The 104,318-nt window shown below is 52.3% G+C and overlaps 6 protein-coding genes across 9 annotated transcripts; 2 read left to right on the top strand and 4 right to left on the bottom strand.

The window, feature by feature from the left end:
* Window positions 1-11,536: 11,536 nt before the first annotated feature.
* Window positions 11,537-20,074, bottom strand: RPN1 (ribophorin I). Its single transcript, XM_074151576.1, has 10 exons — window positions 19,687-20,074; window positions 18,785-18,849; window positions 16,909-17,215; window positions 16,211-16,420; window positions 15,048-15,240; window positions 14,618-14,717; window positions 14,212-14,350; window positions 13,892-14,011; window positions 13,176-13,421; window positions 11,537-12,142 (listed from the first exon to the last, which is right to left on the bottom strand). Exons 1-10 carry the CDS (start codon window positions 19,909-19,911, stop codon window positions 11,960-11,962), a joined length of 1,788 nt encoding a protein of 595 aa, XP_074007677.1. The 5' UTR covers window positions 19,912-20,074; the 3' UTR covers window positions 11,537-11,959.
* Window positions 20,075-33,244: 13,170 nt separating this feature from the next.
* RAB7A (RAB7A, member RAS oncogene family) lies at window positions 33,245-53,300 on the top strand. The gene is made up of 6 exons (XM_074151257.1): window positions 33,245-33,361; window positions 48,785-48,845; window positions 49,936-50,062; window positions 50,874-51,092; window positions 51,624-51,752; window positions 51,926-53,300. Exons 2-6 carry the CDS (start codon window positions 48,793-48,795, stop codon window positions 52,019-52,021), a joined length of 624 nt encoding a protein of 207 aa, XP_074007358.1. The 5' UTR covers window positions 33,245-33,361; window positions 48,785-48,792; the 3' UTR covers window positions 52,022-53,300.
* Window positions 53,301-63,359: 10,059 nt separating this feature from the next.
* On the top strand, window positions 63,360-64,023 carry H1-10 (H1.10 linker histone). Its single transcript, XM_074152525.1, is given in 2 exon segments — window positions 63,360-63,845; window positions 63,847-64,023. Coding segments are annotated over 2 exon segments (663 nt in total).
* A 4,173-nt stretch (window positions 64,024-68,196) lies between these two features.
* Window positions 68,197-70,666, bottom strand: LOC141467088 (histone H2A type 2-B). Its single transcript, XM_074151406.1, has 2 exons — window positions 70,627-70,666; window positions 68,197-70,539 (listed from the first exon to the last, which is right to left on the bottom strand). Exon 2 carries the CDS (start codon window positions 70,470-70,472, stop codon window positions 70,092-70,094), a length of 381 nt encoding a protein of 126 aa, XP_074007507.1. The 5' UTR covers window positions 70,473-70,539; window positions 70,627-70,666; the 3' UTR covers window positions 68,197-70,091.
* A 1,565-nt stretch (window positions 70,667-72,231) lies between these two features.
* On the bottom strand, window positions 72,232-77,871 carry HMCES (5-hydroxymethylcytosine binding, ES cell specific). 4 transcript variants are annotated; one of them, XM_074152058.1, is made up of 7 exons: window positions 77,612-77,794; window positions 75,649-75,792; window positions 75,187-75,303; window positions 75,012-75,020; window positions 74,447-74,607; window positions 73,759-73,951; window positions 72,232-73,370 (listed from the first exon to the last, which is right to left on the bottom strand). In XM_074152058.1, the coding sequence occupies exons 1-7, from the start codon at window positions 77,792-77,794 to the stop codon at window positions 73,164-73,166; spliced, it is 1,014 nt and encodes a 337-aa protein (XP_074008159.1). In that variant the 3' UTR covers window positions 72,232-73,163. The 4 variants fall into 4 exon arrangements, with proteins under 4 accessions (XP_074008159.1, XP_074008160.1, XP_074008161.1 ...); XM_074152059.1 differs by lacking the exon at window positions 75,012-75,020 and having other exon boundaries at window positions 75,181-75,303; window positions 77,612-77,871; XM_074152060.1 differs by lacking the exon at window positions 75,012-75,020 and having other exon boundaries at window positions 74,447-74,601.
* Window positions 77,872-78,003: 132 nt separating this feature from the next.
* COPG1 (COPI coat complex subunit gamma 1) lies at window positions 78,004-98,703 on the bottom strand. Its single transcript, XM_074151316.1, has 24 exons — window positions 98,578-98,703; window positions 95,051-95,103; window positions 94,162-94,242; window positions 93,988-94,059; window positions 93,078-93,157; window positions 92,089-92,164; window positions 91,840-91,932; window positions 91,409-91,495; window positions 91,100-91,257; window positions 90,327-90,460; window positions 89,482-89,549; window positions 88,522-88,710; window positions 88,000-88,095; window positions 86,380-86,623; window positions 85,925-86,000; window positions 85,500-85,603; window positions 85,266-85,391; window positions 84,776-84,844; window positions 84,270-84,412; window positions 82,747-82,918; window positions 81,677-81,774; window positions 80,053-80,191; window positions 78,992-79,090; window positions 78,004-78,399 (listed from the first exon to the last, which is right to left on the bottom strand). The coding sequence occupies exons 1-24, from the start codon at window positions 98,612-98,614 to the stop codon at window positions 78,269-78,271; spliced, it is 2,625 nt and encodes an 874-aa protein (XP_074007417.1). The 5' UTR covers window positions 98,615-98,703; the 3' UTR covers window positions 78,004-78,268.
* Between the last annotated feature and the right edge of the window lie 5,615 nt (window positions 98,704-104,318).

The raw sequence follows: 104,318 nt of genomic DNA on the forward strand, positions 1-104,318 counted from the left end.
TGACACAGGCAGGATGCGCTTGGGGCAGGTGCTCCTGCTTTACTGCTCCATCTCTGCCAGGACACCCTTCCCGTGTGCCCCAGGATCCCCCAGGGCCACTGATCCTGCAGGCAGGCAAACAGGGTGCAGGGGTCTCTGTGGCAGGGGGAGAGAGGAGAGGTGATGGCGGTGATGATCTCATTGCCTCTCTACTGCCAACAGCCCAGGGAACCCCTGCGAATCCCTCAGGGTCCGTGCTGCCTATCCCTGGCTGTGGAAAGGGGCCAAGCCCTTTCCCCCAGGACGTGTCTCTTCATGCAGTATGAAGGTACCTGTGTTGCTGGTCAGGTATTTGCTTCTCTAGTTATTGGTTTTATAGATGACACTTGGCTCAAGAAGAACTAAATGCACTGCTGAATTTGGGGGAGTCTGACGGTGCCTTGGGGCAGCGGGAGCTCGCTGGGGCAGAGAGCATCCCCTGCAGCAGCCAGCTCTCCCAGGGCATGTCTCTGCCATCAGGGAGGGACGGGGGCCCCCTGGCATGATGGGATGGGATGCGTGAAGGCATCAGCATAGCCTGGGGAAAGGTGGGAGGGGGGCATGCAGGTAAACAAGTAATGCATGCATAGGGGTTATTTGTTCTTTTTGGGTTTGTTTAATAATTTACAATTGGGAGAAATTAGAAGCTAAAACCTGGAGAGCAACAACACCTGCCTTGCTGGGTTGCTGCTCCCCAGGACTTCCCCACCCAGAGACCTGTATCAGCACCACAGGGGTGACCGTGTGCTCTAGTGCAGCCGTAGAAAGTGTGCTTGCAAGGGGACTGGCAACTGGTGCGGGCATCCAGCTGCTGGGTGACACCTCCTGCCCAAAACCAGGGTCTTTGTGGGCATGGATGGGGGCACCAGGCCTCCTTGGGGAACTGGGGGATGGGTGGGCTGGATGCAGCCCCAGCAGCAGGGCTGTGGGAGGGTATCACCCATGGGGATGCCGCTTCCCTGGGACAGGCCCTGGGCAGGGTGGAACCTGTGCCCGTACATGGGATTTCCCAGAGCTGCTTTCCTTTTCCAGGCCCTTTTGTGTCTGCTCAGTCACGTTCCTTCTTACCAGACCTTTGCTGAAGCCTCAGTCACCAGGTGCCAAATTTAACTGAGTAGAAAAGTGTACCCAAGCAGAGCTGGGGAGGTTGGCAAACGAGTGCCAGTGGCATTTACTGCAGCATAAGGAGCTGCTCCGTCAGTGAGCTGCAGTGATTGCCCGGGCTCCTCGCTGAAACCACAGCTTTGCCCAGCAGCACGCAGCACCAGCATTTGTTCATCTGTGATAACTTATTAGCTCTGACAACTCGTTAAGTGGTGGGGAACTTGAGCGCATGCCATCACCTGCCTGGCCCAGCTCCTCCAGCATGGATTACGCATGGGCTTGGCACCATCCTGCTCTGCAGCAGCCTGGCTCATGCAGCTATGCCCGGTGTAGGGAGGTCTGAGCTGCACCGTGGATGTATCTGAGCCACTAGGAGAAGGCAGACAGCCACCACCGAGCCTCTGCCCTGTTCATGGCCTGCCAAGTGCTATCTGAACCGCTGCAAACCAGGCTGAGAACCGAAGAGGCTCAACACAGTGTAGGCTTCTTACCTACCTGGCCGCAGAATGGCTGGCCTGGAGAGACACCAGACCTGGGATGGGCTCACTTTGAGGAAGCTGCAGGGGACCTGGCTGTTGGCATGGTCTCACGGAGCAGCCGGAGCATCCGTTAGGCTGCGCGGGGCTGGTGTGCCATGTTTGTGAAACCCGCCGTGCTTGCGGTTGACCAGAGCACTGAAATAAGCCCGGCCGGAATTGGTGCACTGCTCTGTATCCTGATGTGGTGAGCAGCTCCGACTGGCGAGGGTGGGGGCAGCCCCACTGGGGAGACTGGTGGCAGCAGGACCGTGGGGACTTGGCAGCACCGGCACAAGGACGGCGGGCAGGGCCCCGCTGGCGCCCGGAAAGCTCAGCCTGGCACTAACGGAACTGTGATAAAAATGAACGTGACCAGGACAGCAGCGCGGGGGAGATTAATGTCAGATTGTCAGAGGGGAGGAAACTAAGGCGGACAACACTCAAACAGATACTGGAGCGCACTGCGGGGGTGAAGGGGGTAGATGCTGCTTTTCCCGGCATTGCTGCGTCTGTAGATCTACATCCCCCCCTACAGCTTTTGGGGAGAGAGAAAGGGATGAAGGGTTTGCCTGAAGCACATGCATCACCCTTGCCAACCCCTGTCCCACAAATCCCCCCATCTCTGCAGGTAGGACACCTGGACCTGCCTCTCTGTCCCAGCCTGAACACCAACATGAGCAGCACTTCCTGCCTGACATACTGCTGCACATCTCTTGTGGGTCCCTGCTCAAGCCCCCAGGAATAAAGCTTCCCTCATCATTGCTATCAGCTGCTCCGGCCTTGCCTGCATTGACAGAGAAGCTTGGTTGTCCAGTGTCTCCCACACTGCCTGGTCCCCTGATATCACCATGGCTTCTCCAGGACCCCACAGCTACCAACCGTGCAGGTACAAGAGCCTCTTGGAGGCCTCCTTTGCTCCATCACCTTTGGTGACCCCGGTGGTGGTTTTCTCTCTTGCCCTCTGTTCTCAGCTGCTCTGTCAGCACACGTTCATATCTAATGGGTCACGCGCTCTTTCCCACCTGACTGAGGCAATCCATGTCCCTACCCAGCCTCCAGTGCATCACCTTCACTCCCCATCCCCCACTGTGCCCCAGGCTCTTTGTGCACCTCTCCTAGGGGTGTATCCAGCCCTTCAAAACCCACCCATGGCATCATCCCAGACAAAAATCTCACCAGGTTAAGCTAAAGAAAAGGCAGCTCCAAACTAGGGCTTAACCAGTCACAGGAGCTGGGCTCCAGTGGGGCAGCATCCACCCTGTTCGCACCCAGCATCCCTCCCGCATCCCTCCTGTTTCCACCCTGCATCCCTCTCCACGTGCAGAGAGTGGGATTTGGCTCTGTGCTGATCCGGCTGAGCCAGGAAAACCCCTCAAAACCCCGAACCGAGGTGGGGGAACAAGGTTCCACCTCCAGGAGGTGCCTCTGTTTTTCCCCGTGTCCCCGGTCCCGCGGTGGCCCTGCGGTAGCCCTGCGGCGGGGCGAAGCGCGGGCCTGCAGGGACACCTGGTGGCTGCCAGCTTCGCTGCGGCCCGGGGGAGCCGGGACAGGGGACCCTCCGCTGGGCAGGACTGCACCCCGGGGAGCGGGAGGCAGCGATGGGACACAGGAGTGAGTGCCTGCCTCCTGGGAGCCGCGGCGCGGAATCACCACCTTGAATTCCTGGGATACGGCTGGGGGGGTACGGAGGCCCTTTTTATGTGCAGCATCTCCTGAGCAGCTGCAGCTCCTTCTTTTCTGCTGTAGGAGGGAGAAGAAGGGGAACTAAAGACCTTCCCTTCCCCTGGGCTGGGTGAAGAGTCAGGGAGAGGTGTTTTCTACCTCAGCCCCTTTCTAGTTTGGTTCCTTTCTCCCCTCCTCGCAGGTCTGCGGGGGTTGGCGGATGGATGGGCTGCAAGCACACGTTCACGTGCCGACTGAGCTTCTGCGACGGCGATGCTTGATCCTGTCTGTGAAGTTGGAGATGGCCAGTGCCGGCGTGGGAGCAGACAGTCCCAGGCACAAACAACAGTAACGGGTGACAAAATCATCATATGTGAGCAGTGAACGGAGACTCTTGCAGGAGCTGGGAGCTGAGAGGTGATAGTGTGCAGTGCCCTTCTGTCTTAACTGCACTTGTTTCCTCACCGTATCTGTTGGACAAACGGGGATGCTGAATGCAGGTGATGAAAATCCAAGTCCACTTGAAAGTCATTAGCAAAGAGTAAGGATGACAAATTTCAGTGCTGCCCTTCAGCAGATTTCTTGCCTGCTCATAAAGCTGCTGTGTGGAGGCACCCCGTGGCACAGGTGCCCAGTGTCCCAAAGGCAGCAAAAGCTCCTGACTGCTCTGCTCCTCCACCTTGGGGATGTCCCAAGGCCAAGCACACACCAACTTTTGCAGGCAGAGCTGGCCTGTGCCACCCCATGGCCTGTGCCAGCGAAGGCAGGGGGCACTGCGGGCGCAGGAACCGGCAGGGACGGGGTGAGGAGGGAGGGCAGGCAGGGTGCAAGCCTGGATTCTGCGACTACCTTCTCCTGTGTTCCCTGCTCCTGTGGGGAGAACTGGCTGCTGCTTGTGCTCTGCACTGGCCACCTGCGGAAGTGCTGCTGTGTCCTTGGCCAGGGGGTTCTCAGGCTGTTGGCCAGGATAAAGCAAAGAGGTTTTCGCATCCACCCACCTGCTGGAGACTCGCTGCCTCGCTCAGGGGTGAAATGAATTCACTCATTCATTTATCTGGATGATGCCGAGTTCTTCAGCTCCTGCGGCTCTGTCCTGCCAGCTCCTCTTCGAAGAAGCCAGGTTTTATGTATCCCAAAGAACAGCCCCTGCTATGAGTGACCAATTTCTGCAGGACAGTGAGCTCAGTTAAGATGCTCACTCTGATGCTTTAGTTCTATTACTCCTTTTTTTTTTAGCTTTAGCACCTAATTCACCTCCCCCAGTGCTGGTACTCACTTGGTCCTCCATACCTGATCTCACACCTTGTCCCTGCTAACTGCTGCTAACCCACACCATGTGGATCTGCTCTTGCAGCACCACCTCCTCCAAATCCTCCTCCTCAGCCCCCGGTGAGTGCCTTCAGCTTGTAGGATCTCCTGTAGTATCACAGGTTACAATAAAAGTGTGTTGGCAAAAGCATCAGTCCCCTGAGCAGCAGGAAAGTGTGTGCTTGGTTGCCTGGGATCATGCGTCAGCAGCAGCACAGAGTATGGAGCAGAATATGTTCCTGGTGGCTGGCAACAGGTTTGTCCTAGTCCTTACCAGCATGCAAGGACTAGAGGTGGGGGGGGGACAGGGATGAGTCACCTTCCACAGCAGGGTGAGGAGGGCTGTGCTGCTGCTACACAGCCCCTGGGGGAGCCAGATGAACCGGGAGCCTGCTGGAAAACAACTCTTGGAGGAAAATCCATCCAGGGATTTTGGTGGCAAGTTACCTGTGACCCTCACCCTGAGGAGACCAGCCTGGCTTTTAGGAGCAGTATCCCCTAGGGGCTGGACCTGAGCTCCTCATTGCCATTTCCTTCACCAGTCCCTTTTTCTCTCTGCACAGCAAGTGTACCGAAGAGATGCTGAGCATCACCTTCCCCATCCCCATTCTGAACCGTTGCCACCATGATGCTGCTCTGCGGGCTGGGAGCACAAAAATTTCACCCTGGGAGGATATTTGGTAAGCCAGCATCTCTGGTCTTCGGTCTAAGCTTGGCAAGCCATGGATCACCCCAGTCTGGACCCATTCAAGAGTCAGAAAGCAAGTAGTGCCCAGGGCCTTTTTGCTCGTCTGCCTGACTGAGAGCAAAGACTCGTACTAATGACGAGCTTCAGGGCAGAGCCTTGCACAGCCGCCCAGTAGCCTCGTACAGCCAGGAACTGGGAAGGATGGGGAGAGAGGACCAGGTTGCGTCCCCCAGCAGATGGATGTGGCAGGGCTGGGTGATCAGAGGCATAATGACATGGAGGCAGCTGGCAGAGCCCACGTGCCTGGGCCAACATCTCCTCTTGGTGAGGAGGGACCCAACACAATGTGTGGTGTGGCTCTTGCTTTAGCCGTGAGCTCACCACTTCTCTGCTGCCTACATCTGTGCTCTTGGAGGTGTTAGGAGGGGGTCCTCTCTTTTGAGTGTCCCATGCCACGCCAAACTCAGAGGCACGGGATGCTCTCAGGTTGCTTTTCGCTCAGGTCAGCTTTCTGCAGCCTATGGCTGTAGGTTTGATGCAGCTGCATCCCTGCTGGCCAAGCGATGCTCTGTATCTCACAGCTGTGCCACATGGGCCACCACCATGTGCAGCCCTCGTATCCCCATGGGAAGACGATGCTCCCCATGGCCTGTGGAGCCTCGGGTGCAGCAGTGGCACCACCTAGAGCCACGCAGGTGGCACTTATGGGGGATGTCCCCTGAACCAAAGCCATCGAAGCGGGGTCTCGCCCACCACCACAGGTGAGGCCCACATGGTCCTGGCGGAGCTTCTCCAGCCATGGTGTGCATGGCCACTGCCTTCAGGAGGAGGAGGCAGTTCAAAGGCATAATATATGGCTCGGCACAAGATGGTGGTGGGGCTGGGTGGGGAAGACGGGTGTCCCGGTGGGCCTGCCATGGACCCAACAGGGTGGGCCACCTCGGCCGTGCCTGGAGACCCTGGGGTGGCCCCGGAGGAGCTCCCTGGGCCCAGGGGACGTTTCCTGTTTGCTGCCCGTGCTGAAGCATCGGCCCTTCAACCGCCGCCAGTCCTCCGCTTCCGGCAGGGGCTCCCGCCCGGAGCCCCCCTGCACTATCAGCTCGCCAGATGCCTTTTTCAGGATACTGTGGTAAAACTGTGCCGGGCAGGCGCTGTCATTTGGGGTTTTCTCTCGTGTCAGCCTTGAAGACAAATTGGATGAGGAGGAGCAAGGAGGGGGGGAAGAAAAAATAATAAATTTAAACCAAAAAAAAAAAAAAAAAGAAAGAAAGAAAGATGCTCACTGCCATCCTCAGCCGGGGCTGGCCCCTGCAGCAGCAGGGCAATGGGTCCCCCAAGCGGCGGGGCCAACAGTGGGCTAGGGCTGGGGCAGGCTGGGGTGGCCACCATGGCCATCCAGCCTCCCCGGGTGGTGTCGGCCTCTAGTGGTGGCAGAGGCGGTGAGGTGCTATGGCAGCATCATGGACCCCATGGGCCCCACCAGTGCCATGGGGACCTTCTCCTGTCCCTCCTGGCACTGCTGCCTGATGTGATGGGGTCCCCCAGGTGCTGCCACCCAGTAGGACATGGTCCTCCTTTGGGACATGGCCCACCCAGAGCTGGTGAAGGAGCAGGAGCTGTGAGAGGGGGTACGAGATACTCCAGCACCTCTCAGGCAGCAGCCTGCAGTGACCCCAAATCAGCTGGGTGACCCCTGGGTCACTGGTCCACAGCCACCAGATAGTGCTGAGCAGCCGCCAGACTGGGTAGACTGGGAGCCAGGCAGCCCAACTGTGGATGGTGGGAGGGAAGTGATTAAAGAGCACGTGGGGAAGTCTGTCTGTCCATCTGCAGAGCTGTGCAGGGGCTGCCAGGTCTGCCATGGGGCTGGTGTACCCAAGGTGCTGTGCCCTGCTGCTGGGGATGGTCCATGGACAGACGAAGGGTGACAGAGTAGGGATGCTGTTTAACTTGGGAGCTCACCAGAACCCCCTGTACTGGTATGGGGTGTGCATGTGGGTGTGTAGGGGTGTGCATGCAGGTGTGTGCTCCCCGAGGCCGTAGCTCAGCAATTAGTATTAAATCATAGCTGCTCTCATGGCGCTCAGTACGTGTTCCACCTCTGTCTCCCGGTGAAGTGGTGGGGTCAGGTTGGCTGGAAGAGGTATTACTAAACCGGGTGTGCTTTCAGATGTGCTTCCTCAGGGTGAATGGAAACGTGGCAACTCCCAGAGCCAACCGCAGACCTGCAGGATTTGCTCTGAGTTAAGCTCAGTGGTTGTATTTGGTTAGATGAAAAGAAATCAATAAGTGAGATGGTTGATCCCCGTGGAGCAGAGAGGAGGTGTCAGCATGGGGAGGGGAGACAAATGGCACAGAAATAGCACTGGGCTATCCCCACCCACGTAGGATGGATGGGGGGCTGGCTAGGGCCGGAGGGTGTGGGTGGGAGTTACACTGCACCTGACTATAAAACCCGATTTTCTCTCCAGCCCACGAGTTGGAGCATCCACTGGAGGATGGGTTGGACCTGCTGGGAGGATGTTCAGTGCTGTAGTTTCCCTTGGAGGACTATCAGCGAGAAGTCAAAGAGGGAGAAGTTGTTCTCTGGCTGCCCCGGGACGCCCAGGAGAAGCGTGGGGTGTGGGTAGCGCCCTGGTGAGAAGGGGAGCAGTGGGGAGGCTGGGGGGAACTTCATGCCACCCCATGCAAGGTAGTTGGCTGCGCTGAGCTGGGGACCTGAAATCATGGCTGCTCGCTTTCACCAGCAAATCTTGCATTTGTGTGGTTTCCTTTTCCTTCTTCTATGTATACTGGTTGTTTTTTTTTTTTTCCTTCTCTCTTCACTTTGTTCCCTTTGCTGTGGAGGCAAATTTCAGCCCTTCCAACCTTTTGGTTCCAAACTCTGCACAGGAGCAAAACTAATCACGGAGTCCCAGCAGGGCTCAGCTTTAATTACCCGTGAGATGTTAATCTGCTGGAGGGTCTCAAGTGCTCCTTTATCCGAGCCTTCCTTTTCCTTCTACTGCTCTGCAATTACCCTGGCAGATGCCTCCCTACTCCTCGCAGCCTTCCCAGGCTATATTTTTTGAAGAAGGTCACAAGTGAATTTCCTAGCCCAGAAAAGCTTCTGTGCAGAGCAGCAGAAACAAAGCCCGGTCCTTTTGCAGCTCTCAGCCACCTCTCGAAGGCCTGGCTGTTTTCAGAGACAGCAGGAGGATGGATATTATCATCTCCATCAGCTTGGGATTCCCCCTGCCCACAGGTCTCAGGTTAGATGGCCAGAAGTGTAGCTGAAGGAAAGAAGAGACCTCGTGCTTGGGTTGCCTGGTGGCAGTGCTTACATCCCTGCCCAATCTTGGTTGTGATGCTTTGGGAACCTGCTGGCTCTGGTTCTTCATGCTTGACGAGCTGCTAAGCCTGGAAGAAATAAGGGATGTCCTTGGAAAGCAGCAGCTGGAGTTCAGGCAGATCCCAAAGCCAGCCAGAAATGGTGCCAGTGAGGGCAGTCCTGGCCAGGGACCTGCTGGACTGGTCCTGGTGAGAGAGATCAGCATGGTTACACTGGCTGAAGGATGCAGAAAGATCAAACAAGCACAGCCTGAGCCACATGGAGGAGAGATGGAGGTCCCTGATGGCTCTGCAGATGGAGACCCTTTCGGGCTGCCCTGCAGCAGGTCCTTCCTAGGAAGCCTGTCCTCAGCGGGCACCTTGAGACACACATCTGGCGAGGGGCTGCTTCTCTGCTTGCCACTGGAGTCTGAGCACAGTGATCATTTTGAAGCCTCCTTGGATGCATTGATGGTTTGGAAAACCCAGCCACAAGGGAGATTTTGAAGTCAGATCCCCTCAAGCCCTCAGAGCTGAAGGAGAAGACAGCAAGAGATGGACAGCTGACTGCCTTCCTGACCCAACAACCCTCCCCATTCTTCCCCCACCCATGGATTGGATGTTGCCCCCTTTAAATTCAGCAGAGACAAACAGCTGCAGCCCTAATTAATCCATTTGTTGCCATCAGGTGCTGTTGCTCTGGCTCTCCTCTGGCTCCTGTGGACCCTGAGCTTCTGGTAGGTGCTGTGGTTTTTCCTTCTCCTTTTCTAGTTTATTCTCAGGAGTAAATTTGTAGGATTCCAGAAATTGTTCTGGTTTCTAGGTCACTCTGCTCCTGTGTCTTTGGTGGAAGTGTTCCCTGATGTATCGTGCTGCTGTGGGTTGTTGTCACAGGCTGCAGATGCCCAGCTGCCCCTTTTGTGGGGCTCAGTGGGGAGGCTGCATGCTTTGGGGTGTGGGGTGCCTCCTCACCATGGCTCCCCCAGCAGTTCTAAGGGTTGCTGGCACAGGGGAGCAGCTACAAAGGTTGAGGGACCACTTTGGGGGATGAAACTCACCCTGGGGAATGTCACAGCATGTGTGTCTCCATCCTGTTTCATAACTCAGTTGAACAGTGTGTAGGAGCCAGAGCCTGCCTCCCAGGGGGGTCTCTTGCCCACCCCAAGCCCCAGAGCGGGGACGTTCCTGGGCCGCTCACCCCGAATTGCCCTTTCCCTGCGGGTGAGCTGTCCCCAAAGGAGCAGAACAGGCTCGGGGTGCACAGCATGGGAGGCTACATCCACCTGGGGAGGGCAGCAGAAGGGACCTGTGTGTAGAGACTAGCAAAGCACCTCTCTTTGCAGCCAGTTTTATTCTCGGCCTCTGGAACTGGGGCAGGTCTCCTCGGGGAATGGAGGCCTTTTTTGCTGGGGCTGCCTACATTCATCCTGCCTATTAATAGTTGCCGTCTCTGCAGCCGTGGTTTCCATTAAGAAGCAGGATCTGAAGCTGCCCAGCAGCCGCGAGGGCTGAGCTGCGGTGCTGACGGAGCAGAGCCTTGGGATAGGGAGGGACACGGAGACACACCATCGACCCTACAGGGCTTTGTAATGGGCACAAGTTGCACTGTATGTACCCTCAGGGGTCTGGGCTGCCTGTGAAGCCAGGCAGAGGTGGGACATGGGGAAGGAAGGGTGGCACTGCCTTTCCTCTGCCGGGGGAACGCAAAGTTAGGGGTGTCTCTGGGATCATCAGTTTGATCCCTCTTCTCCTCCCCTGGACTTGCCTGTGTTGTCCCTGGTGCACCAGGCAGCCCCTCTCTGGCTTTGGATGCCCCCCATACCTCCCCGAGTACTCTGCCTGTGTTTTGCCCCGATGGCTTAATGGTGACTTATTTGATTTTAGGTGTTGTTCATCCCCACCCTGGTCAGGCAGGACTCGCAGTTTCAGGGCTCCCTACAGCTCCCACACAGGGAGTCAGGGAGATTTAGGTTTGCCCTCCCTGCTGTGGGTTCGTGGTGAGGTTTGTGGGCACGGGAGGGAGCTGGTACCAGGCAGACAAGGTGGTGGGCGCCTGGGCTCAGGCCTGCAGCAAAATGTTCCTGACTACCAACCCCCTTTGGAAGCTGTGTGGCTCAGGGCAAAGGGCTTCCCTATCAACTGCATCCTCCGTGAAAGGAGAAAAGCATCCCATAAGGACATACGGGTCCTTACGGACATAAGGATAAGGACAGTTTTTATCCAAGAGGCGCTTGTGAGGGGCAGAGAAAGTGTGTCTGTGACAGAGACCTTGGCTACGTGGACAAGAGGGACAAGGCAGTGCAGGTGGCCTGGCAAAGGGCTGGAAAGCATCCAGCTGCTTGTGTGTGTCCAGGCACAGGGCTTCCAGGCAGCACCAGGCCATGGGGGCTACGTTTGCCCCCAGTGCAGGTACTATGGCACACCCCCCCTTCCCAGCACAGCCACCTGGGCCACCAGCATCCCCTGAGGTGGCTCAAATTGCTCTGGTGCAGCCATGCTCTAGCCCAGCGTGCCTCCTGCAGGTGGCTGGGATGCCCCACGGAGAATGCTGCCCACCATTTCACCATCCCTGTCCTGCAGAAACATCCACCCACAGGCAGCTGCTTCCACCCGCAGCTCAGGGCAGGGTACCAGCAAGAAAGGCAGCAGAGGGACACACAGCCCATTCTGCTGTTTTCTGCCTCTTTCTGTACTGGGATCTCAAATCTCTTTGGTAAGCAAGGGCTTGGCTTTCTCCCCTGCCTGGGTCAGGGCCTTGCGTGGTGGCAGAGATCTGCCTTCAAGGCACACGGCTGAGAGGAGGCAGGAGCAGTCAGGGCTGAACCCCGCTCCCTGGGGACCTGCATCGCCTGGCCATGGGCAGGACAGGGCCACCAGCCCCTCCACACCGGTGCCCCGGCCTCCCCCTACCCTGGTACAACACAGAAAGGCGAGGCAGGGGCGGTTTTATTTCAAAGTAGAACAAAGGCGTCTTTATTCTTTCTGGAGATGAGACATTCGGATTTGCCGTGAGCATGTCTGTGCTCAGAGTGGCTGTTTGTGCGCATTTAGTCAGGGCACATCCGTACAGGGAAAACTGAAAGCGAGAGACTTTTATACCCTGGGTGAGTCTCGCCTCTGCTAAAGAAACCCTGTTACCCAAACAGCATGATGTCGTGGTCCCTTGCACAGCACATGTTGCTGAGCAGACAGGCTCTATAGAAAAATCTAGAAACAAAACATACTTTCAGACATTTCACATCAACTTTTCCCCTAATTTTGCCGGGAAGGAGTTTTGGCTCAAAGTGTATCCTCTCCCAGGCTTCTCATCTCCCTTCGCACCTCTCCCTTCCACCCGGTCACTAAACCAGAGTTACAGCGCGTCGAGGATGTTGTCGATTTTGGTGACAAGGTCCTGGCGCTTGTTGGAATGCATCTTCTCATTCTCGATGTACGTGTCCTTCTTGAGCTTGCCAGCTACCAGCCGCTCGGCCTCAACGGAGGACTTCAGAACAAGCTCCTTGACTTGGCCGTCGAGCTTCTGAATCTCACTTACCTTATTGGGTGAGAAACAAAGGGAATATTAGAGGAGACAAAAAAACATCCCTACAGTGAAACTGGAATAGAAGAGATGGTAAGGCTGGAGCAAACGATGAAATCAGTGCTAAGTGGAAACATCTCCAGTGCCTGAATATTCCTTCTGAGTGATCACCTCTCTCTGGCACCACATTATGAGGAGTATCTCATGACTGGGTAATTAAGCAGTGCAGATAAAGGGACTCGGAGGACCCAGGAGCCATACTGGCAGGAGGCAGATGCACCGACTGTAAAAGAGTGTTTAATGACAGATTTTAAAGGCTTCAAGCTAAATCACAACTATGACAGCTGGAAGCTGTGTCCCTCCAGTTAATGTTCATGGTGTGTGAGGAGCAGGTCTGCAACGACAGAGTGACTCTTTTGAGCTAATAACAGATTAAGCAAGGTGGCTGTTGGCTGAATGGACCTCAGAGACCACAGTGTCCCTCACTTGGGGCTAAGTGGTTGTTCCAGGTAAGTGTTGAAATACAGTGGAGGAAGGAAAGGACAGTGGGTGTGCGCTCACCGTGCCATGGCTTTCAACATGGTACAGAGAAATACCCCTTGAGGAGCATCATGTTACCAAAATTCTGTCAGCACCGAATTCACATGTGCAAGGACAAAAAAAAAAAAAAAAAAAGATGAGATTTTGGTTTGGCTGGTGTCAGTAGTAAACGTGTTGATAGTTTCCATTTTTGCCTAAGTGTCACTGCCATGAGCTCAATGAGGAGCATCAGGATTGTGTTACAAAGCATTAATCTGCACTCGTGCAGCTGATTCAAAGGCTGTTTAAGAAACAGCAGAGGCAGCTGTTTACCAGCAGGGCTTACAAGGCTGCATATCCAAGATTACCACAAAAAGAACACACTGATCTTCACACCCCCTGGCAGGGATCAAGCCATTTTCAGAGGCTGCAGAAACCAAACTCCAAATTAAAACTCACCCAGAATACTTCATAGAGCCAAGAGTAGGAAAGCTTTAAAAAAAAAAAAAAAAGTATTAGAATTTCTTACTTTATCACATAAGTCAGAGCCTTCTGTCTTCAGTTTAGACTGCAGAGAGGCTATTTCACTTGTAAGGGCCTTGTGCTCCGTCTCCAAAGACTTTTTGCCACTGTTCAGGGTGGAGATGTCCCGTGACTGCTTGTATTTATTCACTGCTTCATCAAAGTGACGGTACAGCCCAAGCCTCTTGTTCACCAGAGTCAGCACTTGCTCCGTGATGCAGGCAACCTTCATCCTGGCTTCAGCAGCTGGATCCTGCAAGAGGACAGAAGGGAAGATCAAAGAAGTCGTAACTTTGATCTGCATCAAGCCATGCCTACAATCTGCCACAGGACTGTCACAGAAACTGCTCCCTTTGCAATTAAGTCAACTGACAGTAATGAGGTAAATGGTGCAAGTACTGACTAGGGCAAGCTCCTTTCAGCGCTCAGCCCGGCCCAACACACAGCTTAACAAAAAGTAAGTGAAAATGTTGCAGAAAAAGAATTGCAGACACCCCTGCTTCTCAGGGATGGATTTCTTCTCATACAGAAGGTAAAACTTGGGTTAGCCGTGGCTCACCAGTTCAAACCCTGCAAGAGCATCAGAACAGGGCTCCAGTTAAGCATCCAGTAAGATATCCCATCATCAGGAAAAATTCAGGGAGAATTACTGGTATTAAAAGTCTCCAACCATCAGCTGAGTAAACCAGTAACGCTCCCGCAGGGCTCTTCCCCATACAGCACCTTAGTGATGGAGAAATCCAGCCTCACGTAGACGATCACCGTGAAGAACAAGATGTAAAAGGCTCCAACCACCAACAGAGGCTCCTGCAGCATCAAGATTTTGTTGAAGGTGTAATGAACCTAGGAGAGAAGTTTGAAACTCTGAGCAATGACCCACGTCACTATGGGAGAGAGCTCTCCTCAGGCAGCAGCAGAGCTGGCCGTGCAGTCCAGCAGGTATTTATTTCTGGAACCCAATGTGGGTGTTTTGACCTTGCCACTGAATTCAGAGGAGGTGCAACTGCCCCGGCAAACCACTCAGAGACACACGCCACACTCACCACGATGTCTTGGATGTGTTGCTCCACCAGGTTGTTCTTGTGTGCCACAATGACTGGACGTCCAAAAGTGTCCAAGTAGGTGTAGTGAAGCTCATCTGAAGCACGATTGATTTCATAGGGGCTGTCCACGTGGATATTCCTGTGGATAAAGCCAGAGTCCCATATGACTCTACACTGTTTGAGATGATGTAACCTAGGACTTGGCTGGCCAACTGTGGCCTCCAGCACAAGGTCAATTATGCAGTTTAAATGACACTCTAAAAGGAAACAAAGCTGTGTTCCAAGGTCTCCTCCACATGCACGGTCATGGTTTTGTTTCACTGTCCTCAGGCTGTTAGAGCAGGCTGGAGAATTGCCACGAGCACAGCATAATTTGCAGTAACAAGCCAGGAGTAATGACACTTACTTGGCACCTTCTGGCAGGACAATCTTGACAGTCAGAGAGTCCGTAACTTGCTCATCAAACACGTGGTCTACAAACCTCATTTTCAGGGCATACTGATCACCTAAGGGAGTGCAGACCAGAGGGTGGTTACAACTCCTCAAAGAACAAGGGGCAACCTTGAAGCTCAGCTCAAGAGAAGCAAGAGCAGAATTCGGATGGATACATTGTGCAGCAGGGGGCACCAGCTCACACAAGTATATTTTAACCAGATGTCTACAAAAACCTGAAGGAAGCACAGAAAAGAAGGTGGATTTGCATATTCTAGAAATAATAGCTAGCAACTGTTGTTGCTAAGGTGCAGTATACTGCAGCTTTGAATTCTTTACTGTACAGCAACCACCTTTAAACACAGAGGAGAAGGTTTCTTACTCCCTTCCCCTGGCCCACCCACCGAGATTGTAGAGGTATTCATAGCTTGGCAGGTTATAGCCAATGATGTAATGGGTTTTCCATCCCCCAAAAAGCGGGAAGCGGGGACGGATCTCCATCTCCACAGAGTCATCCAGGACAAGGAGGTGGCTGGTGGAGATGTTTCCGATTTCATCTCGGTAATAGACATCCTGAGCGGCAGCCGGGAGAATGGTCTGTATGGAGAGAGGCAACAGTCAGTGCATCGGCTACAAGCCATTCCCAGCGAAAGTGGCAAAACCAATAATGGCTGTTAAACATCGAGAAATTGCGCTCCCGCGTGAGAGACGACAAAATGGCCATTCAGTTGCACTGAGTGGTAAAATTGTGCTATTTTAAGCAATCAGCTACAGAAGTGGCTGCCAGCACTAAAAGCACTTGGCCTCTAAATGAATGTGATTTCTCCAGCCCAGTTTCAAATATCCCAGACAGCAACGGATCTCATTGTGCCCACCAGGACAGCAATTCCCTCTTCACTCCTACCCGCTGCCCCAGCTCACTGAGCTTGCTTGGCTTTACGCTCCGCAAAATGAGATTTCTGTTTGGCTGTGCCACCTTAGAGAATTCCAACAATCAATCATGGAGGTTTCAAGCAGAGAGAAAGGTTTTGGTTCAGATGAAAACACGTAATACTTTTCGCATCTCTCTAGCAGAACCACAGCTTTAACTCTTGAGTGCTTTGTGAGCAAGGAATGAATGGGTGAGTTTCCAATTAACACTGTTCAACATGATGAGGATATGACAGAGAAGGCAACTCTGAAAATAAGAGGGTGGGGATGGAACGGCTGTTACAGAGTGGAAAATGGAAAGAAGAGCTGTCAGCACAGGGATTAAGGGTTTTAAGAGGGTCCCTGAGATTGGAGGGGTGGGAGTGTGGAGCAACATTACATGCACTGGTATATGCAGGTTTTTTGGCCAACAGATGTAATAAAGCATATAACCCCCTAATTCTACCTCCAAATGCTATGACCATCTAGTATGAGCCTTCTCTGAAAACAGATCAGAGCTTTAATATTCCTTTAGTACTTGGGTATCGTTACCAAAGAAAAGGCAAAGGACAACTGTATTTTTTTTTCCCTCTGGGAATATAAGAAAGGGGAAAGCCACAGTAAAAAAAGAAAATAAAAAATTATGCAAAATGTCAACCTTAAAAGACTTGACAGAAGAGATGCCACTGTCTGGCTGTCTCTGGTAGTCGTATCTGGAGAAAGGCCCTTTCAGCACTGCTCCTGTGTGCTTTAAATCAACTGTCTCTTCAACCGCAATGTTCCCCCAGTGAGACACCTCGATGACTCGAGTCATACTGGTGATGGTCAGGAATGGACTGTTATTTTCATAGTGCACCTTCAGAGTGTCCTAACAAGGAAAAAAGATAAACAGTTAGACCTGAAGTAAGGAGCAACCTCCCCTCACAATTACCTGTCTCCATGTCCAACAGAGAAACCTCCTTGACAGACTCTGCAGAGACATGACGGTGGCTGCACGGGAAGGTTCGAGCCACCCCAGGTCACACAGGACACTGGTACTTGGGGTGTACTCATACATAACCCCACGTCTGGCTTTTAACAGCGAGGGGGCTAGAGGTGCCACCTTCCCCATCACAAATACACCCCTGCCAGAACCATGCTGGTTTTCTGGCTTGGTTTGCTGTGTGGACCCCAAGCAACAGTCAGCAACCACGTCTGTTCTAGGAGCACCTTGCTGGAGCACGTGGACTAACTCACGCTTGACCTATGACTCTTACACAAAAGCTTCTGCTTCATGTTCTCTAGCCTCTGAGACGCAGGTGCCACGTTTGCAAGATGCCCTCTGCAGAGCCACAACCTCTTTGCACAGGCATTTACCTGGCTGTATGGAGGAACATCCTTGAAGGGGCCATATTCAATCATGTCTTCAGCGCGGGAGGGGTTGCCCAGCTTGGTGTAACTCTCCACGTTCCTAGAGGCCAGTTTGACCCGGGTTGTTTGGGTCTTGGTGAAGTATGGTGAGTAGAAATAGTGATTTCCTTCAAAGACCACGAATTGCTTCTCGCTTTGGGTGATGTGGGTGGGGTAGGGCTGCAGGACATGTGTGAAAACCATTTCAACAGATACACGGACCTTGCCTCCTGGTGCCAAAGGAGATGGCAGCTTCACAGAGAAGAATTTCCCACTGGAAGGGAGAAGAACAGGTAAGTCATGTGTCATCTCCCCTGAGAGAGCAATCAGATTCAACCCCTGCGATGCATCCCTGTGGATGGGAGCCCATTACCACATATATATCATGTGTGTTTGGGGCCAATATTATATTTGCTCCTCCAAGGTGTACAGATGCCTTGTCCCAGAGGGTGGTGCTTACTCTGGACTGGGGAAGCAGGACAGGAGGCAGCACAGGGTAAACTGTGTCCTGGCACAATTACAGTCTGCTTCACAAAACCACTTGGCTCCCATTTGGGAAGGGGAACGGTGACACACTCCCCTCCCAAGTTCTGCATTTATAAAGCATGTTTCAGCAGGGGTTTTCCTGTTCTTCTCCAGATAGCAAGAATGATCTGAATCACAGGAAGCATGTGCAAATGTCCAAAGAAAAATCACAAACATCTTAAGCACCTCTTCCCACAAAGTCTGCTCCTTCTCAGCTATTTCCCCACAGGATCTGAAACTAAGGAACGACCAGAAAATGAGCACAGTTTTGTACTGAGGTTCTACCAAAAGGATCAAGATTTCACCAAACCTGTAAGGATGCACCAGATGGACCAAGGTGATGACAGAAATGAATGGACTTCAAGTCATGCCTGGGGCCAAAGAGCAGGATAACATGAGGCCTCCAGATATGTCAGAAACCATAGTCTGCCTTGGCAACTGAACTCAACACCTACTGTCCTCTTGAAACCCAGCAGCACCGTGCTTCTGACCCACTTTACAAGCATCCTTTATTGCTCAGTTCTCATGGCTCAGAAAGCACCCGCCTGCCTGGTCCTGCAGTATATGCACAACACCCTGAGCTTGGCAGCGCAGAGCCTCACGCGCAACCAGCATCCTCTCTCCTTGCAGCGGACAACAGCCCACACTGGGCCACAGCATCCAATGTCTGTGGCACCCCCCCACATCACAGACTGGGGACACAGCCAAAGAGCACTTACAGTCTCTCTGTAATCACCACTGCCAACCATTTGAGACCTCAAAAGGGAGCAAGAAGTAAGAACACGACCATAGCTATAATGCTTCAAATCTTACCTGATGTCCCTTAATAAAGGAACAGGGCACTACTTAACGCACTGAGTACAATAGACTAAGTACAGCTGAGTCCCCCTGAAGACAGCTGAATTGCATTTAAGAGAGTGATCCTCCCTCTTATAGTGCTCTCCCCTCACTAGCAGCCATGGGTGGCTGTGAGAAGCAGGTATGTGCTGGGGTCACAACCCATACCTGGCAGAGTTTTAGAGCAGAGCTCTAAAACCACGTGCCATCTCCCAAGGAAAGAGCATGTGAGGGAAAGGAATGATTTCTACTGGGGCCTCTTGGACTGCAGGAATTGGGTTTGGCTGCTTGTGTAAACTGTGTTCCCTCCCTCAGTAGCACTCCAGGATACAGCCTGAGTACAGAGTGGATCCCTTCGGGAACAAAAACTCCAGGATCTCTAGGTATGTCGGACAGGGGTAGAATTTCTGCTTTGCTATGAGGACAATGGTGGAACCCCCCTACACAACTCTAGATACTAACCTTAGAGGATGACACTCACCTTTTGCCCTTAACTTTAGTCTCTCTCACTTCCAAGGTGTTCTCCTCCTCTTCCTCACCCTTCACCTGTTCCAAAATAACAGTGATCAGTGCACTGCTGTTTAAAAGACTCAACACGTCTAGGGCAAACTCCATAAAGTCCCTATCTATTTTTTTAGGGGGATGCCCCCTAGAAAGTACAAGGTCAGAGAGAATTACTTTGTTAAATCCCTTTTATAATGTTTTTCATTAATACAAACTGAAGCGTGGTCAGTATGCAAGAAGAGATACTGGAGATTTCTAACTCTCTCAAGTCCCCCTCAGCCTGGTTCTCAAGCCAGCACAGACTTGTGCAAACGAGAATCTGTGTCAGCTGCTCGTGTGATTTCTCTTGTATGTTTTCTACAGCAGCTGGGGAGCCCGCAGGCCATCGGAATCTGACTCGGCCAGCAGGAAAAGAGGAGATCGGTGCAAGTACTCCTGGGATTAGAAGAGCCCTCTTGTAGGTCCCATGGGGTAAGAGGCTGGACCCCCGTTCCCAGGCCTGCACTAGCCGGGGATGCACCCCCGCTCCACCCGAGGGGCTCTCTCTCACAACACTAACGAGGTTAATTAGCATCTCTCCCGCCTCCCTCATTGCTGACCGGACTTTACCACTTCAGCCATTCCCCCCTTTGGTCCGTATAACCACAAAACCCCTCAGCTTCATCATTTACAGGGCAGTGGGGGCACCGGAGGGGCAGTGCGGCCAGCAGGGAGCCTCTCCCCGGCCGCTGTGGGGGGAAAGAGGCGGCCGGGCCCGGGGCGGGAGCGCGGCGCTCTGCTTACGTGTCCCTAAGAGCGGCGGGGCCCGGGCAGCGCCCCAGGCCGACCCGCGGCCCCCCTCCCGTAGCGGGGCTCCGTCCCCCGCCGCCCCCCGCTCACCTGCACGCCCAGGTAGGCCAGGCGGGGCTCCAGGCCGGGCTCCAGCGCCAGCAGGAAGGTGGAGGCGGCCGCGCCGCCCGCCGCGTTGGCCAGGCTGAGCTCGGTCGAGACCTTGGCCAGGTGGGTGCTGAGGTCCACGGAACGCCGCGCCTCCTCCAGCAGCAGGTCGGCGGAGGCCCCGGCGGCCGCCAGGCAGAGGAGCAGGCGGCACAGCAGCCCCGCCATGGCCGGACACACCGCACGGGGAGGGCACAAGATGGCGGCGCCCGCGCTCTACGGGGTGGGCACAAGATGGCGGCGCCCAGCGGGGAGGAGGCTCACGATGGCGGCGCCCAGTGGCGCTTGAGGCCCCCCCCTCCCGCGGGCTAGGGCGCCCGCGCCCGTGCCTGAGGAGAAAGGCCGGGCTGGAGGCGCGGCTGCGGCGGGGCCGGCCCCTCCAGAGGCCCTGGGCTGGCTCGGGCTTCCCGCAGCCCCGGCGGTCGCCTCCCTCCCACGGTGCTCCTATCTTCTCTCCCCCGTCGTTTTCCGGCACTCAGGGCCGGGGGTTCCAGCGCTGCGGCTGGGCCCGCGCCCCTGTTGGGCTCCCGGGCCTGGCCAGGCCCTGGGGGCGGCCAAGCACCAGGCCCGAGGTTCTGTGGGGAGCCACTGCGAGGCCTGAAAAGGAGCACAAAGCAATTATAACAAATAATCCGGGACTCTCAGGGCATCCACGTGCTTTTAAGTCTCTTCTCCAGTCACTGCACAAAGCAGCAATGTGTTCTCGTTTTAAGCCAAAGCTGGCTCTTGACAGGTCTCTGGCAGGGGTGGCTTCAAGTGGTCAAAAGCCTAAAGCCTGGTGGTAGCCCCCGGCTTGAGATGGCAGCAGAGAAGGGCAGCCAGCTTGGGCAGCGCTGGGATTTAGCACCAGAGATGGAGTTAACGGTGCTCTCGATGACCCTGATGAATAAATGAGCCACAAATTGGGACAGTTTGTCTTGCTGGCAAGCGGGCTGCTGTTGCTCTGTTCAGTGAGGTTTTACACAAGTAAATTTTAAGCTGAATCCAAGTCTTCTGCAAAAACCCACTGATAGTTGACAGCGGAATGATGGCAGAGTAGAAGCGCTGCAGGCAGCCGAGGCATGGGAATAACCAACCCTGAACTCACTTGGGCAAAGAGAGAGCAAGAAAGGGAAAAGTTAGTGGTTTAACACATGACTGGGGAGGAGGTGATTGACACTTTATTCCCAAACGTCTAAAGCAGATAAAAGCGAGGAACGGATGTTGTCTGCTGTGATTGCCGGAGCAGGGCTTTCGCCTGCGAGCCCTGTGGGACAACAGACTTTTCATGTTTGCATAATGCGATCCAGGACTCAGCCTCTTTAAGATCTTAATGTGAGTCACGGAGATAATTCTTTGAATTGGCCCGAGATCACCAAGTATTGAAAGGGGATTTCCTAAATGTTGTGAGTTTGGATCTGGTGTCAAATAGCCCCTTGGCAAACACTAAATAAAATGGGATGTCTCCTGGTGTGCTATGTTCAGAACAGCGTTACCTCTTAACTGGCCTTCCCTTTCTCTCCTCACTGCCCCCCCCTCCCCGTTCCTATCATGGAAATTTTCTTGGCAAACAGCTTCAGTTTCCCTTTGATTTATTTAGGCACCAGACCTGTGAATTTGGCAGCTGGCCCCACGAGCATATCCTAGCCCAAGTGGGTAGTTTTGTTACTGTGTTTTGGGTGACAGTGGGGCAACCCTCCAACAGCACAGGAGGAGATGGTCCCAGGGGTGGGTACCCACCTCCTCAGCCTCGTCCTTCCAGCTAGGGAAGCGTTCCAGGTCCCTCTGCTCTCCAGGAAAAGCGTGTTTATCTTGGCCCGGTTCTCCAAAGAGCTGGGCTGTGGGGCCACGGGAACTGGGTAGGCAAGTTCAGGGAGAAACAACCGCAAAACATGGAGGGCTGAGTGAAACAGACGGCTCTAATTTGAGGCTGGCGAGCAGTGCTGCCTCTAGGGGGGACTCCCTCCAGTTGTCTGGGTTGGTTTTGCTGTGGAAAGTTCCTCTGCTAGGAGTGGCTGTCACTGTCCTTCCTTCAACCCCAGCCTCCGTGTCACAGGGAATAAATGAACTCCAGGCTGTGTCTTTAATAACACACGCAGCTCCAGCCTTTATTTCCCCTCTCTCCCTCAGGGCGATTTCTCCTGGCAGAGGGAGGGAAAGAAATAAATGCACGTTCTGCTTGTGTCTGGAGATAATTGGGCTTCGGTCGTTACATCCTGAGCCAAAGGTTGCTCTCTGATGGGTTCAGCCCGGAGCCTGGATCTGAGCTTGCTGGCGAATGCAAAAATTTCAACATCTGACCCATCCCAGACCCTGGCGAGCTCTGAATCAGGCTGTTATATACTAACACTGTGTTCGGATCCATTTCTAATTGTGATATCTGAGCCATGCCGAGCCTGTGCAGCGTCTGTTCCAAAACTTCAGCCCTACCATGTAGCCTAAATTTATCTTTGGGTTGAAACGCTGCTGCCTTTAGGCTTCTTACTGAAGGGTGGGTTTGGCTGTGCCGGCCCCTCTCCCTGCACATTGTGCAGACCTCTGAGCTTCCACCGAGCAGGTGCACAGTGGTGCCAGGCTGCTGCTCCATCGTGCCTGGGTTGAGTTAATGGCTGGCACGAGGACAGCGGGGCCCTTGGCTGGGTGCACTGGTTATGGTGGCTGGGATAGCTCATGGAAAGCTCATGCATAGCTCGTGGGCAGGGTTTGAGCAGGGAGAGGCTGCTTTTGCAGGCAAGGAGCACTGCGGGGCCCACGCCAGCCACTGTCTCCTAATTGTCCCAGGTACCTGCTTGTGGATCTGGCCACCCAGGACTGGTGCCGAGCAGCAGCAAGAGCCAGGAGTCCAGAGACACTTATTTTTCTTTATGTGGTGGGGTTTTTTTTGTTGTTAAATTTAATTCTTCTATTGCAGGGAATGTCTCCCACCAGCAGTAATGCCCCAAAGAGAGAGCTGCGGGTTGGGAAGCAGCATGGGAGAGATGACCAGACCCTGCTGCCATCCAGGCACTGGCGTAATGCCCCAGCTCCAGGTGACGTGCTGTGGAGAGAGCATGTCCCCCTCGGGGACACCAAGCAGTGGGAGAAGAACAGCCATGGTGGAGCTGGTCCCAGTCCAGCCATCTGCCAGGGCTGGGGGATGAGAGCGCTCTAATAAATGCCTCTGGCAGGATAAGCCATGGACAGAACCCCAGGAAAAACCCTATGCTGTTCTGTTTTTACAGGGCTGCTGCCAAACTCAGAGCTGTGTCATCTGTCAGAGCAGTTTGTTCTCAAGGAGGAAAGGAGAAGAAGTTGTTTTCCTGAAGGATCGGGTTGGCTGTGACCACAGGAGCACGCTGAAGCCTGCAGCAGCAGGGAACAGGATTTATCCCAGATGATCCTTGGACCAGCAGGGAGCTTGCACCAGGAGTACACAGGGACCATGATTTAATGTGTTGTGCTCTGAGGAGCCCAGGTCAGGGGCAGGAGATATTAATCAGGGCTGTTCACGTGTAGCCAAAGTCATCCCAGCAACACCTTAGATAGCAGATTTTAATACAAATCTAACAGTGATCCTGAAAAAAAACACAGGCATGTGGCTGTTGTGATGACTGGGATAAAACTGCATGCTTCAGCCTTCATTGGTGTTTCACCGTTTAACCCTGTGTGGTTACATAAAACCAAGACAACCTCTGGTTGCCAGCGGGAGGCAGAGGGCACTTCTCAGTCTGTATTCCATCCCGGGCGAGGTTTTGCAGTTCCCAGCCACGAGGGTGCGGATAGGACCTGGCGAAGTGATGGCAGAGTTCACTCAGCCTTGCAAAGGCCCTCGAAAAGCAGCTGGAGGAAAAAGAAGAAAAAAAAGAAGTCTTCCAGTTTCGTTATTTTTACAACCTCATTTTTCAGCTAGTCAGCACAACTCAGGCTGAGCCTCTGCCAAGGAAAACACACCGTGATTCTTGCTTGGGGCTCGCCTGTGATTTCCATGGGAGCAGTGGGCCTGGAGGGGGGCTGGTTGGGGCTCAGATCCCACGCTTTTTTGGGCTGCCCTGGAAACATGTCCCGCCTTCGCACAGAGACAGCGCTGATGGGGCACCGGCTGCTCCCCTGGGGTTTCCTCAAGTTACTTCAGGAATCTGCAGTAGGCCCCCTGACAATGTTCACCTTTCTTTAAAATAATTTCTTCCTGGGTTTAAAAAAAATAATCTGTTTTCCTTCCTGCATTAGACCGTGAGACTCAGAAAAACTAATGGAGAAAACTGTCTGTGCCCAGTAATTGTACAAAGCATAGGGGAACACACAGAAAAACCTGCTGGAAGAAAATGGGAGAGTGTCTGTGAGTATTCTGAGGGGGCGAGACCCCTGTGTGACAGGTATTGTTGTAATAGGGAGAAAAAAAATGCAGCAAAGAGAACATTTCATCACTATATAAAGTACTTTTAACTCTGTTTTTAAAGCTTACTGGAAACATAACTGGAATAGCCATGGACAGGCGCTGGTGGGCTGCTAATGGCAGAAATCCGCTACGTGTGCAGTTAAAATGTAGAGCCTGAGCAAGGAACGTGTATGTTGTGCACTCGAGGAGACCTGATTCAGCTCAGGCGAGTCTGGATTTTGTTAGAGGATCAGAGCGTGTTTTGGGTAGAGGGAACGGTGCTGGATTAACTGTATCAGATAATTAGGCTGCGATCAGGGCGGCCACTCTAGCACTTCCCAGTGCAGACAGGACCTGGGTAAAAAACTTGCGTCAAACCAGCCCTCGGGGTGGCCTGTCCTCATGGCTCTGCTGCTTGGAAATGCCTTTGGCATCTTTGGTGTCTGCAAAGCCAGAGGCAGCGGAAGGAGGATGGGGTGCAAATCTTGGCTTGAAAAGACAAATGCTGCCTTTCCAGAGACCCAGGGGGGGCAGGGAAGCTGCGGAGGAGGAGGCTGGGGGTCCTAGCCATGGGCAGAGAGGGGCGGTGCTGTCCCCCACTCCGCAGTGACCCGCAACGCCCCCCATCCCCTCCCTCCTCGCCGTGTCCCCGTCTGTCCGCAGGCCGCCGCCAGGGGGCGCCCCGCAGGCGGGGAGCGGCGAAGAGGCGGTGCCGGCGCTGGCGCGGTAGCGTAGCACCGCCCCTTGGCGAATAGCGTGCCCTACGCGGGTGGCGCAGGGGCTGACTGCTGCTCGGAGGGGCAATGGACGGGCTCGGGGCAAGCGCTGCTGGGGCTGCCGCCGCCTCCCGCCCCGTTCACTGCAGCTCTCACATCAGTAACAACAGTTGGTGAAAGGGAGGGCCCAGTTCCCTTCCTGGCAGGAACCCCAGGATGAGGTTGCATCCCCTGTTTGGGATGGACAAAAGTCACCCAAATTTGCAGGGGTAACGGAGCACCTTTTGGGGATCTGCTGCAGGGATCAGCAGGCTTTGCTGCATCATCCCGGTGTCATCACTGCCCTGTCAATCTGCCAGGTTTTGGGGTGTTCAGTGCACCTCCTGGAGTTGCTGCAGGAGGTGGCGTTTGTCCCCAGGGTGACAGATGGGGAGAGGTGGCATACATCTTCCCCGGGTGAGAGAAGGGCTCTGCAGTAATGGGACCGTGGTGGGATTCAGTCCACGGTATCTCAGATAAGCGGTATTGCATTTTTCCTTCTGACCCTTTAAGGTCCTGCAAACATGGTGCCAGGGCCTATCTCAGAGCAGAACAGTCCCAGAGCCACCATCCCATCCTCAGTGTCAGTGAAGCCCTGCGAGAAATCATCACTGGCCACTCTCAGTACAACTGAGTTTCCATCTTTGCATGGAATCCTCTTTGCATGCATCCTCTTTCTCAGCTTGTTTTTGGAAAGGAAAGCCCTTGCTGATGTATTTGCCTTGGAAGCCCATTGTTCACGTAGAGTTTAAACCTGGATTTTAAAGCCTCAGTTTTGCAGGATCTGCCACAGACAGTGGGAAGTTGAGGATCCTGCTAACAGCAGCAAGAGGGGGTCATTTGCAGATTGGCAGCTCTTGCTGTAACTTCTGCTTCCTCCAGGAGCCTCGTGTTTGAGCAGCGCTTGCTGATAGATAATACAGATTTCTCACCAGGTTACTAAATTTTGGAATCCACTGGCAGGGACTTCCCTGCATGATGCTCAGCAAAGTACCAGCGGGGATTTACATTTCTACTGCAAAGGCAGCCCCTGTGCCCCTGCCAGGGTCAATGAAAACCTCTCACCCAAGCCTGGCTGTTCAGGGACCTCAGGTGTGCATGTCCATGGGGGTCTGCAGTGTTCCCTTCCCCAGGGACAATCCCATCCTGCCCTGCCAGATGGCTGGTGGTGATCCCTTCCCACTGAAGGCTATTTAATGTGTGGCCCAAAAAGAGGGAGCGTTAACCGTCTGTGAACAGCACAGGTCTGCAGCACTGAACGTACTCACTCTTTCCTGATAAGAAAAACACCGATGAGCAAGGAAAAAAAAATATACTTGAGGATAAAAGATCATTCTTTCTTATTAATTTCTTTACTGGCAGGTCTCAGGCTCCTCGCACACAGCTCTCCTACCTGCCTGCTAAGAAATGCCTGATTCAGTGTTTGCATTGTTTTTCCCCAAGTCGCAGGTTTTGCTCAGTGAACTGATCCACTCTGACAGAAAGGATGGCAGGCAGCGTAGCACGTAGCCCCACGCAGGTCACCCAGAAAGCAGCTCAAAGACAGTCTTAGCCTCTGCCCTCCCTGTACTCCAGCAGGCCAGCCCTGCTGTCTGAAACAATTTGGCAGAAGGCAGGAGTGGAGATTGGGCAGAGCAGATGTTCCTCAGGCTGCCATTGTGCTGGTTTAGGTGGGATAATGCATCTTTTGGAGCCTGATTACTCTCAGGTGGCTGAGGACTTCACTGAAGGAGACAAACCCAGAAAGATCATGTTCACCTAAACAAAGTAAGAGGTGCTGTTTTCCGTTTGCCAGAAATTCAGGCAGGGATATGGAGCCAGCCCTGAATGCTAGAACAGAGTAATTGAAGCTTTAACACCCACCTATAACCGTTTCAGTTTTAGGCGATTGTGCTTTGTGGGGCATACCTTCAATTTGGTGGCTCAGGGATTTGCAAACAGTGAGTCATAACTCCCTGGGGTCAAAAATGCAGCTGCTGAGGCACCAGGCATTGAAAAGTGTTGTCCAAGATAAAAGCAAAGCAAACCTCACTGCCCACACACCCTTATCCTTCAAGGCTGAGTATCTTTGTCACCCTTGTCAAAAACATGCACTCAAAATTATACAGGCTTCTCATGGTTGCCATTGATACAGAATTTACTTCTCCTTTTAGAGCAGATGAGGGGATTGTGAAAAATCTGTGACTTGAGAGAGTTGAGGCAGATAGATCTGAAGCTATTGTGCAGCAGCCTGTGCTCGCTGAGAGGTGGCTGGCATTTGAGGAGGGAATCACACTGCAGGAGGATCTTAGGAGAGCTCCCTGGCCCCAAGACAACCCCTGGCCCTTCGCATTGAGGATGGACCTGTAGATCCCCGAGATCATGCATGCAGCCAGTTTGGTTCCAACCATGGAGCACCGTCTTTGGGACATCTTTTGGCACTGACTCACTGCTAAGGAAGAAGCGACCTGCGAGTCACCTGTCCCATAAACTGTCCCACTCACAGTGGTCACGTGGCACCAGGCTCTTGTCCCATGACACATTCTGGGTACAGCAACAGCATGACATGGCCACCTTTGCCACAAAACGCCTGGTTGCAGAGCTCACGTGGCAGGTCCACCCCATCATGCAATGCCCCATGCAGAGAGGAGCGGTGGCACGCAACCTGTGGATCCTGCAGAGCGTTCCAGGCACTGCCAGCCATCAGCCTGTCCTGCCTGTCCCCATGGCTTCAAAGCCACTAGCATCATGAGCTGATAGGTCTTGGGCACACCAGACCTTCACTGTGAAGCCTTCAGATCTTGGTAAGTAACAGCTTGCAGAACCTGCTGCTTTGGTAACACCCTGCTCTAACAAAACCTTGATTCTTGAAGAAAGGCCAGTTCTGCAAAGGCCTGTGCAGTTCTGTGCTGGCTGTGGGCACCTCTCTCTGTACCTATTTTTATACCATACCTACTGTTTAAAAAACCTTTCAGAAATGTCTGTGTTTAGAGGGACCCAGATCTGGCAAAGTAACTGACTCGCTCTGGCCTTGGGGAAGTTACTTCACTCCCTGGATCATCTTCTCCACTTGAGTACTGAGAACAATCATATGAAATTACCCGGCATACCTCCAACGCAGCTGTAAAAAATTAATTAGCTGGTATTTAGCACCGGCTGTAGAAGTGGGAAGGTATTGGTGTTGTTGGAGAACCTCTGTAGGTGGGGAGGCCAGCTGGGAGTCCTGCAGGAGGCTCAGGTGACGGTCACTATTTGTGTGACAACCTCTTGGGATTATGGTCATAAATAGGATGTAGATGCCTCTCTGCCCCTGACCCCAAAGTCTGGACCATCAAAACACTCCTTTGCCCCTTGATGCTTGAACTTTCCATGGTCTTTGTCTTCCACTGTCCAGGATCCAGCTAACTACAGTGGTGCCAAATGGGTAAGCGCAAAGCTGTATGGTGCCACCACGACCCAGCAGCATGGGGTTGTTTCTCCCTGCCTGTCTTGCTAGGGCCACTGTAGGCACTTGTCTAAGGGGATGTCCTCTGTGCTCAGCATGTTGTCCATAACTTCTGTAGGAGGCTGAATCAAAGGCAGAGCAAGGGAAAGATTTGGACCTTCACAATCTCAGGGAGTGAGCTGGCATCTAAGGGAAGGTGCCAGCATTGCCGCCTCCCACTATCAAAGGGATCACAACCCTGCAGTGGTTTTGTGGCTCTGGCTGTTGAGCAGGGGGAAGCTGTCAAACAAGTCCAAAGCCCTGTCTGGTGTGAGGGGAGGTGGCAGAATCAGGCTTTGCAGCACTGCAGGTCAGTTCCCACCCACTGTGTGAGGCTAAGCGTCAATGGCCAAATTTAGACACTTTATCAGGGCTTTGTTTTCTTCAGATGTTCAACCTCCAGCAGATGCACTGTGAGTACAGAAGGTGGTAATCCCTCGCGCTATATGCAATGTCCTCTGCACCTCGGCAGAAGCTCGGATTGGAGATCTGCCATGAGATAACATGACTGCAGTTGCTTCCTAAGGTTGGTATCTGGCGATCAAGTCTTGTCCAGAGCTAGCTTTTTCCTTTCATGTGTTGCTGCTGTATGATTTAGAAATCAGCTGAGGATTGCGAAGGTGAAGGCATTAGTAGATTACTGGAGTGGTATTTGTACTGCAGGCAGGGATTAGGGGGCAGGCAAAAGACTATGGCTGTACCCTTGCCAGTGGAAATGCATACGTGGTGATGCAATAGCAGAAGATTTCTAGTGAACAAAATGCCAGCAGAAGCAAGGCGAATCTGCCTTGGACAGGATAAATCAAAGGGTGACAAAGCTTGGAATACAAAAGCACGATATTTTGGGTTTACTGCATTTTAGTTCCCCTTTTTCATTTTAGTAAGTTAGATCATTATGATAATTTGAGGAAGCTGGTCTGGAAAGCCAAAGGTGACAAGAGGAGAGCATTGCATAGCTAGTTGAAAGAGGACAGCTTTATGTAGGGATCTCCAGACAGTTGGTTTTCACTGGGCAGTACAGCCACTATGGGATCACACGACATCTTTCCGGGCAGAGGGGGAAAGGAGGGTCCCAGGACTGTGCCCAGCAATGGGGAGGAGGGACTGCAGGGCTCTGAAGAGCTGAAATATGCTGGACAAGTATCAGAGGCATGAGCAGGCTCTCCCCAAGCTTTCAGCGTCCCAGATGGACAGAGGTGGAGGGGCTATGCATCCGTGGGAAGAGGGTGAATGCATTAGGCGCTGTGGGGAATGTCAGATATTCACAGCTAATGTCGAGGATTTGTAGGTACCACAGCTCAGCCAACATGCTCCCTAGACCTCTCCGCAGGCCCTTCCAAAATCACCAACCAGCAGGTGTTTTGTATCCTTGCTATTTCTGGTCACTGTCCCATTTTATGGACTAAGAAGAGAAAGGGAGGGCCCCTTTTGGTCCAAGGACAAAAGCAAAGAGATGGTGTAAGACGTATTATGTTTTATTGTCTCTAATTGGACCAGGAAGATTAGTAAATAGAGATTAGATATCACAAAGGGAAGAAAATCAAAGCTGGAGACATTCTTACTTCCTGGTTTAGATGGATGAGTGCAATGGGTTGAGGTTTCTGCACTGGAAAATGTCTTAAGACCTGCCACTATAACCTTTAGGGATGCTCACCTATGTGAAGGTCCCTCAAAGGCAGAGAATGGGTTTCTTCAGAGAAATGTTTGTGATTGGGAACGACTGGCACTGGGTTTCAAATTGATCCATTTTTAAGGGTTTTCATTGTGTTTTGATATTACCAGGTGAGGAATACAGTTTTCTTCACAGGCTACTGAAACTACCTGTGCTGGGCTGCTCACTGCACCACGCTCTGGTTTCTCCACATTTATTCTGGTGGGGAGGTGTGTGGTGTGTGTCTGTATGGCCAGGCAAAACACAAGAGCCACAGCTCAATACTTCCATTTGCCACTTTCTTACCGCTGTCTTTCTACTTTCATTCTGCCACTGTGAATGTAGCTCTCATCGGTGCCAAAAGACCGGCGTCCAGCCCGGATAGCAAGGACCTCTCTGCTGACGCTGGTCCCGCCGAGTGCCAGGATTCGTGTGTTCTTCAAGGGAGGCAGGATCTTGCCTCGTCAGCCTGAGAAAATGCTGCATTCCCACAGAGGATCAGAAACTCACCACGGACAGCTGTTGCATGACACAGCTGTTGGTCATGCCAAAAGAGCTGGCAAGTGACACACTAACTCGGTGTGAGGTGATCCTCTGCCTGACAAATTTTCACTGAATTTTTTTTTTTAGAGTTGGATAAAGGTACGTGAAAGATGGTGCCAGGATTGCTCTGCGGTAGAGGAGACTTTTCTTGTTTAAAAAGAAAAGAAAAAAGGAAGAGACAGCTGAGGAACACTCTGTAACTCACCATTAATGTCTGCTCATAACAGTCCAGCATGTGGGTCTCCCATTAAAGGAAAGGGACTGAGGCAAGCAAGTGCTTTGCCCCACCAGCTGCTGATGTGCCCCACAGTCCCAGGGCTGAGCTGAGAGGACACTTTCTCCCCCATCCAAAGAAATCATGTGCGTTTGGGAGGGTGTCCTCCATCATTTCACTAATCAAAGCTTTTCCTCTTTTGTCCAGTCCAGGTTTCAACTGGTACCAGCTTCTTCTGCAGCTCTTTTGCATCTGATGGGGCACTTAAAAGCACTAATAAACTAGATGTCACAGGCTCCCCTCTCTTGTGAGATGGATTGGTTACAGTGATACAGTCCTGCAGATAGAGAAATGAAGATACAAAACGGCTAGCGAACTTTCCGGCACCATATGAGGAGAGCCTGGCAGCCCTGCCTCCCCTTCGCCTTCTCTTAGTCTGCATTTCAACAATTTAAACCAGCCCAAGGACCAGTGGCCGTGCCTTGCCTCACCCACCCCTTCCCCTGCACTAAGCTGGCAGAAAATTTATCCATGCTGCGTTTGTTGTTAGTTTTCAGCAGATTTAGTGCTGCAGTGACTCGGGGCAGGGTGAGGCAAGAGCTGTCACTGACACAGGGCAGGGAGAGCGGGACGGCGAGTACCTGACGTTGGCTCGGGCTGGGCTGCCCTTTGGAGCAGAGGTGGCTCCCACTGCAGGCAGCACATGGGCTTCTCTGGGCAACAGAGACACCGAACCGGGCTCAGGCACCTTCCCCACCTTATCTGACTTTTCTAAAGCAGGACACCCCACCTGCTCTGCGGCAGATGCTCCTTGGAAGGGATTCTTGCCAGGTCCCCCAGATGACGACTTCAACAGCACACTTGCCGTGCTGTGCCGCCATCGCTCTATTGATCTCAAACTGCTTTGCGAGCGTTAATGAATCAAACCTTGCAGCATCTCTCCGAGGTGAGCGTTCCTGTTTCCAGGTGACATACGGGGAAACCGTGTTATCCTGCAGAGGAGGTGAGCAATTTGCCTAATGATACGTGACAGATTTGTCTCGGGACAGAAGGAAGGACAAAGGTCTTCCAACTGCCAGTTCTGCCATCTCTCTGCAAACCAGCCCCTCTCCCGGGGCTGGAAGCAGTCTGCTGTATGCCGCTTCTTTTTAATGTAGCTATAACTAGCTTCGTTCCTTTTTTTCTCTTTAATTAGCTCTATACTTTTTTTTCTTTGTTGCTTTGGTTTTTGCTTTCCTGAGTTCTCAAGTTAACGAAACCCTCAATATTCACGTGACTTGGATGAACAGAACATTCAAGTAATTGCTGAATAAGAAAATTAACTTGCTGCCAACATGCAGAGTAGAAAATATGGATTTCTCTTCCACCAGCAGTATGGTTATTCTCCCATGTATTAAGGTGCTGGAGAGTTCACATAGTCCTAGTTCACTGGCCTGCATTATTGATTTTGGAACTGGTTATTGCCTGATTAATCCACCTGAATACATCTTAAAATTGTCATATTTTACTGTCTTTCATTTTTTCCCGACAAATGCTGTTGCTGCTACCTCACTCCAGATCACAGCTGTAAATAAAAGGTCCCAAAGAACAGATCTGTGCCTTTCTGTCTCCTTTGTTTTTGAAAGCACAAAGTGGGAAAATTTCTCCAGTTGTCTCCTGATCTCAGAGCTCTGAAGAAAGGCAAGCGGCTGTGGCTGTGCTGCCGTGCAGACAGCAGCTCCAGTGCGATGGGAGGATGCAGAAGAGGCAGGTCCCTTCCTACCCCCACGTTCTGCACCCACATGGGCATAGGGGCTTGCGTGGTACCACAACCAACACCCGGACTCCCCACGGGCGTGCTTGGTCAGGCCCTTCCTAGAATCACAGAATCATCTGGGTTGGAAGGGACCTTTAAGATCATCGAGTCCAACCATCAACCTAACACTGACAAGTCCACCACTATACCATGTCCCTCAGCACCACATCTACTCCTCTTTTAAATACCCCCAGGGATGGTGATTCCACCACTTCCCTGGGCAGCCTGTTCCAACGTTTGATAATCCTTTTTGTGAAGAAATTTTTCCCAATATCCAAGCTAAACCTCCATGTCACAACGTCAGGCCATTTCCTCCTGTCCTATCGCCTGTGACTTGGGAGAAGAGACCAACCCCCACCTCACCACATGCTCCTCTCAGGTAGTTGTAGAGAGCGATGAGGTCTCCCCTCAGCCTCCTTTTCTCCAGGCTAAACCACCCCACCTCTCTCAGCTGCTCCTCATAAGACTTGTGCTCTAGATCCCCCACAGCTTCGTTGCCCTTCCCTGGACACGCTCCCGAATCTCAATGTCTCTCCTGCAGCGAGGGGCCCACGCGAGCTCCCGGTTCCGGCAGGAGGCGCTGAGCCTCACAGCCGGTACAGGCCGCCGCCCCGCCGCGGCCTCGGCGACCCAAGATGGCGGCCGCGAGGTAGCGGTCACGTGACGCGCTACCGCTCCCCCTCCCTCCGCTGGCTGCCGGGCGGCGTGCTGACGTCAGGGCCAGCGGGCGGGCCCCCGTGACCGGAAGTTGTCGGGGGGGAGGCGGAAGTGAAAGCGGGGAGGCGGTTGGGCCCATTAAAGCCGACCGAGGCGAGCGGGGGGGTGGCAGCGAGTCTCGGGCGGGCGCCGCGGCACACGCACCAGGTGAGGCCTTGCGGGGCGTCAGGGTCGTGTCTCCGGCGGGGGTGGAATCGCCTCACACTGGCGCCTGCGGTAGGGGGGTGGCGGCGGCTCCGCCCCGGCCCCTGGAGCCGCCGGGCGGGGGGGGGGGCTGCCGGGGCGCCCTCCGCAGGGGTGGGGGAGGCGCTGCTTTCGTGCTCTCCGGGCGGGCTCCGCCACCGGGGCCTGGCCCGCCGAGGAAGGGCGGTGTTTGTCTACCCTCCCATGGCGGTGTTTGTCTGCCCTCCTATGCCGAGCTCCCCGCCGCCGTGCCGGGCCCGGCCCGTCGCTGCCCCTGGAACAATAGAACTGGGCCTTGGGGGTCTCCCCGGGAAAGGGCCCCTCCGCGCAGCGCTGCGGGAGTGTGTGTGGGGGGCCACAGGCCTTTCCCGAGTTGCGTGTTTTTTGAGGCCTTTGTAGGAGCCTCTGCTCCGGAGAGGTTTGAAGAGACCCGAAGTGGTACCTCCCGGGGAGGAGAGCGTATTGTCTGTGACATGTGGTGCTCCTGCAGCTTCTTCTCAAAGCCTGAAGAGGCTTTGGGGCAGCTGGTGGCTGAAGGTGGCCTGAGCGCTGGCCTCTGGGGAGGCGCTGGGTTGGGGTGGTGAAATGCTGCTCTGGGTGGTCGGTGGATATGGCTTTTTAAGATGAGCAGGCTGCCCTGGGAGCAATTAATGTGACAAAACAGGCGACTGAAGAGACTGGCAGTTATTGCGAAAGTAGCTCTCTGCGTGTGTAAAGCCTGAGTCAGTTCTAAGAAATATTAGAGTGGATGTTAGAAGTACTTCTAGCTGTGAGTGTATAATAAGGTAAATTAAATGATAGATATGTTATTAGTCTCCAGGTATATATAGACTAATAAATATGGAAATAAATAATTGCTTTCCTTAATACAACCGAACCATCTTCCCTGTAAGTAGAGGGATTATTTTAGTAGTAAAACAACTTAAAAAAGCTTTCTTAGTCTGAAGCAAGATAGGTAACCTCAACATCAAAATGAGTATGTCTTACCCAGTAACTCCAAACCCTTTGAGTCAAAGCTGGAATTCTCAGTATTATCTCCATAAAAAGTAAAAATACTTGCTGATAAGCAGAGCTGTTATGATATGTATGTATGAGGGTTTTTTTATACATAAACTGAGGACACATGACAGAACAAAGTCCTCCCAACTGTAAGCAAGCTGTTCTTTGTTTGACAGTTGCCAATATGGAAGCTTTAAAGCTTCCAGTTCTTGTGACTGGCTGGCCAGCTCTGGCCTGTGCCTTGCACTCTGTGTTCCGGTGTGGGAATCGAGGCTGGGAGAAGTGAAGAACTCTCATCTTGGGGGAATGGTATGTAACCAGCTGTGCTGCAGTGTTTGGCTGGCTGTATTTTAAAGGCTTACTTGTGGCTACACCATGTTCACAGGCTGCGGTGGTACCAGTAGTGATAGAAGCTGCAGCCTTGCCATGCTTCCAGTAGAGCCAAGCTGCTGGAGCCAATGTACCCTGTTCTCTCAGTAGCTGTATTTGAGGTTAAAGTGGGTGGAGTCATTTGAATATTCCTTGTTAAATAATCAGGGCTTCGTCGCTGTACTTATTCAGGAAGAACAAGTATACTTGTCTCTTCTTTTTTTTTTTTTCCTCCCCTTGCCCTTGTGACTTCCAACAGCTGACTGAACACATGACTTGCCCTCCATGAACTAATGAGTAGGCCCACCATGCCTGGCCTGAGTCCTCAGAATCCAAAGCAGCTCTAATACTGTTACTTTCAAGTACTGCCCCCTCTTTTTTTTTTCCATTGTGCTAGTATGTTAATGCTTTACTTCTGGTGTAGAAAAACTGTAAGATGGGATTGATCAGACCCCTTAATAAGGAAATCTTTTAAAATCCAATGGCAGTTTCTTGCTCTTCTAGCCTGCAGTGAGAAATATAACTGATAGGGTGGAAGGAAGTAGCTATGTAAAGCTTTCTTCTTCCCTGTAGTGTCATGCAGAGGTCCATGTTCTCAAATACTCTACTGGTAGTTCAACATGGCATGCTAAGAGTTGTGACTTAAAAGGCAAAGGTGCCAAGTTAAGAATTTAAATACAGAGACTGTTGCAGAGACTACACTAGAGGCATCCTTGCCCTCCTACCAAAGCCAGTGAAGCAAACTCTATGGTGAGTAGCACAGACATGTTACAACTTTGATGAATCCTTAAATGAAAGTGGAAAATGTACGAGCTCTACTATAGGCTCTCCTCTGAAATCACCTAGGGAAGATACCACTTTGCTTGGTTTACTACCCAAAATGAATGTCTGTAGGCAAGAGGGCTACCAGATTCAATTTCTGCAGCACCTCCTTAAAGCTCCCATTTTAAGACTCTTGTGTTGGAAGGTCATGTGAATTACCTGTTGGAGCAAATCTCTGGCAAAGCTTGTCCTTGAGGAAACGTGACAATTACAATCAAACCATCTGTGCAAAACTATAAATAGCTTTGTCTCTAACATGTATGGGATTTTGGTCTGACTTCTCTGTGAAAATGAGACTAGTTTATGCAGAACTAAACATTTGGCTGTAAACAAAATTGCTTGTCGTTCATTAGGGTGCATTTTTAAATGCTGCATTTTGAGATAGGTGTCTGGCAAGCCCAGGTTTGGGAATAAGGGCTATAGAAAAGGGCATTTGGATGCTTGCATTCTCTAAAACTGGTAGATGTGTGGGCTCAGATACTTACTGGTAGCTGTCCCTGCTGTTATAATATAGCAACTTCTGCAGTAACTGAAGTAAACTAAGCATTTGATAAACAAGTAGAGAACCCTCACCTTGCATGCTGCCAGTGTTCCCTCATGTCTTCTGGCCTTCTCGGGTGTGACCTGAACTGCTCTTCAGCCCTTGTTACTAGGGTCTGATGGACCTAAGATTTCCTTGCAGAACTGTAAAGTAATTTAAAGTGCTTTGGTGGAAGGGAGTCCAGGTAAGACCTTACCTAAATGCTGAACTTGGCTGGACACTAGCATGCTTGCGTGCTGCTTGTCTGACAGCAATCCTGCATCCTTCAGATGCTGAAATACTTCATCCGTGCACAGCATTGTTTTGATAATTGCAGTTTAATTGCCTGATGAGTTGGAGTTCAGTTAGCTTCCCCCTGCAGCTTCCTAAAATGATCTCTTGTAGTCTGCCTTCAGACATAGTTAAGTTGTGACATTAGACTGTGAGGATAAAAGGGTCACTTTGTGAAGTGACAATCCAAACATGGGCTGTGCATCTCAAAACTCCCATTAGGTATGGATAATTAATTGAATGACAATAGTTAATATACCCTTTTCATTTCTGCGGTTAGCTGCTCTGTTGAAGATCGTATTTCCCTGTAATTTCCCTGTAAATGCACCTTGAATAAAACTTCCAAATGAGTGCCCAAGGTCAGTGATTCCACATGTGCTGCTCAGAAATAGCCGGCAGTGAAGGAATACCCCTCTATCACATGCTTGCTTGCTGGCTTCCAGCATGCTTGTTGCTTTTTGTGCTCTGTTCGCGAGGATGCAGCGTCAAACCCGGTGTGCTGCTGCATTTTCTGCTCGGTGGAGATCTGCCGTGGTGATGTCATTGTTGCTGTTAGCGCTGCTCCTGTGAGAGAGACTGCTCCTCCTCTCCGGTGCCAGCAATGAGCGCTCTGTCCATGGGGGAAGCTGTGTCAACACTGCTGTTGCTAACTCATGGTCAGTAACGGGGAGGGAAGCAAGCTTGCCAAGGCCACTGGAGTGTGTTGATTTGCAGCTGATCTCAAATAGCCTTGACTTCTCTTGCCAGGGAACCTTTTCCTGGGGCCGTGGCTATTTTCACAGGGCAGTGAAACTTCAGGAGTGCTACACTGCCTTTGAGATGGGATTGAAGTGTAAACTTGTGGCACAGATTCCTATTTGTATAACTTAAAGGCACTTATCTATTGAGTGATTTGCTCTTGCCTCTCCATAAGTACTTAAAATGCCAGTTTAAGCTGACTAATTGTATCTAACTGTATTTGCCTGAGTTTCAAGCAGAAATTCCTAAATGAAATTGAGTAGATCTTTATATTGTCAATTAAGAAAACAGTGTTTTTTCTGGCATCTGCCTTATATCACTGCATACTGTAACTTTGGTCACTTGGCAGATAAGCTGGACTGGTGAAGTGGTGGACCTTGGTTGCTGGGGCTACCAGTTTCTCTAATGGGTCTGTGCTGAACCCTTGATCTCTCTCCAGCTGGGAAGTAGCATCCTCTTGAAAGTAACCTGCTTGGTGCTTGTCTCTCAAGTTGGCTGAGTCACTTGGCTCTGTAGCTCTCTTCCTCTCGCCTCCCAGACATGGATAATGGTGTCTGAAGTCCAGACTGGCACAGTGGTAACCGTGTCCCAAGACTGAGCAGTGAGATGGTTGTAACTGAGGCATGCCTAGGCTTGATCTCCTCCCCATCTGCCCCTAAGAAGAAGATGCAGTTTACTGGCACTGCTCTCTTAATCTCACCATGTAAGTCACTTCAGTGAGGTTTTTTTCAGTCCTTTGTGGAGCTTCATCAAGAGAATAGCTGAGCTGCTTAAGTATTGATGCAGCATCTGTGCAAGAGGTATGAGGGTATGAAGTATGAGTCTGAAACAGTCTCCACTGTAGGAATTTCTTGTTAGGCGCTGACTCAGCTGTCATGGCAAACTACCTGTTACACTCCCATTCTGGGACTGGTACTGAAATACTTGTCCTTCCTGCTCTGCAGACTGCATTAGCATGGTAAGAGGTATTGAGTGTGTGTAGGATCAGGAGTTCTGCTCGCAGATCAAGGTTTAGTTCTTGGACTGCAACCTGTCCCTAGAGGAAGCCTCTTCTCTAGAAGAGAACAGGACCTCCTGGAATAGATGTACAGGAGTAAGGTTTCTTTGCCATTAGCGTTGGTCTTGTACTTCTCCATGTCTACTTGTCTGATGGTGTGGTCTCCCATCAGTATTTGTCCTATCTCCTCTATCAAGCTCCTGGTGCTGAAGGAGAGACAGTTTTCACTCTCAGATCTGAATCTCAGGTGTAAGCTACAGGGTCTGGCAGGCCTCCTGAGGGCCATCGTTTGATTTGAAGGCCTGAACCTTGGTCAAAGTCTCCCTTCACTCACTTGTTTCCTGCCCAGCCTCTAGGAACTGGTGGAAGCTAGCAGCCAGGAGCAGATAAACAAGGCTTGTTTACCTCTGACAAGGTCTAATATCTGTGCTTTGCTTACCACTGCAAAGGTTATCTAAAACCTCCTATTTGTGTTTCTAAAACTGAAAGCATGGCAGGAATGTGTGAAACCTTAGGCAGCTGTAGACAAAACTAGAAATTAATCTGAGTACTTGAAAAACACTGTCAGATATGGTAAAGGTCTAACAACTTTACTGTTTCTCAGTGGCCTGGCTAACTTGCAGTATTTTGAATTGCTCAGCCGTATCTTCTGGATACGAAGATTGAAACCCAGCTGCCACTGGCACTGTGTTTGATTTATAGAAAGTAATGGATGGCCTGCCATAAGAACCATGCTGGGCTATTGGTATTCATGTAGGGGTTACTGAAACTGTTGGGTGGCTGCATGCCAGAAGGCTGACAGACACGACTGTATGACCCAGGCTGTATGGGCACTATAGCTGTGCTGCAGTTAGTAGTACAAGATTTATCTTGCTTGATTTGGCAGCTCTCCACCAAGGAGACCATTCTGGTAGAGGCATGGCAACATGGAAGCTATACTGGTATAGCTGAAATGCTTTGCGTAGGCAAGGCCCTTAGTCAAGACACATGGCTTGTTGCCTAGTGTCTCCCAGCAGCCAGCAATGTGCTCAACTCTCCTCCCACATCCTGAGATTGTCTCCCCCAGGGCAGAATAGGGGAAGTTGAGCTTGCTCTGATAAAGGGGGAGGGGTGTTAAAGCAAGCATGCCTGTTCTTGTAACAGCTTGATCCTTGGGGGAAAATAAACTGGGAACTACCTGAAATCCTGTAGGATTTACAGGGCAACTGCTTCCTCCTGGAAGGTAAGGGCACAGCAATACTAATTCTTGAATGACAACATAACTTGAGCCCCCAAAAGAAGGGTAGCTGAAGATCTTCAGCCTGTTAGGACTCTATATTTGTCTGCCCATTCCTGGGAGAAAGATACCCTGTGGTATAAGGGCCCTTCAGCTGTTGGAGGAACTGGTGGACTAAGAAACTTCATAGCTGGAAACATCCAGCTTTCAGTGAAGCTTCTGGGTATGGCTTTCTCACAGAGCTGTCTTCCTATTACCCAAAGACTACCACTTCAGCAGCCCTGGCTTTCTGTCTGGGAGTCCTGGTCTAGTTACTGTGTGGCATTAACTCTAAAAGGGCCTTCCTGTGCTCCTGTCCTGAGCTGCAGTCTCCAGATACCTGCTACCTGATGGGGAGATGATGGTGATCATCCTCAGGTTGCTGAGGAGCAAAGTGATCCATCCAGGATGGCTGTCCAGCATAGCTGGCTGTGTTCCTGGGAATGCTTTCTGCATTCCCTTCCCTCCCTCCCCTTGGCTCAGGGTGTTTATCACCTGGAAGAGCCTACAAGTGCTGCTGTGATCTTAGGCAAAGCAGCAGTCTAGGCAAAGTCGTGTTCCTGTAGACAGGAAGAAATGACCTGCAGACCTTTCCCACTGCTCCTAAGCATACTGGTGGTGGTCTGACTAAACATGCTGAGACACATCTGCCTTGGTACTGTAAGCAAATGTATTTCCGTGCTTGTTTTGTTCCCACTTTCAAACCATGTAATCAAATCAACATGATATCTCCTCAAGATAAGGTGGCTGCTGTGATATTTAAACCCATAGAGTTCTGTTTTTAAGCTTCATACCTTCCAGGATGTGGGGGTGGGGGCTAGTCCTATGTAGTTTGGACTTTTCTAAGGTAGAGTCACAACTCCTAATGGCAACTTTAGAGCAAGGAACTTGTTCAGTTCCACATCTAGTATTTAGACATTGTGCAGGCATATAACTCCTCTGGTCTGGAGAAATGCTGGGAGGTGTAACAGGGCTGTGAATCAGTGAGGCTTGGACTGGAGAACTTGGCTTTGAGAGCTTGGGCTTTGAGCCTGACTGATCATGTGCATCAGTGCCTCTCAGGAATGCAGTGCTCTCCGAATCGCAGCCCTAACGGAGCAGCAGCTGAGCTGAGACCTCAGGCAGGGCAGACCCCTTCTCATGTGTGGGTCATGTGATTCCATTGCAGACATGGTTCCTACTAGTGGCATTGCCTTTGCCTTCCCTGTGTCATCTGGACTCTCTGGCAAGCTGGCCATTGCCATATCCTCTTCCAAGGAGCTCTTTGAGCCCTTGTCCACAGCAGGGATGCATGCAGGAGCCTCCAGCTAGGGACTGAGGGTATGTCTGGGAACTACCTGAAATCCTGTAGGATTGCAATTGAAGGGAATGTCTTCCCTAGCACTGGCTCTGGAGCTTCCTTGATCACACCAAGAGCCTATTCTGCTCACAACTGCTCCAAAGCTTTTGCTTTCCAGCTGGGTTTCCTACATGTTTCCCCAAGCTGCATGTTGCCCCATCACTTTCTCCCTTTAGCCCTGAGTTGTCCTAAGAGCATGTTATCCAGGAACAGGATGCTGCAGCGTGTGTGTGGGGCTGGTGTCAGATTCATCAGGTAGCCAGCTCATAGACCCAGTCAGTTGACTGTTAGCACCATGTCACACCAGTTTGGTGCTCGCATTGAAGTAGTCAATGAACTGAGCTCAATGCCACGAGGCTGAGCTGTAGCTTGCTGCTGCTGGCTGGTTCCTGAGCTCCACTTGGTCCTAGAGCAGCTCCTCCAGCACTGGAGGCTGCAACTCCACCCTCAAAATGAGGTGGAAACTTACTGCAGACAGCTGTAGTCTAAAAAGCCAATTCCTCTGGGATACTGAAACATGTTTTAAGATTCTATTTTGATCTGAGCCATGTCAGCATGCTAGCAAGCATCTCAGCACTAGGCTGTTCTTCAAGAAGGGAGAGCTTTTGGCTTAGGACTCTCAGGTGGGGATGGGAGATACTGGGCAGCATACCCTACACCTGACAACTTGCAATATAATGTTTTACACAAGGTATCAAAAATTAATTTGTAGCTGAGGCTCCCAGCTCCCTGAACAGAGGTAATTCCTGCCTCCCAGGGCTGGCTGGGAAAGGCACCAACTGGACAGAAGCCTGTTCTTGGTGAAGCTGCAGTGAGTAGCAGGCAGCCTATCTGCTCTTCATAGGAGGGAATGATGAGCTGTGCTTGAGCTCTTGGCTGGGTACCAGCAGGAGGGAATATGTTGGTTAGAACAGCAACATAAATGTGTGGGGAGGAAGGAGGTGGAAAGCAGTTTTGAGATGCTACTGATACAGCAGCAGCTTCTGTGAAGCTGTCACAGGAATATCTTGCCAGCTGCTTTTGGTGTGGGCTTTGCTTTAACTGACTGCTTCTCTGTGGTGTATCAGTGAGGCCAGAAAGCACATCTAAGGCACCTTTGACTGTATGGACCGTAGGAGCCCATTGCCCTAAAAAGCAGCCTGTTTACAGAGAGCAGTTCTTGCAAGTTGTCAACCCAAATGGCAAGATGCTCCTAATTGGCTTTTTTAGGTGCGAAGCCAGCACGCGTCCCCACTAAATGTGAGACTTTCCTAGATGGGACCTTTGAGCCAGCTGGGGAAGCTGAGCTACTAGTAGACCTGTCATGGGAGTGGAAGAGGGTACTGTCCTGCTTGTGCAGCTCTTGTCAATGCAAGACTCAACTTGCTGTTAAAACTTAACGTGCTTCTGTAGCAGTCCTCAGTGCAAGGATGCCAGGCTCTTGTTCCACTTGTAGAGCACTCAGGTTTGGTAAGTAAAATATGCAGCAGCCGTCAAAAATCAAAGGTAGGCTTATTTCTAGTTTCTTTCTTAAAGGCAGCTCAGCATCTCATAAGCCATGTTTGTATGAAAGTAACAGCCCCTGATGATTGTCCTCTGGCTACTGCTCAGCTTTTTCCCAGCTGGAAGGACAGGGCTGCTCTGCTCATGGGCTGTTGTGTCACCCAGGAGTATGCAAGTGAGAGATGTTAAAGGCTTATATCCACTGGTCTCAGGTAAGCAATCGTGTTGAATTGCTCAGGCTGTCGCTTGTAGCTTAGCATTAGCAGACACCTTGTTAGCAAGGTCTGTGTGACCAGGTAGTTGGAACCAAGCTGTTATTGTTAAATTGTATTGGTAAAACTTGTTCAGCTCCACCTTGAGCTCCTGCTGCAACTGGAGATAGAGGCTTCAGCACAAAGAGTGTCTGGAACCCTTGGGCACTCTGCAAGTGGGAACTGTGATCCTGGTCAACTAAGGTCAATTGCAGACTGTCTGCCTTTCCTCAGGATGAGGCCTTGCATTTTCAGGGTAGCTGAACTGAAACAAATTCATGTGTCTACTCAAAGCCTCAGCTAAACTTGGCTTGATAAATCATGGCAGGGTACAGCGTGACCATGGGGCAAGTGATATGTGCCAATCTGGTGTGCTTGATCCTGTAAGAACAGGATAAACATCCAGAGAGCATCTCATTTCGGTGGCTGAAGGTCTAAGCAGACATAACCCTCTGAGGTCCCAAACATGCTAGGGAACTTCCTACTTCTGGGAAGGAACTGGTTCAATCTGAGCTGGTCCTGAATCATTCTTCCAGCTTCAGTTTCCTTGAAGAAATGCAGAACCATTGGGGGGTGGGGAAATAAAAATAGCTCTTCGCTGTAGTACAGAGACTTAATGCTTTGCAGCCTCCCCCATGTGAGAGAACGGCAAGCAGGGGTGGTGTTTCTGTCGGAAGCATGGTTAGTTGCATTTCAGGACACTTTTTCTGCGTTCCAGGACGGAAGGTTCTTCCAGTGTTCAAGTGTGGCTGTCTTCTGCTCAGTGTGATCACTGGTGAGCCCATTGCAGTGTGGTATTCCCTGTTGTAGGACTGCTGTGTCCAAACTGAGTCTCTCATGGTTGGGTGTTTTTGCTAAAGGTCCTGTGATAGAGTGGAAAAGTGAATGCTGCACTTAGCAGCCACAGCACCCAGAAAAGACTTGCAGTGTTTCAGGTTCAAATGTGCCTTTATGTGGAGCACCTACTTACTCTGGTGCTACCTGCTGGGACAGGGAAGCAGAACCAGGTATTCGTAAGTGCCATGGTGAGTTTAGCTCTGCTTGGTGCTTGTTTTCCTACCATCTAGTGCCTTGTTGGCATAGTGTTAAATATCCCTGGCAAAGGATACAAAGTGAGAGGGGTGGTCCAACAGTCTTGCTTCAGTGTTCAACTGGTTTTTAGTGGAAGGTGTGGATGGTAAGGTGGTAGATGTAGGAGCAGAGAACTCCTGGTCAAGTGTCCCCAGTTCTTTTAGCCTCTGCATAAGCATGCTCTAGTTCTTGGTTAGCATTGTTAATTGAACGGTTTAATAGCAAAGCTGCAACAGTAAGGACTGCTCCAGCAGCTTGTCAACAGGTTCAAAACTGGTATGGGTATGCTGCTGCTTAGGGAGCTGTTGTCTTCCATGGAGGTGAGATTTCCCACCTCCCCCAAGGCTCACTACTCTTTTACTAGAACTATGCAAGAGCAACTTAACAGGGTGTTCCTATCACAAGGGCTACTTCAGTTAAAGGATAGCTCATCTAAGAGCTGGCGGGCCATCAATGCGAGCTCCTACCGTTCTTTGCTTTTACCAACCAATGCCTGCATTGTGACAAGATACATGTGAACGTCTCTAAGGAATCCTTAACCACCCATTTCTGCTTTGAGTTAAAGCAGCTGTCTTCATCTAGCAAGTGAAAGGACAGTTGTAATGTACCCTGAAGCAACAAGGGAAGCCTAATTAGATTTGGCATAGGCTTTATTTGCTCTTGCGTCTGAGGAGCTGTAGCACTGTGGAACTTCATAGGGACAAGTTTTTGACTCTTCCTTTCAGATGAGCTAAGCCAGTAACACTTGCAGGTCAGGTGTTAGGGATTCTCCTGTGTTATCACCTTACAAAGGGGATAACACTACTGTGGGAAAGAGCATGCTATAGCAGGGTTAATCTTATGAGGGTCAACATACTGTTGATGGCTTGTTTGCTTAGGAATGAGCATTAAAAATTGAGTGGAAGGAACTGTCTCTTGTATTGGAGACAGCTGTGTCATTGCTTTGGCACCGGTTAGGCAGGAGGAGGAATGATGCTGACTGGTCTCCTGATTGACAGGAAGCTTCTGACGGCTCCTGAGCAGGGCTAGCTGGGTGTGTTGGTAGGCTGTTTTCTGAGCAGTCATGTGGGTGACCTCGCTCCAAGAGATTTCACACAGTGTAAAACAGAACTGATGTCTTGGATCAAATCTTAACAAACAGGTTTTTCTTCATGGTATCTCTGAAAAAGGAAGTGTTTGTTCAGAAATGCTCCTGGGGCTGGATGTGAGCCCTGTGTGAGCTTGCACACTGCCATCTTAAGGGCTTATGTGACTCTTGCAGGATGCTGCTCTAGAGTAATTATGCCAAATATCATAGAGACAAACTGCATATGTAGTACAAAATAGTCTTAGTCGTGGATACCACTGACTCAGCACTATCACAGTTTTGATCTCAGCTCAAGCTGAGCTTGCTCTTTGCAAGAGCATGGGGGAAACCCTGCACAGCCTACATCTCAGCTCAGTAATCCGGTGTTTCTTGCAGGTGTGACTGGAGAAACCCCTCAGGTGAGCTAACTGCTCCTTCAGGTATTCAAACCTGCTTCATCTCTGAGCCAAAGCTGTATTCTTCTTTGTCTCCCTTAGTTGGTTTTGTACTAGCAAGGCTCACCAGAAATGAGATCTATGTAGCTTAGAGCATGTATGTGGGCACCATTTCTGGGACACAAAGCAGTAATGAACCTACTCAATGCTGTGTAATGTGAGAAACAGCCTGTGTTAACACAGGAATAATCATAAGTTGCCTCTGACTTCAGGCAAGCAAGTCTTTGAATACTGAACCTGGCCCAGGGTTGGCTGCACCTTGTTTCACTGACACAGCAAATGGCATGCTGTAACCAGGATGAACTGAAGTATTTCTGAGCTTACTTGAACTGCAATGTGTGAAGGCATCCTCTGCCATGAAGTGTTGTGTTTGCTGTTGACTTAGCATGAGCTGAAGTCACCAAAATCCTTTGCATGGTGTTACAGAGACTGTAGTAAGGCTTCACTTAGAGGACCTTCAGAGAGCACTAGTGTCTTTCACTTCCAGTACCTCAGCTTGTTAAAAACACTGGCTTGAAGCAAACATTGGAGGAGGTATGGTATCTGCTTCTTGGAGTAGTTTGATCCTTTGGGTTGCTTCATAAGAAACCCCAGATAAGATAATGGGATGTCTTTAATACATCTAGATTGAAGATCTCACTAGGACCAGTCAGACCGCTGTTGAGCAGAAATAGCTGCTTTAAGCAGGAGCTGCTGTTGAAGTCCTGCTCAGCCACACAGAATGTGGTAAGGATAAAGGAAACGGCAAAGGTGGTGCTATAAAGAGCAATTTGATGCTACTTAAACTTAGAGGAGGTTCCTTCTACGGGAAGGCTCCAGGAGATCAGACACTGGTACTTCCTCCAAGACCTGGAGACATGCTGTCCTCTCCAAAGGCAAGGTCTCTTCTTGTACTGGGCAAGGAGTAACTCTGAAGTGTTGGTCTGCTCATACCTGTAAAGAGAAGACTGATAAGAGGACTTGGCTGATCAACTGACTGGGCTTCAAAGCAACATTGATCAATCCTAGTAAATAGGGTGGGAAACTCTGGGCAGCATCCACTGCTGGGCCCTGATAGGACTGGAGCTCCTCGCTGTCTCATGGCCCAAACTAAATACCAAGCTGAGGCAGCTCTTTCTGTGCTATGGCTCATATCCGTTGTATCACCTGGGATGTCTCACCTGACTGGTGTTCATGAGGCAGTAATAGCCTTTCTTGCTGATGGGGTAGCCTGTCAGCTATGACTAGAAGGCATTGTCAGGTCTGACTTGGACTTCCTTCCCATGTCTGCAGGTGGCTGCTCAGCTGAGCTGCTTCCAAGGTGATGACACTTGACAGATCAGTTTCCCCTCCCTTCATAGTGGGACTTTGGGCTGTGTTGAACTTGAGTGCTAAGCACCCAGTGTGATTTAGTGTTGTAACTTAGGGCTCTGTAAATCCCTCCCTGAGCATGAGAGCTAATGCCAGCTTGCCCAAAGCTGCTTTGAATACCAGGAGGCAGTGAGCTGCAGCAGCCGGTGGCAAGCAATACTGGAAACACTGAGGAAAATAGAAGCAGTACATGCTGGGTTCTGGCACAGTCAGTTCAGGGTGAGTTGTTTTCCTCTGTCCTGAGGAAAACGGGTGACTCTCTCACTGGGCCTGAACCTATATAGATGTTTTCCAGGACAGTTCAGTGTACACAGCTGTCTTTGAGCTGTTTTGAAGCTCTGCTTGCTTGCTCCATCTGGGCTGGTTGTGCTGCAGAAGTGTCTGGCTTGACTAACACAAGTGTCACTTGTCCTACATGCTTTGAAAACACAGGAGGTGCAGTCTGTTTGAAGGAGCTTACATGGTCTATTCTCCCCATGGCTATAGAGAAGACGAGTTGCAGAGTGTGGATCTTGGCAAGAGCAGAAGCAAGACTAAATGTTGGGGTTGTTGACAACTTTCAGCTGGCTCTATCTTGGCCGGTATAGCTGGACTGACATTGAGCAATACAGTCCAGCACAGGCAGCCTTGGAAAGGAGAGGTGTTTACACTTGAAGAAACTGTCCTGCACGAGCTCTCTGGCATCTGTAACACCCATCTAAGGTTAGCATGAGCTCTGTGGGTGGCCTGTTGCTGCTGTTCACTCAACAGCCTCTGGCTGTTATCTTCTCAACAGTGTTTCCAATCTAGATGTGTCGCTAGATGCATGAGAGGGATGCAGTCCAACAGGGTGTAGCTGTAAGTGCACCACTACCTATGGTGGCCGCAGGAGGGCTTTCTCAGCTTCTGCAGCACTTGCTCATGGCAAAGTCTAAAAGACTGCATGTTTTTTAACACCTGAAGCTTGGGATGATTAAGACATTTTTGCAATTGGACTCTGCATCTAGTGAGGGGCTCCTACAGCTTGGAGCATGTTACCTGTAGTAGTAGTGGGATGAAGCAGGTCACAGTTATCCGCAACAGCTCAGGCTGTTGCGTATCCTAGGAAATGCATAGGACTGAGCTGCTCAGAAGATGCATATATCCATGTTGTTGAAAAGGGAAGGCCTCCTTAGCTGTGAAAGTCAGGAATAGCTTCTGAAGAGTAGGGGTTGTATGGTGCAATGAATGGAGTGTAGCAGGATGGGAGTTTTAGGGTAACCAAGTCCCTGTATAAGGGCTTAATACAGCAAACCTGTTGTCAAGACTCTTTGAACTCAAGTAGCACAGCTATAGCCATCTTCTGGCTCCTCTTGCTGTACAGAACCTTCAGGGCTCCTTAGGGAAAGCCAAGGAGTCCTTGTGTCATGGACCAGGTCAGTGCCAAACCAGGGTCTGATCTTGATCAAGCTTGCACACCTAAGAATGGTTTGTTCCATACCCTCCCCAGATGTGGGGAGAAGAGCCTCATGGTAGGAAGGGCATGCTCAACCACTAATAGCAAGACTTAATACTTGCCTCACTGTGCTAAAGCACATCCAGGAGTGTGTTCAGGCCTGCTGCAGCTGATGTACTTCTCGCTGCTTCACTAATCTGAAGGAGACCTGGGAGCAAGTAAGAGATCTCTGGAACTCAACTCTCACTCCTGCTAATTGGATGGACCATTAATGGCCCATTTAGAGCTACCTGCCTATGAAGTGTCCTTCCACCAAAGGTGAGGTGGCTGCAGTTAGCTTTATGTGCTCTCAGCGAAGCTGTGGAGTCTGGTAGCAGTTTACTTTGTATTTCAGCTGGCCTATGTGGTTATGTTGTGACTGCTTCAGCCACAGCGTATCCTTGGGATGCAACAGTTTCACAGAGCATAGCTGGAGAAAGCTATTGCTTCTTCAAGCTCAACCTGAAAGGGGGGGGAAGTCCAATCTTTTTTTTTTTTTTTTTTTCACTAGGAAACTACTGAACAGCATAAAAAAAGCTTGTGTGCTGTTGGATGCATCTCTGCTTACATCTCTCTTAGTAGCATGTATAAGAATGCTAAGGGAGAATGCCTACACTAGTATACCCACACAATCGCCTAGAAATAGGGTCCAAAGATACTGCAAAGGGCAAGCGCTTGGCTCATCTACCTGTTGGTATTAAATTGCCACTACTGGTCTGTCATGGCCCAGCCTAGGTAACGGGCAAACACCTGGTTAGTGCTCAAGTGTAGCCTTGAGCCGAAGGAGTCTGGTTTCAGGAGCGCTGGGCCCTGCCCTTTGCTGGCTCCTTGCTGGGAGTCGGGTTTCTCTGACTCCCAACTTGCTGCTTTCTGCTGGGAGGAATGACATGCTAATGGTGTCTGATGGGATTGTTCCTCTTCCTTTCTAGTGTAAAAGATGACTTCTAGGAAGAAAGTGTTACTGAAAGTCATCATCCTTGGAGACTCTGGGTAAGTGGAGGAGCCTTTAAGCTGCCAAACTGCTGTCTGGATGGGGGAATGCTCTTGACTAGTGGGAGCCTGGATGTGCCACAAGAAACCAGCAGTGCCTGGAGAAGAGATTTTACAGCCCCAGATACTGTGTTACCTTATAGCTATAAGAACTCTTCACCACCCTCTGTCCAGAATATGTCCCTGCAGTTTAATGTCTTGAAGTCCTGCCACAGTATTAAGCAGGGGAGATGTGGTGGGCAGATGACTCCGGTAGCAGAACTGGATAGCCTTTCTGCAAGGAGGACATGTTGTGTTGAAATGAGCATTTCACTTACCAAACAACAAACCCACTATAAGTGATCTTAAGTGACTTCTTAAAACTCTGCCTCTGTCAGAGACCTAGTCTATACTGAGCCATCTGCTGAGCTTTTGTCTGATCTGGCCAGAGCCTGCCCCTTAGAGGGAAAGGCTTTGCTCAGAGCTGTTGAGCAAGGAGTCTGCTCCACTCTTACAGGTTACTTGCTGTGCAGGCTGTAACCAGACTCCCATGACATAAGGCTTATTTATACCACTGTCCCCAGTGAGCTGTTCATCGGGGAGTGTTTCTCAGACACAGAGAGGGCATCTGAGCCTCTCAGATGGTTCTCTGGGGAAGATCCCTGCCTCTGGGTGCCTAGCAGATGTGTATGTGAGCTGTTGCCAGCTGAGATTGTCTGTTCTTCCACCTCCTCTTTGTGCAGAGGCTGAAGATGACTACTTCCGTTGGGTTTCTCTGGGGCGCTTTATCTTCTTCCAAAATTGCCTTCATGATCATAATGTGATGCATATGCCTTACCAAGAATCAGATTACTTACAAGGCTTCTCAAGATTGTAATCCTTTGTATCCTTAGGTAGTTAATGCTCTTATTCAGCATGTTGCCTCAGCATCTATTGCTGTAAAAGCCCCTTCCTGCAGAAGTGGGGTCCATTTTCCCTGGTTGAAAGCCTGGGAGGCTATGGTGGAAGGTAAAGGGCACTGGGATGTTCTGATCAGGGTGGTTACTGTTAAAGAAAACATGGTTGAAGGAACAGTCTATCTAGTCTTTCTTTTTTGTGTCTTTCTGTACAGGGTGGGAAAGACATCGCTCATGAACCAGTATGTGAACAAGAAATTCAGTAACCAGTACAAGGCTACGATAGGCGCAGACTTTCTGACAAAAGAGGTCATGGTGGATGACAGGCTAGTGACAATGCAGGTAAGGAGTGATGCTGCTCCCTGCTGCAAGGTGTGCCTGGCTGCCTAGACCACGCTTGTGTGGAGTATCTGCTCCAGCGTGGTCCAGAGCAGTGTAGGGATCGGTGTAGCAGGTGTGAATCTTGTTTGCACTGACCTGCTCTTGGCCATAGGTGCTGCTGGATTCCTCTACAAATCTGTGTATGGGCTGAACCAGGGAAGGCAAGGATCAGTTTGGGCTCAGCTAAAAGCAGCTTTGCCAGGCCCAGTTTAAAAACCAGCATCTGGTACTCTCAGTAAACTAGATCTTGTTAGAAAGATGTGTTTCCCAAGTGTTAGGGACTGGAAAGGGCTGGGAAGGGACTCCTTAGTGAGGTCAGCTCCTTGTGCTGCCCTGAGTCCTGTGGGTATAGTGTTAACCTGCCAGTCTGCTTACGTCTCTAGTATCTGAAGCTTTCATCTCTCCAATGTGAGACTGACTGCAAGGCAGCAGAAGCCCTGTTGCAGCCATCAGAGGAGTGTTTGGACTGTGCTGATACCAAAGTGCACCCAAGCACTGCAGGAAGGTCACCTGCTGACCCAAATACCCTTGTTCTGGTCAAGCAGAACTTGGGTATGTCCCTTGCTGAGGCTGAACACAAAAAGGGTTAACTATTGGGGTGTGTCTGGCTCTTGATACTTAGAGCCTACAGAAATTCCCAAGCCTTCAGGTGCTCCTCTCTGGCTAGCTGGGGGCTGTAGATGCCTGGTGGGGAGTGTTGAAATGAATGCCCTAATTGTGGATTGACTATCTCAGAGTAGAGCTGGCTTATCTGCCTTGTCTTTTGCTCCAGATATGGGATACAGCAGGACAAGAACGATTTCAGTCTCTGGGAGTTGCCTTCTACAGGGGAGCGGACTGCTGTGTGCTGGTGTTTGATGTCACGGCCCCCAACACATTCAAAACCCTAGACAGCTGGAGGGACGAATTCCTCATTCAGGCCAGTCCAAGGGATCCTGAGAACTTTCCTTTTGTTGTGCTGGGAAACAAGATTGACCTAGAAAACAGACAAGTGAGTACTGGGACTTGCTGGCCTCCTCTTAGGAAATTGCTGGAGTGGGAGACCTTGTAGGAACAGGGGAGGGTTATCTGAGAAACAGGAGTGGGAGGTGCTCAGTGTGGCTCAGCTGTTGTGTGCCGCTGGGGAAGAAGAGTTTCTCCTGCCTGGAGAGGACAAACCCCTGAGTGCAGCATGCTCCTGCCCACTGGTGGAAGGATTGCAGCAGCTTCCTGAGTAGATGCAAGGAGAGAAGCCGGTTCTCCTCCTCCAGAATTGGTGAGAAACGCCTATGTGAGCAGGTCCCTGCCCTGGAGATGCCCGAGCAGTCTCTGCCCTGTGGCCTCATCTTCCTTAGGCTGGGGCTGAGTATACCCAGTGGTGGGCAGCAGTCTCCTGTGCTCTGTATCAAGGCTGTAGTTTTTGATGAGGTCAGAACTGCTGTCTCAACTCAGGTTGGATACGAGGGGTCTCTGGCCTTGTCCTGGAAATAAAACCCCCTTCCTGCATGGCTGAAGGTAATGATGCTGCTCTCTGTCCACACAGGTCACCACAAAACGGGCGCAAGCCTGGTGCTACAGTAAAAACAACATCCCCTACTTTGAAACCAGTGCCAAGGAGGCCATTAATGTGGAACAAGCTTTCCAGACGATTGCACGAAATGCACTTAAACAGGTAGGGAGGGGGCCGGTGGGTGCCCCCTGCTGGTGCCTGCCCTGCCTGCCCAGCTTGGCTCCTATGCGCAGCCTTGGGCTCTCCAAGCAGCTGTTCCCAGCTGAGAATGGCTCCTTGCATGCTAGGAGTGGTCTGTGGAGCCTGGCACTAACTCCTGCCTTCTCTCCCGCTAGGAAACCGAAGTGGAGCTTTACAATGAATTCCCCGAACCCATCAAACTAGACAAGAACGACCGAGTGAAGGCCTCTGCGGAGAGCTGCAGCTGCTGAGGGGAGAGGGAGGGGTTGAGCACAGTCCTTCACAAATGAATATCACACTTAGGCCTTCAAACACACAGCCCCTCTTCTGTGTTTAAAATGAAATTTAAAAAAAAAAAAATAATTTCCATCTCCAGCTGCCAAAATCCACCCATCTCTCCCATGAGCATCTGTGAGTCCCGCACTTCAGAGCTCACGTCCCCGCACCATCCACATCACACTTCATGGTAACAGACCTTTCTCTTAGTTTAAAATGGAAACTCTTATGTATGTTTGGAACTGAATCTAATTCCGGGTGTCCAATGGAGAGAAACTGTTTACAGGTATAATCTCTGTAACAAGTTACATACATTTTTAACTGTCTGGTGTTTTTTCCCCCCCGTGAAGGCTGCAACTGGAAAGGCTGATTACCTATAGTTCATTGCAAGCTCAGCACTCAGTCCAACTAGGTTGAGTTTTGTATGTATCTCTGTTAATGCTTGTTACTTTTAACTAATCAGATCTTTTTACAGTATCCATGTATTATGTAATGCTTCTTTAGGAAAAATCTTATAGTACATGTTAATATATGCAACCAATTAAAAATGTATAAATTAGTGTAAAATTCCTGAATTACATGTTCGAGTACTGAAACACAGATTGTGTAGAAAGTGAGGAGGACACTTGTGAGCCGCAGCGCGTTCGCACCACAGAGTCCAGATAGAGGCAGTATTCTGTACAGTAGAGATGAACTATGTAAGCCTTCTTGTTCTGATGCCAAAAAGGCTTCATCTTCTGGAAAATCTATCTGGCTTCTTTGTATCTAAATTCTCAGATTTGCATAACAGCATTGATATGCACACTGGATTATTGGATTTAAAATTAAATACAGCTATGAAATGACCTCATTTGTTCACCTCCCCTACTGCTTAACTCCTAACATCCTGGAGCGAGTGTGAGAAGGAGCCAGAGCTGAGGTGTCCCGGTGGCTCTTTGTACTGTGGAAGGAGCTCCTCTCCCACCTGGGTTGTGGTAGCTGTTTCTTGGTGAATGACCTGGACTATGAATCTTCCCTTTCTTCTTACTGACTGCTAATCTGGATTTTTGGTATGGAAAAATCTTGGCAATCTAGTCCCTTTCCTCTCTTCCTTTCTTCCTGGTATTTGTTCTTGCGTTTGTAGCTTGCTTAAATGGAGCCCTTCTACCTGTTTTCCAGAGGTCTACATTCTAGTACGTAGGCTGAGCTCTTATGTAAAGAGACAAACATGATGCCAATAAACTTAACAAGAACAAACCTTCTTGTTTACTCCTGTTTCTGACTCTCTTTTTTTTCCTTCACTAACATGCTCTCTTTTCTCTGTCTAGTCACCACTTTAGCAAGCCAGTGCCTGCTAATTGGAGGATGTTTGTGCTTCCTCCTTGCCATAAAGGTTCTAGATGGATTTTCAAGAGTGGGCTGAGCAGGCTCTGTTTGCTTGGCTGACCCCAGACTGCAGTAGGGCTGCTCCCCCTCTGCTGTTCCTGGAGCTGCCTGCGGTGGCAGGAGCGGTGCTGGATCTGAGCACAGACCTCCAGCCCTGTCCTGGGCACATGAAAACCCTTGTGGAAGGGTGGAGAAGAGGTCAGAGCTGGCCAAGCTCTTGCTACCCTCCTCAGGGGTCAGTTGATGGGAAGAGCAGGCTCAGCTCTTCCCACCCACCAGTTGGGTGCTTTGGCTGGAGGAGAAGCAAGGCTGGCCGAGGGTACCCTTTTCTTGGCCTAGCCTAGTCAAGGTTATGGCTTTAACTTCTAGGTGCTGGGCATGGCCCTCTGCTTGCACTCAGCCAGGCTGAGCTCACTACTCCTCTGCCCCCAGGAAGATGGAAAATGAAGTATAGAGAAATGAGGCCAGTTATTTCAAGAGCCTTCTAACAGTCTTTGTGCTCTATATCCTATTTTATGTCTTTGTCCTATCGCACTTTTCTCTCACTTGACTGGGCTTTTGCTGTCCACATCACTTTCCGATAACTACTCTGCAACAGCAATGTGTCCTGGTGGAACTGCTTTTGTGTCTGCACCTTTTTGAGAGACTCAGGCCTTCTGCTCCTCTCCTTCTAAAGCACCTGCACTTGTTTTCTGTAGATACTGTTCTAGTGTGGAGAAAGCCAAGCTGGGGGAGGGGAGGAGCAATAACTACAAAGTGATGGTTTTGGGGAAAGGGGATGGTCTTAACTCTTCACCTATATCCTGCTGCCTTGGGTCGTGGAGCTGCAGATGAGCCCTGAGGAGACTGTGTTTAATCTCATCAAATAAGCTGGCAGAGACACAAGGCCAAGGGAGAGTGCTCCACAGGGGGTGGGACAGCTGTGGAGCTCCTTGCCACAGGATATTATGGATGCTGGAAGGGAGGGTTCCATTTACCACCTACAAACCAGTGTTTTTGCAGGTGGGAACATCATATACACGTAGAGATGTACAAAAAGCATCACAGGAGGCAAGCACTGTGGGAATTGGTGCCCTGCTGTTAACACTCGGGGCTGACGGTGCCACAGATGGGGACTGACGTTCCTGCAGGAATGGCTCGTCATCACTGTGCTTGGGAGGAGCTGACTGGACCCGTGGTACGAGTGTGCTTAAAACCACTCCTGGCATCAGTGAGGCCTTGTGGCTTTTACTTCTGTGCTGACTCTTTTGCCTGGTGAGCTGCAGGTGCAGTGATGGGTGACTCACAGAGGAATCCTGGCCCTGGGAGAGGCTGAGGGGTTCAGCCCAGCTGCAGGGATGGTTCTGCTCTTTGCCCCGGTCCTGGCCCGGCAGGAGGGAGAGACCTGAAGAAGGAGGGTGGCTGGTGTCGGGGGGGGGGTGTCCACCCCAAGCATAGTAGGCAGTAGCTGCAGCCAGCACCCTGATTTTGGAATGGTGTGATGGTGGCCCTGCCAGCAGGTGAAGCCCCCCAAGGGAGGTTGTGGCTGGGCAGCCAGGTGTGGGGCTCGGGGGCCGCGGCTGCTCATTGCCCAAGGGCTTGGAGCCCTTTGCCGTGGCAGCTGTGTTTTGCGAGACACGGGTGCCAATACAAAAGCTGGGGAATCGCACAACCGCATCTCTGCTGCAGGGGCTACGTGGGGGGAGTCGCATCAAAGAAATTAAAAGGCCGACCCGCTGGCACGTGGAGAGCAGCAGGGAGATGCCAAGCGGGAAAGCTCAGAGCAGGAAAGCTCGGAGCATGCCTTGGCAGCGGCACCCGGGTGGGCTTTGGGGCTGGAGGTCTCCTGCCTTGCAGCCTGCAGAGAGCGGGACCCCTCCTGCCAGCCCCGTGCCCCCGTCCCAGCCACGGCGGGCAGGCAGGGTGCCAGCCCCCTCCCCGCACACCTGGAGACCCAAACGGCTGCCACCGCTGCCAGACCCCCCCCGCCCCGGCACCCAGGTGTGCACAGACACCCATCCTGGGGGGGGATCCGTGATATAAGCACAAATGTGTGTTCAGGAATCTGTAGGTACACAGAAATATTTTTAGCTGAACACCTGTGTGTGTGGTTTAGGTATTCAAACAGTTACACAAACAGAAATGTACATATTTACCAGGACAGCCCTTTTGAAGTAGGGAGCAAAAGAGCAAGCACAAGAGCACAAACAAGACAGTGAGGACACGGCACGTGTTGCTATATTACATGTGTGTGCGTGTGTGTTGCTATATTACACGTGTGTGTGTTGCTGTATTATGTGTGTTGCCATATTACACATGTGCATTGCTATATTACACATGTATGTGTGCTGCTATATTACATGTGTGTGTTTTGCTATATTACACATGTGTGTTGCTATATTACACATGTGTGTTGCTATATTACGTGTGTGTGCTGCTATATTACGTGTGTTGCTATATTACGTGTGTTGCCATATTACACGTGTGCATTGCTATATTACGTGTGTTGCTATATTACATGCGTGTTTTGCTATATTACACGTGTGCGTTGCTATATTACGTGTGTGTGTTGCTATATTACACGTGTTGCTGTATTACGTGTGTATGTTGCTATATTACACATGTTGCTGTATTACATGTGTGTTGCTATATTACACACGTGTGTGTTGCCATATTACACATGTGTGTTGCTATATTACACGTGTGTGTGTTGCCATATTACGTGTGTGTTGCTATATTACACACGTGTGTGTTGCTATATTGTGTGTGTTGCTATATTATGTGTGTTGCCATATTACACATGTGTGTTGCTATATTACGTGTGTTGCTATATTTTGTGTGTGTTGCTATATTATGTTTGTTGCCATATTATTACACATGTGTTGCTATATTACACATGTGTGTTGCTGTATTACACCTGTGTGTGTGTTGCTGTATTACATGTACACAGACACAGCCCAAGGCTCAGGGACAGAGCACAAGTGAGGTTAGTTACAGATTTCCATTTATGAGATATATGTGGCTACGGGCCTATGGTTGTACACACATGCAACATATAGCATTTATTTCTTATATTTTCAGAGAAAGAGAAAAAATTATCTCACACGTAGATACTGCGTGTATGCTACCCTCATACATTTTATTTATATATTTATATAAAAACATCTAAGTATGAATGTATAAATATAGATACACACACATACAAACGTGTGTGTCTGTGCATTATCTATCGCCCCATATATGGAGAGACACGGATGGTCGTACACTCCCAGACACATTTTAAATTATTTTATCCTTATATGATTGCATTTGTATGTGTGCATGTGTGGTTTTTTTCTCTCTGTCTACACACAGATACCTCCCCATATTATATATATTTTTTTTATATTTATACACTTGTGTGTGTTTTATATACGTTTATATATATTATTGATATATTTATGGGTGTATTATTTATATAAACGGGTCATGTACATGTGGGTGTGCACGCGTGTGTGTAGTTTAGCTGCTATATTTCTTTGAGAAAGAGAGGGGGAGGGAAGGAGGGAGGCGGGGAGAGAAAAAATGAAAGAAAATACAGACACGTAAATAAATATTTAAATAAATTTGATGTGGAGGTGGATATGGGGATAGCTGCGTGTGAGTCAGGAGGGGAGAACAACTGGCTCCCTTGCGCTGTCTCTCCGTACACACACAGAGAGAGAATATATATCAAGATTGATACACCACACACACACACATATGTATATATGCATCCCAGATATTATATGTGGGGGCAGAAGAGAGGGTGGGAGAGATCGCAACCTCGCACACACACACACAGATACCCCACATGTTTGGGTTGGGTTTTTTTTTTTTTTGGGGGGGGGGGGGGGGGGAGGAGGAAGTGTGTATTTCTATCCATTATCTGTCTAGGTCTTTTTCTGCCTCATGGGGGGAGGAGGGGAAGACAGAGAAAATGACAGAAAATATAGACACACACACACACAATTAGTTACATATATAAGCAAACACTTAAATAAGTATATAGACAAATATACCTGAATATACACACACACACCCCGGCGAGAATAATATGTGTGAATGGCTCTTGCTCACTTTGTGTGTGTCTGTACATGGCGAGAGAGACTATTGTGTATGTATTCGTGCATGAACAGCTCTGTGACTATAGATGTATATATTGGGGGGGGAGAGAGAGAGACAGCGTGTGTGTGAAAACTCTCTCTCCCTATATATATGTATGCACATATAGACAGATTAACAGAGAAGTGGGGAGGGGCTGGGTAGGGGTGTGAATAGGCTCTGGAAGTGTATATGCCTATATGTCTGTGAATATATATATAAAAAAAGAGATTCATGTTTTTGCATGTGAACAGTCTCTCTCTCTCTGTATATATGCACATATGCATGTGTGTGTGTGTATATATCTCCCGAAAGTATTATGTGTGTGAGAACAGCTCCCTGAGCAGTATAGATGCAGGGGAGAGAGGGGGGAAAAGAGAGAGAGATGTGTTATGTCTTCCCCTCCTCCCCGCTATCTAAGTATATATGTGTATATACGTATATATGCATGTGTATAGTGAGAGAGAATCGTGCAACAGTGTGAGTGAACAGCTGTCTTTCTGTATATATAAATATATATGCGTGCATATATATAGGAAGAGAATTGTGTGTTAATCGTTCTCTATGTGTATATATAGCGAGAAGTGTATGCGTGTGAGAACAGCAGTCTCTTCATATATAGAACATGTATAGTGTATATGCATATATAAGTATACATATAGCAAGAAAGGAGTATCGTGTGATAACAGCTCACTAAGTATATACGTATGTATGCATACATATGGAGAGAGAAGAGTGTGGTTTTGTGTAAACAGTATGCACTATGTATATATGAGAAAACTATGTAAGCACAATCTCTCTGTGTATCTATATATTCATATATAGAGAGCAAGAGAATAGTGTGTGCTGTCTCTACTTATGTATATGCGTATAGAGAGAGACTATATCAAGATATATACACATATATGTATATATCTTTGCACCCCAGAGATTATACGTGGAGTGGGGGAGTGATGGAAAATGTGCTTGTGTATAAGGATTGCTCTTGCACATTTTGTTACCTATATATGTATATATGTCTAAATATATAGCTATAGCAAGAGCGAGAATGTGTGTGAGCAGCTCACTCTCTGTATATATGTATCTATGCGGAGAGAGTATACTGTACATACATCTGCGTCTGAACAGCTCTCTCAAAGTAGAGATGTAGATATTCAGTTTTCTTCGGGGTGGGGGGTGTAGTGTGTGTGAAAAGTGCGCTTTCCCTTTCTGTATGTGTGTATATATATAAGTATATGCATGCATATTGAGAGAGGGAGTGCAAAGTGTGTGTGTGTGCGAGAGCAGATCTCTCTCCCCCCACACCAGTATATATATGTATATGTGTGTGTGTGGTGAGAGGCTATTGTTCGTGTTTAAACAGCTCTCTCCCCCTTTCTCTATATAAGTATATACAGAGAACAGAGAGAACTATAGTTCTGTCTGTGAACATCTCTCACACTCCCTCTTAGTATATGGGTATATGCGCACATACATATATAATCTAACGCAAGAGAGAGAAGTGTGTGTGAGAGAGAATGTCTCTTTCTCATTATATATGCATATCTTTTATATAGTGAGAGAATTATCTGTGTGTGAACGGCTTTGTGTGTGTATATATATAAATGTACGTATGCCTATATTTATTTATATATAACAAGAGACAATTGCGTGTGAACATTCTCTCTCTCCCCAGGTATATATAGCGTACACACATTTGTGTGTGTGCATGTCTATATGCATAGGTGAGAGGGGGGAGTATGTGTGTGCATGTGAGAGAACAGCTCTCTGTATATACACACATATGTGTATATATGTATATATATAGTGCAAGAGAATTTGGGTGTGAGCTGCTCTCCCTACCCCCGCTGTATACACACATATCTGTGTGTGTGTATAGCAAGAGAACCATATGTGAACAGCTCTCTCCCTAAATCTATAGATGTAGTGAGAGAATTATGCCTGGGTGTGAACAACCCTGTGTATAGAAGAAAGAGTATATATGTGTGTGTATATATATATATATACATACAGCAAGAGAAAGGAGTATTGTGTGTGAGTAGCTCAGTATATAGATATACATGCATATATATGGAGAGAGAATAGTGTATGTATAAGCAGCACTAATTATATATGTATATATGCACATATAGAGAAATGTGTGAACAGTCGTTCTGTATATATGTAAGCATACATATATATATATGCCTCTATATAGAAAGACTCAGTATTGCATGTGAGAAAAACTCTCGCTCGCTCTCTACGTATGTATATCCATACAAAGAGAGAATATATATGGAGACACACATCTATGCATACATTTGTGTACCCTACAGATTGTACATGTATATGGGGCAGGGAGAGATAAAGAAAATGGTAAAAAATGTGGGTGTGAAATAGCTCTTGCTCTTTTTCTCAAGTATATATGCATATATCTCTATATAGAGACAGGAAGAGAGAGAATAATGTGTGCAAACAGCTCTCACTGTGTATTTATGTATGCATGTATCTATGCATATATGTATGTATATGACAAGAGAGAATACCGTGTACGTATTTGTGCGTGAACAGCTAAGTATAGATGTATATATGCAAGTCTATACATCAAGTTGAGGGGGGTAGTGTGTGTCCATGGGTGAAATACCACCCGCTTGCTCTGTGTGTGTGTATATATACCTATATATATGCCTGTGTGCATACAGAGAGAGGTCGAGAGAGAAAAGAGTGTGAGAGAGAGAGAAAACAGGTCTCTCGCCCCTTTAGCAGTATATATGCATACATTGTGCTTACACACGTGTGTGTACAGTGAGACTATTGTTTGTGTGTTTGAGCAGCACGCTCACTCTCTCATCCCCCATTTATATGTATGTCTACATATGTATATATGTATGTACATATATATAGGCATATATAGTGACAGAGAACTGTGTGTGAACCTCTCATGCTCTGTATATATGTATATATGCACCAAGACAGAATTGTGTGTGTCTATATATATTTATAAATATGTATGCATATATGCCTATATACATGTGTATATATAGCAGGAGTAACTGTGTGAGAACAGCTCACTCTCTCAGTATGTGTATATATGCATATACAGAGCATGTGAGAAGCGTGTGTGACCAGCTCTTTGTTTATGCATGTATATGAGCGTGAGAGGTGTATGTGAACAAGACTCGCTCTCTGTGTCTATATAAGTATATATGTACATATAGGGAGAGGATGTGTGTCTTGGGGCTATTTTCTCCCATTCTCTGTGTGTGTGTGTGCGTGTGTGTCTCTCTCCGGGAAGCTCACACAGCCTCCTCCCCCCATATATTTTATTCAAATATTTATATCTTCATATATTGACACAGATGTGTTCCGCCTCCTACGCCTCTCTGGGGGGGGAGGGCTGACACTGACACCCCCGGAGTGCGGTGTCACTCCTTGCGCCAGCTGCACCCACAGCCCCAGAAACACGTGTGGGGTCACGGCACCACCCGGCCTCCCTCTCGCACCCCCCACCCACCAATATATATTTTATTTAAATACTTACAGGCTCATGTCAATATTTTAAGAATACATACCTAGCTGTTTATGTGTATGCATGCGCTTACATTTCTTTTAAATTTGCATATAGGTATTACAATACCTAATAACATAATAACAATACAATAACATATATATATTACATATATATAATGCACGTAAGACATACACACTCCTTCTATACAACAATAACATACAGCCGGCTTAGCTTTAAGTTTCCATGGGGTGACAGCATTCCACCTACACATGTAGACACTTACGTGTTCTTCGCATGTTCCACACACGCACACCTATCTGTACACGTGTAACACCCACGCACCCCCCCACACACCCCCTTCCAGACGTGCAGGCGGGGTGGTGGGTGCCGAGGTATCCCGGGAGGGGTGGGCGTGCCATGCTGCTCTCCCCGGGGGCGAGGGGCAACCTTTGGGGGCCCCGGGGTCGCGCCCCCGCCCTCCGACACCCCTCCCCCCGCTACACCCCCCCCGCCAAGAGCGCCCCGCAGCTCCCAGAGACCGGTCGCAACTCATCACGGGGGGGGGGAAGCGGCCAGCACGGCTGCTATGGAGGGACACAGCCCCGCTGTTATGGGGGAATCTCTCTCCTGGGGGGGGGGGACGACAAAGGGGAGTGCACCCCGCTGCAGGATGGGGGGACACACACACGTCCGGGCAGGATCCTGCCCCGGCAAGGCGGGGGGCAGGGACCCCCAGCACGGCGGGCAGCAGGGGCTTGTCCCCTCCGGCGGCGGGGGGCCCGGGCGAGGGAAATGGCGGAGAGGGGCCGGGGGATGGGCAGAGGAGGAGGAGGAGGAGGAGGAGGAAGGGGAGGCGGCGGGGCTGTGCGGGCTCGGCGCGGCGTGCGTGGGCAGGGGGCGGGGTGCGAGAACGTGTGTGTGGGGGCGGACGTGTGTGCGTGTGCATGTGTGTACGTGTGCATGTGTGTGGGTGTGCATGTGTGGGTGTGCATGCGTGTGTACGTGTGTAGGGGGGTGTGTACGCCTGTGCACACCCCTCTGCGTGTGTCCCGGCACACGCCTGCGGGCCTCGGCGGACACGCGTGTCCCGGCTGCGGGGATGCCCCCGCGCACTCACAGACACACACACACACAGACACACACACACCCCGGCCCACCCACGGCGGGGGCACATGGATCCCACTCCGGGGTGCGGGGGGGAGAGGGGCCCCTGCAGGCCTGGCCCCGGGACTCTGCAAGGGGAGGGCGTTGTGCACACACACCCCCCCCCCGGAAGCCTCGTTCCCCCGGTGGGATTTGGGGGGGAGGAGGTATTGGGGGGAAGGAGGTACTGGGGGGAAGGGGGTCATAGCACCGCTGCTGCCCCCCTCCCCCCCCTCCCAGCCCATGCGGAGCAGCGGGGCGAGGAGCCGCCCCCCCCTCCCGGGACGGAGAGGCTGCGGGGGCGGCAGATATTAACGCCCCCCGCACTGAGCCAAGGCTGGTGTCTCCCCGAGTCCCCCCACCTCCATCCCACCTGGCCCGCCACGCTGCCCGCATCCTCCGCTGCGAGGCGATGCCCGCCGGGGGGGGAGGGGGGGGGGGGGGGGGAGGAGGGGGGAGGTAAGGAGGCACACTGGAAACGCAGGTCTCCCCCCTCGGGGGCCCCGTCCGGGCGGCCGCGGGGTTGGGGGTCGGTGGGGGGGGCGGCCCCCGTCGTCGGGGCGGAGACCCCCGGCCTCGGCGCGGCGTCTCCGCGCTGCTGCCGCCGACCGCGGGAGGGCGTCGCCTGTGTTAGTTCCCCCCGGAGAACCCGGGGCCAGCGCCGCCACGGCGCCCCCCCGCCCCCCCGCCGCCTTCGCCCCCTGGTAGCGGCACCTCTTGGGCAGCGGCCGGCGGCGGCGGCGACACGGGAGGGGGCCACCGCGGGGCCCCAGCCGCCGCCGCACTGGGCGCCCCCCCTCCTCGTTCCCGCCGCCGCGCCGGGAGCGCCCCTGAAATCGCGGCGGGGGGCGGCGGGCGGGGCGCGGCGGGGGGCGCGGGGGCGGCGGCGGGCTGGGGGGCGGCCGGGCGCGGGGTGCAGGGCGGGCGGGGCGGCGGGGGGGCCCCCGGTGGCGTCGCGGGAGCCCCGCGAAAGGGCCCCAAGAAGCACAAGTTGGAGCTGGCGGCGGACCAGGCTGTTGTTGTTCTCAACGTGGTCCGCCCCGCGCCCATATAAGGGGCGGCGGCAGCGCCCGCCCAGCCAGAGCGCGGCGGCAGCGGCGCGGAGGCGAGCGGAGAAGAGGGAGCAGCGCGTCCGCGCCGGGCCTCCGCCACGCCGCGTTTGTGCCGCTACCCGCTCCCCGCCTCCCTTCCGCCGCCCGCGACCCCACGGCACCATGTCGGTGGAGCTGGAAGAAGCCGATCTGCCCCTGACCGAGGCGGAGGAGGTGCCGCTCGCCCCGGAGAAGAAAGCGGCCGCTAAGAAGGCCAAAGCCGGCGGCGGCTCGTCGTTGTCGCCGTCGAAAAAGAAGAAGAACAACAAGAAGAAGAACCAGCCGGGCAAATACAGCCAGCTGGTGGTGGAGACGATCCGCAAGCTGGGTGAGCGCAATGGCTCCTCGTTGGCCAAGATCTATAACGAGGCCAAGAAGGTGGCCTGGTTCGACCAGCAGAATGGCAGGACCTACCTGAAGTACTCTATTAAGGCGCTGGTGCAGAACGATACGCTGCTCCAGGTCAAGGGCACCGGCGCCAACGGCTCCTTCAAGCTCAACAGGAAGAAGCTGGAAGGCGGCGGCGACGGGGGCACGGGCAGCGGCGCCCACAAGTCCCACAAGAAGGCCACGGCCTCCACGTCCCGGCGGGCGGAGAAAAAGCCGGCGACCAAGAGCAAAGAAGCCCGAGAAGAAATCTCACAAGAAGGGAGCCAGCGGCGCGGCGGCGAAGAAGGACAAGGGGCAAAGCAAGAAGGGCCACCCAAGAAGGGGAGCCGCGTCCCCCGGGGGCAAGAAGGTGAAGAAGTCGGCAAAGCCCAAGGCGCTGAAGAGCAGGAAGGCATGAGAGCGGGGCGTGGGGAGCCCCCCCCGCCGCCGCTCCCCCTCCCCCCCCCCCCCCCCCCCCCCCGGACTGCGAGCCCCGCGGCACAGACTGCTCTGAGGACGGACCCCAGGGGACCCGCTTTGTCTTTGTGTTGCTGACTCGGCTCCGCGGGCGCCGCCGTGCGCGGTGAGCGGGGCCGCGCCCCCCCTCCCTCCCCCGCCTTTCCCCTTCCCCGGCGCCTTATTTTTTCCATCCCCGCACCCCGCGGCTTCTCCCCGTTCGCGCCCTTTTGTTTTCGGCCGTGCCCCTCCCCGCGTGTAGACGGTTCCCGATTCCCCCTCCCCCCCCTTCCCCCCCAACCCTTCTACCATCCCCTCCCCCGCCTCCCCGGTGCTTCACAGGGTTTTTTCCCGCCCGGTTTCCATAGCAGCCATTTTGCGGCGGCGGCGGCGCCCCCGCTGCCCCCCGCGCCACGTGGGCCGGCTCCCGCCGCCCGGGCCCGCCCCGCCCCTCCCGCCGGGCGCCCCCTGTGCCTGCGCCCGGCCATTTCGAAAAGCTACCGCGCCCCCCATTGGCTGCCGGCCCCGGCGCCATGGCAACGGGCCGGTGGGCGCCAATTGGATGCCGCGGCGTCGGGGCGCTCTTAAAGGGGCGGTGCTGGCGGGGCGGCCCGCGGGGGAGCCGGGGGCCGCCGGTTCAGGTCGCATCTACAATGGCCTTTAATTTTTGTGGTTTTATTTTTTTTTTTTTTTAATCGGTCTTGGGTTGGTTTTGGTTATTTTTTTTTTGTTTTGTTTTGTTTTTGAGGGAGGGTGGGGGTTTTTTTGTTTGTTTGTTTCCGTATTTTTTTTTTTTTCTTTTCATTTATCGTCGTTTCAAATAAATTGTTAAAAAACGTCGAGCCGTGGTGTGCTCCCTGCGGGGTGGGGAGGGCCGGGGCCGGGACACCCGAGCCCCCGGGGTTAGGCCGGGGGGGGGGACACCCGGCCCTGCTGGGTTGGGCCCTCCTCAGCCCGGTGGGAGGCGGGGCCGAGGGGGCTGCGGCGCTGCTCCCGGCCTCCGGGTGTGGGGGGGAAGCCGCGCCCGCCGGGAAGGGCAGGAGGAGCGGAGCGAGGATTCCCCGGCCATGGCGACTGGGGAGGAGAGCGCTCCCTGCGCAGCTGCGCTCGGCGGAGCTCCCTGGGGGGGGGGGGGGGGGGGGATTCTGGATGCGGTGAAGGGGGAGTCCCCCGCTCCCGCAACACCCGGCCTGGGGGCGCAGCCCCACCTCCACCCCCTCCCCCTTCCAGCCCCGGCTGCGGGGGCTTTTCCCCCGGGATCTGGGGTTCCCGCTGTGCCCGGGCGTGAGCGCCGGGGGCGGGGAAGGCGCTGGGAGCCGAGGCCCCGCGGAGCCACCCCTCTCCTCCATGGCTGTGCCTATTTATAGCTGGCAGCGGCGAGGTTGCGTAAAGCCCTGCCGAGATCTGGGCCATCTTGTTCTGCAGGCGCGGGGTGAGCCCGCAGCGCCACACGCACCGCACACCGGGGACAACCCTCCCCCTCTCCCCCTCCGGCTCAGAGCAGGGGGAAAGGGGCCAGCAGAGCTGGGGGGGGGGGGGGGTGTTTCAGTCGCACTGAGCCCTGGGGCCAGTTCGGCTGTCACCCAAACCATCAAAAACAGCCTCGCATCAGGGTCCCGCTCAGCTGCCTCCACCAGAGAGGGCATCAAGCAGGAGCAGCATCACCCCCAGGGCTGCTGCCACCCCCTCCCCGGTGCTGCACCCAGAGCATCACCGGGCACAGCGCCCCCGTGAGGAGGGGACAGAAAGACGACAATGCCTGGGGACAGCCACAAGCCCCTCAACACTGCCGGGAAGGGAGCAGCCCCCCCCCCCACCTTCCTCCAGTCCATGTGCAGCAGCTTTATCCCTACGCCCCTCGGAGCACAAGCAGGGAGAAGGGAAGTGAGTTTCACTCCCTGAAGAAAGGTCCTTCAGGTAGATTCAGCAGGAGAAGCCAAACGCACTCCTGGAAGAGACCAGCCAGGCTCCAGCCTTTTTCCAGGTCTAGATGTAGGACAGGCAGCTGCCACATCAGGCTGGCCACTGTCCCACTGCCCGAGCGGGTGTCACACCAAGCCCGAGTGTCTGCCGCTGATCTCGGGTACTGGGGGAGAGCTGCTGCACCCCAGCAGCGACCTGCAGTTGTCTCCTCGGTCAATAGATGACACTGCAGGTTTTGGAGGGGATGCCATCACTGAGGTCTGGCTGGCCTGGCAGTCCAGCAGCATGGTAGTAGACAGAAGGGTGACCCCACACCCCAGGAGGGGTGGTCAGACCAACCACGTTTCAGCAAGGGCACAGCTCTGCCCTCAGCGCTGACCTGGGAGACAAATTGCTCCACTGCTAAGGAGCTTTACCTGGAAGGTAACCCAGGGGTGGCATTCCCACAGGCAGACAGCAAGCCTATGGCTGCCCAGCAGAAGGAAGGCAGCTGGACACACCATGCTGGTCCAGCTGGAGCCCTCGCCCTCTTGGTCAGAGGGGCTGGCAGTGTCTCACCTCACAGGTTGAGGCTGCCAGGAGCTGTGATGTTGGAGCATCCCCAGGTGAGCTCCCATGGGTGCTGCCAGCCATGAGGACCAAGCTCTGGAGAGAAACCCAAGCGCTGAGGGCTTCCAAGGGCCCATGGTTCCAGTCTCGTCACTCAGACAAACACAACCAGACCCAGAGCTGGGGTACACAGGTGGTGGAGACTCTGCTGCCCATGGTGAGATGCACAGCAGACAGCTTCAGTTCCAGGTCTGGGCTTATCTCACCTTCAGGTGCCCAAGGAGGCAGGGGAAGAGCCCTGCAGCCCCCCACCCTCTCATCAAGGGAAGCAGAGACCCTCAAACACCCTTTCAGGTTCCTGTGACCTCTGGGAAGGCTCTACTTAATCAAGTCCTTCACATTCACTGAGCTCAACTGCTCCAGTCCTGTGAAGCATTCAGAAGAGCCAGGACCAGCAACACTGCTCCAAGAAGATGCAAGACCCATCTCTGGAGCTGCAGGCTTGAAGGTGACAAAGTCCATTCCAGCTTTCTAATAAAGACCAAGACTTCCACTCTCCCAGTCATGACGATGTTCAGATGTGAGCTTTAGGAGGTGATAAAGACCAAGTGCTTTACCAACACTTGGCAAGACAAGAAAGGATTTCCTTTGGTCTGCCTTGCAACACCCCAGCCTTCCCAGCTGGTCCATCACACAGCTGGAAGGAGAAGTTGAAAACCCAGCTGGAGCTCAGTGGGCACCATGTGTCCCACCAGCTCCCAGTTATAGCTGCAGGCATCACCCCACCAGGCAATGGCCAGGGTGGCTACAGAGCTATTCAGCCCCAGGTGCGCAGTGCAGCAGCCCAACCTGTCCCTGCTCCAGGGCACCCTCAACTACTTAATACTCCTTTTTGCCTTTTGCTCTGGACAGGGCATTTGGCAGGGCAGAAGGACAGACCCCAGTCTAGAGAGACCAGTCCAGCACCTCCAGTCCTGCCCTACACCTTCCACAGCCCAGCAGAGACCTTGCTGGCACCCAACCGTGACCGCACTGAAGTTGTCAAAGCCTCCCACAACCCTTCCTCCCAAACCCAAGCTGGGAGCAACTCTGGCTCGCACGCCAGACACCAGGACAACAAACTGGGAGATGTCCAACACTGCAAGAGGGTGTCAGAGTAAGAAACAGACCCGTATCTCCAGGTCTCCTCTCTCCCCCTCAGGATCAGCTTTTCCCAACTGGCCTCCGCAAGTCCATCTCTGCCTACTTGCCTGCAGGGTCACCCAGAGCGTCCTCGGGCAGCCCATGGGGTGGGAAAAGCACCTCCAACCCTGGGGAGGGTCCTAGGTCCGGCCTCACTTTTCCTCTGCTTCTCCCAGCCCAGGGGCAGCTCAGGCTTCCTGACACTGGTGATAGAGCCACCAGGGAATGGGGGATTCCCACAGCAGGGAGAAGAGCCAGAGAAGGGTTTCATCTGCTCCCAGGGGTGGGAAAAGACCATTAGTCGAAGTGAAGGTCAAGCAGGACCCCTGCTAGGTCAGATCTGGTGTTTTACTAGACCCTCCCCGCTTGGGGAAAACCAAGCTCAGACATCAAGCTGCCACCAGAGCACCGGCTCCCACAGACCGCTGCCGGACTCGTTAGGTTTGGTGAGGTGACAAGACACAGCACATCCGACAGCATTCGACAGGGAACCAGTTTAATCAGATATTGGTTTGCACCGTTCTTTTCAGTATCACAAGTTCTGCATTTTTCTAAGAAATACAAAGCACTCTCAGGTTGTACAGAACGCTGGTCCTGGAGAAGACAAGAGGGAGAGAACGAGACACTCGATACAGACATGTCGACCACTGCACAGGGCACGGAGAGGAAACCCCTCGCCCCCACCTCGCCAACGGCAACAGTCGCTTTAACAGGAGTAGGAGACACCCCAGGGCAGCTGTGCCGCAGCAGCAGGGCTGTGGCCACATTCCCCCCACCCACCGAGATCAGGGTACCCCAGCATAACTGTGGGACACGTCCGCACTCCTCCCCCCATTAGCACAACACTAACGAACACACCACTTCCATGTTCCGTAACAGAATGAAAAACCCCCTTCATAAAACCGGTTGACAAGCATCCAGGTTCATCTACTCTAGATAATAATAAACTCGGAGCCAGGTAAGTTACTTCACCCACAAGATTTAACAGCTGATTGGATAGGTTGAACACAGGCTACTTATAGCACATAAATAGAAGTTGCTCGTTTATTATTTTTCCCTTTTTTTACTTAAAAAAAAAAAAACCATGTCATGAAGGTCTACGGTCCCATTGCCTAGACACTGCCGCATGCACACGACTATCGGCCTCCACAGAAGCAGGCTGCTCTGGGCAGCGAGGAAAGCTGTCTCCGCATCAGCAATTCCCAGTGTCACGGGACAGCTATCCTGCCCCCATGCTCCCACATTATCCACACAGCCATTAAATAAACACAGAACTAGCCAGGAGTGGGGTTTAATACAAACTCTAGGGTTGTTTTTAAAAAGAAATACTAATCCATAGAGGGTTACAGTTAACACATATCATCATCACTTTATTTCTCAGAGCCAGAAATAGTGTTGAACAAACAAACAAACAATCAACAACAACAAAAAAAGACACAGCATGTCATTTAAGAAGTGCAACCAGGGTACAGGGTAGCTCTCAGCGAGACGAAGAGCTTCTGCAGCCGGGAGAGGAGGGGAGCCACGCAGAAGATGGCAGCTCCCGGCGGGCGCCTGACCTTGCGACGCTCTCCGAGGGGATTTGTCACGCAGCCTCCACCCCACCCCGCTAGTGGGACCCACAGCATGTGGGACCACCAAGTCCCCCAGCGCCCACCGAGTCAGGGAGCTGCAGGAAGGTGACTTTGCAGGAAGGTACCCCAAAATAAAGAGACCTCAAAATAAATAGGACTAGAGCTTCTTTACAGTAGGCAATGCACTAGCTTTACCATTAACAAAACTAAAACTAACAGTCACTTCTTGCCAACGGAGAAACTTTCTCTCCTTTTCACATTTTCCAGCCCCCTGCCCTCCCCGCTGCAGTGCAGCTGGGATGGCATCGCTGGGAGGGGGCACATCAGCAGCAAGTCTCATCCTAATCCAGGGTGAGCAGGGCCAGCCTGGGGTAGGGGGGCCCTGCACCGCCCCAAGGCTGGCAGAGAGGAGAGGTGTTTGGGGGTACCTGTGTCCATCCCCACATTAGCCAAAGCAATCCTCAGTGGCCATCAGCAGCTCTGCACTGTAACCCAATCACATGGCTCCAAATACCACCACTGCTGATAGCAGTGATCCAGCTGCCTCCTCCAAAAACACTTCTTCCAGAAGGAAGAGGGGCAGGGTGGGGGCACAAGCAGGGCCTGACCTCACCTATGCTCCCCCAGCACCCCACCACAGCCCAGGCTGGGGGGCTAGTGGAGGACTGGTGGGGTGCCGCCAGGGCTCACCAAGCCCGGGCTGGGGGGCAGGAAGGGGAACCCCATCTCCATTGTGAGGGGAGGTGGGGCAGTGGTGAGGAGGAGGTCGGGGAGAGGGTAAGGGTAGTGGGGGGGGCAGCGCTCACTTCTTGGAGCTCTGCGTCTTCTTGGGCAGCAGCACGGCCTGGATGTTGGGCAGGACACCACCCTGGGCGATGGTCACGCCGCCCAGCAGCTTGTTGAGCTCCTCGTCGTTGCGGATGGCGAGCTGCAGGTGCCGCGGGATGATGCGCGTCTTCTTGTTGTCGCGGGCTGCGTTGCCCGCCAGCTCCAGGATCTCAGCCGAGAGATACTCCAGCACCGCCGCCAGGTACACCGGCGCCCCGGCGCCCACCCGCTCCGCGTAGTTACCCTTCCGCAGCAGCCGGTGCACCCGGCCCACGGGGAACTGCAGCCCGGCCCGCGACGAGCGCGACTTGGCCTTGGCCCGCGCCTTGCCGCCGGACTTCCCCCGGCCCGACATGGCCGGCAGGCAGCGGCCCCTCGCCGCTGCCTCCCAAGAAGCGCCGCAACACAGACGGTCCCGGCGCCTGCGGGGAGATAAACGCCGTTACACCGCGCCTCCGGGTCGGGGCCCCACCGTCCCCGCCCGCCCGCCACTGCCGCGCCGCCCTTACCCGCAGCAGCCGCCGCTCCGCCCTGCGCGCCGCCCGCCGCCGCACTGCCAGGGCCAGCGCCGCCGCTCCGCGGATATCCCTGCCCGCCCCGCGGCCCGCCTCTTCCCATTGGCTACCGCCGCCGCCGGCGGGGTGCTGATTGGTCGTTGCCTCGATCCCTGATTTGCATAGGGCTCGCAGCGCCCGGGCTCGGCAGCGAGGCCGGCGCCGAGGGCAGCGCCCGGCGGGGAGCGACCCGGCTCTGCCCCTTGCTCCGGGGGTGCCCGGGTCCCAACCGGCCAAGCCCAGGCACGGCCAGGGCTCCCCAGCACCCCGGTAGCTCCTTTCTGGCTGCGCAGGGAACGAGGTGGTGGTGGGGTGGCCGAAGCCCCCTTGGCTGCCTCGGCAGCGCTGCTCCTCACCAGCTGCCCCTTTCGCTTTGCCCAAATCCGTAGCCCCCTCCCCAGGCCTCCTCTCCTGGGAGGATGTCAGGGCCTGCGGGCCGGGGGACGATGCTTCGGGGAGGGGGAACCCCCCGATAAGGGGGTTTCCCCCTCCCCAGAGCATCCCCCCACCCACGCTGCCCTCCCTGCCAGAGCATCAAAGGGGAAAGTTGTTCCCAAGAGAGCTTTTGGGGCCAGGTCACACCGAGTTGAGTGTGGTCATCTCCTTGCCAGGTAGAAGCAACTGCTGCAAATGGCATTGGGCGAGCAGCCAGGCTCCAGTTAAAAGGTTCAGCAATAACATCTTCTCATTAAACCCTCAGCATAGGTTTATTTTTTGGTGATGATGATGGTTGTGCTCACAGCCTGCAGGGAAACAAGCTGTACCCTGCATCTTTGCATCGCCTGTGCCTCCCCAAGGGAAGGATTACGTTCCCCAGAGCAGGGAAAGGTGAGCATCCCTGACTCGTGCTCAGCATCTTCGCTCCCTCCACAGCAACTGGAGACCTGAAATTAATTTGAGATGAGCCAGTGGTGACCTTTGGAAAAGCCTGATCTGCAGTTAGCACTGAGCAGGCCAGGGCAGCTAAGCTGCTCACCCTGCAGGAGTGATGGTCAGGCAGGGAGAGAAATCTCCCTCGTGGCTCCAGCAAGGACAGGCACTGAGGTGACAGCCCCAGTGCCTGAAGACCTATTTAGTCTGCCAGGAGCTGCTAATGCAGCGACTCTCATGCCTCAAGTCACAGTGGGAGCCGTGAGGAGCCAGCAAGCAACAGGCTTTCTGGTTGGAAATCCTAATCCCACCTCAGCTTCACATAAACCAGACCTTCTGGGCTCAGCCGCCTCCGTGGCACGTGAGGGATTCAGAGACAGATTTGGCTCCAAGAACACGTGGGTCTCCCCGGATGCCTGTCCTGCGGCTCCTGCTCTGGCTCCGCTGTGTCTCCCCAGGGACAGATCATTCAAGAGGTGCCCTGAAATAAATCCCTAGGGAATATATTCCACTGGCAAATGGAAATGCTCTAGCAACATAGCCCTGCTTCTACCCTGAGAATTTAGCAGCAGGTAGCTGGTCTCTCCCTCAGCAGATGGAGAGGAGATACAGAAACAGGAGCAACGGGTGTGGGGTGGTCAAGGGGGACAGGGACACACACACGGACAAAGGCACCACGCAGTCAACCAGTTAATCCCATTTTATTGCTTCCAATACAAATGAAGCACGGCAAGGGTGCCACCGTGTAAGGCTTTTGGTCTGTAACATCTGTCTCTGTTGAAAAAATCCCTGACCTCAAAAGCAACCGCCCAAAGCTGTTCTGTAACGGCACTTTGGTTATCTGGGCTTTAACGAATGACCTTTACGAACAAGGCAGAGCACATCCCTCCACAGATCAAGAAAATCCTCTCTAAGTCTTCAAATCCCATTAACAAAATGATTGTACAAACAACGTGACCAAGACAGGCTGTCCCAACCCCGCTGCCCGGGGTTGCCGCTGCAAGCAAAGTCCAGTTCCTCCCCAGCGCCGCTTAAACATCTCCCTGGTCAGGAGCCACGGATGTATATGGCAATGGTGGTGCAGAGCGGGATGACTCTGGCAGATCTTCCCAGCCTGGGGTTTCCCCCTAGTACTTATTGCATGTTCCTCTGTACCGCAGCCATTTTTTGAGGGCGAGAGTATTAGAAATGGTACAGAATCCATATGGAATTAAATGGAAAAGAGGTATCAGTTTAATAGCAAAAAAAAAAAAAAAAAAGGAAAAGAAAACAGAAGGAGACAAGAAAGATGAACACTGTCAGAAGGCAGAAGCTGCTCCTCCCCAGCAGGCTGAGATGCTTCTCAGGGCTTTATCTTCACTTGGCACGAGCGACTGGCAGGGAGGGAGGCCAGCAGGTTATATTCACTCCCGTCAGCACAAGACAAAGCCAAAACCTTTAAAGACAAAGACGAACCTTTAACAAGACACGAAGCACAGAGATAACAACCTAGAGCATCGGATCAACACCTGAGAGACTTGGAGAATCTTGAAACCAGTCTGCAAAGCCTTCCAAAAAACCATTCCCCGTTCTGCTTAGGAAAATCAGAAGGAAAAAGGATGGCCAGCCATCCCAGCTGGTGCCTAAGCCTTGCGCTTCTTCGCAGCCGGCTCTCCCTCCTTCCCCAGCCACTGCTGCAGGATATTTGCACTGGTTTTCTTGGGTGAAGGGCTGTGGATGAACTGACTCGTCCACCTGGGCAAATCATTTTCTTTCTTCTGGGGAGAGCCCTCCTGGGAGTTTTTTAACCAGTCAAGCATCGTTTTGCTGCTCGGGGTGGCCTTGACCTCCTGGAGAGACAAAAGACAGTGGGAGAGAAGTCAGAAGCACAGCAAGAGCAGGACAGGCAGCCGACCCCGAGAGCTGGTCCAGAGCAGGATGTGGCAGCTGGAGCAATCAGGCACATCTGCAGGAGATTCCCTGGGCTGCTGGGAACAGGCTTGTTCCAAGCCCCATTTCACATGGAATTTGCCTCATTTGGCAGAGAAATCCTGGCACGGGGTGACAGTTTATTTCTGGAAGTGGAGGAAAGGGAACCTGTTCATGGCACTGCACTCCAGCATCAAGCTCAGGCATGCTCTGCAGATGCTGTCCCTCCTGCAGCCTGGCAGCACTGTCCCTGCTCGGGGATGTCACTGTGGCCGAGCTCTCCCCCGCCAAGCCCCCGCCAGCACTCACCTTCTTGGCTCCCAGCTCGACGGGTGCGATACACTCAGGCGCGTTGTTGCGGACATTGTTGACAAAGGTGGACACGGGGTGAAAAACGATGTTCTCTGTGGGCTGGATGAGTTTAACTGCTTCTTGGGTTGGCACTTCAGCAAAGTCCAGCCATTTCCTGATGGCCTCGTCCCCGTCCAGGATGGCTGGCATCCTACGGGACACGACAGTCAGAGCCAAAGCCCCGTGCCGATATGGCAGAGTGGGGTGGCAAAAGCCGGGCTTGTAAGTTAGCACGGAGCCGGCAGCTCAGGGTGGGGGAAACTAAAGCGGTGGGATGCTCTTCTGCAAGGCAGGGCATGCACTCGCTTTGCCCAGGCAGCTGCTTTGCTGGAAGACGCAGAGGGGTTGACTGCCAGGCCCTGGTCAGGCGGAGAGCGATCCAACAACTCCAGAGAGAGATCCAACAACTCCAGAGAGCGATCCAGCTCCGACCGCCACCCGCCAGGGCACAAAGATGGTGATTTATGGACAGGGTGTGAGCCGGTGACCCGAAACAAGCTGGTAATATCATAGCATTTGTCTTCCAGGGCACCAGGAGGTGGCAGGGCTCCCTGCCTGCCTGCTGCCAGACCGGCCTTCCCAGCGGCAGCTTTCCTCCTTCGCCCCCCCCACCGCCCTGCAGCCCCCCCACCCCGCTCTCACTTGCCTGTGATGGATGAAGCTCACGTCCTTGGAGGCATCCACGGTGATGATGGTGTAAGTGTACAGCATTTCTCCTCCCGCCGGCGGCTCCCAGCAGTCAAAAATCCCAGCCATGGTGAGCAACCTCCAGCCCCTCCATTCCTCGTCTCCCTCCTTCTCCTCGGCCTGCAGGAGAGAGGCCCCATCGCCCCGTTCAGTGCCGACGCACGGGCAGCCGAAGCATCGCAGACTTGCCAGTGACATGGCGGGTCAACAACTCAGATCTAAGTCATGAACTGCACTAATTTGAGGGCTTTTCAGGAGTCCTAATAATTTGGGGTAGCTCGAGGAGAAGTAAACAGGAGCCTCATCTTCCCACAGCCAAGCCAGGGCCCTCCTCCCCTCCTGAACATCCCGGCCACCAGCTCAGCCGAAGGAAAGAGGTAGCGAAACTCCCAGCCCAGTCCCCTGCGAGACGCATCGCCCACCCATGCAAATATCCGGCACAGGGGGAGCAGCGAGCGTGACGGCGGGGACGCTGCGGCTCCATTTACAGCTAGGGGACCGCAGCGGTGGGGACTGCCAGCCACAGAGGGATGCTGGGGTGCTGAGGCCACCATGGAACAGAGCCCCGGTGGGAAACGGAGACCCCCACAGACAGGCACAGCTGGAGGAAAGGGGGCTTTTCCCAGGGCAGCCGGAGGGAGCAGGGGCTCAGAGCTGGGCACGAGCATTCGGGTGTGACAAGGGACCCCGTACCACAGCGTCCTTGGTCTGGGGGAAGTAAATGAAATACGGCTGCTTCCCCCCGCTCTGCTGCTGCTGCCACTCGTAGAAGCCATCTGCAAGGACCACGCAGCGCTTGCCCTTGAGGAGAGCACCCTGGGGGAGAGAAAACAGGAGCAAGCTGTGAACAGCAGCCCCCACAGCCTGCGAGGGAGGACGGGGGCTGCTGGGACCACCCTGCCCGCCCAGTCCCCACTGGGGCTCCCCTAAACTGCCCCATGGGGCGCACAAATGCCACCACCAGCGCTGTGATGAAAGATGAGCTTCACCAGCAACAACCTTTTCAGTTCTTCTATTTTAATGAAATCTGCCAGCTCGGCAGCACAGGGACTGAACTCCCTGTGCAGCAGGAGACTGGTACTCACTGGGGAGATGCTTCGGCTCTGGTTTTGCCAACTATGCGACCCCTTCAAGCCGCACACAAAGACAGCAGAAACTCACCTTGTAGGAGGACTTCTTCAGCATGGTGTCGCTGCGGCAGTTGGAGGTATTAAACTGCATTTTGGAGGGGTCATCGTTTTTGAACCAGGAGGGAACCAGGCCCCAGCGCATATCCATGAGGACCCGCTCGGAGGAGTCGGCATCCTTTTGAACGAGATGGAGAAACACCTCAGGTCAGAGCCATGTCGCAGGGACCATGAGCATCCCCACAGCTTGGGAGAGGGGCTTCACGGAGCCCTGGAGAAGCGGCTTCTCCCCCTGCAAGGGGGGGGACAGGCCAGTGTCTCTGCTGAGAACCAAGCTGGGGCTCGCAGTCCCCCCAGCACCAAAGCTGCTCTTCTGCAGGGATGCCGCTCACAAGCCACGCAGAAATAGCCACTAATTATAACCCTTTGCATATTCTTAACGGCTTTCCTGTAAGAATTAATCTTCAGCAGAAAGCCTAAGAATATTTTGCAGGAATAACTAACTAGGTGTCTCAGCGAGGCTCGCCCGACAGCCCTGGAGGAATGAACGCAGTTTTCCTTCAGCAGGAAGTGCCTGGACACGTGAGCTCCCCAGCCCTTAAGTAAACAGTTATGTCATGCTCAAAGGTCCTCAAAACTTTCCTGTTTAAAGCGAGCGTCCCACGGGACGTAGGCTTCACCTTCATTTTAATAACGTGATTTCTGCGGGCCGGGTTCACTTTCACTCCTTGCGCTTTGCATATCACCTGCCTTCGGACAATGGAAACGCCTCGCGGCTTTCACTTCTCCCCCAGCTCCCTCTCACTTTCTGCCCGCGGCTGCCAGCCCCAGGCCGGGCACAGCCGGGGCCAGCGAGCCCCCGGGCCACCTGCTCCCAAAGAACCACAGCAGAGATGTATATATACCTACTATAGGGGTGCATATACATATAGGGACACGTATGTGCCGAGTTTTGTGAAGTCTTCCAGAGCCTCCCGCAGATGAGTGGTGGCAAAAAGGGGCACCTTACACTGCGTAAACAGTGTCCCAACAGCTGAACGGAGAGGGACAACCAAGCAGGCGTCTGCCTGTGACCTGTATCACGCTCCCAGCCCTGTGTTCCTCTGCTCCACCAGCTCATCGGCTGCTCTCGGGGGGGACGTGGGGCCCCAGGGCAGGAAGGATGCCTGACAGCATCACCTGTGGCACTCCAAAGCAGCCCCATCGAGGCCTCCCACCCCATCCCCTGTGCCGGTAACGGCCGCGGAGCGCAGTGGCCCCTTTCACTGCCCCACCGGCCAGGGGAGGAAGAGCGGGGGGAGCCCAGGTTGGGGTGTTTCAATCCAGTGCACCCAGCTTCACCCCGCTGAACACGAAAGAGCAGCAGGTCGCCGGGCACCCTCTCCTGCGGAAGCCGAAGGAGATGCGCAAACGGTCGTAGGGGCTGCTCAGGTTGTCTGGGGAAGGTCTGGCGAGGCTTAAATTAGCCGGGATAACGGTCACCGCAGGTGTACGGTTATTCTACAGCTCTGAAGTTGAGACTTTTTTCCCCTACCCTCCCCTACCAATGCCACCCGGACACTCTCAGCAGCGTTACGAAATGAAAAAAAGCCTCGGGAAAAGCAGAGTAAAACTAGCAGAGGAATAACAGACATTTGGGGGAAAAAAAAAAATAATCTACCAGTCAATCACTTAAATATTAATTTTTGCAGAAAATACAAGGCTATGCTGGAAGCGCGGCACTGATTCCCCACCCTCCTCAGGAAGATGTAAATACTAACAATAAGAGACATCTTCGCAATTAGAAAAATCAACCCCTGCCACGAACAGGGAGCAAAGAGAAGCCCAACAAGCCGTTACGATTCGGAAGGTGCACCCCACCACCCCGGGCGGCACAAACCCCCTCCCACCGCCCGAATTTAAGCCCCCCCCAGGATACAGCATCAGCCCGGAGGCGGCCCCGGGAGCCCTTGTTTCGGTTCGCGAAGCGAGGGGAGGGGGCGGCGGGAGGGGGGTACCTGCTGGAGGTGCCGGCGTGAGAGCAGCACCGGGCCGCTGGACTGCGGGCCTTTGTTGTAGGAGGGCCGGTACCGCTCCCCCCGGATCCACTCGGGCTGCCGCCGCCGGCCCCCGCTGTCGCGATAGGCGCAGGCCCGGCGGAGGTTCTCGGCCCCCAGGGAGCAGGCCGTCCGCCCGCACATCCCGCCGCCCGCCCCGGTTCTGCCGCGGTTGGCGGGGGGGGGCGGACGGACCGGACGGGTACCGAGCGCTCCGCCCCGCCGGGGGGGGGGCGGTGGCACCGGGGGGGGGCGGGGCCCCCGAGCGCGGGAACGCCCAAACCACGACTCTGTGTCCCGCCCCCCCCCCCCTTGCCCCCTCATCCTCCCGCGACAGGCCAGGGAGAGCCACGAAAACCCACGAAACGGTTTTATTTGAACGACATAAAAAGGAGAGGGAGGGGCTGGCAGGGCCTGGTGTCACCCCGCCGCGACACCCTCCCACCCTAACATCAGAGCTTAAAAACATGGTTATTTTATAGACGGAGCCCCAGATACAGCCGTACTGCGGAGAACGCGGAAGCTGCTGTGGTGAATGGCATCCCTATGCTGCTGCCAGAGAAAGAAGCGTTGCCCGGGCAGGTGTCTCGGTGTCGGGACAGTCCTGGAAAAGGGGGTTTATCCGACGGAGGCCATGATGACATCCACGGGGAGCTCCTCGCTGCTGCGGGCGGTCACCTGCATCGTCACGGTGTCGGTCAGGACCAGGCGAGACCGTACCAGGAGGTCATGGCCACCCCGGAACACACCTGCAAGGGGGAGCGGGAGGAAGGAGTGAGTGCCCCCCTCCAAGCCTAAAAAGAAGGCTACTGCTTGGCGAGGACAGGTTTCCCACGGGGCAGTCTGGCAAATCCCTAGCACTCGAGGAGAGACCCTCGAGCGGCGCATTCCTCGTTCATTATAACATACCTGGGACTCTGATACTGTAAAACTCATGAAAGCAAAGTCTAAAATAATCTCCAGCTGAGAAGAGGTCCAAGAGCTCCCTCAGTGACTACCAGCCACTCATCTGAAAGCTCCAGTACACATCCATTTTGCTGGGCAATCGTGCTGTACTTTCCCCCCAAGGCTCACTCCAAACCAGGAGGCCACAGATCATGAAGACAGCAAATTCCACCCAGCTGAGCCCAGGGCTGATCCAAACATCCACCCCCCCGCCCCGATCCCAACACCAGCTGCTCTGTGCTTGTGGAGACAGAAACCATGGCAGGAACTAGCCTCCAAATCCTACCAGAGCACAGCTGGCTCCACCAAAAGTTCCTGCCCCGGTTTTCAACAGGCAGCTCCATGTGACCTCCCGAAGAGCTGCTCCTCAAGCAGAGACCTCACCCCACGGCTCACCTGCCAGGTACAACGTGTGGGAGTTCTTGTTATCTGGCACTTTATCCGATCGCTCGCAGGGCTGCATCCCCAGGAACTTCACGATATTACTAACTGCCTCTGTTAAGAAAAAATAAATAAAACAGGCTCCATGTCATGGGTGTCTTGACAGTGACACACAAAGAGCATCTAAAGGCGACTCAAGCCCTCCCTACATGTTAGGGATCACGCTCCTTGTCCTGAGGGACACATAGCATTGGCCAGCATTGTGTTTTTGGAGCCCACCAGGGGAAAACCCCACTGCCACCCAGTAATTCTGTTATCTGAGGCAGCAAAGGTGCAGCAGAGGCAGGAGGGTGAATGAGTCAGACAGCGGAAGCAGGAGAGCAAAGCTAGCTGCACGCTCACTGTGCAACCCTGATGGCCTGCTCGCTTCTCTGGGGACAGATGCAGGAGGAAGAAGACACATGTCCTTGGGAGGAATTTGAAAAGGCCTCGGGGAATGTATTTCAAGCCCAAGGCGCTGTGTAAGGAAGCACAGAGATGGCTATAGGACAACTACACCCTTCTAAGCCATCAAAGGGACCAAGTTTTTACAGGCTTCTCAGAAACAACAAAAGGAGTCTTTAATACCTGATGAAAGTGAAGAGGGCTCACACCACAAGCCTGCCCACCAACCTCATGTCTTCTGCTCTTTGCATCTTTTTTTATTAGTCTTGAGTCCTAAGGTCAGAGCACCTCCTCCTTTCGCAGAAGGGAAGTGGGAGCTCACAGCTGAACTATGGTCTGTCTGGTTGGGAGGGTAGAGTGAGAGAGCAACGCAAGATGTTCTCTTGCCTCCCACAACCCAGCTTGGTCTCCACAGGGCCCAGAACACTCATTTGGTTTTCTGAAACCTGAACTAACTTGTTATCACAGTAACTGTAGCTCTGCGTTTAAGAGCTGCGGTGAATTAGTTTGTGAAGGGCTTTGCCCCATTAGCCTTCTTTCTGTGAGAGATGTAAAGAGACTGCGTCTCCGGACTCTGCCTGCTGGAGGGAGAGGAATGTTGAGAGCTCTGCTGGGCTCAGACACCCCCTTACCTTCAAGGGTTTTAATAGCAGATAAAGTAAAGGTCTCTTCCTTTTCAAACTCATCACCCACTTCATCCCAGGCTGCTCCAAAGTTTGGCTTCAGAACTCGCTGGATGTGATCAGCCACTGTTACCTCCAGGTCTTCAAGCTGATGGTAGAATAGGTTCAAGTGAAACATGGTTGGTTGTAACCCTGCTCTCTCTAGAGCAAGTTTTAGACTGGATTCCCTGAGATCAGGTGAATGTAGGAGACAGCCTCCACTTCCACTCAGGAGTATGTCAGAGCAAGCCCTGCCCCTTCTGATCTGCTCATGCAAATAATACTTCTTTGAGCAACTGCTTGGCCTGGGAAAGCCGCTGGCCATGCCATTCCCAGGGCTTACAAAGCAAGTTCCCGTTCCGAGCATAGCCCTTGGCCTGACAGAGATCAAAGCACTGGACGAATGCCCAGAAGAGAGGAGAAAAGCTAAGAAATAGCTGCTGGTGCGCACACAGATGTAGTGTATGCTTCCCTGAAATGCACATAGGCTTGCAATTGGCCTTTCTGGCCCATCGTCTTGTCTGCTGGTAAAGTACAGCAAGAGAGTGTCAGGCACATGCTATCTCCTAACGCTGTGTGCCGGGCTGCCTGAACTGCTGCAGTGACTACGTGTGTGCCCATCCCTCCAGAGCACGTATCGACGAGCAGTCGGTGCCAGAGCTGGGCAGACAGCAGCCTGCATTCATTTCCACAGAATTTCCTCCTGATTCTTGTTGAAAAACACGGAAGAGTTTGTTTAAATGGCACTCAAACGCCATGGTGACTGGTGGGATGCAGAGAAAGGAGTTAACCTTGCACATTCCACTGGGAAAAACCCTCCCACCCCTTCTGGGAGGAAGATGTGTCCTCAGTGACTCACTGCTCACCAGTGTCTCTAATCAGATTCGCAGCAGTGAAAGGCAACACACAGAAAACAGCCTCTGGAGCTAACAGGGCAAGCTGAGGTTGTGTCACAACATCTCTTCCTCTCCAGAGGGTAAACACCACCCTCTGTGAGCCAGTCCCAGTTTTTGATCAAGCATAAGTTCAGCTTCTTCCTTTGTGGTAAGACAGCCTGCTTGGAAACAGCAGAGCCTGATACAGAGGTGCTTCTGCAGCATCAGTGCTTTCATCAGTCTTGGTGCTGGAGAGGGAGGAGTCCCACCTTCCCCAGAGCAAGAACAAGGGTGGCAATCTGCCCGTATCAGGCAGGGCATGAGGCAATTAACTGTGCCACCACAGAGAGAGCAACTCATGGAGAATGGCCAATGGCCCTCTGACTCCACAAACGTTGACTGTGCAATCACTGGACCCCACAGGGCACTGCCAGCCAAGCTTGGAGGACACACCATGGCCCCCCAGAACGTAGGTATCCTGCAGTCAGGTGTCTGCCTGGAGAGCAACAGGAGGATACTCAATATGAGACAAAGCAAGCTCTCCAAACCCACATCTGCATCCTGGGACAAGCACCACAAGAGACAGCAATAACCCCCTCTTCATGCCGTGCTGCCCAGGTCAGTGTCAGTGGTCACATCACTGCTTGCAGGGATCTGAGTACAGATCACAAAACCCGTCAAAATGACTGCAGTTTCTGTGATCACGCCAAGTTCCTTACCACATACTCATCCTCGTAACCTTCATCATCCGTCTCACCCGTGTTCGGATCACAGTCCTTGACAGTGAACTTCATCATGCAGCTGAAGGTACAGGCCACTGGAAATGGGGGAGGAAAAGGCAAAGCTTGCGTTACCGCCAGAGTCCACTGTCCCAGGGCAGAAGGGGGCTGGGAAACTCGGGGCAGCTGGGTTCTCCCCCTCACTGTCAGCAGCACAGGCTTAGCTCTCCAACAGTTTCTGTCTCTCAAGGACAAGGTATTTATTTGTAATATTAAGTCTAGCAAACAGTAATAACAACAGTTTCATGATGGTTGTACAAGACCATAATCCTCAGATCAAGCACTATTACTGATGAACCTCAAGTTGTGCTGGGAATTCTAACTAAGCACGTCCCACCAGTGCCCTGTGAAGAGGCAAGAACCAATCCTAGAGATTGGTTCACACGCCTCTGAAATGAAACCACTTTGCGCTGCAACACAGCAGCTGGGAGAGGAAGTGGTAACTCATCTCCGAGAAGGTGGGCACTGCTGGGTGAAGGGCAGCAACACACGCAGGTGAGCGGTCCCAGAACACAAACCAGGGAGACCAGAGCACAGACAAGGCCTGGTCCATGGTGTGGACAGTGACAAATGAGGGGATGTTCAGTTCAAATAGACATCCCTGAAATTCTAGCGGTTTGTCCGAAATACTCCTTTGCTACTTGGAGCACCTGGGCACTCACAGCAATTTACAAGTACCGGCCTCCTCACATACTAACACAAAGAATAGACAGGCTAAGGAAGGTGCCAGGGTGCGTGGGGGAAAACCCAGCAGAGAGCTGAACGCTCCTCTGCCAGCTCCCATAGCCTGACCCGACCGTGCTACAGCACAAGGGAACCAGAAGAAGAGAAGAGAGGCTTGACAGCCCCCAAACAGCAAGGAGAAGTCATGCTCAGCATCACTCAGGGCTGCACCCACACACAGGCTATAAATATCTGGCTAGGATGCAAGGTAGAATTGTGTGGGGGCGAGGAACACAGTACGCTTAGTTTGGGGGACATCAGGAAAACACAGAGGGCAAACTGTTTACCTGCTGTCGGATCCTCTTCAGACAGTGCCACCAGCGTGTAGCAGGTACCCGGCTGGTTATACACCAGAGTTTTGGCAGGTACATAGCCAATGACCTCATACCCCTCTGTTGGCTCCATCTGCACCGTGACATTCTCCAGGATCTGATCGTTCAGGGTGTTTGTGCAGTCAAACTAAACAGGGAAGGGGAGAGCAGCAACAGCTTGAAGCTCCTCGCTATAGACCTCACAGCGGACTCACTTCAGGCAGAGTGGGAGCAGGGTGTCAACTTGCGAACCCCTTGCTCTTTGTGTTTCAACAGTGCATCTTGCTACCAGCTGGCTGGTTATAGGGCTCACGGGTTCCAGTTTAGTCACAGAGCAACCATGACTAAAAACTACACATTTAAATGCTTCAAGGGAGAAACTGAAACCCTGCAGGGGACTCCAGTGCTCCAGCAAACTCCCCCTCCCCCCTTCCTTAAAAAGAACCAGCACACAACTATCAGCACACTCTGCAACCCAGGCAGGAGCACAGACTCAGCAAGGGCAGGGATGTGTCAGCTTCTGACTCTTTCAGTTCACCAGTTAGTATGGAATGTTTTCCTCTAAGTGTACTTTGTCCTTTCTCCCCGGATAGTAATTCCCAGGTTAACTCTTTTCTGTATGGAAATGTGAGCACTGTGTCACATACATCTTCTCACTTGATGCTACAAGGACAGAGTGACTGACAGCACATGTGAAGATGATCCCTTGCATGGCTCAAACTAGGGGTAGTTTGAGCAAGTTTCAGCAAGCTTAATCATTTCGGCAAGTCTAAAATTGCTGATTAGACTTAGTTCCAGCTGCAATGACAAGTCACTTAACCTCATACAATTGCATCTGGTGGATGCACAACAGAAACAAAGATCAAACCCTATGAGGGCTGTGTCAGCGGTTCTGAGCTTTTGAGGACAGAGCTGGCTAAGGACAAAACACGGCCGCTCACAGGCTGGTGTAGGACTCACGGTGCCTTGAACTCCCCGAGGCCCAGGCAAAGATGCTGGGACATCGATCCTAACATCTCACATGTAGCAGCAGGGCGGTACAGCCAAGGCTGAGACGTACAGAAACAAGCACCTGTACTACACATGCTTGAACAAAAACGTAGGGGATGAAGAGCTCTCCCCCACCACGTCCCTTTCTTGGGTTCCTTTTTCAGCGTCTCGGATAGAGCTTCACTCTTTTATGCCCAAAGAACATGCTTGGGGACCCCGAGAAAAAAACACAGTTTCCCTTGCCAACTGCTCAGTAAGAACAGCCCCACCTAGTGCTTCTCCGATTTATTTGGACTGTACGTGTAAGCATTGTTCAGCCACACACACACACTCCCTAATAATCTTTTTCTGTGGATCTGCTGCCCTGGTTGAGACACTGAGGATTCCTCATTGCAGTGACGAGCTCTGAACACAGATATCCCTGAGCTATTTCTTCCCAGCGGAGCTTTTAACAGATCAGGAGCTTATTTTCCAATCCTCTTTCAGCACCACATGCCATAGCTACCCACCTGGAACACCATGTGGCTGACAAACGTGTGCTTGGTACAACGAACCACGTACTCCGTTTCCAGCTCTGTCAGGGCAACAGGCTCTGGGGAAGACTTGAAGAGCGGGCCCAGTCCCCGAAACTCTGGAATTGCCCCCAGTTGCTCTGAAACAGAGGACACAGAAACCATTGCCTTCCCCAACCCACAGGAAGGTGTTAGCAGTTTCAAAGCCCTCATTTAAGCTGCCAGAAGGTGCTGCAGCAAGGAACTATCAAACATCCATAAAAGTTCACTGGGGACTTTTAAAATTAAAGGCAGAATCATCCTTTGCTGACATCTAGTGCAATCTAGACAGAACAGGACTGCAGGCACCCCCTACCCCCAGGAGGGAACAGCAGACTTGAAGTGGGGAGCCCATGTCACTCTGAAAGGAGATGGGAAAAAGCTAGAGGGGCCAGACAGACTCATCAAGAGGTGGCTGTTTCGTTCTCACAGACAGGTGTAGGAGAGGCCTTGCATCAGTTTACCTTGGAATATTTCTTGCCGTGTTGCTGCCACCTTCTCTGGCTGTTTGACTACAGCAACAGGGACATTTTCTGCAGGAGAAAAAGGAAAAAAAAGCCCAAAAGATTTGAACGTGAAGAGTAAGACTTAGAATCAGAAAACAGGTTAATGCCTGGAGAGGGATTTGACTAAGCAAAGGAAGGGAGCTCATTTCTCACCTTGCTATGGATTAGACCCCCGTATTTAGCTTCCTAAACACCTTTGGAACTGCACCAGCTCCAACACGGATTACCAGCTACTACTATTATTATTAGTTGGACTAAACCAAAACAGTAATGTGGGAGTAACCAGATTTGCTGGCTGTAGTCTTTACAGGAGATAAAATTCCACAAAATTCAACTAGGATGGAGGTCAGCAATTCCCAGCAGGCCCAATACAGCCTATTGTCCAAGGGCTGGAGCTGCTAGGGAATTACTAGCCGTTTGGACCAGCATTCAGGGGACTGTTCCTCACCTGCTCTTTGCTCAATGATAGGAGCCGTTGCCAAAGGAACGGATTTCAAGTCAAAGGGTTTTTCGGAGGGCTCCAGGGTGTACTGATGCAGAGCCCTCTCCAGGCCAGGGATGGACACCGTCAAACCTGGAGACAGAAGGGACAGGTTACTGAAACCACAGATAATGCCAGTTCATGTTCACTTATTAAACCCGGAAGGAGGTGCAGACTTGTTTTGAGGACTTCCTGCATTACCATTCAGGATGTAGCCAGCATTGAGGGCTTTCTGCTTCTGCTCCAGAACATTCAGGTAGAAGGTGGCTCTGTCTCTCACTTCATTGTCATCATCCATCACACACCTGGGAGGAAAGGGGAAAACCTTCTTCAGTGCAAGGCAGCGAAGTCCACACCAATGAATCCAGGTGACTAAGCCACCTTACAGGGCCAGAAAGAACATGCCATTGAACACAACTGGCAATCTACTAGTAATTGTATTAGACAAGCAATCATCCACCACACTTTGAGGTGCTGAATGCAGTGGTGATCCCATCACAGGATCCTACTGCACCTTCTCAAGCCCACAGCTAGAAGAGACTAGACATGCATGATGATACTAACAAGCTCTCAAGCAAACACGGGTTTTCACCCAGGATGCTGAGAAACTCTGAGGTACAACTCACCTTTTCAGTAACACCAAAATACTGGGTAACATCTCCTCATTCTGGGCTCCAAACTTGGCCAGGGCACTTACAGCACCTGTTAACACAAGTCATGAAAAAAGAATTAGAAAGCAAAGAAATCACCTGAAGTTTCTTCCATTTCCTGGCCTTGTTCAAATGCCATGTCAGAGACAGCAGCAGTAGTATAAAGCATCACTGTGACTAGAAAGAGGCAGATGTATTACAGTGAAGTGGCTGCAACCTCCTCTGTCTAGTTTCAGAGTCACTGCAGCTCCCTCCCCATTTCTCAGCTTCTGGCCACCTCTTCCATCAATACTATTGCAGGATTTTGGCTGTGTAAAAAGATCTGCTCGGGACTAGAGCAAATCACAATCCTCAAAAGCAGAGGTGTTCATGCACTATACTTCCTTAAACATTTGTCACAGGGCAGACAGCTTTCCAGGTCTGTCTCTTACCTGCCCGGACTTCTTCATGCTCCAGGACAACCCTGTTGTAGATGAAGCGAATGTATTTGGAGGGGTTATTGGTCTTGGGCCCTTCCTGCCCCAAGAGGTGGAGGATACGAGTGGCCAGCACAGTGAACTCACAGTCCTCAATGAATTCGCAAAGGTGAGACAGGCCTGTCTCTTTGCTCTCTGAGTTCTCCTCAATGATGCTGATGATGCAGTCCACAATGGCTCGCTTGTACTCAAATCCACCCTGGGGAGCAAAGGCAACCGCTCAGCTGGAAAACTCGAAGGAAGTATTTTAGAGACTCTGAACTAGCCAGACAGGAAAAAAAATTACCTTTGCAAAGGTCACTCACACTCAGTGCTTTTAATCTGTGTTTGAAAAGAGAGGGGCAGTAATGCTGCCCTCGCTTTTCACCCTCTTTATGTCCAGAGGACCAGCTAATATTCAAGCTCACTTGCCATCTCCCTTCAGGACGGCTACAGTGAAGAAAAAAAAGCAAGTCCTAAAGAGGGTGAAAGAATCCATCAGCCTGAAGGGTTTATATCTCCTTCAAAATCCTCCGCTGCTAGAATTAGTGCATAAAAACAGCCATATGGGAGGAGAAAAAACACAACCCTCTTTCCCTTTAGCACCAGACATCTGAGGATGAATCACAAGAGAAATATATTAAGGATCATATCTGCCACAGCAGGACCCAGCAAATAGCCCCATTAGTGTGGGAAGACAGGTGATCAATACCTCCCCAGGCACACCCCATAACCTGACACGCCATTAGTGCCTGGTTATCTTCAGACGTTATTTACTGCTGTCCTCAATACACACTAAGGGATTAAACCACACGCTATCCTCCGCCAATTACATGCACAGTGCAGGGCATCTGGGGGATCTTTCTAGAGCACTTTGGATTAGAAAAGCTGTAATATAGAATGGTTTGAACTACAAAACCACATTCAGAATGATACCATCCACCCACAGAAAATCTGGGAAAGGAGAATGGTCCATTTTTCACAGCAGCAAAATGAGAGGCTCTGGTTTGTTCCCAAACGAGAGGCTGTAATTGGCAGAAAGTGATGTCAGAGCAAGCAGCGGTGCCAGCTGTGCGGCAGGCACATTCACTTATTTAGAAATGGCCTCAGCAAACCTCTGTAAAGCTGTCTTTCTGCAACTCTATGTCTGACTGAATGCAGAGAATGGTTATAGGTTCTCATGATCCCCTCACTGCCACAGCACAGAGAACAGAACAAAAGCAGTCCTGTGTCATCAATAAATAGGTTGTTACCAAATCTTTGTGTACAAGGCAAAACTTCTTGGAATTTGCTGTCAAAGTATAAAAGAAAACTGGTTCAAATGTGAAAACATGGACTGCCAACAGATCTGCTGTTGCCTGCATTTGCTTTGGGAGTTAATAAACCCCCAGAAAAATCAAAGAATGAAAACCACGTTAAAAATATGCCTGGCAGTATGCATATAACTATTGTGCACAGCTGGCCATTTCTGCCAGTTAAGATTGCAAACCTTTTAGAGAGAGTACAGCATTAGCAGTAAAAGCTTGACTCACAGGGGCCACTGTGCAGTCCATGCATACAAACAAGGAACACAAAGTAGTTGTCCTGCAAACTTACCTCTTCCCGAAGCATAGTGAAGAGAAAGTTCATGAGGACGGCGTGTTTGCGAGGATACTTCTGACACAGTGCATTGATGGCCTGCACCACCACAACCTGGAGGAAAAGTAGGGCAGGAAAAAATAGTTGAATTGTGCCACTTTTGTGCTGGTCCTTAGCCTGGGAACTATGGGTTTGCCTTTACTTATCCAGGAGGTACAATCCTAGGAATTGGAGGAAACTGATCTTTATGCATTGGCCAGCCCCCAGCAAAAGCCCACACCCACTGGAAAGAAGAAAAAGAGATTTAATTCTCAAAGGGCATCTCCCCAGAAGAGAGCATGTGACTTTGGAGCTGAGTGCTGTACAACCGAGGCATGGCTTTGGCCGATAGCCTCAGATTCTTCCTCCTCCCTGCAAATACTCTGCAGCCTAGATCCTGGAAGCAGCTCCAGACAGGTTTCAGAGTACACACACAAACGTGGACAAAGACCAAAGGGTTTCTTAGGATCCTGCATGTTCTTCTTCCTCCCACTTCCTTACTTTGAACTCATCTGAGATTTCTGACATGAAAGAAGAGATCTGCTTCATGAGCCGGTCGATGCTGCTCTCACTGCCGGTTTTCAGCAGCGTGGTGATGGCCAGGGTGGCTATGCTGCGGTTGGAGTCCGTCACAAGGTTCTCCAGGTCTAGATTACAGGCAGTCACAGCAGAGGGGTGCTTCATGGCCACCTAGAGCAGAGAAGGAAGAGTGGAAATCACTCAATAGATGCAAAAGGCCCAGCTGGCAACAACCACCCGATTTTTATAAGCTCTCACTCCTTCCTCTAAAAATAAATGCTACAGATTGTACATGAAGGTTATCTCAGACAAACAACTCGTCTGAGGTTAAAGTAACAAGGTCTCTCTTCCTGCAGAACTGCATCTCTTGCTGGAAGAGAAGCAGTAGTAATAAACAATCTTTTACTATTTTTATCTCTCTCTATTTTCCTCTATATATTAAGAAAAGAAAGCTGTGAACTCCCAACAAAAATTCAGCAAGCCTAGCTGTGCAGAACAGCTTTGTGGGTGGAAGCACAGCATTTACCAGACACTGCCATTCTGTTTGGGGTTCTTTTTTCTTTTTTAAGAGTTTACAAGGTCAAGGGAAAAGCTGGAGCAAAAACTGCCAGGGAGCAGACAAGAAGCAGCATCAAGGTCTGATCCCTGTTCTATAAGGAGCTCCTTCACCACGGGAAGCTCAGAAGGGAAAGCAGTAACACGTAAGACCAGTGAGCCCCTTATAGAGACCTGTGAAAATGATTGCTTTTTTTTTCCTTTTCCTTTTGTAAAGTGTTCTTTAAGGGTTTATTCCATTCAGAAAGCAATTATATGTAAGGCTATAGCCCAGGGCAGAGGTTATTCACACAAAATCGTCACATAATCTGCCCCCCTTTCTCTTCTGAAGCCTGCACCTTCCTGCACATGAGAAACTATTACAGCTCCCAAGAGACCCGCTCCTACCTTGTTGAGGGTACGGACAGCTGCGTACCTCAGTGCTGCTTTTGGGGAGCTGCAGAACAGCTGCAAAACTGTAAGGCAGGAAAACCAACAAAGGCAGATGTTTAGGCAATCTATTATTGAGAAGTGATCCACACCTAAAGCAAGAGTTCCAATGAAGAGACAGCTGCAAGCACACACAACCAGAAGCACGCTTAAGAAGCAACTGTGAGTTTACCAGCCTCCTCCCTCCCTCCCTATTGTCCTTTTCGCCACACATCTCTGCTGACAACTAGGTCTTACCCACCTCTCTCTTTTTCCATGGTGCTGCCATCCCTCGCTCCTCTTGAAAGCCAATTTCATACCATGTCATCTTTCCTATTAAGTCAATTTGAACTGCTGTTCTCAATTTCTATGCAAACCCTGTTCCTTTCCCAGGGCTGGCCCATGAAGGGCACACTCCCTGTGCAGAGAAGTGACACACAGCCTCCCTACCTGCCAACAGTCCCAGCTCAGGACAACCTCTGGACTGGACTGAGCTGGGAAGACAGGACCCCAACAGCTTGGCTTCTTGCAGTGTTACACTCAGTCTAAAGCAGGGAGATTTATCAGTTAGAATTCAGCCCTGTTTCACAGGAAAAAAAAGACCCCTCCAGTAACCCGCACTTGAATACACCAGGCAAATACCGTTACAGGAGCAAAGCTATTCACACCCAGCCACAGGCTCTCAGCAGCAGCATAAAGCAACAAAGGGCATGGCAGCATTACAAGCCTGAAACTACACAAGGTCCTTGTTTCTTGGGGTGTTCAGCAGGTGCCACCACTGCAGGCCCATAATTCCCTCACAGCACCACGAGCATCCCACTTACCTGAGACAGCTGGAGCCAGCTCTTTGGCAGTGCAGTTGGGCAGGTTAACAATGGCAGACGCAGCTTCATAGACCACCATCTCGTGCTTGTTTCTCAGGCAGCTCTCGATGAAATCGAACAGGGGGCTATCACGGCTAAGGGAAAAAAAAACCCACAAGAATGAATTAAAACAAAGGTGCTAACAGAAATGAAGAATCTGGCAGCAGAAATAGGCAGGTCCTATAGCCTGTGAAAAGTTAAAAGCAGCCATAAATCCACTGTTCCCAGTTTTGACAGTGGTCATTATACAGTATTTCCATCATGCTTGAGCCGGAAGTCAGGCTGCCCAGGCTGTCTGAGAAGGCACCCTCTGCTTTATGAGCTAAAGGGAATCTCCCTTTGCCTTCACACACTCAGAGCTCACCGTACACACCAAAGTCTTATCCACATGGAAGTCACAGTACACATGTGATAGAAATAATTATGGAAGACAGAGAAAATGATGTAGAATATCTCAATAAAGAACAGCCATGCAAAACAGGCAAGAGAAACACAGAAGTGTTCAATGGGCAAGCACATACACAGACAAAACTCACAGAAGCTGTGCCATAACAACGTAAAAGCATCCTGTATTTTCTATGCTGCCCTTTAACCAACAATAAGAGGGTAGAAGCTGCACGCTGCTCTTCAAAGACAGAAATAATTGCCTTCATGACATGGCAAGTGAGCCTGCAAGAGGAGGTGGAAGCAGGACCCGAGGAAATTGTTCCAGCAGGGCAAAGGAGCCTCCTCACCTGCCAGCCTCTTCCTCCAGCAGCTTGCTGGCTATTCGAATCATCATGCAGTAGGCAAATGGTGACTTGAGGCCGTGGCGGGTGAACTTGCTGAGCATCTTGTTGACTGCCAGGCGGTCATTCTTCCGCACGTGGTAGAGCAAACCCAGAGCATGATACTGCGCAGGGAAAGAGACCGTCACAAACCCACGATGTGTTCTTTCCGCTTTTATCCCCTCTGTTGCCCAGAAGTGCCTGGCTGAGCTCTAGTAGTTTGCTCCACTCCCAGCTGCTGCCTACTATTCCCTGTGCTGGCAGTGAGCTTCCTACCTGCACCATGATATTGTCACTGGAAGCTGCCTCCTGAGCCTCGTTCACCCAGCGTTTTACCACATCATAACTGGTCTTCAGCAGGTGCTGAGGGGAGACAAGCCACAGACAACCCGTGAGGGAAGGATGGAGGAAGCTTTGGGAATTACAGCTCATATTAAGCAGCAGCAAGCCTTCCCCATGAGGGCACTGGCAGCAGCAACTTATAGATGAGCAGAGGATTAGCACATAGAGACCTGCAGAGACCCAGCTGTGACAGCTGTGGCCTCAAGAGGTCAATGATCTCCCACAAAGTCAGCACCAGTCCCTCAGTTCAGAAACTGGGGAACAGTGACAACGAAAGCCTGGAACTCCCAAGAGTTCAGTTCCACCACAGATGACTGCTTCCCAGCTTGACTGTCCCTCAGGCCCGGCCTACAGTGAGTACATACCAAGGAAGACACCAGAGCAGAGCTGGATACACTTGGCACTTTGTCAACAATGGCCTGCTTCATGTAACGCTCGATGGCCTGCAACATGGTACTCTGCAGGGAAAGGGAAACAACAGCTGATATGGAAAAGCCATTGGGACTGTGAAAGAGGAGATGCAAAGGCATAAAAAGCAGGGTGAAATGCAGGATGGGGTGAAGTAGGGAAAGGTGAAGGGCCTAAGGCTGCCCCAAGGGAAAAGTAGCACTTACATCAGTGATTTGACAGAGTGCTCTCACAGCAGGGCCTCGGTAATTGTCATCCTTCCCAGTCATGTCTTTGGTTAAGCTGGTTGAAAACAGGAAGCTCTCAATACAGTACTCCTCCTGAGCCAGCAGCTCTCAGGTGCTCGCACAGTGCACGCAGAGCAGCAGGCAGCCAACATCACAGCTGAATGCTGAGCAGGCAACTGCAGGTCTTGGGCAAGTCCCACCAGGGTGGGAAGGTGGGAGGAAAAGATCAGCACTCGGGTGGCAAGCCCATCAGCAGGCTGTACGAGCTCCTGATAGAGGCTGGAGTGCACACACATGGCCCTGAGGCATTTGCCTTCCTTAACGAACACTCATTCCCGCTTTTTCCCCAGGATTCCCGTCAGCGTGAGACAGTCTATGATGGGACAGGAGTTCATCACATCGCAGCACTCGGGACTGGCTTCTACCTGCTGCATGGCCTCTGCCCTCAGGAGACCCTGTACCCTCATGCTCCTGTCTCCTGAGACAGCACTGGCCTTTCAGTGGGATGATCAGCAACTGGGGAACTACAGAGGGAATTTTGTTTGCCAGTGAAGTCGCATCCTATGCTGTTAACAGGAGCAGTAAATCCCTGCCTACCTGTGAAAGCCTTGGGATTTATGCCAGACATCTTCAAAAAGCTTCAAGGCATTTAGATAGGAAAGTAGGAGTTTATGAAGCACCCTTTTGCAAAAGGGGAAAAAAAAATAGCAACACTGCCATATCATGTAACTAAAAGAGTCAGTCCAAACACCCGTGAGCATGGGATATGAGGACACAGAACATTTCATGTACATCACTAGGAGTTCAGTGTCTGTATTTTAGTGGCCTCTTTTAAAGAAAAAGTTTTTCCTCACCAAGGGCGTTCCCTATCCTCACCCTGCTTAGGAACTACAGTTATCTCCAAAAGGCTGGACAGGCATTACTGGAGGACACATGAATATAACAGTAAGAAAAGTGAAGTGACTGACCTGCTGGTAACAATGATTACATCTTCTGCAATAGAAGACATCTCCTTGATAGTCAGGTAACACATCCTGCGAAGAGTTGGCTGACAAGGAAAGAAGGAAGACAGACATTAGCTGAGAGGATGCCAGATAGGAAGGGATCTCAGTTTTCCCTGCTTCCATGATTTTATTGTGAAGATTAAGAACGTGATAACTTCAGAGAGCCCCAGTGCCCGAGTGTAAAAAACGTACAAAACCCTTATCCATTAACAAAACACACCTTCCTCTTCTAAATGCCTCAACCTTAGGGTGAAGCCACAGGAATACCAGATTTAGCTGGATCTACAGCTTCATCTTTTCACTTGTCATTCACGTGAACACAGAGAAAAGCTTTAAAATCATTAGATGAAGGCACTCTCTTGTCTCAAAAGCAAGAAAGCAAGCAATTTATGTTCCTGGGTCTGGGGATTTCTACACTGGTCTCATGATTTCAATGCCTTGTGGTTTGGGGCACAACTAGTGATGGCACTACTGCTGTGGGTGGGTTCCTGGCCTCCTCCAGGACACACTGTTGTTGACTCTCAGCAGGAAGCAGGATCTTCTAATGCTGGGCACAAAGCATAGTGTATTCTAGCTGATTATATGCTTGACCTGTGCCTAGCAAAATCTCAGGAGTTAAACAGCAATTCAGAGGGAGGAATCTCCATCTCAAGAACAGAGAATGTTTCCGCTAAGCTGCCACAAGGTCTGGGAAAAGCTAAGAAGCCAATCTCTGTTTCTAAACTTTCATCTTACTCTTCCCACTCAGATCCAGTAGCTCCAGGCAGGACGGAAAAGCCAATTGTATAAAAACACACATCTCGAGGCTGAAAAAGACACTGTTGACAACTTGTCCCACCAGATAAATACAGCAGAAAGCAATAAGCAGACTTACATCATTGGACTGAAACAGCTTGGTCATAGCAAAGAAGGATTCAGTAGCTTCCATGACACCAAGGTGCTCCCCCTAGAAGGTGTTTGGAAAGAAGGAAGGAAATCTCAGTTATCACAACCAGCTTTGGGCCTGCTGCAGGTGTCTCTGTATAGGTGTAAATTTTCTCTCCCTTACCTGGTTTATGAGATACAGGATCTTGGTGAGGATATGAGCACATTTTCGTGGGTTTATGGGAGTCTCATTAAATACTCGTGCCTGGAAACAAAGCACAGACAAGGACGCTGACACCAACATCCCCTTGTAAACACCGTCCTGTGTGGTCTTGGCCACTGATATAAACAATACATTGTGAGTGAGGTATGGCAAGATTTTTAATGACTTTGGATCAAATTTCTCCTCAATTCTTGTTGAACATGGAACCCTTTAAAACAGCTGGTTCTATAGTGTCATCCTGGGATCACAAACCCAAGTGCAATTAAGGTTTAAAGGCCAAATTCTTATCACACTTTCACCCACACAAGTCTGGATTTGTGCTAGCTAAAACACTACTCTTCTGACAGACACACACGAGCTCTGCAAGGCTAACAGGAGCCAACACTATTCACAACATTGCATGCAAACACATTACACTGAAACAACAGGGTCTGGGGACTGAGAAGTTTACCTGCTGTTGGATAGAAAGACATTTTTTTAGAGCAAATTCATAGACTATTCAATAACCACTCACACCCTGCTCATTAACTTTGTCACCTACAAGACATTTGGGATGTTGAAGGCCAATTTCCCAACCTTCCTGTTTTAGGGCGAGCTTTTCCAGATAATTTTATTCATTTTATTACTACTTATAGCTCACAGTCTTTAGTTCATTACAGATACCGCTTCAACCTTTTCCTTTCCTCCCTCCAACAATAAAATAAGAACTAACGGGAGTGGTGGCCATTTCTTTCAGAGCTAGCAGGACTGTAACAAACCCCCTCTTCCTTGCTGAACTTCTCCAGTGACCTACTTGAGAGAGGGAGAGACTCTAGAAGGGATGCACAAAAGAGAGCATCTGAGGATTTACCTCTTGCAAGACAGCACTCTTCTCCAGGTGCTGGAATGGGTTGGAACCCCCACCTGCAAAACAAAGAGAGTAAAAGTCTTTCCAGGGATAGTGCCTCGGGAAAGCAACTTTCTAACCATGCCCATACTTTAAAAACTGACTGAACATTTTGGGGTAACCTTTTCTCCCCGAACACCAAGCAACCAGATCTCCCTCTTTTAAGTAATATTGATTTGATATCTTCGTAGCAGTTAGGGAAGGCAGAGCAGATAGGACATTCTTTGATTTGTCATCCCCTCCAGAAGTCACTAGCCATGAGCTGAGGTAGTCTGATTAGCTGTAAATTAACTGTGTTCCACTGTTATCCCCACAGACCTATTTCCAGCCCCTGGGCTGGAAGCTTGCTGACAGTTAGAAAATCAATAAGACAGGCCTAGGAACAAAAGCTCAGACAAAAAGAGGCATCTCTTGCCAGACTGGTGAGTCAGAAGTGCTTTATCCCTCCTTTAAAAACAAATCAGGAGTCTACCAGTATTTTTGGCTCTATCACTAATTAAAAGAACAAGACAGCAGACTAGAGAGTCTGGACACAGAGTAACTTTCATTGTCCCACTTAATAGAATAAATTATATTAAATAATTAAAAACTTCACCAATTAAGGATGAAATAATCAGAGGGAAAAGCACTATCATTCTGCACGGTCTCTATTACCTCGCCTCCTAAGCACTTGTGAGCTGCTGCTTTTCAAAAGCTGCCAGCTATTGATAAGCAAGTTTTAATTAGTACCTATGTTCAGTCTGGCCTTGGGACAACACACAGCCTTTTCCAGCGCTGTTCCAATGTTTAACAAGCCTGATCTGCTAGAAAGCACAGGTCCTGGGCCCAGCTCCGATCTGACCTGGACTCGAAGCATCCTACGCTGGTGCCAGGAGCCTTTGCAAGAGTAAGCCTTACACTTAGGGGCAAACACATCCACACTCAGGCTCCTTCACAGTTCATAAACTGCCCTCCTCCGGCTCAGGAGAAGTTTGCAAATGCAGTAGGTGGCTGAACAAAGCACACACACTTATGTGGGGTTGAGGAGAGAAGAAAACAAGGGGAAAAAACAAAAACATCTCTAGTATGAGTATGAGCCAGTTCTAGTATAAGTATGTGAATATGTTCAAAAAAACCTGCCCAGCAGCACAGTATTTCCAATGGTCCAGCATGTCTACAATTCCTAAATCAGTTATCAACAACAGAGCATCAATTGCCTCTTCATCTTTCATAGGCCTAAAGATCTTGAAATATATTGTAAATGAGGTCTTGGTCCTCACAGCACTCTGTGTCAAAGTATTCTTCCATCATAGAAGAATGATGGAAATCTCCCCTTCTTTGGAGATTTTCAAGACCCGCCTGGATGCAGTCCTGACTAGCGTTCTCTAAGCAATCCTGCTTCAGCAGGGGAGTTGGACTAGATGATCTATATGGTCCCTTCCAACTCTAAAAAAAAAAATCAGTGAAATTCAGAAGGAGAAAGACATAGGGAAGACAGAGGCTGTGTGTTCAGAAAGCTCCTAATATTGGATGACTAACAACAATTTGTACTGATTTGCAGAGAAACAGTCGCTGACCAAGCAAGGATGTCAGAACAATTATAAGCCCAAAAGAGCATCTGAAAGTGCATTTCTGAGAGCCAGTGGAAACAGCCCATCAATGACTACCTAAACCATTCATGAATAGAAAAGAAACAGAAGCCAATTAAGCAGACACTCTCATCTCAACAAAAAGACTGATAAATCGATATAAGTGGATATAAAAGGCCTGTAAATTCAGTGATGATGCGCTCCACATAAGACCAAGAACAACGAGCACTCAGGATATACATTTGGACAGGTACACAATCCACAGTAGAAAGGTAGGTGCAGTAAATGCTAGCAATCTTCATTTGACACAGAATCAGTAGAATGAGAACTAAATGCAATAGCAAAGAAAAAATATCAGGAAGCGTGGAAGCAGCTGAGGCAGAAAGGATAAAGGAGATCTCTGTGGGCTCTCGGTATGAACAAAGTCAACACCATATTACAAGGAAGTGCATCTCCTGCCAGCCTTGGCGATAGGTAACACAATACCTGGAAGCATGTGGCAGGTGCAAATGAAGAATAGCCCCAAAAACAAAAGCCAAGAGCAATTCCCCTCCAACAGTTGCCTCACTACATTCTCTGCTTACCAAGACATCACTGGAGACTTTGGACAAGGGAAACAAGGGCATTTCATGCACATTCAAATAAAAAGCAAGCATAGTCATGTAGAACAATCACCAAGATCTACGCTGAATCAGTTTGCTTCAGGACGCACTGATTTGTTATGTACAGCAAGCTGCACAGAAAGCTTCACAGGAAGATGAAAAATACAATATAAGGCACAACCGTGAAAGTAAACACTGTCATATTCTAGCCTTGACTCCACCTGAATTACACACCCCATAAAATATCAACCTCTTCCTTACTACTCAGGCCTAAAGTTCTGAAAGGTCAAGCAATCACTTTGTGTTTCTTCGGTGCTCTCAGCCTTTCAGACCCACCAAAGCTGACAGCAATCTTGTTGGAAGAGCAGACCCTATGTGTTAGAAAAAGTGCCAAAACCTACAAACTGAATGCTACCCTGCCTTAGCACCGGGTTTGAGAGTTGGGCAACTGTCAACAGGGCTAATATGCCCAGTATTTAGTCTCCGACTCCACACCTGGAGATGCAGCAGGTAACCTCTGAGCATTGGGCCAATGCAGCTGGTTCAGCCTCTGGTTGCAGCCGTGAGGGGAGGGCAGCAGCAGACTGTGCTGGTGCCTCCACAGCACTTCTCATTGCGCTCCTGCGCGCATCAGCCGGCCCCGCTGCAAGGCTGGCATCAAGTCTCCCCTCACAGCTCCCACAGGGGTCACCCCTCACAGCCCCCATCCTCGCCCACAGGGGGGGGGTCACCCCTCACAGCCCCCATCCTCGCCCACGGTGGGGGGGTAACCCCTCACAGCCCCCATCCTCGCCCACGGGGGGGGGGTAACCCCTCACAGCCCCCATCCTCGCCCACGGGGGGGGGGGTCACCCCTCACAGCCCCCATCCTCGCCCACAGGGGGGGGGTCACCCCTCACAGCCCCCATCCTCGCCCACGAGGGGGGGGGGGGTCACCCCTCACAGCCCCCATCCTCGCCCACGGGGGGGGGGGTGTCACCCCTCACAGCCCCCATCCTCGCCCACGGGGGGGGGGTCACCCCTCACAGCCCCCATCCTCGCCCACGGGGAGGGGGGTCACCCCTCACAGCCCCCATCCTCGCCCACAGAGGGGTCATCCCCCACAGACTCCATCCTTGCCCACAGGGGGGTCATCCCCCACAGCTTCCATCCTTGCCCACAGGGGGGGGTCTCCCCTCACAGCTCCTCTCTTACCTACAGGAAGGGGTCTCCCCTCACAGCTCTCCCCTACTACCCACAGCGGGGGTCTCCTCTCACAGTTCCCCCTTTACCTACAGGAAGGGCCTCCCCTCACCGCCCGACTCCCCCCGCCTCCCCTCACCCGACTCCTCGTCCTTCTTGTCGAACTTCTTCAGCATGGTGCTGCCGAGCGGCCCCTCGGTGAGTCCCTCCTCGCCCCGTGCCAACCCCGATCCCGATCCCGATCCCGCTGCCACTGCCGGTGCCACCGCCCGCCCCTTCCTGCTCCCCGCCCCTTCCTGCCAGCCTGTCACTGCCGCCGTCGCGCGCCGCACTGCGCAGGCGCGGACCCGCCCTCCCTGACGTGGCTCCCGGCGGCGGCCCGAGCCGCGGGGGTGTGGCGCGGAGCGGTGACTGACAGGAGAGGGGGCGGGGACCGACGGGGAAGGGTGCGGTCTGATTGGCGGAGGGGCAGGGGCGGGGCTAGGAAGGGGTCTGGGGCTGGGGGCGGCACTGGGGGCACTGGGAGGTGGGGGGCATACTGAGTCTGGGGGATACGCTGGGGCCGGAGGGTAGTGGGGCTGGGGAGGGCACTGGGGGCACTGGGAGGTGGGGGGGTATACTGAGTCTGGGGGATACGCTGGGGCCGGAGGGTAGTGGGGCTGGGGAGGGCACTGGGGCCAGGGGACACAGTGGAGGTGACACAGCATGGGAGGGGCCACACCGGGACTGGGAGGGGGCACTGGGGCTGGGGCAGTACTGGCACTCTGGGGGGACTGGGAATAGGGGGAGCATACTGGGCCTGAGGGACATTGGGACCGGGGAGGGCACTGGGCCTGAGGTGGGAGACGCTAGGACAAGGGGACACGCTGGAGGAGACACAGCATGGGGGGGCCACACCAGGAGTGGGAGGGGGCACTGTGGTCACTGGGAGGACACTGGGCAGGGGGACACCCTGGGGGCGGCAGGGTAAGGGCCAGGGTGGGGCACGGGGGTGCTCAGGGGACAGGGGGGCCAGAGGAAGGCGGGGGCACACTGGGACTTGGAGAGGGGCGATGGGGCATGCGGTGGGAAGGGGGAGATGCTGACAGGGGCTCAGTGCCCCTGGAATGAGGGGGGCAGTGGGGAAGAACCCCCTTCTGGGGTCGTGTGGTTGTCACCTGGACTGCCTGCCCTGGAGTGTCCCTGCTGTGACATAGAGTCTCCAGCAGCTCCTCCCGTGTCCCCACTGCCACCAGCACCCCATCCTGTACCCTGCACCTGAAAACCTCCAGGCTCGGCCCCATGGCACCCACCCCCTACAGCTGAGTGTTCCTGGTGGTCCAGTGCTGCCCGGGCATCGCCTGAGCCCTGGGGCCGGCAGGGAAGGCAAAGGACCAGTTACTCACCCTGCCACCTCACCCCAACCCACCCATCTGCTGGCACATCCCTTCCCCGGCTACCGAAATACGTCCCTCCCGTGGGGCCTGGGATCACCCTGATTTCTCCTGCCCCCTTCCCAAAGCCAGTGCCTGCGAAGGGGCTGTGCTCACCCTGCAGCAGGTAATCCTCGAAGAGCATGGCCGTGTCCCCCACCAGCTCCAGCGGCACCCCCGGCAGGTGTCCCCCAGCCTCTGCCTCCCTCGCACCACCCTGTACTTTGCACGGGGCGGCCGCACTCTGCTCCGCGCCGCTCTTATCTCCCAGCCTCGCCGAAGACGGCGGCTCTGCTGGTACAACGTGACGTTCCCTGTTGGCCCAGAGCGGCTGTGGGCACCCCAGCCCTGCTGCCAGTGCAAGGTGTGACATATCTCATTTGGGGCTTAATGAGCTTTGGTCCCCAGCCTGGGATGTGCCCCCACTGCAGCTCTGGGGAGAGGGAATATAAAACAGGGGCAGAGAGGGGTGCAGGGCTGGTATAAACCATGACAAGTTACATTCGATGCCACCTTTTATTGTGCACACTTGCCACCACCAGCTGAGCTTCAGGGAGGATTTTTGTGTGCTGCAGCCACCCAGAGAGAGACAGCATGTGGGAAAACCTGCCTGGCTGGATGCAGCCCCTTTGGAGACATCCCAGTGGTGGGTAAGTGGGGAGCAAAGCAGGGCACAGAAATCCCTGTGGTGCCCAGAGCTGGGACCTGGCTTTGCTCTGGGGCTGGCCCCAGCGAAGGCAAACCCAGCTGTATCTTTTCTGGTCATGCTGAGGTGACAGCTAGTAAACCAAACCCTCCCTTGGCTGCTGCTTGTGCCATGGGTGCCAGGACCGGGGGACGAGGTGCCATGCCCGTGGTCTCCCACGGTCACACCAGTGCCACCTCATGGTCCCCTCCGCCCGTGCCCCCCAGCAGCCCCTCTGCCCTCCCCAACCCCAGCCGGTGAGGTTTATTTCCTGCGCCCGAGGCGGGCCATCAGCTCGGCATTGGCGGCCGCCTTGGCCTGCAGCTCCTTCTCTCTGGCCAGGTCGAGCAGGATTTTCAGTACATGGGTGGGGACATCAAGTGACAGGGACACCTTTCGTGCCTTTTTCCTGGGAGCAGGTCTCTTGGTGGCTGGGCTCATTGGCCAGGCCAATGCTTTTCTTGCTGACCCCTCTAGCAGTGGTGAGCTGGCTTTGTCCAGATGAGATCCTTCCCCAGAATCATGGTCTCTCTTCCTCATTTTGGGGAGATCTGGCAGCATCTCAGCACTGATGGTTTCCTGCCTTGCCAGTTTGCCTCCATCCCTGGCTTGGGGAGCTGATGGGAGCTGCTTGTGGCTCAGTCCCTTCCAGGCTCTTGCTGGTGCCCCGAGGACCACCAGGAAGGTGAGCAGCGTCCTGCAGTGCAGTGGAGCCAGGAGCACCTGCAGGAAGCACACAGCCAGCGCTGAACATCGCCCCCCCCCGGCACACTGCCACAGCCCCCCAGCCAGGACACATCCCCTCTGGGGTGCCACATACAGAGCCCCCGCTCCTGTCACCAGCTGGCCATGCCTGGCATGGCAGGGAGGAAGAGGGGCTCACCTCCCTTTTGAGGATCCTTCAGTTTTCCACGGTTTTTAACCTGGAAAACTGATTTTAACCTTTTTGCACGGGGTGGAGGGGAAGTTTTGGGGAGCCTAAAGGAGATGTGGGAAGAAAATCAGCTGGGTCTCCCCATTTTTTCCTGCAGCCTCATGCCAGACGCTGGCTGTTCCCTCCATTTCACACCCTTTGCCCCCTGGGGGAAGGGACATTCCCACTCGGGAGGGTGGCAGTGTGGGGACTGTGGCCGCTCCCCAGCCCAGACCTGCCTGTTGGCTGGGGAAGCATGACATGACCTGGTTTTCGGGGCCAGGACGGCTGCAGGGCTTTCCTCCTCCCACGCCTTCCCCTGATGATGCTGTCGTCCCCCCCCCACCCCCCCCCGCCCCGTCGGGCTGCTGGGCTCTCTGGGACAAAAGCCACCCGGCTGGGAAGGACACGAGTCACTTAGCCTAAAATACACAGTGGGTCGGTGGCAGTGGGGTGACAAGGTCACAAATCCGGCCACGTGCACTGAGTTATGCTGAGCCTCAGCATCTTTCTCCACCCTGTCCTCCACCCTGGTCCCAGGGAGGGTTCCCGGGAGATGCAGGGTGCTCTGTTGTGGGGTAGGGGACAGGGTGGTTGCTGGAGCGCTACAACACAAATCCTGCTGTACAGCTGCTTCTCGCCCAAATCAGTGACCCGGCTGGGTTTCCCCAGCTGGAAGAAGGGCAGTAAAATGTGTCCAACCTCCTGCAACCCATCTCCGGGGTGAAACCCTTTGGAAAGGACCGGAGTGGGCAGCTGGAGGCAGTTTAACTCACTGGGAAGCAAGTAATGAAAAGCATCCAACCCCTGCAGCCCGTTTCCCAGCTAAAACCCCTCTGGAAAGCACCACTGAAGGGCGCAGCCTCACCATTTTCAGCAGGTCCTTGTCCCCACGACGTTCAGGCGATGCTCCTGGGGTACAGGGACCACAAGCTGGGGTTTTGCCCTGCTCCCCACGAAGCCCTGGCTCTTATCCTGCCCCCAGCTCCACCTCCAACCCACAGAGGGGGTGATGGTGACACGCAGGGCTGGGGGGGGGCACACGATGTTATTAATACATTTTGCCTAATCGCTGATGAAATCACCCCAGGCTGTGGGTGGGCGTTTGCCCCCTCAGCTCCATCCGCTGCATTTGGAGGGGATTCCGGGAACCCGGGGCAGCTCAGGCATAATTATTTCACATCTGACTCGCGAGGTGGTTTTCCTCTGTCTAATTGAGCTTTCCTGCTCCTGTCAGTCTTGGTTAATCACTTAAGGAAGAGAGAAAATGCACATGCATGTTGCTGCTGGCTGGTGTCCATGGCACTGGCACCAGGAGTGCCAGATCCCCAGCGTTGTGCCGGACGAGGGTCCCGGACATCTCCCAGTGCTGGTTTGGAGCTGCCATCCTGATGGACTCCCTGGCCCTGGCCAGCTGGGGGATGTATTTGGAGACACGTCACCTCCTCACTGTGCCAACCCCACAGTGCTTCTTGGGCCACTGGTTGGCAGCCAGCTGCACCAGTTCAACCAGTACATCACTGGTTTGTGGCTCCCCTTCACCCAGTCCAACTGAGACACCACTCATTTGCAGCCCACTTGCACCAGGTCCAGCCAGGGGACACCACCGTTTTGCAGCTCACCTTCATGCATTCCAACTAGGATGCCACTGGTTTGCAGCCCACCTTCACCCAGTGTAACTGGGACGCCACTGGTTTACAGCCCACCTTCACCCAGTCCAACTGGAATGCCGCTGGTTTGCAAGCCCACCTGCACCAGTCCAGCCTGGCCCAGCCCCTCCACCAGCTGCCTGCAGTGGGGAGCAGCCTGTAGGCATTTCTGTGGGGTGAGCCCCATGCAGAAGGGTTTTGCCCCAGAGTTCATCCCTTAGTGGCTGTCAAAGCACCCAGGGGCTCTCAGGCTGGGCAGGCACCCACATGAAATGAGTTGGTGGGTGCTCAGCCTGGAGGGCTGGTCAGGATGAGCAGTCAGGGCGCCTGGGACTTGGGCTCAGACCACTGGGGGGGTCTTGCCCACCCCTGTGGCTGCAGGGTGACCCATCCTGTGCCAGCCTCCCCGGTGGTGGCAGGGAGAAGAAACAACGCCGGCTCTGTTCCTCCTTCCGGAGATGGCCAGGAACTCACCCCCCAGCTTGTCAGAGCAGCCAAAATTAGCCAGTGGTGCTGATTCACCCAGCACATCACCCAGCACCGCAGCCCCACGTGCCGACACATCATGGCCTGGCCAGGGGGTCGTGGCCTGGCTTGCGTCAGCTGGGCATGGGGATGGGGCACTGTGGTCCCCAGGGGGTGAGGATCCCCAGCTGGCACTGCATCCATCCCAGCTGGAGTGGGCTGGGAGCATGCTTGGCTCAAGAGCTGGCCCCAGACCCCACGGGCATGTCCATCGGCGCACCAAGAAGTGTTGGCATCTCCCCGTGAGCTCAGCTTTAATATCACACACCTCCTCCCCACCCCCCACCCCCCCCCCGGACATTGGTACACATATACATTTGCTGTATACAGATATATACAGAGAGCAGTGATATGCATGGGCACCACAAAGGCCACCCAGCAGCCCACAGCCCCCCCTGGGCCCCCACTCAGTGGGCACGTCCCCACTCAGCCCTGGGGCTGGGGGGAGGCAGGGACTGTGGACCCCTGGGAGACGACATTGCTTTCATAAAGCCTTTTGAGAGCGAGCATAGGCGAGCAGGAACCTTCTCTAACATAGCACCATCCTCAGGGTTTCCCGACAGGCTGGGATTAGACCAATGTGCTGCTGGCAGGCGTGCGAGCTGGAGGGTACCACATGGAGAAAGCCTCCAGCCCCCCCGCAGGTCTTTGCCAAACCATCACCACCGCAAAAGGGGAACCGGGTCCTGTTTGAGG

The sequence above is a fragment of the Numenius arquata genome, chromosome 8 (genome assembly GCF_964106895.1).
Source record: "Numenius arquata chromosome 8, bNumArq3.hap1.1, whole genome shotgun sequence".
Classification (NCBI taxonomy): Eukaryota; Metazoa; Chordata; class Aves; order Charadriiformes; family Scolopacidae; genus Numenius; species Numenius arquata.

What these genes read in the sequence shown, in the direction of transcription:
- RAB7A (XM_074151257.1), top strand. Translation starts at nt 48,793, where the DNA reads ATGACTTCTAGGAAGAAAGTGTTACTGAAAGTCATCATCCTTGGAGAC. An exon ending in ATCATCCTTGGAGACTCTGG is followed by an intron (nt 48,846 to 49,935) that starts GTAAGTGGAGGA and finishes CTTTCTGTACAG; the next exon opens with GGTGGGAAAGACATCGCTCA. An exon ending in CACGAAATGCACTTAAACAG is followed by an intron (nt 51,753 to 51,925) that starts GTAGGGAGGGGG and finishes CTCTCCCGCTAG; the next exon opens with GAAACCGAAGTGGAGCTTTA.
- HMCES (XM_074152058.1), bottom strand. Translation starts at nt 77,794, where the DNA reads ATGTGCGGGCGGACGGCCTGCTCCCTGGGGGCCGAGAACCTCCGCCGG. An exon ending in CACGCCGGCACCTCCAGCAG is followed by an intron (nt 75,793 to 77,611) that starts GTACCCCCCTCC and finishes CTCGTTCAAAAG; the next exon opens with GATGCCGACTCCTCCGAGCG. An exon ending in GTGAGCTTCATCCATCACAG is followed by an intron (nt 73,952 to 74,446) that starts GCAAGTGAGAGC and finishes CGTGTCCCGTAG; the next exon opens with GATGCCAGCCATCCTGGACG.
- COPG1 (XM_074151316.1), bottom strand. Translation starts at nt 98,614, where the DNA reads ATGCTGAAGAAGTTCGACAAGAAGGACGAGGAGTCGG. An exon ending in CTGGAGGAAGAGGCTGGCAG is followed by an intron (nt 90,461 to 91,099) that starts GTGAGGAGGCTC and finishes TTTTTCCCTTAG; the next exon opens with CCGTGATAGCCCCCTGTTCG. An exon ending in TATCATTGAGCAAAGAGCAG is followed by an intron (nt 84,845 to 85,265) that starts GTGAGGAACAGT and finishes TTTCTCCTGCAG; the next exon opens with AAAATGTCCCTGTTGCTGTA.
- RPN1 (XM_074151576.1), bottom strand. Translation starts at nt 19,911, where the DNA reads ATGGCGGGGCTGCTGTGCCGCCTGCTCCTCTGCCTGGCGGCCGCCGGG. An exon ending in ACTAAAGTTAAGGGCAAAAG is followed by an intron (nt 17,216 to 18,784) that starts GTGAGTGTCATC and finishes TCTCCCTTCCAG; the next exon opens with TGGGAAATTCTTCTCTGTGA. An exon ending in TGGATTTCTCCATCACTAAG is followed by an intron (nt 13,422 to 13,891) that starts GTGCTGTATGGG and finishes GTCCTCTTGCAG; the next exon opens with GATCCAGCTGCTGAAGCCAG.
- LOC141467088 (XM_074151406.1), bottom strand. Translation starts at nt 70,472, where the DNA reads ATGTCGGGCCGGGGGAAGTCCGGCGGCAAGGCGCGGGCCAAGGCCAAG.